The sequence below is a fragment of the Alosa alosa genome, chromosome 13, assembly GCF_017589495.1.
Source record: "Alosa alosa isolate M-15738 ecotype Scorff River chromosome 13, AALO_Geno_1.1, whole genome shotgun sequence".
NCBI lineage: Eukaryota > Metazoa > Chordata > Actinopteri > Clupeiformes > Clupeidae > Alosa > Alosa alosa.
This window is the reverse complement of record NC_063201.1, coordinates 25,370,139-25,514,317: the sequence shown is the minus strand read 5'-3', so window position 1 is coordinate 25,514,317 and position 144,179 is coordinate 25,370,139. Positions and strand designations below refer to the sequence as shown.

The window sequence follows — 144,179 nt, the reverse complement described above, 5'->3', positions numbered from 1 at the left end:
TCACCTGTTTACACAGCAAAGGCACACCGCAAAGCGATAAGCGATACACAAAACCACACGTATGCTCAGAGTAGCCCCCCTCAGAGCCACCTCCCTACTAAATAAACATAAAAGTTACACAAACAAAAGGACAAGACAGGCAACACAAAAACCAAACATAAAATAACCAAAGCAAAACCAAGACAAGACAAGACAGCAGCACCACCCATGTTCCCCATCAGCATGACTGTGCTGCCTGACGGTAGCAGACAGGGGCCACACCAGTTATTTATTTTTATATTTATTATTATGACAAGATGCCTTTGTTACTGAAACAAGTTGCTTTCAATGCTTTGCTTGATATGTGACCAAATTATTCTTTGAGGTGTATTTTGTGGAAACTACAGCTCTGGAAAAAAATTAAGAGTACACTGCACATTTTTCTGATGTCATCTTGCGGTTGCTGAGTGACATTCAAATGACGTTCATATTCAAATTTGCAGTGGTCTTCTTAATTCTGAATATGACCGTCAACTCATTCAAATGCCACTCAGCAACCGTTGGATGACATCAGAAAAATGTGCAGTGGTCTCTTAATTTTTAAGTAGATTTTTATGTAAGTCACATCCAAGCTGTCCAGTGAACATATGGCATTCACAGGATATATGTGACTATTTTAGAAGCCAGTAATTCAAAATGGCACCAATCACTGGTTATAATGGTCTTACCAGAGACAATCACTGGTTATAATGGTCTTACAATCACTGCAGTCAGGCAGAATAAGAGTGTTTTGGCATCCATGGTTGAAACAACACAAAATATCTCTCAATTCTTCCTCCTTCAATTTATTGATGTTTATAGTGTAATATCACCATTGCCATGGTCTCAAAACACTTAAACACTTAAAAATTAAGAGAAAACTAAATTATAAAATTAAAATTGTATAGTGGAATTAAACAATTGCATTAAAAACATGAACGAATAAATAAGTAAAACAAAACATACAATAAACAACAATAAAAACTGTAAGAGACAGTAAAGACAGTACATATCCCCTGGAACAATAAAGCAGCAGAGTCCGTGAGACAAGGGTGATCAGAGTGATCAAAGGGCTAGTGGTTGACCAAAATGTTGGGGAAAAAATCCGACCGCAAAAGGTTTTAGTCTGGATTTAAAACAGTCCACAGAGCCCGATTCTCTGATATGTAAAGGGAGGCTATTCCAGAGGGTAGGTGCACGGTACACAAATGACCTGTGTCCAGCTGATTTCTTCTTTACGGAAGGAACAATCAGATGGCCAGCACTCATAGAGCTATCATTTTTAAGAGCACGGATGGTGTGTATTGGGGCTTAAGGAGCCTAGGCTCAGGTAAACAGGTGCAAGATTATCATTTTGGAAGGCTTTGTAAGTTGAAAGAAGGATTTTAAAATTGGATCTGGCTTGTATTGGCAGCCAGTGAAGAGAAGCTAAGACTGGTGTAATGTGGCTGTATTTCTTCACTTTCATTAAGACTCTAGCTGCAGTGTTCTGGACAAGTTGGAGACTCAGTGTTGTACTTGCTGGGAGGCCAGAGAATAAAGCATTGCAATAATCAAGTCTTGACGACACAAACGCATGAATCAATGTTTCGGCATCACGGAGAGACAACATTCTAATTTTAGCAATATTGCCTAGATGGTGGAAAGTGGATCTAGTGACTGCTTTGATATGGGGCTGGAAAGTAAGGTTAGAGTCAAATGTAACACCAAGGTTTTTAACAGTTGGGCTCTCAGAGATAATGCAGTTGTCAATATTTACAGACAGATTATCCGGCAGGTTATTACTCCTAGTTGGTCTCACTATGAGCAGCTCAGTTTTGTCAGCATTTAACAATAGGAAGTTCATACACATCCATTTCTTAATCTCAATCAGACATGTTTGTAATTTCAATTGTGTAGAATTGTCATTTTGCAGCACAGGAACATACAGTTGAGTATCATCAGCATAACAGTGAAAGTTCACACCAAACTTGCTAATTATGGTGCCTAGTGGTAGCATATAAATGGAAAAAAACATAGGGCCAAGTACAGACCCCTGAGGTACACCACCTTTTACATCACACTGTTCAGAGTTGATGTTGTTGAAGGTTACACACTGGGTTCTGTTTGATAGATAAGAATAAAACCAAGAGACGACTGACCCTTTGATTCCAATGAGATTCTCAAGACGCCTAAGAAGTATACTATGATCAATCGTGTCAAAGGCTGCACTCAGGTCAAGAAGAAGCAGGAGGGACACTTGGCCAGCATCACTTGCAAGCAATAAGTCATTAGTGACTCTAGTCAAAGCCGTCTCTGTGGAGTGAACAGCTCGGAATCCAGACTGAAATTTCTCAAATAGAGAATTGTGAGATAAGTGGGCCGTGAGTTGTTCCCCAACAGCCCTCTCAAGAACTTTAGACATGAAGGGCAGGTTGGATACTGGTCTGTAGTTCTGCAGGATTTCTGGGTCCATGTTTGGCTTTTTGAGCAGTGGTTTAATTACTGCTGACTTGAAGGCCTTTGGAACAATGCCAAGAGTGAGAGACTTATTAATAATGAGGTGATAAGCACTACTTAGGACAGGGAGCAACTCTTTACACAAAGCAGATGGTATTGGGTCCAACTGACAGGTTGTAGGCTTTGATATTTTTACTATATTTGTAAGAGCATCCAAAGAGACAGATTCAAACTGAGAGAAAACACAGTTGGGATGCAGAGCTAATCCATCAATATCTGTAGTGTCTGAGACATCTGTAATAGTGTCAATTTTCTCTCTAATCAAATCCATTTTTGACATAAAAAAGGTCATGAACTCGTCAGCAGTGAATTCTGTGCTAGAGACGGGGGCATGTGATCTTGTGAGTTTGCTGACAGTATCAAACAGAAACCTAGGGTTGTTTGTGTTAGAGTTAATCAGGTTTGAGAAATATGTTGCTCTTGTAGCAAAAAGGGAGTCTTTATACTTTTTAAAACTAGCTGCCCAGGCCGACCGGTCAGTTTCAAGTCTTGACACTCGCCATTTGCGCTTCAACTTTCTGCAGGTCCTTTTCAGCGCACGAGTGTTTGTTGTAAACCATGGCACTGATTTTGTGCGAGTGCGCTTTCGTGACGTCGGGGGAGCAGCGCAATCGATCGCCTGGATCAGTGCAGTGTTTAGATTGTCTGTTAACTCATCAAGAGATGATATCTTTGAACAACAGGATATAATGTCAGGCAGCCGCTCGGCTAATAAACGCTTGGCGTTATTGTCAATGCGGCGAGAGTTAAGGACAAGGTCAAGTGTGTTACCGTGGGTGTGGGTGGGGTCTTTCACATGTTGGGTGAAATCGAGACATGTTATTAAATGAGGGATTATTAACATGGAAGTTAAAATCTCCTAGTATTTTGACCACTGTCATGGAGACCAACTCTGAAAACTCTGAGAGAAAGTCAGGGTTATGTTTGGGTGGTCTATAGAACAAGAATGTGGTTTGTTCTAATGACCACAGCTAAATATTCAAATGACCTAAAGTCTCAAAGGAACATTCAGTGTGATTAAAAATGTTAGAGGAAATCAAAGCCACACCACCACCCCTTTTCCCTTCCCTGATAGAAAATGAAAAATTATAGTCTGGTGGAGTCGCCTCCGCAAGAGTCGCTGCAGCACCAGTAGTTGAGGAGAGCCAGCTCTCAGTTAAAATCAAGAAGTCAAATTTGTGCTGGGAAATTAAATCATTGATATACAGGGTTTTCTTTGAGAGCGACCTTATATTTAGTAGAGCAACCTTTATGTTTTCTAAAGGTGTGGGGTGGCCGTGAGAGGGGCGATTTGCTCCACCTGCAGAACGTGAAGTCTCAGGATCGGAAGGGCGCTGTGGCACTGATAGAAGGGACGAAAGATTCACCTCACGCAACGTGTGCTTACGGGACTTTCTGCAACGAATCACCACAGGGATAGAGAGCTTAGGGGGTGAGGGTTAGGGATATGAGCAGCAGATGGGATTCGCTAATGGGTCACAATAATGATCAGCTAGTCAGTCATATTTGGGAGGGAGGCTGAAGGCAATGAACTGTATGAGATTTGAAGTCAGCTGCTTTGTCCCCATCCTGTTAGGGTGGAGGCCATCGGATCTATACAGGTTAAACTTTGACCAGAAAGGGGTCGAAGTTGTTTATATAGCCCTGTCCTGTTGCAGTGCAAAAGTGTTGGAGCCAGTGATGCAGGCTAAAGAGGCGGCTAAAACGTTCGCTGCCATGTTTCACAGTTGGGATTGGTCCAGACAGAACGCATTTCAATTTTAACACTTCACTTCAACTTTAAATTATATAATTCTGTGAACTCAGACATGCAGTTAAGGATTTCAATGAAAAGACAGGAGCATTCAAGCATATTTAGAATCTAAGAAATGATGCCCATACCTTCAACTCGAACCCAATGGATTTCACTGAAACTATGACAAGGTTCTGCTTTTAAGTATGTAGACTTGCTCAGCTATTACGATATGTAAACATGAAACAAATGTAAACAGGTTAAAACAGGATCTGATAATATCTTATTCCTTGGGGAATATTGAGGAAAGCACATTACACAGCTCCACGCCTGAATGATATTGTTAGGATAGTGATGCATATCTTTTCGAATGGAACACACACAGCATGGGCATTGTCTAGTGTTAGTAAATGTCTGGGTCTTGTCTTGTCTTGTCATTGTGACATTACAACACTAACATTACATATGTGGTTCTACAAATTAGCTAAATGATAAATGTGGCAATAGTGGGTTAAAGAGCACATGCCTATTTAAAAGATCTGAATTGGCCTAGGAATTTCACTCAAAATTTTTACCTTAAAACCAACCACCCAAAAATCCACTCAGGTACATTTTACTAAGTGAGCAGGTGACATGGTTAGTAGTATTTGCCACGGGAGTTTCCACAAATCTTTCACAGTCGTGTACATATATCACCAAGGGCAAATGCCACCACCGCTTGCACTGTGATTTCTGACATAGTCTACAGTCTACAGTCACTCTCCCCAGACGCTCCAAACTTCGTCCCTGTCCTACTATGGCACAGTAAAGGGCACTTATAAACTCCCACTCCCCCCGCTGGGCTCTGCTGACCATAATTGCATACAACTCCTCCCCACTTACCGAACAGTTTTGAGAAGGGAGAAAGTGCAAACCAGGGAAGCAAAAGAATGGAGTTTTACGACTACACAGACTGGATATTTTTAAAGAATCCTGCAAGGACTTGGATGAAATGTCTGATGTTGTTCATATATGGCATTTTGTAGAGATATGATTATTCCCTGTAAACAAGTAAAGATATACCCTAATAATAAACCATGGGTGAATAGGTCTATAAAGGATAGCATACAGAAAAACAGGCGAGCTCATAAGCAGGGAACTGTCTCTGATCTACATGTAGCCACCAAGAAGCTTAAAGCTGAGATATCTAAGGCAAAACAAAGATATAAGTCTAAACTAGAACAAAGGATGGCTGAAAACAACCTTGGCTCGGCCTGGACCTGCATGAAAACCATAGCGGGCATCCAGGGTAAAAGTAGCCATGTCTAGAGGGTTTTGAATATGATGGTGAGCTGGCCAATGCTTTCAACCCTTTCTACTGTATACACGTTTTGACACATTTGATTTCAGCCAGGAGGCCCAAGAACTCCAAAACAAATTCAAGGATAATCAGCACTTCAACATCACATGTAAGGATGTCAAATGTCTTTAGTAGGACAAAGATTAATAAAAGTCATGGACCCGATAACATTTGTGGGCGTTTAATTAAAACATGTGCAAGAGAGCTGAGTCACATATTCCAATACATTTTTAATAAATCCCTGCAGACACAACATGTACCAAAAATCTGGAAGGATGCTGTAGTGGTCCCAATCCCCAAATGTAGCAGTTCTAAAATTCTTAATGACTTTAGACCTGTCGCTCTTACGTCAATTTTAATGAAGAATTTTGAAAAAGTGATAAGGTCACAGATTTTAAGGATCACTGAACATGCATTGGATCCCATACAATTTCCCTACAGGTCACGTAGGGGAGTAGAAGATGCCACTCTCACTCTGCTTCATTTGCTTTTCAAACACCGTGAAGGAAGTGGGTCCCATGCAAAAATTATTTTTATTGATTGCTGAGCCGCATCAGAGGGATCAAAGAGCCGCGGGTTGCCAACCCCTGGTCTACACCCTTTGAATAGGGAATTCCAGTATCTCCCTTCTGGACGGAGGCTAACAGTTTTGTCTCAGCAGCAATCACTCTGTTGAACACACTGTAGAATTACTTGCACATAACGCACAGGCACCTTGGTCATGCACTAGCTGTAACATCCACTGTCTGTTTTATATGTTTATGTTGTATGTTTTTATCTATGCTCTAGCCTACTGTCTCCTTATATGTTTTCATGTTACATGTTTTTAACCTACGGTCTGTTTTACAGTATAGGGAAAACACTTGATATTGAATTTATGTGCTACAATGCAGGTCTGTGAACTGTATGACAACAGTGGTTTATTTAAACTACATCATAAGAATTTATTTTGTCAGTCATCATGCTCATTTTATACCCTGGAAATCCAGAGTTCTCGCGAGAGCACAATGGAATTGTCTCTGTGAGACACTCTGGCAAAGAGCAATGATGCACGTTACTTTTACCCCAATATTCCGGGAAACCAGCTAAACTGATGAAGACACACTCTGAAAACGAATGTGTTGAAAACAACACAACTTGCATTGTTTTTAACACATCTTTGTGTCCAGACAGGGACAACACAGTTTATGTTGTTTCCTTTTTAAAAATAACACAACTTATGTTCAAAACAACACAACTTCCGTTGTTTTTTAACACATCTCTGTGTCCTGATAGGGACAACACATTCGTTTTAAGAGTGCAGCGCTGCAACGTTGGAGGACAGTACACATTGGTCGTAGTGTTATCCGATTTCGTCAAAGTAATTCAGAGTAAACGTGGTCTAGTGTTATCCAATTGCATGCAGTGAGATTTTTAAATGCATGCTTGTTGCCGCCCCTCGAGTTGGGCCATTACATTGTTCTTTGCCAGACCCTTAATCTTTCTAGATTATCAGGGTCTGGATTTTCCAGGCTATTAATTTTAATGAGTAAGAATGAAAGTTATGCTGTATTTATTGCAAACAAAATTCTGCGATATCTCCCGTGATGTCTCCCGCGAGTCACGTCAGGCAGACTGTAGCTGGTCTGTCTGGGATGAGTTGCCGTCTGTTGTAGCTCCTCCCGGCTAGCCTCTGAAGTTCACATTGACGTATAAAGTCAACCAAAGCAGAAACTTTCTAATGTGGAAACACAACACTCAAAAAATACTCCATAGAAATGCATGGGGCTAGTTTGTCACATGTGAATACATTGAGCCAATCATGTGGTGTGATGTGAATACATTGATCCAATCATATATGGTGTGTTGTGAAGACATCGTGCCAATCATGTGTTGTGATCTCGCCACTGGAGCAAGATTAGTGTCGTGAAGCCTTGCGCACGCCCATTTCTGCCAAAATGGATGCCCGACGAGTGCCCAAAAAGCGTTGTTAAATGGCCGCTGAGTGGAGGGACTTGCCTAAAAGGACTGACCAAAGTCAGACGCAGTTCATCTTGAACAGGCCTAATGCTTTCAACACAACCAATGGCTGATTACCAGGGGTCTGTACTACGAAGGGAGCTTAACCTACCCAGATGTAACCCGGGGTTACTTTGTTAAACCAGGGTTGACAAAACCTGGTTATCTTAAGTGGTGTTAATCGGTACTACGACGCAGATTATGAAGTTGATTTGTTGAGCGGGGTTAACCTAATTGGAGTTTGTCGCGCGGTTCACATAAAGGGGCGGGTTGCAGCGCAAGTCACCACTTTCAATGATGACGCGATCACCTTATTTTACGGATGAATTATTATGACAAGTTATGAGGAATTAAAACCCACTCTAACGACAAAAATCAAAACGCCGGCAGTGAACAAAGCAAGGCTGTTGGCAACGTATTGCAGATCGGGTAGCCTAAATGCCTAAAAAAAGTAAAGTTTTATTCCCACATGTTCTTCAAATATGTGTTACGGAGGATTAGCTTGCGGAATGTCTGAAATGAGTTGAAATAATTAAATAGCCTATTTTGAGTTCATAGAAAGGCCTACAGATGCAACCCAATTCAGAAGTGGGCATATAGATTACAGTAATAAGGATAATTGAATGTTTAAGTAGCCCCCATTGACTGATTTAGCATGCCTAATCCTGTGAACATTTCAGATGCAACACCATTGCCAAACGCACATGGCAGCAGGTGAAAATGAAACACAAAACATTATTCAGAATAGTAGGTTTATATAGTTATAGTTTGCATTAATATTTCTTAATTATGAAAACATGTAGGCCTATCTTATAGCCTTCACTTGGCCTCTGTTTTACAGCTAACAAGAAAAAGGTGTCTTTGAACACTACTGTAGGAGGAAAGGCACCAGCGTGTTTTACAGTAGCAGAAGAGTTGGCTATCGCAAATAATAGTGGAAGGCCGATTATGGAGGGGGTTGAGGGAGGCATTCGGTTGGATTCTGGTGCTGTGGAAATGTGTAGCCTTTCTGTGCAGGTTACAGTAATATGACATTCAATTCAACAAGGTTGTTAAAATTGTGATTTTAATTTATTAGGCCTACTGTAGGCTATGTCCGATTTATTTTAGGCTATTCTTGCTCAGATTTTCAGCATAGGCCTACTGTAGGCCTATGTCCGATTTATTTTCGGACATACAGTATTCTTGCATCACCGATGGAATACTGTCCACGTACGGGCATTGCTATAAGACGTCTTCCTTGATCATCTGACAAAGATAACGAATTCCCTCGGCTGACAATATATAGCTTCATAGAGAATATCGTCCGGGTAGGCTAGGCTATATATATTTTCTGGCGGTCTCTAAAACCCCTCGCCCTGCGATGAGAGTCCCTCACGATTTGCGCTCCAATGTCGTATGGATCATCCAGGTACGCCGACATGTCTCGGGAGAAATTATTAGTGGAGGGGTAGTACTTATAAAGGGTGTGGTTAACGGCAACCTCGGGTTAACCAAGAACATAACCTGGTCGGAGCAGGTTTGAGATGCAGCGTAAATTGCCATGGCAGCATACCTCGGTTACGCCACACGTGATCAAGTTACTCTCGAAGTTACCCAGATAAACCAGTAACCCCGCTTCGTAGTACAGGCCCCTGGTATGATGACAGATAGATCCACACAACCAATGCTGCTTACCTAGCGTTCATGGGCTTCGGAAAAACCTTTTTCCCAGTGAAAACATCATCATTCCATGTCCTTCACTTCACGTAATGTGTGAGTCAGAGGCGGTCAGAGGTCGGAAACTGGGGCTAGATTTTGCTAACAGAGTTGCTCAGTTAGGGGCTCGTCATCACTTTTGTTGTCACACTGTAATTTGTTTGTAGTCCATGTGGCCTTTCATGTCCAACAGTTTTAATGTGAACTTGGGAATTTGCCGTTTTTGTCACTTGAAAGCTGCATATCATTCTTTCACAAGCGTCTTACACTTTATTTTAAGCAAATACAGTTGTTTATTTAGGATTAGTGAGGTATGTTTTAACCTTTGTTGTGGCATCTGTGTTTGTCACACATTCCGACGGCAAAGCACATGAACACTCCGAAGTGCCATGAATGCACCATTACCTGGTATGATGACAGAGCAGTGTGTTCAACACAACCAATGGCTGTGCATGGGGCGGGCTTTATATGAGGACAATAGAGCAGTGCTTTCAACACAACCGATGGCTTCGCTGATGGCGACAGGGTTAAGATACAGACATGTGTTTTCTTTGAAACTGAATAAACAACTGCATTTAAAACCTTTACAAAAAAAAGATTTTATTGCTGCATTTTTTTGGAAACCATTATTTAAGAGTTGAATGCACCAATTTCAGTTTAATTTCACTGCTTGCTATGCCCTGGAAGTCGTAAGTCAGTGTAGTCTTTCGAGACCCACTCTTAATCTCAATTGAGATATGTAGTCTGGTGTCAACAAGGTTACTTTCATGGACATTTTCTCAGATGAATTGTAAATGAAAGGTACAAGGATGCAAGGATACAAGGATACAAGGAAGTTTATTGTCACATGCATATAGTTACTGGAAGTAAGAAATGCAGTGAAATTATGTCTGGTGTCAGCCTATTTGTGCATTAATGGGGGTAAAAAGTGCAGTAGAAGGGGTTTAGTAGATTAAGTGGCAAGGGGCTGCATAAAAAGGTGGGGGAGGATGGGATTGGGTGGGGGCACCAACAAGGAGCACCCAAAAGGCAACAGGGGCAAGGAAAAACTCCCTTACCAAGGAAGAAACCTTGGGGCAGATCCACGGCTCAAGGGGCTAACCAACTGCCAGGGGTCTTGGTGTGTGTGTTGGGGGATGACAGGGGAGATGGGATAGTGTGCTGTGTATGTGGGGGGAGGGCAGTGTGCAATATGTGTATTGGAGAAGCTTCCTCATGAGACAATGTCCTGTGTATTGGGGCAGTGTGCTGTAAGTATGTTGGGGGGATGTGTGTTGGAGAAGCTTCCTGATGAAATAATGTGCTGTGTATGTGGGGGCAGGGACTTACTATTGCAAGCAAGTACTGTATGTAATGTATGTAGTGATGACTGTGAAGATGTGGTGTGTGTGGGCAGTGGAGCAGTGACTGTGTGTGTGTGTGTGTGTGTGTGTGTGTGTGGGTAGGTGGGGGCAGTGTGCTGTAAGTATGTAGGGATGTGTGTTGGAGAAGATCCTGAAGACAATGTGCTGTGTATGTGGGGTGGGGGGCAGTGTGCAGCAAATTATGTAGAGGAGGCTTACTGTAGCAAGCAGTGTGCTGTATATGTATGTGAAGTGATGACAGTGATGATGTAAGTGTGTGTGTTGGGGGCAGGGACTTACTATTGCAAACAGATTACTGTATGTAATGTATGTAGTGATGACAGTGAAGATGTGTGTGTGCAGGAGGGAGTGGAGCAGTGACTGTGTGTGTGTGTGTGTAGTGTGTGTGTGTGGGTAGGTGGGGGCAGTGTGCTGTAAGTATGTAGAGGATGTGTGTTGGAGAAGATCCTGGACAATGTGCTGTGTATGTGTTTGTGTGTGGGGGGGCAGTGTGCAGCAAGTATGTAGAGGAGGCTTACTGTAGCAAACAGTGTGCTGTATGTATGTGGAAGTGATGACAGTGATGATGTAGTGTGTGTGTGTTGGGGATGGGGGTGGGATGGGGTGGGGTGGGGGGCAGAAAGGCTAGGCAATCAAGGACATGGGTAGATGGAGGAGAAATCAAAAATAATAAATAAAAAGTGTGCAAAAGTTGGAGAAAGTCAGATATGTGTGTGTGTGTGTGTGTGTGTGTGTGTGTGTGTGTGTGTTTTGGCGTGTGATGAAATAAGAAAATAAATAAAGGTCTGTAGCATAGGGAGAGGGATGTAAAAGTGCTAAAAGTCTTGTAGGTGTGTGTGGGTGTGTGTGTGTGTGTGTGTGGGGGGTCATGAGTGCTGAGGAGTGAATGAGTGCAAAGTCAGTATAGTGTGAGTTCAGAGTTGGGAAATGTTTGAGAGTGCTGAGGAGTGAATGTGTGCAAAGTCAGTATAGTGTGAGTTCAGAGTTAGGATGGCCTGGGGATAAAACTTCTCCTGAGTCTCTCAGTTCTGGCTTTGTGACTACATATAAGCGTCTTCTTGATTTCAGTGGTAGGAATAATCCATTGTTAGGATGAGAAGAGTCCTTCAGAATCTTTTGGGCTCTTAGGAGTACTCTTCTGGAATAGATATCTTGTCGAGCAGGGAGTTGAGTTCTTTTAGTACGTTCAGCTGAGCGCACTACTCTCTGCAGAGTACTACAATCTCTAACTGTGGAGTTCCCATACCAGGTGATGATGCTACCAGTTAGAACACTCTCAACAGCTGAAGTGTAGAAGGCCTTCATGATGGATGTAGAAACTTTGAATTTCCTTAGCTGGTGAAGGAAGTAGAGTCGTTGTCTGGAGTTCTTCAGAACATATTGAGTGTTAACAGTCCATGTTAAGTCTTCAGTAATGTGGACACCAAGGTATTTAAAACTTGTGACTCTCTCTACAGGTTGCCCAGCTGATCATTAGTGGGGTGTAACTGTAGTTCTGCTGCTGCCTTCTGTAATCCACTACCATTTCCTTGGTTTTATTGATATTCAGTGTCAAGCTGTTAGATTGACACCACTGTGCCACCTCATCAACCCTGATCCAAGTAGAACTGTTCATTGTTGTTACTAATCAGGCCCAAGATCACTGTGTCATCTGCAAACTTGATGATGGAGGTATGACTACTGTTGGCTTTGCAGTCATGTGTGTAGATGTTGTACAGCAGTGGACTCAAAACACAGCAGGGGAGCACCAGTGCTGATGGTTAATGAGTCAGATGTCAGACCCCCCACTCTAACCACTTGTGAGCGGTTGGTGGGGAAGTCAAATATCCAGTGACACAGGGTGGTGTTCAGTCCTAAAGGCCTTCATCTTTGTGACCAAGGTGAGAGGTACTATCGTGTTGAATGCTGAACTAAAGTCAATGAACAGCATCCTCACATAATTCCCATTCCCCTCCTCCAGGTGAGTTAAGGTGGTGGGTGAGGGTTTGAGATGGCATCCTCTGTAGACCTGTTGGCTCTGTAAGCAAATTGGAGGGTCGAAAGGAGGCAGGGGAGGGATGAGCAGATAATGTTTTCACAAGCTTCTCAAAACACTTCATCACTGTAGGCGTCAGGGCTACTGGCGGTAGTCATTCAGACATGATGGACTTTTGTTTTGGTACTGGAACAATAACAGACTGCTTGAGGCAAGTAGGAACTGTATCTTGAGCCAATGATGTGTTAAAGATATAAGTGAACACAGGAGCTAACTGAGCTGGCATGGGATTTCAAAACCCTGTTAGAAATTCCATCGGTCCAGTAGCTTTCTACAATTACCCCTCCTAAAGGCATTGCTCACATCGACCTCAGAGACACAGAAAGGTGCATCCTCATTTGCTTCACATGCTGCAGCTAGTCTAATATAGTCTGTGTTTTTTCATGTCAAAGCGAGCATAAAAGCATTAAGTTCATCAGGGGAGGGCTTTACTCACATTCATCATAGGGAGGGACTTTCTTTCAAAGCCAGTGATGGTTGAGTCCTTTCCACACTCGTGCTGGATCACCCTCCAAGAAATCAGCTTCAACTCTGTCTCTATAGGCCGCTTAGCATCTTTAATAGCTCGTAAAAAACTATAAGATGCTGGGATGATGGAATCAGTTAGCATATTGATGTAACTCAATGATACTTCCGTAAACTCATTGATGTCAGCAGAGTTAGATCTTGAACATCTCCCAGTCAAGCGTTGCTAAAGTCCTGTAGCCTGGCTTCTGATTGGTCAGTCCAGCTTGACCTCCTTCGTCACTGGGGGTCCGTCCGACTTCTCTGTTTGTACATAGGCAGTAGGAAAACAGCGGCATGATCTGATTTTCGAAGCTGGTAGAGACTTAAGCTTTGTAACTGTTCTTGAACTGTGTGTAGCAGTGATCCAGTGTGTTGTCTGCGTGTAGGGAAGTGAATGTGTTGAATAAATTCAGGCATGGACCGGTTCAGATGTACTTGATTGAAATCACCGGCCACAATAAAGCGCAGCTTCAAGTGCGTGTGTTGTTGTCTATTTAACACTTCTTGCAATTCTGAAACCGCTGCATCTGTGTTGGCTTGTGGAGGAATGTAGACAGCGTTGAATATTACAGTAAACTCACGGGGGCAGGTAGAAGGTCGACAGGCGATCGCTAGATGTTCTAGATGAAATGAGCAGGACTTTTGAGAGAGCGGTGACATTTCTAGGATCACACCACTTGCTGTTACGTCATGATGCAAACACGCCACCTTTCGATTTTCCAGATTCCTGTCAGAGCCCGAGCAGCGAGAAAAACTCCACCCGGGTGATGGCACTATCGGTACAAGTTCAGTTAGCCATGTCTCAGTAAAGCATAGAATGTTACAGTCCCTGATGTCTCTTTGAAACTGTATCCTCGCTCTTAGTTCATCCATCTTGTTCACAAGAGACTGGACATTGGCTAGGAGAATGCTAGGCAGTGGAGGCCTATGAGCTCTATTCCTCAATCTGTTCACGGGCCCCAGCTCGTTTTCCTCTATGTTTTTTCCTTCTGCGCCGAGATCGTCTCCATGGTTCCCTGATGCATCTCGGAGAATCTCAGTCGGCCAGGTAGAATCGTCAATTAAAACATCCCGAAACAAAAAAGGCAATTCAATTCCGATGTTTGGTGTAGCGCCATCATCGTAATCAGTGCAGTGGAAAAGTGCAAAAAATTATGGTATACTGTACATCAACAATTCTGGATGATGTCCCATTCATTGACATGTGAACCAAAGAACAATTGAACACCAGAGAGTGAACTTATCAATCCTCTCCCTACCCAGCCTGATGGATAGTCATGGAAAGCATGGAATATCATGGACAACATTTGGATTCTGGAATATTTTTCAGGATGTCTCAAAGTCCAGAATGACAATGCCAGGAATCATCTCAAACTGTGAAAGAGTGGATCAGGGACAATGAAGAATCATCTCCACAGATTAATTGGCCACCACAGATTTTTTGAAGAAGGTTTTCCAGAGCTTTGTCATAAAAGAATCTAAGCTAAAAATAATGGAACTGAACAGAACGGTTGTTGAAATAATGCCAAGGTAAATGCATGAATGTGCACCATAACCCTTACCCTGGGTGCTAGCCGAACTTAGTCCCGCCCACAACATTTTAGTTGGGAAGTTCGGTCTGGCATTGCTCCATTGTGGAGCAACTATGCTCGCCCTAGATTGGGCGGACCAATCAAATCGGGCTTTACGATGATGGACAGGTGAGCAACACGGTAAGCTATTTCGTTGCTCTGATTGGTTAGGTCTATCCAGTTGAGTGCAGAGGCATTCCCCCCCTGTATCGGTTGAAACACGCCCCATAATTACATCCCAATGGAGCAGTGTCAGACTCATATTCTGACTAGAATTGAGTATGGCTACTAGTCCAGGCAAAGTAGCGTTTTACGACCAACTAATTGTAAAATATTTTTTTCAGCATAAAAAATATTTTTTTTTCAACATAAAGGAAATTACTGCGATTCTGCTTGTCGCGGTATACAATCCGCCTACCAACAATAACAGCGATAGGAACCGCGGCTCTTAGTGAACTGTACCAGGCTATCAGTGAACAACAGGCGGCTTGCCAGACGGTTTCACCATCTTCGCTGGAGATTTTAACCATGCAGACCTTAAAACTGTTTTTTCCAAAGCTACACCAGCATGTTGATTTTCCAACAAGAGGAGACAACATCCTGGACCTGGTCTACACTACACACAAAGGAGCATACAAAGCCACCCCCTCCCCACATTGGACTTTCTGACCATATCACTGTTATGCTAGCATGCATACAGACAAAGAGTGAAAACAAACAAACCGGTAGTAAGCAGGTAAAAGTGTGGCCTGAGGGAGCCTCTGATGCTCTTCAAGACTGCTTTGACACAACAGACTGGGAAATGTTTAAGCAGGCAGCCACTTACAACAATCAGACAGACATAGAGGAGTACAAAGACACTGTAACCTCTTACATCACCAAGTGCATTGATGATGTGACCCAAACAAAAGACATCATCACTCGGGCTAACTGGAAGCCATGGCTGACAGGGGATGTCCTCAGGCTGCTGAGGGCCAGAGACAAAGCCTACAGAGCTGGGGATGAAGCTGGCATGAGAACAGCGAGAGCCAACCTGTCCCGTGGCATCAAGGAAGCAAAAAAGGAATACACTCACAAGATAACCACCCACTTCAAAGAGACAGCAGGAGCGCACAAAGCCTATGGCAGGGGCATTCCAGGCCATCACGGACTACAAGCCAGCCACAGAGCTGTGAGAGCAACATCCCTCTGCTCAACAATCTGAACCGTTTCTTTGCTCACTTTGAAGCACAAAACAGCACTTGCCCACAGAAGACCCCTCCCCTCCAAGCGAGCAGCCCCTGTGCCTCTCTGCCGACAGCGTGAAGAGGACACTTGCTCCTATCAACACCGTAAGGCAGCAGGCCCAGACAACATCCCAGGTCGGGCGCTGAAGGACTGCGCTGAGGAGCTTAAGGATGTCTTCACAGACATCTTTAACTTCCTTGAAGCAAGCCATCGTCCCATCATGTTTCAAAGCTGCCACCATCATACCTGTGCGAAGAAAACTGCTCCATCCTGCTTCAATGACTACGCCCGTGGCACTGACACCCATCATTATGAAGTGCTTTGAGCGGCTTGTCATGTCACACATCAAATCCATTCTCCCCCCCCACCCTGGACCCCTTCCAGTTTGCATACCGAGCCAAGCGGTCCACAGAGGATGCAATCTGCTCTGCCCTCCACCCAGCCCTCACCCACCTGGAAAAAGAGACTCATATGTGAGATTGCTGTTTATAGACTTCAGTTCTGCATTCAACACCATAATACCACAACAACTCATCTGCAAACTTGACAAACTGGGACTCAGTACCTACCTCTGCAACTTGCTACTGGACTTCCCTCTGTCAGAGGCCTCAAGTAGTAATGCGATGTTGGCAACAATATCTCAAGCAGCATCACACTGAGCGGGGGCCCCCAAGGCTGCGTGCTCAGTCCGCTGCTCTTCACCCTGCTGGCGACACAACTCTGGTGGGTCTCATCACCAAGGACAGACGAGACTCAATACAGGTTGGAGGTCGACCTTCTGACCACGTGGTGCAGGGACAACAACCTCCTGCTGAGCGTCCAGCAAGACCAAGGAGATTGTTGTTGACTTCCGTAGAGGTCACACCCAACACCTGCCACTGACCATTGGACGGTGCTGTGGTGGAGAGAGTGAGCAGCACCAAATTCCTGGGGGTGCACATCAGTGAAGACCTCTCCTGGACCACCAACACTGCATCACTGGCGGTTCAAGCGCCGCCTGTACTTCGCGGAAACTCAGGCAAGCAAGTGCTCCACCAGCCATCATGACCACATTCTACCGAGGCACCATTGAGAGCATCCTCTTCAGCTGTATCGCTGTGTGGGGGGAAGCTGCACTGAATACAACAGGAAAGCCCTGCAGCGCATAGTGAACACAGCTGGAAGGATTATTGGTGCTTCTCTCCCCTCCCTGAAGGACATTTACACCCTCCCACCTCACCCGCCAAAGGCGACCAAAATTGTGAGTGATGCAAGTCACCCGCTCACAATTTGTTTGATCTACTGCCCTCTGGGAAGAGGTACAGAAGCCTGCGGCTCCCGCACCACCAGACTCACCAACAGCTTCATACACCAGGCTGTTGGGATCCTGAACTCTCTCCCCCTCTCCCCCCTCCACCCTCAGCTACATAACATCCTGGACTTTTAGACCCAAAATGGCTGCCTTGCACTTGCACTACTCCACTTGTACACTTGCACACTTGCAACTTGTTGTTGTTGTCCTGTTGTCCTGAACACTTCTGAACACACTTCTGCTGCTCTTACATAACTTGCACCACTATGCCACTTGCATACTTAGGTCAAACAAAACTACCTCAGCCATTTATTGGCCTGACTTTTGCACTATTATATTGACTGTCTACTGTATGCACAATTGCACAATTTCTACCAAATTTTGCTGCTCTTATTTCTTCATTATATGTGCCTTCTTATTTTTACTTTTTATATTGTTTACTTGAATGTTATGTATGTCTGTGGACCTAATTGGTAAAATATGTCTAGTCTCCACCGTGGGATAGTAGGAAACGCAATTTCGATCTCTTTGTATGTCTTGACATGTGAAGAAATTGACAATAAAGCAGACTTTGACTTTGACTTTGACTTTGATATCATTTCTATGGGGTTTCCAGAACAACATACTAAAAGTCTTAAGAAATCCTAGTTGAGGAATTATGTGAAATTCTCATCAATCTGAGATGTGTGCCAATAAGGCCAGGCAACAATGCACCCCAATGGGGCTATTTTTTTTCCTTTACACCTATCAAAATGAAACTTTACATAGTAAAAGTATACATGAAAATTAACCTTTTTTGTATTACAAGTTTTTTTTTATATATATTGGTTTATTTGATAGGGACCATGCATATTAATGAACATTGTATAAAAAACACCATGTAAATATGCCAGAATTAGTAAAAATAACTACTTTTCATCTGCAGTCCCTAGACAGATAACATAGGACAAAATATATAGATAGCCAGCAGTCATACAGCACTCACACATTGTAAAATTAATTTTAGACTGGCCTCTAACCTGAAAACTGTATAACCCCTGCCGGTATAGTCTTCAGGGTCACAGAGGCATACATACATCCTCCCCCGACAAGGTAGCAACAATAGGGGAGGGGTTTTTTTTTTGTGTGTGTTTTATTTATTTGTTTGTTTGTTTGTTTGTTTATTTATTTATTTATTTTTGTAAAGTTTTTTTTATGTTTTTTGTATGTTTGTATGTTTAATCCAGCGTGGATCCTTGACCCCTTCTCTGTGGCTCCCTATATCAGTTCCTAGTTTTTTTCATTAATAAGCAGTGTCTTACTGTAGTTTGCTTTGCACTGTGGGCATTAAAATAAAAGTTCATATAATTTGTGGTAACTTATTGGGGAAAATTGTGGTAGTCTACTGTTTACAAAAGTAGCCTACAGTAGTGCTACTGTTGTATTTAAATGTGTTTCTGTATTTTGCACTGAATCATGGGATTGTTGTCATGCAAATTGTGGTGATTTACTGTAAATTATGTAGTTTGTGTTAATCTACTGGTTTACACAAAACAGTGTAATTGTTCTCTGAAATTAATAAACATGAATTAAATTGTTCTCTGAAATTAATAAACATGAATTTCCATTTTTTCTACTTAGAATGAAAACCCCAGACGGAAAAATAACTGTAACAGAACCCCAACAGCATCAGCATACTCAAGTATGTATAAGTGTACATTTTGCGGCATAGCCTATGCATGTCCAACTTGAAATGCTTCCTTAGCCATGCCAAAAAACAGAGGACAGAGGAAGGGAATTCGTAAATGATGTATGTGTATGTTCACATGTAAAATACCAATTTCTGCTTGGTTCTTTTTTTTTTTTAAAATGTGTTTTCTTTTTTCCAGCTCAACACAACCCTTTGCAATTTGTTGGGGATCGAGAGGAGTGTCACGGCTGCATATCATCCCCAAACTAATGGCCTCGATGAGAAGACCAACGATAACATCAAGCGGCAAGTTTCGATAGGCTTGTCACATTAAATTACGTTTCACTTTCCACTTTTGATGTCAGAGTAGTCATGACAGAGTCTATCACAGTAAACATTGCATCACAATATAAACCTTGAAAGCGTCTGAAAATGAGACATAAATAGGTCATGGGTCATTGAAAGTGTTCTAATTTCCATATACTGTGCTAAAAGGTCCTTCAGGGACTTGGAACCCTGGTTTGCACAAGGGGTATTGGCCTGTTCAAACATTATGTGTTGGCCCGTTGGCCATTTTGACCCGTTGGTCACTGGTTGTCTAATGCATTTTGGCAAAAGTATGTGGATACCCCGTCTGTTGGTTTTGATAGGCATTCCCATTGCATTGAGAGGAAATCACAACTGCAATGACATAAAGGAATTATGTACAACCATTTTGAATATAAATGTTAAGGCACAATCAATATGACGTTCAAGTGTCCATCCACTTTTGGCCATAATAATACTAAAAAGTACAGGCAGGGATTTAGATATATTGAAAGAACTGTGGTTTAACATGGTTTTGTTTTTCAGTTCAAATGATGTGGGCTGCAGAAGATCAGGACCAAATGGAAGCAGTTGTTGGACCATACACATTGTATGACTCATCTTTCAGGACTCTGCATGGAAATGAGTGGCTGTCTGATGAGGTAAACATTTGACGAGATGCAGAAAGCACACACTAGAGCCAAAGTGTGGTTCTAAAAAATAAAGATAATAATTCAAGGGTTCTTGTTAACATGATGAACAAGAAAATGCTGTTCTTACAGAGTATCACACTAGTTTTTAACAGTTTTCAACAAGTGCAATCAAAAGAAGAAATAGAAGAAAAATAAGTTTGCTTTTGATTACAATGTTGACAATTTTAGTAATGACCCCTCTAATTGTATTTTTCCGGTGTAATGCAGGTTATTGATGCATACTTGCACTTGCTGACTGGAAAACAACAGGCAAGTGGGAGTTACACTCATGTAGACGTTATCAGGTGTGTCTTGCAATACATTTAAACATTGTACATGTTAATTGTTTTTAACAGAAACATGTTCACCACTTAAGTGCAGTGGTTGCCACTGCATTGTTTTCTGGACAGCTGCAGAAACTCGGAAAGGTACCTTATTTGTAACAGATGTTATCTTAAGGTCCTGATCAACCATAAGAAATAAGAAATAAGCTATTAATAATTTGACATTGAAACCATTGCTCATAGATGAAGTTTCCCATGGAAAACCTGTGGTTGTGCCCTGTGAACGTTGGAGCTCACTGGATTTTAGTGGTCGGTTGTCTTTCATGTTGCACACTTGAAAATAACAATATCCTCAATGTCCTAAAGTCTACAGTGAGAAGACACTTGTCTATTCAAATTTACATTTTAACTCACAGCGTTCTTTGTTCTCTGTGTAAGTGTTTCTCTATTGCTAATATTGTAGCTCAAACTGCATTATCCCCTAGTTTATACTGCCACCTAGTGTTTAAGAAATTCAACAGCATGTGTGAGTACGCAAATAAAATAAGAGACAAAGAGGAGTGTTAGGCACGAAGCGATTCAACCAATCATAATCAAGGACTGGAACTATCCATTTTATAATCAAAGTTAACTTCACATGCATGAATTACACTGATTTGGGTTCAATCTGTGTGCGAGCAGAGCTCATGGTCTAATTGTAGAAAGGCAATTATTGAATAAATATAATGTCTATGACAGAATAACACAAAGTATTTTATACATGTCTTAGATTGTCAACATGCCTGCCAAGGTCCTAGTATGTGTCGATCCATTGGCAAACGAAGGTGCCTATCAGCAAGGCCTGCTACACAACTGGAGGTAATGTTTGTGATAGTTGTGCAAGCTTTCTTTGTACCTATTATCTTACACCTGCTAATTTTTTATCTTGCTGCTATTAAATACCATATTTTGTGTTATTTTTTGGTCACAACAAAGAACTTTCTTAAAGAAGATTGTTGATTGTGGAGACCAGGGATGGACAGTGCAGACTATGCAGCACAACAAGCAGGAAGATTCCTGCAGCTGCGGCATTTTAGTATTGATGGTAAATACTTACTACCCTAGTATTATTGTTAGGCATTGCAATTGCTATATTTTAGTGCTACACTGCAAAATGGTAACAAAATAACCAAGTGTTATTAATCCCTAGTTTTTATTGACTTTAGGCATTTGCCATTTAAAAATAATTATACTTGAAAACAAGCAATTGCTATAAGCAAATTTTTATAAGCAAATTTGTCTGCCAGTCGTTGAGCAAATTTGTCTTGATAAGATTTAAGTTAAAGTCTTCTTTAAATTAAGTCAAAATGATCTTTTGAGAGGGCTCTAAGTAAGTCTTTTTCATACTAAAAACTAGATTTTAGATTTAAAATTAGATTTTTTAATCTTAATATAAGATCAATAACACTTGGTTAGAATTCATTTTTTGCAGTGTATAAGCTTTTTATAAGCAAATGCTATTTGCAGTTTGCAGAAAACTATCTTCAGAAGGGGGAGATCAATGATGTACAAACATCAGTGCATGCGATCCAAATGGCACGCATTAAAGTGGCTTGTGCCCTGCTTCAGGGCAAAGGTCAGTGGCATTGAATACTGAATAGAGCTGAATGTACAGTAGCTCTGAAACATCATGGAATGTAACCTATGCTTATTATAGTAGGCTATCTAGTATGCGTATATCTGCTAGTATCTGGTAAATTACATTAATTTTAACATGCACATGTTGATATGCATTTTCCCTGTTTCATACAACATAATAATGACTACTATTGGCTATATTAAAGTTATTTATGCACGTTAAATTACACTGCTAATAACTACAAATGTAGACATTTGCCAAAATGTTCCATTTTGTTTGATTTTTCTTCTCTAAATATAGTTTTTTTGTTCTTTTACAGAATGCTGTCCTCCATCTCAGGCATCCACCACTACCAGCCTAGGTCGTCTATGAGCACTTACAATCAATTTCAATCAGTTCAAAGGATCAGTTATTTTATCATATGATCAGTTCTTTCAATCAGTTCAAATGATCAGTTCTTTCAATCAGTTCAAAGGATCAGTTATTTTATCATATGATCAGTTCTTTCAATCAGTTCAAATGATCAGTTCTTCCAATCAGTTACTGTTCATTTTTAGAAATCTATACAAAACTTGAACTGATATTGTTTATTTGTTCAAATCTCTACCAGTGTAGAGGTTTTACTGTTCATTTTTAGAAATGCATCCAAAACTTGAACTGATATTTAATGTTTGTTCAAATCTCTACCAGTGTAGAGGTTTTGCTGTTCGTTTTTAGAAATCTATACAAAACTTGAACTGGCTGATAGCTAGCTAGCAAGTAGCTGGCTAGTAGTACACTAGTTTCCAAAAGATGTTCAGATGCTCCCTGGGCACAACACTGGTCTCTGCTGTTAGTGTGCTCACAAGAGCTTAACCTATGTCAGTCCTTTACTGTTGTACAGATGTAAAAAAAAACACCCCAGCAGGTGGACATTTTTGATGAAGACATGACTGGCTGTGTGCTTGTGATTCATTGTGATTTAAATGTGTTTTGTTTATAGTTATTTATTTGTCATTGTTTTCTAAATATATTGGTCCTTCAAAGATCCTCTGCTTGTTAAATTATTGTGATCCTCGGGTCAAAGGGAGTGATACAAAATTGACTAAATAGATAGTCTTAACATGAAGTTAAATAAACAGTTACAGTTGGGTAGTCCAAGGCTACAGTAAATGAAAATAATGCAACAGAAGGGATACAGACTGATCCCTATTATTCTGTCTAGCTACCCGTTAGTAATAGATTAGGGCTGTCAAGATAATGCTTGACTTTTGATTCATTGTTTACAGAAAAAAATAATGCGTATAAAATGAACGCTGATTTAATCACACTACGTAGTGACCTTAGCCTACAGTTCTACCACAGTACCTAGGGGCTTTTCTCAATATGTAGGCCTGGAAAGTTTGATGTAGGTAAGTGATTCTAATCCTATTCTCAGCCTAGACTTGCCTCTGAACTTTCGCGCTTGGTTACTGATAGAATGGAAGTTGTCCATAAGGATTGCATAGCGTAGGCCTAATGCAGGAAAGATAGAACTTTAGCCTACAACGGTATTGGAAATTATGTTTCGGATCACGGGTCACTAAGGTGCATGTAACGTAGCATGAAGATTAGCATATTTATAAAAGCCCTTTTCCCCTCTTGCGTCAAGTTAGCGAAAGTTTTATTTATTGTGTTGATAAGAAGATGAAGCAGGACTATCAGGCTGTGTGAGCAGGCTACTCCTGCACAGAACATCGGCCTCCGATAAACACACATCCCTCTTCGCTGCTCCTCAGTCAGCTGGGAAGAGACCACACACACGCAGCCTACACACAGTAGGCCTATGCACAAAAACAAACACTCATCAAGCAGCATTGTGTAATAGCAGTCAGGGCACTTCTGTAAAAAACACCTAAATGTGTAAATTGTTTTTTTTTTCACCTGCCGTGTCTCGCCTTAATTTATAAAAATGTAGGTGTCTGTGCTGCCTTTGTAAGACAACTTAAATTAGAAAAGCCCGAATAATTCCAAACACAACGGTCATTGGAGAAAGGCAGGAAGGCAAAGCAGTAGCAAAGGCTAAAGTTACATAACGTATGTAACCGTCAGACAGTAGCGCAGCTTTCGATAGGCAGCGCTTAACTCGATATGTCCGTGCTATCGATTTACGCCACGGTAGCTCATCTCGACAAAGGAGCCTAACTTCGACACGACACGGAACCATATGGCTCTGGCGGAACACTTGGCATAGGATTCTAAGTGCGCTTATTGTGATGCCATAATCGCCAATGTTAAGTCTATGGGGAAATTTTTAATAGTTTTTAACAGGGCTTGAAAACGAAATTATTTTTCAAACGTTCCGTTCGAGCGGTTCAGGTAGGCCTATGTTTAACGTTTTTCGTTTTTGCATGCGTTCCGCCACCAACATATCGGTCCTGAACGGTTCGAACATAAAATATCGTTCGTTCTTACAGTTCCGCAGTGTTTGGCCGGGCCTATCAAGTCTATTTTTGTGGACTTTACCTTAGAATAGACGTACTCATTATTTCCCCTTGATTTAGCCTATACCGTAGCTATGCCAAAAAAATAATAAATCACAGGCTGGCATCCAAAACATTCAGATGGGCTATCCATCCCATAGCCTACAGACTTACTGTAGGCCTAACCTATGCCTATAAATAAATTCTTATCAAAAAAAATATTTCTGGATACGTGCTAAACTCCTTACCTGGTTGTAGCCTAAGTTTTATCCATATGGAGATCTTCAAAGGCTTGCTTTATAATTCCAACCCTGTTTATAAACGAACCTGTCTGTTGCTGACAAGGCCTATCTCAAATTTCCCGTTTAACTCTTCTACATAGAATAGGCTATAATTGCTAAAACATTTCAAATCCCAACTTTTAAAACGACAAGGCGTGGACAGGCAAAATAGGCTATTACGCATAGGCTACAAACAATTTCCAAATCAGTTTCAGTAGCCTACGCTGCGGAAGCTGGCCTAAGATCCGGTGGCAGACGGATAGGTTACATTACAACAGCAAGACAAAATATACACATTTGGACCAAAGGTCCATTTATTCATTTTTTTTTTCAAACTGCAGAAATCAAATTATTAGGCTGTTCGCCTACAGTAGTTGGCTACATAGCGGCTTGTTAGCTCACATTAACAGTGTAGATCACGGGCTTGTTTTTTCGCGACAACCGAAATAGTCTCCCTGACATAGGATATGCTTTTTGTGAAATTTTATAAATATATAGAGAACGAAAAAAAAAACGTTATTAACGGTTTTGTGGATTTCAGAATAACGTTTCTGTTCCGGAACAGTTGAAGACCATTTTGTTTTCGTTTCCGTTTCCGCTCCTCGTAAAATTCCGTAAAATTCCGTTCGTTTTCGGTTTTTCGTTCAAATTTTCGCATTTTCATGCACTGTAATAAGAAGAAATCGGATAACAGTAGAGTGCACTTTCATGCACTCTAAAAAACAAATTAGAAAGCAACTGGAGGCAAGATTGTGCAATCAATTCTTAAGGTCACTATAAGTCTTTTTGTGGCAAGTGACCCAGGCAAGTGTGGCAAGAGACTTCAAATGTATCGTGTTTAGGGGTCGACCAATTATCGGCCTGGCCGATTATTAGGGCCGATATTTAGCATTTTTATAATAATAGGTAGGCCTATCGGTCATTTTTTCCACCGATAAGCCGATATTAAAATGGATACAATGCTACACTGTGGTCAAGAGCATCTGGGAAGCAGAAGGGCATCTGGGAACACCCTTCCACTGCGCACATTCAGACAAATGTATGGAAACAACGCACATGCATACATACTGTAAGACTAAAAAAAACAACCTAAAGCTGTCTGCTTACAGTGGTCATGAGATCCCGTGCCTCGGAACCATCAACATTCCATGCCAGTACAAGGAGTCCAGTTGGGTCAACGCAAAGTTCTACGTAGTGGACGTACCAGGGCCAGCTGTCGTTGGATTACCCACAAGTGAACTGCTGAAACTTGTGACTGTGCACGTGGACACAATCAAACGAAAACCAGATGACAACAAGAAAATCACAAAACCAGTGAAACAACTGAAAATACTTACCTGGATGACCTCAAGAGAGCATATCCGAACCAGTTTGATAACATAGGGAACTTCAAGGGAACTGCCAAACTTTTCCTGAAGGATGAGTTCATAGACCAACCATTCATAGATCCACCACGGAAATGCAGCATCCACATCAAAGACAAGCTTCAAGATGAGCTCAACAAACTCGTGGAACAAGGTGTACTACGGAAAGTAGAACAACACACTGATTGGTGCTCTAGCCTTGCGTTCAGCACAAAGAAAGATGGATTATTATGTATTTGCCTAGATCCACAAAAGTTAAACGCCAGCCTGAAAAGATGCCCACACAAGATACCCATCGTTGAGGAATTGAATCCAAAATTTGCTGAGGCAAAGATTTTAAGTAAGCTCGACGCAAAAGCAGGATCCTGGTCGATACATCTTGACGAGGATTCTCAGCTCCTAACAACGTTTCGCACCCCATTTGGCAGATACTGCTGGAGACGTCTTCCATTTGGACTGTGTGTATCCCAAGATTGGTTCCAGGCCAAGATGGACCAGATCCTCGAGGGGCTCCACGGTGTGGTCAGCATAGCCGACGATATAGCGGTATGCGGAAAAAACAAAGAGGAGCATGACAAACACCTGATCAACCTGATGGAACGGGCTGCAGAAGCAGGTATGGTGTTCAATAGTGAGAAATGTGCAATAAAGCAGAAAAGCATATCATTCTTTGGCAACATGTACACAGATAGTGGCATAAAACCAGACCCTGCCAAAATAAGAGACATACAAAAAATGCCAACACCTCAAAACAAAGACGAACTTCACAGATTCTTAGGAATGTTAACTTACCTCTCAGCCTACATACCGAAGTTTGCAGAGAAAGCGCACATCTTGAGGAGGCACAGATGAAGCTCTGTGTATATGGGAGGCAGATCACCAGAAATGCTTTGAGGAGTTAAAATCAGCCATCACAGAGGAGGCATGTCTAAAATACTATGATGCAAGCACACCACTGACGCTCGAAGTAGATGCATCACAAAAAGGCCTAGGCATGACGCTAGTTCAGAATAGCAGACCCATTGCTTTCGGGTCAAAGACTCTGACAGACACAGATACAGCAACATAGAACGCGAAATGCTCGCAATAGTTTGTGGAATGCAACGATATCACACTTACCTGTACGGAAAGTCATTCCTTGTGATAACAGACCACAAACCACTTGTAACCATATGTGCAAAACCACTTCATGCAGCACCACCTCGACTTCAGCAGATGCTTATCAAGACCCAAGGATACAACTACGAAGTCAGGTACCGACCTGGAAAAGAAATGATACTGGCAGACACTCTCAGTCGTTTACCAAACCCTGAAAACCACAGTGACATTGAGCTGGATGAACGCATAGTCGGTATCAATGGAGAGATTGAGGATCCAGAGTGGCACACCATCGCCATAATAAACTTCTCACATGAAAAGCAAGATGCTCTGCGGATTCAAATTACTGCCGATCCAAAGCTCAGTGCAATAAAGGAACTCATTCATCAGGATCTACCCAAAGACCTACGTCCATATTGGTCATTCAGAGATGAACTCGCTGTGAAGTCAGGAGTCATATTCAAGGGCAGACAGGTACTTATCCCAGACTCGATGACTGATGACATCCTAAAACAGCTACACGTAGCACATCAGGGCATAGAAAAAACACGCCGGCTGGCAAGAGAAAGTGTCTACTGGACGAAGATGAACGACGACATTGAACAAGTCTGCAAATCATGCAGCGTTTGTGCAGAACATCAAGAGGCAAATCCAAAAGAACCTCTCAAACCGCATGAAATACCGTCAAAACCGTGGCAGTCAATAGCTTCTGACCTGTTTGAAATCACTGGCCGCCACTACTTGTTGACTGTACAGATACTCAAAATACCCACTTGTGGATGAAATGCCTACTCCAGTATTCAGCCATGCAGTCACACAGAAAATGCAGTCAGGCATGTCATTATTCGGACGTCCAGAAGAAATAATGACTAACAATGGACCACAATAGAATACACAGGACAAGCTTTTCAAAGACTGATAAAAGATTGGGGAATAAGACACACCACCAGTTCACCCCACTATCCCAAGAGCAACGGCTTTGTTGAAAGACATGTGCGACACATCAAAAGCATCGTGAAGAAAACACAACAAAACAAAGATGACCTACACATAGCACGTGTTATGTATTTTTCTGATTTTCTAGCTAAACAGGGGTGATGTTGTGTGATATGTAAATGGAACTAAATTATACCTACGCGGAGTGATACGTCACTACATGAGCAGCGTAGGTATACCGTGTGGGTAATGTTCCTGAACCTAAGCTGAAGTAAAGTTATGTTGATCTAATCCTCAAGTCATCTTCCTTTTCTCCAAATATCACTTCATCACTCAGCTCTTGGATTAACATGATACACAGGATTTACACTTGCAAGTGATGCAAGTTGATAGACAATTGTGTATCAAAAGAAGAAAGAAATGTTTGCATAATTAAATGCTTTTGAATTAAATTTTTGCAGCATATGGCTTTATTTACTATCTACCCCCCTTTTTGACAACTGACATATCGGTTTTACATATTGGTTATCGGCCTCCTGTTTTGGTAATAATTGATATCGGTATCGGCCCTGAAAAAAACATATCGGTCGATCCCTAATCGTGTTTATGCATAGGTTAACTTATTGAATGGACATGCATGTGTTAGTTATTTGGCCCCTGTTTTTACAATGCATGAAAATGCACTTTAGGCTTCTTCTTCTTCCGCTGATCACTTTTGGTTTTTGCTATTCAGCTTGAACCGTTTCACGTAGAAGCTTTATTCAAACTTTGTAACGTAGGCCTTCTATAGGACAAAGCTGCTATGTATTTTTCATCTTTGTAACTTTTTTTCTACTTGTGTTTTTTCTACTTGCCCTAAGTCAATTAGTGTTGCGCTCATTTGCATATTTAAAATGGATTTTTCCAAGAAACTTGTACAACAAATTTTTTACTTTTCATGTATACTTTCACTGTGTGAGGTTTGATTGTGATAGGAATAAAGGAAAAAATAAGCCCATTAGGATGTATTTTGGGCATATTCGATTAGTATATTGCTCATTTACACACTCAAATTCATTTTTAAAGAAACACATTTCATGTAGACTTTCATTGTGTAAAGTTTTATTATGGTAGGAGTAAAGGAAAAAATTAACCCTATGCAGGTATATTTTGGGTAACCTATATTGGATTAGTGTATAGCTCATTTGCATATTCAAATTCATTTTCAAAGAAACTTGTAATACAAAAATGTTACTTTTCATGGATACGTTCATTGTATGAAGTTTTATTTTGATAGGAGTAAAGGAATAAGAAAAGCCCTATTGGGGTGTTTGTTGTCTGGCCTTACTGCACACATCTTGGATTGATGAGAATGGTTGTGAGAATTACACATATTTCCTCAACTAGGATTTCTTAAGACTTTTAGTATGTTGTTCTGGACACCTCATAGAAATGATCTAAGCTGAAAAAAAATATTTTACAATTACTGGCTCCAAAATGAGTTAGTTTGCCTGGACTATACGTCAGGCTACATAACCCTGCCAAAATACCATAATGGATTGATTGAAATGTTTCTGGGATTTCTTAAATAAAGAGAGATGGAATTCTCATAAATTCACAAGTCGTATGCAAATTAGTTGATACATTTACAATGATTCAATGCATATCTAGACTCAGCGTCAAATCAATGTCAAAAAAGGTCCCAAGCATAAATGGATTCCACGTGAAAAAGTACTGTAGGATCAACTGAGAAAAGTTTGATAGTGACCTTAATCAGATTGTTGTAGGTTTTGCCCTGTATATAGATAAAATATAGATAATATAGATACAATTTTAAGGGACAGCATTATGATATATTAACCCATGTGACCATGACCTTTGACCCCATGACCTTGAGTACCTAATAGCTGATGTTCATTCTAACTCCACAAAAAATGTAATCACCATCCATATCAATATAAACGACAAACGAGCAACAAGCAGGATTTGCAACAGTGCAATCAACTGTAACAAAGCAAGAGTGTTTTTTATACTGTTCTATAGTGAGAATGAACATCAGAGGGAACGCAAAAGTATTGCGTGGGAACCCAAAAGTATTGCGTGGGAACCCAAAAGTATTGCGAGGGAACGCAAAAGTATTGTGAGGGAACCAAAAGTATTGTGAGGGAACCCAAAAGTATTGTGAGGGAACCCTTCCAGGGCTCCGTACTTTTGTCCTCTGCCTTCGAGTGGGTGCTGTGATCTTCGGTACGTTAAGACGGCAAACTTATATTTTTGCTACCCCAGAGCTAACTTGCTAACTAACTTAATGGCAAGTTGCATTGCAAGTTAGCTCTGGGTTAGCAAAATTCAAAGTGTGCCATAACGGAGTTCACAGTATCCACTCGAAGGCAGAGGACAAAAGTGTGTAGAGCAAAACATTTGCATTTATGATTTTGTTGTCCCCGCAAGAGTTTAACAGGTGTGATATTTCACTAATTCACGGATTGGGATAAATGCAGAGACCAAATTTCCCTCACGGGATCAAAAGAGTATATATACTTATACTTATACATATAATATAATATAATATATAATGGGATAATTCCAAATCCCAATGTTATTTTCCCATAGGAAAAATCTCAAGATACCGGATCTCCTTATGGGCAAAGATAGTAGCTTTTTTGAAGGCGAACTTCAGAGGTCTATTTATAGGCCTACCTATTTGAGCTCATGTGGCCCCACACACTCACTCACTTCACCTATAAGATCAATTAAGTCTGTGAGTCTTTAGTCCGTAGTCCTCAGGGCTCACTTTGCGATTGGGCCATTGTGTCCACGAAACACTGAAGAGAGCACGTCCTTTCATGGACAAAATTGACTGGTGACAAAAGTAATTCTCTCCACATAATAGGCCAAAAGTTGCAGCAGACCCAATGTTATGGTAAGGCTTCAGTTGCGTCTCGCCACACATAAACTGGCACACTGCCAGTGTACACTTTCTTGTTTGTACAGATTTGAATAAGATGAGTTGACCCCACCCTTTCTTCCACGGTGTTATTTTGAACGGTAACACCTTTGTTTGTCATTCCTTAACCAAATTAAGCTAAATAAATATTGTGTGGGTGACATCCATCCATAAATATTTAACTTTTTCTGAATACAAGGACACAAGGATTTTATTTGTCACACACATACCTCAAATATGTAGTCAAATGGCATTTTACTGCTCAACTGTGCAGAGTTATCTCTAACTATTTAATAAAGATTTAGAAGAATCTAATAAATATTGAGATAGAAGGGGGTAAAAAGTGCAGTGTGGCGAGTCCATGTAATGTATGTAGAGTGTTTTATGCACAGTGCCTATAAGTGGATATTCCCCTTTTATTGCTTTAATGAGTGGGCACTTTGTCAATTAATGTTTTTTACAATCATTTACAAAAAATAGTAATGTAAACACACCTGCGTCTAGAAGGTCCAGTCACTGGTCTATCAGTATTCCTGGCTATAATTCCCACTCGAATTATAAACACTCGAAACACTCGAAACAACTCAAATAAAAGATTACATGAGGGGATAAGTGAGGGGATACAAAAAATGTTCCCCTGGAGTTCAGTGAAATCAATCAGGAATGTACTGTAAGGAATATGGCAAATGTGCAAATCTTCCTAGAGCAGGCCGTTCAAGAAGAACAATGGTGGGGTAGGCCACCAAGGCACCTATGACAGCTCTGAAGAAGTTAAAAGCTTCAGCAGCTGAAATGGGAGAAACTATGCAGCAACTTTTGCCCGAGTCATTCACTAGTCAAAGCTCTATGTTTGAGTGGCAAAGCTCTTATTTAATCTCGACTAAAGTTCGCCCAAAGACATGTGGGAGACTCCAAGGTCAAATGGAAAAAGGTTTGTTGGTCTGATGAGACCAAAATTGAGCTTTTTGGCCATCAGACTAGAGGCTGGCTAAAAGACTAGATGCGACACCAAACATTGCTCATCACCAAAAACGCACAATCCCTAATTTAGGTGGTAGCATCATACTTCTCGACAGCGGGCCCTGGAAGGCTTGGAAGGTAAAAGTAAAATGAATTCAGAAAAATATAAGGAAATCCTGGAGACAATTTGATTCAGTCTGCAAGAGAACTAATTTGGGAGAAGATTTACTCTCCCATTGCAAGACAATGAGCCAAAGCCTACAAAAGAAACTACACAGAAATGGTTTAAAGACACCAAGGTGAATGTTCTGGAGTGGCCGAGTCAAACCTCAATCCTGTAGAAAATCTGTGGCTGGACTTAAAAAGGGCTTTTCACACCCGATCCTCTTTCAACCTGGCAGAGCTTGAGCAGTTTTGCAAAGAACAATTTAGTACAATTGCAGTATCCAGATATGCAAGCCTAATCGAGACATATCCACACAGACTCCATGCTTTAATTGCAGCCAAAAGTGCATCTAGCGGCCGGTCATAATTAGCATTAATTTGTATCTTTCAAATATGTTTTTTTTTTGTATATTATTAATTGATCAAGATTCCATTTATAAAAGCAGTAAAAGTGGAAATATCCAAGGGGGGTGAATACTTTTTAGGCACTGTATTCAGGGTGCGGATGGCTTGAGGAAAGTCTCCTCCTCAGTCTCTCTGAGTGAATGATGTAGGGTCACCATGTAGGCCTACCATCAGCCTCATTATGTCATGGAAACATGTGGTATGAAAGTGTGTTACTTGGTTTGATTTAGGACAAGCCCAGATAATCCAGCCATTGTATTTGTATTACTTTTTGCCTTTTTGCAAAATACATGTGACAGTGATGTAGCCACACCTTTGCATCATTTGCAGTATTAAAGAAGCAGTATCAGTTTTTGCTTAAAGCTAGAGTTAACTATAACAAAAAGAAAGTTTGCAGAAACTATGCAAATACCAATAGTACAGCTGCCACTGATAAAAGGAGGCCATCATGTTCACCAATTGTCAATGTTTATTTGTGCTGTTAAGTGCTGAAATCTTTTCTTGCTTTTAGGCTTAGGTTGTGGTCCACATAAGGAGGAAGGACAGGTATGTTCTTTCCATGATATACTGAATTTGAAGATGATATAGTTACCCATAAAAAACATACTTGGAAAACATGTCATACTTGCTTTAATTACAATAAAATCATATCTATTGGAGAATCCTACTGATGACAATGCCTATATACCACCCATGAACGACAGACTTACACCTGCATATGCAGTCATAAATAACCTGTTTAAAATAAGATTATTATCACTGAGTTTGATCATACACAAATCATAAAACTGGTGGAGTTAAGATCAGTGGTGGAATGTAACGAAGTACAAATACTTCGTTACTGTACTTAAGTAAATTTTCCACGTATTTGTACTTTACTTAAGTAAAATGTATAGTGCATACTTTTGACTTTTACTTCGTTACATTTTACAGCAATTATCTGTACTTTTACTCCGCTACATTTCTACAACACCATCGTTCCTTTTAAGATACATTTTATGATCAGTTTTTTTTTCTCTGACAAACACGCTTTGTTTTACCTGGGGTTGCTACCAAAGATTCTGCAGCGCTGCGTGCATTCTTAGAAACATAAGCTTCTAGTCTAGACCAGGCAAAGCGTGAGCTTGTAGCCATCTGCATTCGGTAGGCTATATTCACCAGACCTTGATGCCTTTCTCTGTCTGTTATCTGCAGCGTTAGGGCCTCCTCTCCGATGAGATTGCTATCCGCGGATCAGCGAAGTTACAGGCTATGCCCATGCTTCTGTCACACGTCTGATCATTTGCGGCACAAATGAATGGTAGACTATTAATGAACCGGTGGCCGGAAAAAACGTAACATTTTCCAGATTAGTTAGATTAGATTATCCTTAATTGTGTGTGATTAAATAAAGATGCATAGCCTACAATTGGGGGGTAGTAACGTGAGCGCTCATTCAATGTCTATGCGTCTGCGCAAGTGAAACTGAACTTAATCATAAGTTCACCTTTCTCAGCAACTTTTCTGTTCAATCAGCATAATTGGCATTACGATCCACCCGACGTTTCCCTTGTCTACCCCGTTAAACTTCAGGCTCTCGTGTTTTGCTGAATGATATTACTCAGCAGATCACCCTAGTAGATAACCAGAATTACAGTCTCTAGAATTGTAGGTCAGAATGTAAACTGGGCCACAGATGGTAAGCACAATTGCATTAACTTAAAACTATCTAGTCGAGTCGAGTATAACCTAAAACTAGCTTAATTAAAATGCCACAGCCCATACCGATTTTTCGTTTTAGAATATAGATATTAAGAGAATAAATCTTTATGCAAATACTTTTACTTTTAATACTTAAAGTACATTTAAAAACAGGTACTTTTTACTTTTACTTAAGTAGGGTTGTCATTGTGGTACTTTTACTTTAGTAAATATTTCTATGTGTATTTGTACTTTTACTTAAGTACTGAGGTTCAGTACTTCCTCCACCACTGGTTAAGATAAGTTACCAATGACAAGCTTGGTGGAGGAGTTCTCATGTGCTAAGACCACCCTGGAGATGACTATTTCACAGTCCAAGGATCCAGTCATCAATAACACTGCCCAAACATTTAAAAGAGGTGGGAATTGGAAATCCACGGGAAGCAGTTATACTCCATTGGGATATTGTTGGGCAGGTGCAGAATGGAAGAGCGGGGCTTGGTCTTGGTACCAGTTGGAAAGCATGGGGTAAGTCTACCGCATAGAAGAAAAGGCAGATGATAACCGGCTTTGTTTGTGAACAAGAAGAGCAAACTAGACGTCAAAGTCCTTTTAGGCAAGTCCCTCCACTCGGCGGCCATATTGTAGCGCTTTTTGGGTACTTATCTGGCATCTATTTTGGCAGAAATGCGCGTGCGCAATGCTTCACGACACCAACTTTGCTCCACCGGCAAGTTCACAACACATGATTGGCATGATGTATTCACAGCACATCACATGATTGGCACAATGTATTTGTCGTAAAATATGTCACACGAAGTGAGTTTTGAACACCAGCCTAAATTAATTAATTAATTAATTAATTACCACTGTTGGAGAAATGGAAGAGCCAGAACAAAATCCATTTTCAAATTTTATTACAATTACAAAAAAAGATTAAAAATGCCCGGCAAAAACATAATAAAAAAACACCACTAGTTATTTCCCTCGTACAGTAATAATAAATACCCCCAACTAGACAGATAACCCACGGAGCCACACCAAAAGTTCAGTCAGCTTTGTCCATAAAAAGCATGCAAGAGCAGCAGCAGTTCAAAGGGCTAAAGATTGCACGAGAGTAGCTGAGCGTCAGATGAAGCCGGTCATTAATAGGCAACCGCTCCCACAAGCCGACTTCAATTCCCCAGGAGGCGGTCCACTGGTGTGCGTTGAGCCGGCTCCGCAGCAGCGTGCGTCTCTGGCAGGGGAGGCTTCCACTACGGCAGAAAACAGCCCTTGATTAGTGGCATACCAACAGCTGACACACGCGCAAGCAATAGTGTTAAGGCAGGCAAGGGTTTGTACTCAACTTGGGTTGGTGCGTTAATTGACTCCGTCAACCACTTCGGTCCAGCCCTTCTCGATCTCCGGCCAACCGCCTCGGTTTCGTTGTCGTTGCTGGAGTCGGTGCCTTCCACCCGCACCTTGCTGCCGTGCTGCCTCATCTGCCGGTGTCCCCGCTTCGCCGCACCTCCGCACCTATTTGTTAATTCAGTCCATCAGTTGTTTCAGCGCTGCGTCGCTCATTAGAGGGGAGAGTAAGCTGGCGATAATAATCAGCTGATGGTGGTAATCAGCTGGCTGCACGCAACTGTAGACCCACAACTTAAAAAGTTCAGTGTCCCATTAATTATAATAGTCACAGCAAACAATGCACAGCAAATCATGTGAAAACACAGCAAAAGAATATCCACTGCAAACAAAAGCACACCATATAAATAAGATGAAAACACAGCACACAATTGGGGTCGACAGTCACATAAAACAGTGTTTCTCAAACTTTTTCAGACCAAGGACCACTTAACCAGTAAAAAAAACATCACGGACCACCTAGCTAATAGACACAATAGGCCTCCTCACTGAACCACCTTGCTAATTGTCTTTGCACCTTGCTTATTGTGTCAGAGGATTCATGATTTAAATTGGCATAGCTTACATAGGCAGTGTTGCAGAACTGTTTGGATTCACATACAAGTTGGTTCAATATTGCAAACAACTCATCTATATTATGTTTTACCACATCTGCTTACGGACCACTTGGGATAGCTTGCGGACCACCAGTGGTCCCCGGACCACACTTTGAGAAACACTGACATAAAACACAGCTGAGGGAAGCTTGCTTTTGACATATTCACATGTCGACTTTTTTACTGTGGAAGGGGCGAGATATGTGTAGAAAACTGCCATATTGGCGTTACAAACTAACCCCATGCATTTCTATGGAGGATTTTTGAAGTGCTGTGTCTCACTAGAAAGTCTCTGCTACGTTCAACAGCGGTGCCTCGAGTAAAACAATGACAATGGAGGAACTGATGTGATGTGGAGAAGAGGAAGCCTATGAAAGGAAGAAGTCAAAAAGTAGAACTGGTGACAGAGAAAACGTGACGACTTTTCAAAAGTATGTACAGCATTCTCATTGATTTTCAAAAAGGGTGACATTTAAGGGTAGTATAAACTTGTTTTGTACGCATTTGGTATCAATCATTATTTTTTTGTTACATACAACTTTTTACATTAATACACAGGATTAGATGTTATAATCCCTTGTGCCAAAATCCAAGCTAAAAACACATTCAGAAGTCCCTACCCAAATTAACTTTTAAAAAAAACATGCTAACCACCAATCTGCCAACTAATGGTCACAAACACAAGACAAATGGCCCATTTAACAGCAGTATATAGTCTGATAGTATGCAGCATGTCATTGGGGTTATCAAGTGGGCACCCTTATTCACCAATGTTTTGTTAAGTTAGGCCCATAACACCTCATGAAGGCTTAACAGTGAAACCAGCGTCCTGGAGACACTCCCCTCCATGCTGCCACCATATTACCACATTGAAATATCCAACACCCAAAATACTCTTAACCAGCCTAAGCATGGTCTAGGTTGGTCCGTCCCGTTGATGTGGACTGAACCATAACCATAAAAACCCTAACCAACCACCATCAACCCAGGCACAGTCCGTCACAAACACAAAACAAATGAGCCAGTTACCTTAGCTTACGCCCCATGTCGCCACCATATTACCACAATAAAATATCCAAATACTCTTCACCAACCATGGTCTAGGTTGGTTAGGTTGGTCCGTCCCGTTGATGTGGACTGAACCATAACCCTAAAAACCCTAACCATATACTATATTTTAGTAATGTACTATATTTGAGCTCTCCTGGGCTTGAAGATTTGAAGGATTAACATGATCTGGTATGAGCCATTTCTAAGCCCTCTCACTTGAGAAACACATGAGCCCTAGCACTAGGTCTTGTGAAGCTGCATGTAAAAGTAGATCAATATGCCCCAGAGGTGGGACCAAGTCACTGTTTGGCAAGTCACAAGTAAGTCCCAAGTCTTAGCACTCAAGTCCAAGTCAAGTCCCAAGTAAATACAGAGAAGGGCAAGTCGAGTCCAAGTCCAAGTCTCATCAAAGCCAAAGTCGAGTCCAAGTCCAAGTCCCAATCTTTTTTCAAGTCCTGAACAAGTCATCAGGTACTCTTCACTTAATAATGGCATTATTAGACTATCGATCATAATTTTAACACTTCCATCTAATCCACAGATTTTTTTTTATAAATACAGATTAAAATATGTTCAATGTTTCTGTCTTGAAATCTTTTACGATATATGCATGCGCATACAATATACACATGTGCATACCTGAGTAATCTGTACAAAACGGATAGCTACATGACAAATAAAAATATTGTTTTTCCAAATTTCGAGCCCACTGTAAGGATGAGTAATAATTTGACTGATGGCATTTCACTGCGCTTAGGCCACAGATTTGCCTGCAAACAATTTATTAGGCTGTCTGCCAGTGGCATAACTCATAAGGGAAGCCAAGGTCAACACTTTATATTATTATAAAAAGATAATAATGACACAGTAATTTTGTTTTAAAGTATTCATTTCTTAAGAAATACTACACATGTGATGCTGTTTATCTCATTTGTAAATGGTGCACTGTCACTTTAAGCCCATTGTGTGCCACTGTCCACACATTCTCATAATGATCTTTTTTACCAGCTCCATTCCTATGGCTAGTCCACAAACTCAAACATTGTTTGTGCCACATGAATAGCACAATATTAACAATGATAAGCATTATATTAAGTTGGCACAAACAGCTTTCATTCCTTTGGAAATAGATGCATGTATGACATGATGCTTGCTTGACATTTTCTGTTTGCAATTAAATGTGAATTATAAGGCTGGTAGCCAGTAGCCACCTAGCTAGCTGAGTGGAATGCGTTTCAATCGGCATTTCAATGTGCTTCATGTAAACAAATTATTGAATAGGCCTACTTCAAGACTCACCATTTCCATTAAACAAAGGCAAAGACAACTCTTCATATTCTTGTCCACTTTCCAAATCACAGTGAGTGCAGCCTATGTCATAGTGACCTGGATCTCATAGTTTATAACAGTAGTGAGAACCGGATAAATCCGCAATTTCCCCTAATCTCGTATTTGTTGCCTTCATGATTTCCTTTTTATCGTTTCTTATATTTAAAAGAAAATATCAATCATCATCAACAATGACAAGCCAGCTGGAACCTGCCACTCGTTTTCTCTCCCTCTCGTGCGTGCTTAGATGGGGTTCTCAATTAAATGGAGTAGGCTAGCATAAGTTCAAGTTGGATCTTAATGGAGAGGACTCGAAAAGTATCATCTTTATGTAACATGCTGTTGGTGCATTTTGACATTGTAAACGTTCTCTAACAAGAGTGCAAATCAGTTTGCAGTAAAGCTACTAGTTATTAGATAAATGTTGGTCGTTTCTCTGTCTCTTGGTGCCCTACACACAGTGCGTAACGCATGTGGGGGTAGCGGCAGCACTGAACTGTGCTCTGGACTGGCCGCTTGTCTCCGCTATTTTTTTTTTTTTTAGTCGCGGAGGGAAAACATCTCTGGGGTGACTGGTCCACGATCAGGAAATTTAGTTTTTGACTCGAGACATGTCAAGTCGTCACAAGTCAAAGAGGCAAAGTCCGAGTCAAGTCTAGAGTGAATAGTATTCAAGTCCAAGTCGAGTCGCAAGTCATGCCGAATTTTATCAAGTCAAGTCTGAAGTCATTAAAATCATGACTCGAGTCTGACTCGAGTCCAAGTCATGTGACTCGAGTCCACATGTCTGATATGCCCATTACTAAATCATGTAAATCCTTTAAATCGTCAAGCCCATTATATGTGGAGAGCTCACATATTAGAACAACATATAACTAAAATATAGTAGCAACCGTTGTCCTGGATTTTGTCTGATTTAGAGGGAGAGCAGCTTCACAGAAGAGAACTTCTGATGGCAAATTTGAGGAAAAGTTGGTAAACCATCCTTCATACCTAATTTGAGGGTGCTGATTCTGAATATTTTGTTTACCAAGCTCAATTCTGACTTATAAGCAGCATTTTAACATAAAATAGCTATTCTTTTTGCTTATTTTTTCCTAAATTGTGTTGATTTCAAAAGTAATAACTAAAACCAAATAAATGTGTTCTCTAAATACATGTTTGAGCATTAAAGAAGCCATACTATAGTTTATTAACTTATTTAATGGGAACATGATTACAGTTAACATGTAATAAACTCGGAAATTCTAATCAAAACACAACCATATTTTTATTGCTAACATAGTGAGTCACTCGTGGTGTTTAATGCATTTCATCACAATAACAAATTGCACAGATAACCTTCAACTCAGAATATATCCTACAGTACATATGAACTTAGATAGCGGGAATAAGCCTAATGCAGAACTGCATCTACTGTCAGCAACAACCGACAAGTAAAAAACATTTTACTTCTAGTAACACTGGATTTGGTATGTGTGCTTGCCTCCATACTAGAGCTTGATAATGTGCTCTTCTAATATGCCATTGAGCCGCATCACTTGTTGGTGGTAGAGCCTCCGATTCTTAACATCTAGAAAACAGAGTGGCTCTGTCATAGTGTTGTCACGATACCAAAATTATGACATTTTATATAATACCTGCCATAAATATCTTGATACTCGATACTGAAACAATATCCAAATCCTAAAATATCTGGAAAAGTAAGGACGCAGGCCTTCTCCAAGTGTATTGAGTCATTTGTGTTGAATTTGGTGCACTTTTGGTCAATTCTGGGTTTTAAACTTCTAAACTTCCTACATAATTATTATTTTTGTAGTCAGTAAAATAGTAGTTTTGTGTGATTAAGTCCTTTATTGTTTGTTATAGCTCATTTATATTGTGTGATGTTTTGGCAATAAATTACCTTCAAATAGCCAAAGTAGGCTAGATCAAGGTCAGTGTTCAAATTACTGCATGCAAATCACTTAATGCTATGCACAAGACCCTAATCTTTAGGCCATCTGATGTAGGACACCCTAGGCCTTCCTGTGTTTATGGGATTTCTTTGACAGTTGCAAAGGCAAAAAAGTGAAGATAGTCTTCTTTGCTCTCAGTGTTATTTAATAAGTACGTTTCAGCCACTCTTTGGGTCTTAATCAGATAGGCCTACACCATTATTACATTACATTACATTACATTTGGCTGACAATTCTCTCAACAATTTTAGGACAATTTAAAAACGGCAGAGTACAGTAAGAATACTGTAAGTGCATCAGTGAGTGCTGTTTTTCAACAGTTGAGTGTCAGTTCAAGAAGGGTGGTAAGTGCTAGGATCAGCAAGATTTGTTGTAAGTGGTGCTATGAAAGCAGATATTCTCTAAAGAGCTAGGTCTTCAGCAGTTTTTTGAAAATGGTGAGGGATGAACCTGCCCTTGTAGGAACTGGCAGTGTGTTCCACCAACGAGGAACAACAGATGAGAAAAGTTTGGATTGGCCTGAGCGTATCTGTTACAATATCTGTGTGCATTACATTAGGTCTATTTCTTTGATAGTCAACATCATTTGCTTCCACATAACAAATACCAAATAACAACACAAAAGTTTCTTACAAACTTTCCTGCATACTTCTTAAATGTGCTGCAGTCAGATGGGTGTCCTAAAGACATAACTAGATTTTGAGCATCTATTACCAGTGTTGAATAAGCAGTTTGTTGCAGTGATCACTACTGGACATTCCACATTGCTAGACAGCACTTGAGTGAGGATAGACTTATTTCCACTTCCCAAATAACCATCGCTATCTGCAATAGCTATAGTACAGGGACATTAATCAGTTCATAGCTGAGGATTTGTCCTAGGTCCACTTCCCTTTCAGCATCATATGCGGTAATGATGCACTGGAGAATGTTTCTTTTTGTAGCACTATAAAGGATATCTTGTCTAAATTTTTTGCAAATAATGCAATCTCCATAGCACTCTTCAGCAACCCTCAAACATGCACACTCTTCCATTTTTTTGCATGGCTGGAATTTAAATGATAGGAAAGAGCACCAGTGTTTTAACTAGGCAAGCACAGTCGCCTTTACAGTAAAAAAAAATACAGTGTAAATCCTCTGTAAAGACTAACAACTATACTTACTGTAAGTACTGTACGTACTTTTTACAAAAAAATGAGCAGTCACCTACTATTCTATCAATTTATTATCAAGGAATCTATTTGGCTTCTAAACATCATACTGAATTTTAGCTATTATTTCAATTTATATTTTAATTTGAGCTTATTTTCATTTGCTACTTGAGGGTCATTGGGGTAATTCCTGTCCTGTCCTACAACATATCTGATACATAAAGAGTATATTAATGCCTTATTTTTTGCAATTCCTATGATATCTGATGGCAAAACCAAAAAGTATGTGAATTATGCTAATTAGCAAGCTCAAAACTCAAACTTGAGCTTGGTAAACAAAATATTTGAATTCAGCACCCTCAAATTGTGTGAAATAGCCCCTTTACTGACTTTTCCTCAAATTGGCCAACAGGACTTTTTCTGAACATTTGTTAGCTATCTGCTCTCTCTCTAATTTGACACGACAGACAAACAGACAGACGTTCCTGTCATAGATAGATAGTGCGCTACACAATAGGTGGCGGTAGTGTTCTCCTGAAGCCGTAGTGGGGGGAAATGTAGAGGAAGTCGAGGTCCTACACTGACGACATCAAGAGGCGACGAAGGCAATGGATGATGGTTTGTCTTGGTGGTTCATTCCCTTGTAGTTACCCAGTAATCATATAGCCAAAATAAGTGATAGTACATACCAAGATCTTTATTGTTGTAAACGTCAGCATCGTTGGTAAGTGTTCTATACTTTCAGACAGATACCAAATACCCCAAATGTTTAATTTGGCTCTTTTAAGTCATCGAAATAGCAGCTGTAGCATTAGCTGGTTTTCCGCTCTAAAGTCATGTGTCTCATTATTTGACGAAGTTATCCAAAGTTAATCTATACATGGTTAATAATGCGGCGATTAATCTATAAATGCTTTATAATGGGGAGATTTTATTTTTCTAGGAATTACTTTTTGCACAATGGCGCTGAAGTCGGGGGAAGAGCGCCTGAAGGAGATGGAGGCGGAAATGGCGCTGTGAGTGGTTAAAAATCTAACTAACTTTTGCCTAATCTGCCAGTTATGTAGTGGCTAGTAACCCGGCTTTGTGTTTCATTGCTTGTTGCTGCGTCATCTGACGATATGCTGCATGATGATGCAGAAAGACGAAATATAAAATTACACTGAATGATAATGACGGTGTTCCAATTCGCATACTCATGCACTAATATGAGTGCACAAGTGCATTGCACAGCCAATGTCTATGGATGGACTTAATCTCCTCATGAAAATCTAATCTGAATTGAATTGAAGAATATAATTTACTTTGGATTGGACAATGCAGCATTCCTGTAAAAACATTGAAATTGTCAAGCAATTACAATAGACACATGTCAAAGTTCACGTGCAGACAAATAGCCCTCTTGGATAACCCCAACTATGCACTTCCATCTCTGTCTTATCGCAACATAATGTGTGTGTTCTGGTGTGACTGTGGTGTGGCAGGTTCGAGCAGGAGGTATTGGGAGGCCCAGTTGCTGTGACTGCTGGAGCTCCTACGGTAGTTGAGATGCCTGTCGCCCTTGCTGTACCAGCTATGCCAATGATCAGACCTATCATTGGTACAAACACCTACCAACGGGTAAGCACTCAAAAAGGTGCCAGGTACAGACAGGTGTTGGATCCCCTACCCCTAACCCGAAACGGTTTAAAGGCAGTCAGCGGTCGTATGTGATTTCAAGGCTATAACATTTTTGTCACATTCAGCAATCATCTCCTTGAGACCGCTAGCTGCCTATTCTAGTAGTACACTGTAAAAACGGTCTTTGTAAGCAGCCCAGGCTCCAAAAAGGAGGTAAAATAAAAACAAAATCCTGCATGAATTTTCTCTTGGAATACTGAAACCTGTGCGGCTGCTAATGACACAAACATAAACAAACACATATAAACAAATACAAGTCACATACACGACTTCCTAGTCAATTATTGACTGTACCTTTAAGGCATGATTGAAGCAAATATATTCCTATGATTGTTAGTGAAGTTTTGAGAACTGCAAAGTAAGGCTGGGTGATATTACCTGAAATGAATGTCATAATACTTTCATTGTGATGATGCATTCATGATCCTTTCTGTCAATTTGTCAAATTCAAAGTTATTGCCTAAATGTTTGTCTTTGGGTTAATGCCTGTCTGTGGCATATATTGTATTATATGAGAATACTGAGAATCGTCATGGCATTTTTCATTTCTTGTGTGAGTGTGTGTGTTCAAAACTATGAAAAGAGTTTATATTTAAACTATTTTCTATTATGGTAAGAAGTATCAGTAGTCAGTGAATTGCCGAGCTTTGCTAGCCTGGAAGCCAGCCAAACTTAGCCCCGGCCACAACATTTGAGGTCGGGAAGTTGGGTCTGGACTTGCTCCACTCCGTTGTGGAGCAACTATGCCCAAACCAGAGCTGTTCGCACCAATCAAATTGGGCGTTGTACGATGATAGACAAGGCACTGCTTCTCATCTGTCCATCACGTCATCTGAGCACACTTCGGTTGGTTTTGTTTGCAACAAAAACACTGACGCTAGACAGATGGCTTCTAAGACCCTGTTTACACGTAGGAAAAACACATATTTCCATGTGGTTTGGGCTTTCAATTACAAGAAAACTGAGGTTTTATCACTGAAAACTAGTTCTGAAAACTCCGGTCAAAGTGGATATGTGGGAACACTGGTTTCACTTTTGCATGTAATCAAGGGAAAACACTTTTCTGCATTGTGACCTATTTTATATAGTCTATTATTGTGACCTGTTGCTCGTTTGTTTAAAAATCTCTGATTGGCCACCTGTTTACTCGAGGGGTTTGTTCTGTTTTTAGCATCGGTGTGAACAGAATTATTTTTAAAAACAAAGAAGGGGAAACAATTTTTCAGAATAGCCTACCCTGCTACGTGTTTCGTGGTCTTAGATTTTGCTATGGGGTGTTGTACAAAATCAGAGGCGGACAGAGTACACAGCTTTATTACTTGAGTAAAAGTACAGATACCCTTTGCTCAATTTTACTCAAGTACAAGTAAAAGTACAACAGTCAGGTGCCTACTTAAGTAAAAGTACTGAAGTACTTGTTTTTAAAAGTACTTGAGTATCAAGAGTATATGAGTAGCCTACATTTTCGAAATATTGCATACTACTGCCACAGTGCTTACATTTATGTACATAAACGTCCTACATGGAGTTATGAAAAATGTTAATACCTTGGAGAAGGTAAAAGGAATTGAAAGTAAAATCAAGTCATTTTCATCTTTTTACCATGTTGCCAGGGATGGCCAGTATTTCTAATACATGTATTTAAAATACGTATTTCAAATACAAAATACTATTTTGTAATTGAAGCACTTGAAGCGAAAACTATCATTAACTTGTTCAGAAAGTTGAAATAGTCTGGCGAGGTGGGGCCACAGGTTGGCACATTCCCGGGATGGACCTGCTGCGTCTTCATCCATTGTTTAGATCCATGGTTTCGTCTCTTATCTAAATCTGACCATGGAGTTGACTTTGGTGAAAGCTGAAGGTGATTGCTGATAGGCTGTCCCAATCAGTGGCGCCTGCACAATCCAATCACGTTTGAGAGGGAAACAACAAATTGAGAGTTTCTGAGAATTTTCTTTTTTTTTTTTTTAGAAGAAGAAGTATCTGGTACTCACGGTTATGGATAGAAATGTAGTGGAGTAAAGAGTACAATATTTGCCTGTCAAATGTACTTGAGTAAAGTCATGAGTACTCCCCAAAAATGATACTCGAGTAAAGTACAGATCCCTCAAAATTGTACTCAAGTACTGTACTCAAATAAATGTACTGTTACTGTCCGGCTCTGTACAAAATATTGATAGCGCAATAACTTTAAAAAACGACCAGGAAACAATGTTAAGGCATTTATTGAGAAGAAGGATGGTTCGGGTGTTAGGCTATTTCATTGCTCTAATTGGTTAGGGCTATCCAATTGAGTGCAGATGCATTTCTCCTCCTGTATCGTTGAAGCACATCCCATAATCACGTCCCAATGGAGCAGTATCAGACTCAAATTCTGACTAGAATTGAGTATGACTATGTTAGGCTACCTCTGTGTATGAAATGTGCTATATATAAATAAAACTTGACTACAGCTCTGCCTTTGAAAGCTGCTGGTTGTTGAATGGAATTGAATGTTGAATTTGGAAACAAATTGACATAAAGTGTTGACAATCCTTCTGTTTTTAAATGTTGTCTTGTTTAGGTACAGCAGAGCTTGGAGGCACGGGCGGCCACTTTAGTTGGACCTCCCCCTACCTTTGTTGGTCCAGGTAACTCCACCATTTCTCAGCCTTGAATGAATGACACACCACTGAAATGTTAGTTATGCACTGAAGACTGAGGAAGAACGACAGGGCTTAAAAGGTTATGTTAAGGGTTGGGTATACTTCTGTGCACCCTAGGCATACTCAATTTTCTGGTCATGAATAACCCTGTTTTTTGCATGTGAATTTAGTTTGAATTGTCTCCTTATATAGTTTGAATATACTCCTTGATAAGCAGTTTTATTGATGTAAGATTATGGGTGTTTTCACACTTGCGCCCTTTCAGCCTTCTAAACAAACTCGATCAATGACTCTTGATTGATTTTTTTTTTTCACTCATTGTGCATATGTAAACACTTTAAACAAACTCAAACTCCTCTAAATGGAAATGTGCCGAGACCACCTCACTAGATCGCACTCTGCACGGTTTGCTTTGAAGTGAACACAAAGCGCCCCAGGTTCACTTTCACGTTTGCATGGTAGCCTATTTTATCTTCCTTGGCTTGCCATTGCCTAAAGAGAAGGCATGTTGTTTACTATACAAAACTATTATCATTAGGCCTATAACCAACATGAGAGTCATGAATATCTTTTCTTCCAAGCTATTGATCACTGACAATGTAGAAATCAGCAAACTTTGGATTACATTGCTCACTATCTCTCATGATCTGTATCTTTTATCTCTCTGTCAAACTCTTCTTGTATGTGGCAAACATACAAGGGAAGCCGTAGCACAGTTAACAGGCTGCTGTTCAGTTGTAATTTTGTATGTGAGCTATGAACTACAGGTTGTTGGACATAGCAACAGTAAACAGTTGGGACGTGCTTACCACTCTGAATTAGAAAGTGTGATTGGCTGACGTGCTGACTGACAGAAAATCTGACTGAAAATCTGAGTTGTGCAAACATGTTTCAGTGGTAGTATAGTTGAAGTATCTTTATTTGTCTTGTAGGAAATTTGTCTTGTGCATTTTACCCATTTACCCATATTACTTCAGCTTTACTAGACTTAGGTTCATTGTCTTTGCCTCCACTTCCGCAGTGCCTCCAGTCAGACCTCCCCCTATGATGAGGCCTACTTTTGTACCACACATCCTGCAGAGACCAGGTAACAGTGGTGCTGGTTTGAGAAGGACCTGCGCATGCTTTATTCATGTTTTTGGTTATTTCATGTTTTTTTTTTTTGTAAGCAGTTTTCGCCAGTGAATGTGCAAATACCCCAAACTGTATTTCAGGTCACAGAATGCCAATGATGCGTGGACCCCCACCTCAGGGCATGATGGCTCCGCCGCTGCCCCGGCCCCCTCCCCCTCCCCCCATGATGCTGGCCCCTCCCATGGCTGGCCCCCCTCAGCACTCCATGGGGCCCATGGGTCCAATGCGGCCCCCAATGGAACCCATGAACTCCATGAACTCCATGACCTCAATGCCTCCTGTAAGTATCAGCTAGAAGTCTTATATCTAGACAGATTATAATGTTTTGGGTTGGGAATACAGTGGATGTACAGGATGCTGAAGCCTAGTTTATGCTTGTGTCCACTCCATGCAGTAGCTAGACCGTTGCCTCTATGCCGCCATGAACCTTTTTCAGTTCTGCATCGCATGTGTCTGCGTAGCTCACCACTAAAACGTTTTTTCTTGTTTTTTTTCTTGCTTAGAAAAGGCAAGAAATCAAGTTATCAAGGAAGACACAGTGTATTCCAATAACATAGTTGGTGTGCTAGGGCACCTGTATGTGCAGCCTCAACTTTAAATGAATCAGCTTAATGATTTTACCATCCCAAATGAACAGCATTTTGACTCTGAAATGGCACAGGGAAGACCTGGTCTTCTTCCCCAGCAGGTCGGGGGAATGGCTCCCATGGTGTCCCCACCTCCACGGCCAGTGACTCAGCCGCCACCCAAAGCGACCCCCAGCGTGATCCAGGCCGCACCCACAGTCTATTCCGCGCCTCCCACATCTAAGCGGCAGGACCTCCGAGCGCAACGGCAGGCACGCATGGTGAGTAGCGACGCCATCCCACCCACCCATGCTCAACACCCTTACTTTGCTTTGATTGACGGTCGGTCATTGATTGATATTCTTGTGAAAGCAAAGCAATCACCAAAACAGCATGTTAAAAAAACAGTAGCTGAAACCATTCAAATAGATAACCATTTTCTCTCTCTCTCTCTCTCTCTCTCTCTCAGGAGGAGCTGGCTGCGTCGGTAGCGGAGCAGCAGGCGGCGGCGGTGGCGGCGGGGCTGCTGGAGGCTAAGAAGGAGGCGGCGGCAGCAGCGGCAGCAGCAGCAGCGGCGGCAGCTGCCACAGACGACAGCGTGATCGGGCCGAGCATGCCAGAGCCAGAACCGGTCCAGACAGAGGTACGAGGTGTTTCCCAGGTCCCTCTCCTCTCAGGCCCCTTTCTGTGTGTCCGTCCAATTGCTCTTTCTCATTTCGCTCTGACTGCAACCCTATTGCAGTCTTTGACTGATATTTCAGTGGCTCATGGACCAGATTTTCTGAACTGCATTCCATTCCACAGGGTTCCATAGCCCTCCTCTCTCTACTGTTTATGCTCTCTCTATTTAGTAAGGGATAATGGCCGCCGAGGTGTCCTGTTATACGGAATTAATGGACGAGGACGAGGGGCAAAGAACTCCCTGACGCGCATTGGAGGGGAGTTGCCTCCGCCCGAGTCCATTAATTCCGTATAACTGGACACACCTCGAAGGCCGTTATCCCGCTTATCACCCGGTTGCCACTGTAAAGCAAAGGAAACATGCGGTTCCGTTTAAAAAGAAGCTCACTAGTTCAGCTTGTTGTACAACTTTCGTTGAGCAGCAGGGATAGAATGGACAGTTAGCTTGTTTACAGTTGATTCCATTGTTGCGAAGCCTGCCTCCAGGCTCAACCGTCGTCCTACTATTTGTTGTTATAGTTACCATTCATAAGCATTGATATGGAACGGCGATTAAACTTTTTTTACCAGATCTACTTCATAGGTGTTATTCAGAATTAAAAGCCACCCCGCCAGCCAATCAGAAAAGAGTATTTCTTCTCTCTGGGTGATAAATGATGGTATGGTCTCAATCTTATTTTGTAGTTGAAATGAGGACTGGCCTACACTTGTACTGCCCCCTCCCCCTTAAAAATAATCTATAAACACATGTCAAAATGCTTTGTGGTTTGTTTGCCTGTTTACATTGCACTCCCAAATGGACCTGTTCAGTGACTGGGTTTGTTGTGTATTCAGCCAGCAGAAGGGAATGCGGAGGAGAAGAAGAAAGGAAAACAGGAGAAGGTGAAGAAATGTATTCGAACAGCAGCAGGCACATCCTGGGAAGATCAGAGTCTACTAGAATGGGAATCCGGTACTCCATTTGCATTGAATATTCAGTAACAAGTTACAACAAGTTGTTGTAGTAGTTATTGTTAATTAAGGTCTCCTCTCGAAAGGAATATTTATAGTTGCCTTAGGTTCCCTCTGTGTTGTAGCTGTATTCTTCATTTTGTAAGTCGCTTTGGATGAAAGCATCTGCTAAATTAACAAGCTTAAATATAAAGTGTTGTACACAATGCTAATGGTATAAAACAGCCGGCAGAGCATTAGTGTCTGACCGCACCACTGCAAGAGTCAGAGGCAGTCAAGCGTAATTTGAGGTGTACGATTGCCTCACTCACCATTTCCTATCATCTGCTAGTTTTGACCTCCTCCCTGACCCTGCTTTCAGATGACTTCCGGATCTTTTGTGGTGACCTTGGTAACGAGGTGAACGATGACATCCTGGCACGAGCCTTCAGCCGCTACCCGTCTTTCCTGAAGGCGAAAGTGGTGCGGGACAAACGCACGGGCAAAACAAAGGGCTACGGCTTCGTCAGCTTCAAGGACCCCAACGACTATGTGCGCGCTATGAGGGAGATGAATGGTGAGGATGTCCGCCTTTTGATGTCTATAAGAACACAGAAGCATGTCTGCTGTGTATAATAGTCCTATCTGATAGAAAGTGGCTTGTGCAGCGCTGGTTGTCGCCACTGGCAAACTTAGGCCTATGAAAGTCTAATGGACTGCCCAGTGTGTTTAAAAGTGACTGCTTGGAACACTTGCTGATGTGCTTCCCAAAGTTATATATAATAATATAAGTGTATGTAATTCCAGACGTTTTGGGTGAGCTATGCCAATGAGCGATGAAGCTTTTATTTTACGGTGTAATTGTTACATGCTACAATGCTATTGCTGGAGCATCAAAAGCAGTGCAGTAGTAGGCTTTAAATACAGGTAGATGACCGTAACCAGCTTTGTCTAAACAACTTTCGAAGGCCTCAGGTGTATGTTCAGGAGTAGCATTAGAACAGCAACCCCAAATTGTTGCCCTCATTACAAGACAGAAGAGCAGTCTCCTTAAAATTCTTTAAAATCTTTTGTATTTTAGGATGCAATTATTTTTACTGGCTTTCTTCTTTTCATCAAAGTATTGTTGCATGATGTCAATGTCATTGTATTGCTTTTTTGTTTGTTTCAAAGGAAAGTATGTAGGTAGCAGGCCGATCAAGCTACGCAAGAGCATGTGGAAAGACAGAAACATGGAAGTGGTGCGGAAAAAACAGAAGGAGAAGAAAAAACTTGGACTCAGATGAAGACATTACATCTTATTTGTATGGGTGTGTGTGTGTTTGTTCTTGTGCGCGCGTATGAGTGTGTGTGTGTGTGTGTGTTCAGTTGTGTATACAGGACATCACCTAAGCCCACAAAGCCATGCGTGGCAAAAACCCTTCTCCACATGGAGAAGTAGTGTGTGCAGACACCTCTGCTCTTCCAAGCAGCATGATGGATTAGAACTGACTCTGTATGGGCCATGTCCTTTTCCCCCGCTTTTTTTTTTTTTTTTTTTTTTTTTTAAATGACCCTGGTCTGTGAATTGCATAATCTAGAATGCTCTCATTGTTAGTATAGAATTGTTTTTGTTTTGGAATTAGATTGTTCTAGATTGGCAGCTTACTTTCTGTCTTAGTACTGATTGGTGTTCTGATACTGATCAGGTTTTTAATTTTAAGTTTTTAATGTCATCTTAAGAAGCTATGTGAAATCAGTTGTTAAGAAAGGGTTAATGTGAGTTTGTTCTGTACAGGGGGTATTCAAATGGCATGGTTTAGTGACACCTGGGTAAGTTAACTCTAAGTAAGTGATAAACCACCTACAACAAGAGCCCTATGGCATTGTTTTGTGTAATGTAAGAACCATCTAACATTTCAAATAAAACCCTGAAATGGCTTTACCTGGGCATGTCTTTTGATGATTAGCAGTTTTGGTAGTATTGGTTTAGGAAATCACCACTAGGTGGTGCAGGTGGCCTATTGTGTTCAGAGCCATTGTGTCCTTCAAGAGACCTGCAGGCCGACTTCAGCCAGCAATGTGTAGGCCTTTTTGATTGGGAGCTGTTATGTCTGGTTTATGGGCCTGTATCTTTGAGATATCACTAGCTATTTCACTTATGAATGTGTTCTACGTTACATAACGAGTAAAACAGTTGTCTAATTGACAGCTGTCATATTGTGTTTGAGAAGACAGTCCTCAGATTAGAATATTCTCATTTCCTTGTTTCCGTGGAAATACGCACATCCCCGTCAACCCGGTCTGACATGCATTCTGCACAATAACTTCTTCTTTTGTCTGATAAAACTCCCACTTCTTTAAATGAGTCCCCATGTGTAACCCACTTGGACATAGGACATGCAGAGACGAGGCACGGGTACGTTGCCTTGATTCTTATTATTTCATCCCTGGTAAAGGCCGAATGTTTAACAGTCTATGTAGGCCTTCAATTTTATGGAATAATCTGTGCACACGATGGACCAAATTAACTGGCTAATTTGGAAAATATGCTATGCATTCAACTCGTGAGTTCTAATTCCATACACATATGGAAATAAATTGATAAATTATCTGTTACAGTTACATCTAGAGTTGAGGTAGCCTTCCCTAATAATATTATACATTCTGAATGGCTTTCTTAAAATGTAGGTTATCTTGTACTTGATAGTCTAGCCGCAATTGTCGGTCATCATGAATGCAGCGCGAAAGCATTTTCAGGGCTAGGGTGGGCTTGCTTTCGTGTGATATACAAAGATCCTGTGACAGATCGCGACATGTTAAACCGTATTATGGATTAGGGGGATGTCTAGGAAAGTAATAGGATGATAAGCGGCGAATAAAATACGAACATCAACACTCTAATGTGATGTATGGTGAGAATACAAACCTAACTCACGTAGCCATTAAAGCAGGTTGAAAGACACTATTTCGCAAAACCTTACTTTCTTTGTGGCGGTGCCGTCTTATGTATGGTGACTACTTTGAAAAAGCCCGCAACCTTAACCCACGTCTCCGTGCATCCCCATGTTTTTTATACCTTTTGTCCAGTGGGGGCACCTCAATGGGTGCGTTCATGTTAAAATAGGGGAGCTGTATTAGAGAAGTAGGAACAGTATTAGTAGCCATAGTCTATCCGTTGTCGTAGAATCATCACCCCTGTTGAGGGTGAATATATTAGGTGACGAACTAGAGAATTCAAATGACAGACACGATTTTAGTAGGTCTTTGTGGCCCTCGCATTGCTTTTGTTTCCCCACGCTACGCGTTGGTTATGGCGAAAGCGCCCAGAGTATTCTCTTTTAAACAGGGACGAGGCTGAGGACTGGTTTGTTGAGGGTGGCTAATCTGAGGGCTGCACATGGCGTGTAGACACATCACGATGGAAACGATGAACACCTATGATGGATTACATTTATTTGAATATATGTTATAGCGCTTAATTGCAGAGTATACACGTTAGCCATATGTTAGAGAGGATATGTAAGCCGATGAATGGGAACGTGTTGTTAACCTAACAACTGAACAAGCCACCCCCTTTCTTTAGCTGCGTCCCTCCTCCTCGCTGCTTCTGTTCAAGGGGTAGTCAGCAGAGCGATCCCCTTGTTTCAGAGTTGTCTGATAGATAATTGTCACACTGATTTCTACCATAATTGGAACATTTACAATGTGAGAACAACTGCCAAAGATTCAAGTGGGCAAACTAAAACACACGACCAAGGAGTCGTCGAGAATAATTATTCAGAAAAACTCGGAACTGGGAGAGATTTGAAGACGGAGTTCTCCAAACCCCAGTCTCATCCCTCGAACCTGGATATCGGAATGGTGGTGAGTCGTGTGGCTTAATCGCTACCATGAGCTACTTCTTTACCATGAAATCCCTTTCATTGCTGCTACATATTCATTAACGTTGTGCATAGTTCTGTCTCTTTTAACCCACTCTCATTGAGGCAATAAAGATGACTAATGTTAGTTTGGACTCTGGTAGTTGACTAGCTAACGGTATCGCTAGTGTTGTTGCCAAGCACAGTTTTACATGTAGTTCTAGCTACGTTATCATTAGGCTTGGATAGCCAACCGTGCCTTCCCAGATGCTGATGTCCCTTGTTGCCATGAGCTACACGGACACAGCGCTGGTCAGTGACCTGCCCTGGTAGTGAGATTGAAATATTACTCGAACGAACGCACTTCTACAGATCTAAACAATGTAGTTGTTTCGAGTAACGTTAACGCTGGAATAAACCATTAAGTTTGGGAGCAAACCTCATGTACACCGTGCCCCTCCCTTCACGCGCGAAAGGCGTTGTTGTCCACGATGATCAGGGATTCATTGGTGAGGTGAGCCACTCATCCTTGACGTTGAACGCGAATATATGCGCAACTTTGCTGCACTTATACATCTGGCATAAATCAGTTTTTATTTGACGTCGTTGGCTGTTGCAGTCATGTACTCATGTGTCCCAGCCGTTACGGTCATTGTTTGCCTAACGCGCCTTAGGTCATTCATGAGAGGTGTGTTGATGGTAAGGCTATCCTGTTGCAATAAAGGCTCAACAAAATGATCTCACTCGTCAGTTTCTGTCTAGGCCTAATTGCCAGAAAGAAGGTTGTGTCTTCTTGTACACAAGGACATATAAGATAATAATATAATGTATATGTTCTACTCAATCAAATGAGAACATATAATAATAATAATAATAATAATAATAATAATAATAATAATGGTGGATAAAGGAGGTTCTGAGTAACTTTGTTTTACAATGTTGGGTTACTCATTTGGGAGTCGTTGCTCTGGTGAACCTTTCCTAATACTGTAACTTTTGCTTATACTGATAGTGCTCAATGCTGCATTAAATCTTGGGAATGTAGTTAGATAGATATTCATGGCTACAGCCATGGTGTGCGCATTTCCTGTTCCAAGTGTTTGCCAAGGGCATGCTTTGCATAGACAGGTGGAATGGATAGAAACAGTTCACTAGACGCATCTACCCTACAGGCCTTGTCCTACTGAAAAGAACACATCAGATGGCCTTATCAGCCGAGCACATGTGGTATTATTTTTTACATAATTATTAAGAGATGTAGGAAAGTGAGTTAGACACTGCTTAATACTGAACCAAACTAAAACGTGGTCACATGATGGCTCTTGTGGGTGTGGATAGCCCGCGGGGGGGCACACTGTGTCAAACCTCACCAAGGGCAGTCAGGGAGGCAAACGGGGGTCTTGTTTTCTTGGTATTGTGATTAGTCATGCTTCCACTGATACCATACCTCATGCTCACCTGCTTAACTTTGGTGCCTGAGGTGCAGAGCGGTCAGTAAAGACAAATACTGAGTCAGTCAGGGTTTCACACTGCACCCTGTGACCACATCTGCCATCTTAGAGGGTGAACTAAAGTCTGACCTTGAAATGATCGTTTACGAAGGACCTCAACACATTGGGCCTTAAAAAGATTTTATCACGCATACCCTCATAACAGACCTGTGTTTTGCAAGCAAATCAAAAAGGTCTTTTTCCTTGTAATAAGATGTCTTTATTATAATATTAAGACATTTTATATGGGGTGGTTTCAGCATAACTTACTGTCAGTACCAGTTAGTGTTCAGCAACAAGCAGCCAGTACCAGGGAGTATTCGCCATAATGTGAGTTTTCCAAACAGGTCACTCCCTCTATCATTAAATCTAACAACAATTCTTGCCCTAGCGTGCTTTTGGAAAATTGAACACATGTCACAAGCAGCACACTCTCTCCTCTTCCCCCATTGACTTGTGGTCAGTCTAATTCTGGCTCCAGCTGGTGTGACTTAGCATTGCCAAGCTTCTTAAGGATGAGACGCCCTGTCATGGCACCAGCAAGTGGCTGACTGAGGTGTTTCATTACAAACGCAGCATCATTGCACTGTGTTTGTGTGTGTGTGTGTATGTAGGCAGGCTTGAGCAGGCTTATGCAGGTGCATGTGTGTATAGCACACTTGGGCACAAATTATCATGCCTGTTATTTTCAACATCTGTGCTAGGCCTATGTATATTTTGCCATCAGTAGTGAGGTTGTACTCGACTTTGACTGTATACCTAATTTCCCCTGTTCCTTTTGGCAGACATGTTGAAAGAAAATCAATATTCAACTGACGTGAATTTAGAGTAATGAGTCTTTTAATTTGTGTAATACCTCTGACTGGGTGGGCTAAGTGATGTCACTTTGTGCACCTCATTCCTCAAACATGTTTACTCAACAGTTTAGTCATTACTGATTACCAGCATCAGTTAATTTCAGTAGACCATCAGCCTTAAGTTATAAATAGTCTATTTGCATCTGAAAGGACCCCATAGTTGTGCTGGTTGGTACAACTCTCATTATTGCACTTGTTAGGGACAGGTTCCAGCTGTGGCCTTAGGTATGGAGCCCATCCTCAAAGGATTAGAGACCATTCTTAATGAGGAGTGGGGGGAACTAACGGTTATAACCTCCTCTTGACTGAACACTGAATGCACAGACACACACACACTTGACTGAAACACACAGACAGAGATAGCCTATTCATTCACACACACACACACACACACACACACACACAGCGTAGGCACTGTAGGCTACTTGCAAACCACATCACAGGAAGCCTGCTGTTTGTGTCAGGTCCAACTCTGCCTGTTACGCAATCTCCTCCTCTTCATGCTCAGCTGTCTCCTGCTTCAAATATAATTATGTAAATATGGCATATAAAACAGAAAGGTGGAGGGAGAGGAGAATAAAGAGGAGAGAGGCAGGCTGATGGTATCAAGAAAGAAGAGATGATAGGAAACACGGATGGATGAAAGCGTAGGGTGGAGAGAGAGAAAAAAAAAAGAGAGAGAGACAGACAGACAGAGTGAGAGAGAGAACGCTTGTGGCCACTGGACAGATCCGGCCCGTCAGGTTTCATCTGCTCATTTCCCCACTTCCTGTTTACCCTTCCCTGATCCTGTGAGGTGATAGGATGGCACAAGCCCGTCTCCATAGGGCACGGTGTCAAACCTCACCAAGGGCAGTCAGGGAGGCAAACGGAAGCTTTGGCCACGTGAAGAGTGGATAGGTTTGTATGTGTCCAGGGTAAAGCATAGCATGAGCAGCATTGAAAGTTTAATAGCAATTAAGGAATCTTGAAAGCAAATGAAATAGTTTAATTGTTTAAAGCAGACTTGTATTTAATGATATGTCCTACGCTACAATTTTTGTTTAATGGTGTAGCTTTGTTATATAATTCCCATAAGAGGTGAACCCTTATTGGTCTTAATTACTGTAATGTCACCAAGAAGTGGGGACTGGTCCTTTTATTGGCATAATTGACATGAAATGTAAGAGAGTTAACAAAGGTCTAACGAGTGCAAACATTGGAATCCATCAGTTGAACAGTCAAACACATCAGGCCATTTCTGAAGAAGTGAAATTAATGTTAGGAGCACACACACCCTTATATGCACACCTTCAAACACAGGCAGACACACTGAGTTTATCACTCATTTCCTTCCTCTGACTAGATTTGGAACACGAAACTATTGCGTAGCCTATTACAGTGTGCAGGAGGATTATTTTAGCCTATTCACTGCTGCAGCGAGAGATACAGTATTCTGTACGAAGACCTTGAATTTGCTAGTGTTAGAAACAAACTGGTAGAGAACATTCTCAGCAAACTGGTAGAGAACATTCTCTTGGCAGTGGTCAGTCCGTCATGGCGGAGAGTGCCTTGCATCATGTTGTGTGCTTTTGATTGGGCCAGGAAATGGATCTACACTAAAACATTTTCATCCCAGCAGGTGCCTACATCACTAGACAGAATGAGTGGAGCACAGAGTTGGAAGCAAAGAGTTGCTTTGTATTTCACTTTGTCAGAGCTTCAAGCCAATAGGACCTCTCAGGATACAGTGGCATGTTTGAGAATCTTCAGCTCACAACCAAATGCCAGCTGTTCTTATAAAATCATTCCTACGTGTCTGCAGGCAAACATAGCTTGTCAATCCTGGAGATTTTTTATGATGCACTCTCTGAGTTCACCCCAAACATGAATCAAGCATTTCTTCATGCTAGTGGCAAAGTGCTTTGGCAATCCCAGCAATTCTTTTATGTACTTCCCTTTGGCATTTCTTCACATGAATGATTGGATGTTTTTCCTCTCTTAAGATGTTATTACACAAATTATAACTATGCCTTCCTCTTTGACGTCCCCACAATGAGCTGTTCTTATATGCAGGGCAGGCTAGGTCCCCACTCTGAACTTAATCTGGACGCTGCATGTCAACCTAACTGTAGAGTTGCAGCATCATCTCGAGCCGCTGAAACCACAGCGGGATGATTCATGCCGCTGGTATGTGCGGAAGTGGAGTCACAGTCAGCTGACCCCGAAATGTCTCTCAGATCGTGCAGTTTGACTGACTGAGTGGCCCTGAGTCCACAAACTGAGTTACCCAGGCAGGCTGAGTGGTAATCAGAGGCTGGGCCAAGTCAGCAAAAGGCAACTGGGGTAGCGTTAGCGTAGCACAAATTCAGCTGCGGGGCTGGGCTTCACTGCCCTCAGGCTAAAGTACTCCATTGTGCTTCATGGATATGACCCCATCAGTATTAATTATTGTATTCTACGATAAGTTTGAAGGTTGCAAGTTAATGTTATTAATCTCATAGTCGAAGAGGCAGTTTGGTTGAAAATGGTGGAAAATGATGAGTGGACGACCTGTAGAAGAACCAGATTTAAAAACACTGAAGGCAGCGAAGATTGACCTAATGGACATCTTGGGTAGGGTTGGGCTGATTTTCTTTTTATTATTATTATTTTGTTCGACCAAGGCCAGAGACATTTTAGGGAAAGTGTCCATGTCTTGACCAGCTGGTCGTCTGCCCCTTTTCCCAGACTAAGCTGTGCCCCTGTGGCCCCCCTGGCGGCTTTGGCCCCGAGGCGATGGCCAGCCCCAAGTGCTGCAGGGACAGATTTAGGGAAAAGGGCTCCGTCCTCACGCTCCATCACCCCTCATCATCTCCTCCCTTCACAGCCAGCCAACGGCCAGCGAGCGCCACACCCTCCTGTCTCCTCTATCTCTTGGTCTCTCTCTTTGTCTGTCTTTCTCTGATTCCCTCACTCTCTGACTCTCTCCCTGACAGTGACAGACCATTTTGGTCTGTCCTTGGCTCTCTCTTTCTCTCACCACTCTTGATTGCTTCTCCTCTTCTATTTCTGCTTCTGTCCCTGTCGGTCTCTCCCATCGCTCCCGTGTCCTCTTTTCAAGCATGAGCCCTTGCTTCTCTTCCTCCCTTGTCTTTCTGTGTCTTATCAGCATTTGCAGCCTCTCTCTTTCTCAAACATATAGAATAAGCTACCTTCTGTCCTCCTCTTGTGGCTACACACAGGCACACACCAGTCCTTTTCTTCTGATGTTTCTGTGTAACGTCTCAGCTTGTTTTATCCAGCACTAACAAGATCCTGAAGTGAGTGTTAGAAGCTAGCCTTACTCTTTCCCCTTTTCTCCTTCCTGATATGCCTCCTTTATTTTTTGTCCTTCAACCTGTCTCTCATTTCCCTGGTTTGCATGACTGTGCACAGTGCCGATGTTGTGCGTCATGATTCATATCCTGCCAGCTAACACTAACACGTAGCCTAAGCCACTGATGGGAACAGGCATGCCCTGCCACACTGCACCATTGCCCCACTCTTCCATCACAGAGTCTGGCCTGTAGCATTAGCATCCATCTCCAGTCAGCTCAGTGGCTCCCACACCATATACAGTACATTATGTCCTTATATGGGTGTTGTTTGGTTTCTACTCTTCTGAATAGCTTTACTACCAAGTGTATGTCTTCCCATCATTCTTTACTTTCAGTGAGTGAAGGAGGAAAATAGACCACCTTTAGCACCTAGGGCCTATAGAAGAGCCTGCTTTGATCCCCTGCCCAGAATGCTCCATAGTACCAACACAAATGCCCAGTTGGCACCCCTTGGAAACGCGCGCAAACACACTTTCGCCCTCCGCTAACTCTCAATGCACGTTTTCGTCTCTGCAAACCTGTGCCTTCTGCCAAGTCTCTTATTTTCATCTCAAATCTCTCTTTTCTTTTGGAGTCTTTTCTTTCTCTCTGTAGTGCTTCACTCCTATTCCTATCTACTTTCTTTCTCTCTCTCTCTTTCTCTCAGTCTTTCTCTCTCTCTCTCTCTCTCCCTCTGTGTCTTGCCTGCAGATGGGTTGAGAGGATGGTGTTTAGTATGCTGTGTGTGACTACCCCTTTCCTGTTGCTCCAAAGAAAGGGGACTGAGCACTCCAGCCGGGATGTGGGGGGTGCCAGCCTAGTTTCCAAGAGACTCTCCAGGAATGCTCATGATAAAATTGACCTTGCTCTCATACACAATCCTGAACCACCACCCGCAACACCACCACCAGTATGCGACCTCCGCCCGGCTCTTTCCCATGCTAGACTCTGGCCTGCGGGGCTGAAGCTGGGGGGGGTTATTGGGAGGGTGAAGGGCTGTTGCATCATGGGAGATGTTGCATGCCGCACTAGCCTGAAGAAACACACAGAGCAGGGGCCAAGAGCGGGAAAGCAGGAAGCTGCACGACTATGAAAGAGTTTCTTTTGGAGGGTTGGGGGTTGGATGGGGTTTTCAGTTGGGGGCTTGTGTGGAGAGGGTGGGTGTTTGGATGGGTTGGAGGGAGGGAGGGACGGCGTTTGGAGGGGAAGGAGGGGGGGGCCTATAGGAGGCAAGAGCATTTGGAAGCCATGGCTGAATGGGAAGGCCAAGGCCTGTTTTGTTCTCTGAAAGGTCGGAGGGCAGGAGGGGGGCTCCCAAACGACACACACAAGAAAAAAAGCACAGGGATGCCTTGGAAGGAGGGGCAGTTGAAGGAAAGGAAAACCCCCCCCATTAGGGTACAGAGACAGAGATTGCTGAATAACAAGGAACGGCCACATACCATCAGCCCTGAGCTCTGAAGCTCATGTTGTTCCTCTTCTCTCTCCACTTTTCTTGTGCTAATGATTTCCCAATGATGATGTATAGGCTCTTTGCTCCAGTAACAAGCGATCTGGACATTATGGCACATTCACCAGGGCTGCAGTGTTTGGTATGTGAATAAGACCCTCTGAATAAGAGGACTTTTCAGGGGCTGTCAACAACTCAAACCCGTTAATGTACGTAAGCACCTCTACCTCACTACCCACCCAGCTACACAGGACTGGCAAATGTGTCCTCCTCATCATTTATGAGGTGATATATATTTTCCCCTCTTCAAACTCTGATGAGACCGTCGGGCCACTAGTGGTTGAGCCACTAATGGTTTACACACACACACACACACACACACACACACACACACCATTCCCATCAAGGGACTCCCTCTTTCCCATCATTATTCCCTCCCTCATCTCCTAGAAGAAAGACAGGGGTAGAGGGAGAGCTGATGTCTATTATACCATCCTAAGAGAGGGATGGAGTGAGTGAGAGAGTAGCCTTTGAACCCATTCTTCACCCTCAGAGAGAGAGAGAGAGAGAGAGAGAGAGAGAAACAGCTGTAAGAGAAAGGGGAAGAATGGAGGAGGGACTGTGTTCTTTCCTGTATGCACCCAAAGGCAGAAGAGAGAGGAGTCCGCAGTGCATCTTTAACAGTCTTACCTCAGTACCTGGTTAACTTTGTAAATGCTAACTCATTTCTAGTCTTTATTTAGGGGGCTTTCCTACTCCTTATTTGTGATGGGTAGCAGCCTAGACAAGAATTGAGTGGACAAGAGATGGAGAATAGAACTGAGAAATGACCCGGGCCCTAGTCTGTATGGACATTCCAACCTGTATGAGCGTTAGGACACCACCTCTGCCATGGCACCGCGGCTCCCTCCCCAGAAATGTTCTACTTCTCGGAAAGTTCAAGAAGAGCGCATCCCAAAAAAAGTTAATGGAACAGTTCCTTATTAACCAGCCCACTAGGCTACCCTTTGTATGAGAACGTTATATGGTGTGAAGACTAGGAGGAGCAAGACTCCTCACCCCCTGCATGGTCTCTAGTGGCGGGTTAGTAAAGACAATGGACAATGCACAGCCCCTGTCTTCTGCTTGAGTGAGCTGACTGCCAGGCCATTGTCTGGTTTTGAGGTCAGATAATGAACACCTGCTGAGAGAGAAAGACGCGGAGAGAGGCTGAAGGAGAGAAAGAAGAAAAAACAAAAACAATAAGCATAGCATGATGGACTTTGAGGATCTGTATTTTGAGCGATTGACAGGAGTGAGTGGACAGTGAGTGGATTTAGTGTTAGAGGGTGATGCGCTAGGGGTAGCCATTGTGTGTGTGTGTGTGTGTGTGTGTGTGTGTGTGTGTTCCAGACCACTAGAGTACACCTACTAAGCTGACCATGGCATTTGTTTTTTCGGTCTGATTGTGTGTGGGTTTGTGTGGGAAGAAGAGTAATTGCATGTGGCAGAGGATGGAGGCATGGAAGAGTTGGCTGCAGTATTACTGGGCCTTGACTTCCCTCCTCTCTGCCGATTTGACAAGGCAAATTCAGTTACTGACTTGACATCAGGGATGGACAAAAAGAGATAATGATTGTGTGTGTGCCAGTGTAGTGTAGTGAATGTACTGTACTGTATGTGTGTGTGTGGCTGTGCATTTGTGACCCACTTTTTGCTGTATACCTACAGGCATCTCGCCACTGACTGGAGTGTCACACACACAGGAACACAAACTCACAGTAGTCTTAGTTCGCTGTTGGCAGAATGGCAGGCGCACGTTGTCCTCTGTCGATAACCTTAAATGGCTCCTTAGACCCTTCTGCGTTGACTGAAGAATACATGATTGGTTTCCTCTGTGCATATTTATAAGAGATACGCGCACACACACACACACACACACACACACACACACACACACACACACAGTGCACAGAGTCGTGGTTCCTGCTTACTGCAACAGCCCTTTCCCTACATGCCTCTTGTCTGATCTGACCGACCCTGACAGTCTTGCTCTGCTATATAAAGCCCCACTGAAGCCCCCTCAGTCTCAGCAGAATGCTGGCCAGTCCAGCTTGCCTTCCCAGTTCCCTTTCATCAGACCTTACCTCTGACCCAGCTCCGCTGCCACGTTGCCATGGAAACCTCCCCTTAACCCTCAGAAACCACTTGTACTCCCACGTTAATATTATATGTTGCGATTTGTAAAAAAGAAGTGTCAAACTGCTTTCAAACTGTATGTTTTTCTCCCTTGAATGGTTTGAATAGGTTGAATAGGCCAAGCTGCCCTCTTAAAGGTGCTTGAAGCGATGCCATGAGATTTTTAGGCTAAAACATTTTATGTCACATACTGCAAATATCACCTAACCAACCACACTAGCTGTCTGTGTCCTGAATACACTGTAAAAAAATGCGATCTCTGTAGACAGCGCAGGCTCCAAAAACGGCAACAAAAACAACCTGGGCAAACCTAGCCCATAAAAACATAACAAACTGTTCCAGCAAATCAGACGAGACGCGCGTTTAGGAGAGTTTCAATTGCACGGGAGCAGCACGGGAGGGAGGGGGAGGAAGTAGCGAGCTAGCTCTTTGTTTTGTGTGAAAGTCAACAGAAGTGACGTTACCCAGCATCGCTTAGAGCACCTTTAAAAGTCTTGGAAGATATGGAAGATAAGACAAGGAAGATATGAAAATATATGAAACCTCTATTTAGGTCCTCTTTCCCCAGCTTGTCTCCGTTGATGAGTTTTTAAATATCCTGAGACTTCTAACAAACGTGTTGTTTTATGAACATGTGCAACAATGAAGAACCTATTCCAATCTCAAAGAACCATGGCCTTTGGCCTTTCAGAAGCCTATGAAGAACGTTCATGGTGGTGTTGTTGGAATGCATGTCACACACCTCTTGTGTGGCTTACGATTGCTGCAGCTACTGCTCTTTCTGCTGTTTGGGCAGGTTGGAATCCCTGGACGGCCAGATCATTTGCCGACAGCTGAGCTCTGGTCAGCCCACCTCAGCCCAGAGCAAAGGGAGCAGCAGCACACAACTCTGCTCTCCCACAGCTGGAGAAAGCCTCCCTACACAAACACTCCCCGGTCCCACCAGCAGCTTTCAAGGGCCGCCCCAGTTCCCATAGCAGCCAAATAGTCCTCATTCCAGAGGATTTCACACGGATGTGCACTGAGGCTGCCCTTATTCCCTCTTGGTTAAGCTTCCAAACAGCCTCACAGGGACACCCAGAGCAGGTGTCCCAAGTCGGGAGAGAAAAGCAGTCCATCATTAAAACCCCATTAGGCAGAAGTTACAGTCCGAGGCACCACACACACACACACACACACACACACACACACACACACACACACACACACACATACATACAGACATACATACTTATTGTAACTCTTGAGTTGGAATGCAAATTGAATGTGCTGCCAATTCTGTCTCAATCCCTGAATTAATTTAAACTCCGGACAGCCAGAGTTCGTTACGCTGGGCGTACAGTTTGGTCAACACACAGGGCCATGAAATGGGCAGAGAATTAGATGAGCGATGAGGGGAAAGAGATGGAAAGGAGGAGAGGGGGAGGGGGAGAGAAAGTGAAAGCTGGAAGAAGAGGGAAGAGGCAAAAGGGAGGGGCACAGAGAGAAAGGGTCGAGCGAAGGCGGAGAGAGGGAGTAGAGTGAGGGCGGCCGTGTAACCATAACCATAAACACAGCCCTCGTGTCGCACTCGTGTCTGTCTGGCGCCTCCACCCCAACCCCCCTCTCCTACATCCGTCCAGTCGATGGGATCAGTAGGTCCCCTGGGACACAGTTGTCTGCAGTAGCCTCACCCCCTAGACAGTGAGCCTGTATAACACACCCTCTATGGCCACTATCACTCACTCACTCACTCTTTCAATCACTCACTCACTCACTTGCCCACTCACACACATTTTCTTTTCCTCTCTTTTTCTCTCTCTCTCCCTCCCTCTTCTCTCTCTCTTCTCTCTCTCTCTCTCTCTCTCTCTCTCTATCTCTCCCTCTCTCTCTCTCTCTCTCTCTATCTCTCCCTCTCTCTCTCTCTCTCTGGTATGGCCTCTATGCTTGCCACACAATAATCTCTCTGCATGATCTCATCATTATCATCAGAATTGTTTTCATGGCAGTTATCTTTATCTTTATCATTGTCATGCACGCGCACATTTAAACTGTGTTTGTGTGTTTTTGCTTGTCAGATAAGCTGCTATGAAAGGGGTGTGTGTGTCTGGGGGAGGGGGTTGCTGAAGGAAAATCACAGTCTATTCTCCAACTCACACACGTGTCACAAACAACAGCCTGAAGCCATGCACACACACAAACAAACAAACAAACAAACACACACAAACAAACCAACACAGATAGCAGCTTACTTTAGTGGTCATTAAGACAGCTTGACTTCAGTGGTCATTAAGGTAATAGTGATCCGACTGCCACACATGCCTGCCTCAGTGTCCTCAGTGTAAACTGCTGTCTGATGATGGTGTGTGTGTGTGGGTGGGGGGGGGGGGTTCTTCTCACCATCCTTGCAGGAACCAGTACTGCCTACTGTTGTGTCATATTAAGTTCATGAATCCATCCACACATGTATGTTAGTGTTGCTTAGTAAGTTTCAAATTCATAAACCTCTTTAAACCATCAGAAAAATGGCAATTTATCAAATGTCAGTACTCACTTTGATTAGTGTCATCTGGGAGGTGCTTTGAGCTATAGAAATGACACACACTGCTCTCACACACAAACCTCTCATACACTCATGGGTGTGAGATTAAATGGACTTTATCTTCCTTTCCCTGTGTCAAGTGTCGGGACCCCAGTGGGTTCGGAAATGCGCCATGTTTGTGCGAGCATTGAGCCTGACAGACATGCCTGGTAAGTGTCCCCTCTAAACCCTCTCGTACCGTGTGTGTGTGTGTGTGTCCTCTCTGAACCCTGTCTGTTCTGTCTCGTACCTTATATGTGGATTTGTGTATGTGTGTATGTGTCTGTGTGTTTGTCTGATTGTGCTACTGTTGCTCTGCACGTGGTCTGTTGGTTATTTTCAGGTCTGTATTGTAGGCCTATGTGTGCGCGATCATCGTGTAAGCATGCGATTCAATGTGGTCCACTGTGTGTGTATTGTCAATGCATGTTGCTGTGGGATTTTTGTTTAACTTTGACGCTGGCTTATTTTAATCAGTTGTTGGTTTTACTTTGGTCTGTGTCAGCGCAGAACTGGAGACACAAGCATGTTTTACCTTTTTCCCCTGGAGCTATTTTGGCTTTGTGTAAATGTGAAGTGCAGATGAGACTTATTTAGCTGCGTTGTGTTTGACCAACAAACAACAGAGCAGCTCAGACCTGTGCCTGTATGGGCTCGATCTCACAACCTGTTGCATCATGGGATTGCGATGCGTGTGTGCTAGCAAGGCAGCATAAACCCATGGGTGCTACCATCTCTCACCAGCACGTCTCTGAAGGCGTTCGGAAGGAGGTTTACTTGACATACTGCGCAGCGGTTATCGTACCAGCTGGCTACTTACACTTGGGAAGCTTGAAGGTGAGGTAGCTTACTTACTTTTTAACATGCTGTTCTGAGGCACAACTGGTGCTTTGTGCCTTTAGGGGAACTGGTGTGGTGAGATTTGACTTAGGCCTATGTTTGTGTTAATTTTCACTGGTGTTCTAGACTAGACCTTTTGTGTTTGGAAGAGGACGTTAGAGTGGTTTAAACCCTGTGCAGGTGACACGAGTTGTTCAGCTGTCATTGGTCACCACCACATCAACTGGACGCACCCATTCTTGTGCAATGCAACCCTTCCCATATCCCTTTAAAGCTGAGACTGTTTTGGATGTAGGCTGTGGTCTGTGTCCTGCCCCATGTGTCCCAGCTCTTCACACGTTAACAGCCCTACTGCCCATGTAGCACAATAAGAAAGCCTTTAAGTCACATGACCAGCCTCATCCTCCCAAGAACAGCTGACATGCTGGCAATGACCCCAGACTTCAGAGCAGCCTTTGGGGTCGTGAAATATTCAACAGGTGTGAGGGGTGTGTGTGTGCGTGTGTGCGCGCGTGTCTCGCCGCCGCAGTAACAGCAGTAGTAGGAGCAGCAGCGCTAGCTCTGGTTACCGGTCAGTCCGGCGGACGGCAGTGAGAGTAGCTGGCGGATGGGCAGGGAAGGGCAGGGTTGGTATGAGCAGAGCAGAGATGGACAGCTGAGGTGGTGGTGATGGACCCGCACGAGCGGATAGGAGGTCTGGCCTGCGACTCAACTGACATCTGAATCCCTCAGCCCACCCCAGCCCAGCCCAGCGCTCCCTTACTCCGAGGCGTCCTGAGACGTCTGCTGGAGACCCGGACATGTTCAGGAAGAGGAAGATGGTGCTGAAGGTACTTCAGAAATAAGTGAGAAAGGGAGAGACATGAAGGTGGGGTGTGAAGGTTTAGCGTTTCAGCGTTAGAGTTCTTGCACCCGGAGGCCAAATGTGTCCTATACCACTGTGAGCATTGTATTCTTTTCATGTTTGGGTTCTGGACTGTATGTTTTTCAAGCATGGCTTACATTATCCATGGTGAGGGCAGAGCCGTCGGGCGCCTGTAGCATGTCACATCGCTGTCTGTGTGCTTCTGCATGGGGAGGCCTGCTGGATGGGTGGGTGGTTCGTGTAGTGGTGGAGTTGTGCACCACAGATCTGTTTACAGTTGGCTTTTGTGCCACTTCGTCTGTCGGCTGGAAACCCGAACCAGCAGCGGCAGCAGAGGAGGTGTGGAGTTACTGGGGGTGGGTGGGGTTGCAGCGGGACGAGGCAGCCTCCATCACGGCCTCATCAGAGGGCCACGCTCCCCAGTGCCCCTGTGGGCGTGAAACGTATAGATAGGTCACACAGGATGTCGGTCAGTCAATCAAAGATGGTCCCAGAAAGACAGTTTGTTTACAAAGACAGATGATCTAATAAGGATTGCTTGAATACAATTAATTTTGTATTATGTGCTGTGTCACTGTTCTAGGCTACACCAGGTCACTGTAAGGCGAGGATCACATCAGCCAGCGGCAAACGTAACGCAACGCTTAGACCATAATAAGTTTTGTCTCGTTCCTAAGCAACACAAACGGTTGTCAATTGAATACGCTTGCGTTGCGCTTTGAAAGTTCAACGCTCAGCTTGTTCAACGCTAGCGTTACGCCAGCGTTGCCACCGTTCCGCTGCCGAACCATAGAGAACAATAGGAAGCTTGCCGCTGCCTAATATGATCCCCCGCCTTACAGTGTTTGGTGTGTCACAGTGAGGCCATGTTAGATTATTTCTGCTTTGCTAACATCTGTGCTAGCCCTCTGGTTTAGCTTAGCTTAGCCCAGACATCAGGTTACTCACCAGGTGCTGCAGCCAGACACGCAAGCAAATAGGTTGTGTTTGCTCCTGCGTGTGCGGCCAGGTGCTGCTTTGCATAAGAGCACCACCCAGTCTGACATGGACAGCTCCGCTGTTCCTTTTGGACAAGAGACCAAAGGAGCGGTGGCGGGGTGGAGTGGAGGTGGTACCCATGACCTTTGAACTCAGTCCACACGCATATGGACATCAGAAGAGGAGGATTATGGGAGTCTGGGTTGAGCTAGCGGTGGAGTTTCTTGAAGTGTGCGATGAGTTGTGGATGCTAGATGAGTCACCGAAATCCATAGAGAGATGGTGTTGTTGGGATGAGGTCATCGTTCTTGTGTTGAAAACTCTCTTGAGTACTACTAGTGGATTGCTCGATCCCTCACTCTCACTTACGCACACACACACATTCTCAGCGATCTTTCTCACACACACTTACTTACACACACACACACACACACACACACACACACACACACACACACACACACACACACACACACCCCCCATAGGCATACTCTTCTCTCTCTCTGTCTCTCTCTCTCTGTCGTTCACTCTCTCACACACAGATATTCAGAGCAGTATTTCACACACATATAGGCCTACTCTTTTCTCTCTCTCTGTCTCTCTCTGGCTCTCGTTCTCTCTCTCTCACACAAATATTCAGAGCAGTATTTCACACACATATAGGCATACTCTTTTCTCTCTCTCTCTGTCTCTCTCTGTCTCTCTCTCTCTCTCTCTCTCTCTCTCTCTCTCTCTCTCTCTCTCTCTCTCTCTCTCTCTCTGTCTTTCTCTCTCTGTCGTTCTCTCTCTCACACAAATATTCAGAGCAGTATTTCACACACATATAGGCCTACTCTTTTCTCTCTCTCTGCTTCTCCTTTACACACACTCTTCCTATTGTGAGTGAATGTGATTATCAGCAAGCCTCCCATGAGAAGCACTATATCTTAATCAGCTTTCGACATACTTTATTCACCAGGAATGTCACTCTGCCTCAATAGTTTGTTTATTCTCGTTCTCCTTGGTTGACCCACTGTGTGTGTGTGTGTGTGTGTGTGTGTTCATGTGGAAAGGAGGTAGATAGATGATCACTGAAATGTCAAATGTGACTTCAATTAACCTTTTCAAAATCAATATGCTCCTAGTCCCCCTAACCGTGTGTGTGTGTGCTCGTGTGTGCCTGCACTTTATAATATTATTCCACTGAAGAACCCACATGACCAGCTTTATGTTCTTATCTTTCTTCTTTTTCCTCTCTCTTGTGCTGGGGGGGGGTGTCTCTGCTGCAGCTGTTCCTCTTCCTGTCTGTGTGAATGGCATAGTGTCTGTTTGGCATTAGGGAGCAGCCCGGAAGAACTAGATTATATTAGAGATGCCTCCACATGCACACACACACACACGCGCACACACACACACTCACACATATACACACACACACACACACACACACACCAGGAAGGGTAGGAGACATATGAAGAATGTGGGGTAAATGGGGATGGACCCCATTATTTTCTATCAGATAAATATTGCTGCAGGTTACTGAAGGTGTATGTACTCCCACACAGAGGGTCGAGCAAATTGCATAGGACTAAGTTTAGGATTTTTGGTGTTTGACTGATCCAAGGCGATAGCTTTTCTAAAGCGTTACTCGCCTCAGATTTCGGCTTCATCGCCTCAGCATGCAAATCCTGACGGCATTCTCTTAAAACCCGGGAGGGATTTAGAGACCGTCAGGTGAACAGCACAACTGGCTGCCCAGATTACATGTGAAATGTTTCCAGATCCGTGAGACCTTGGCTAAGGTGTTTAGACAAAACAATGAGAGAGTGTTTGTTACAATCACCGGTGAAGGCCATTTGAGTGTGTCTTGGGTTGAGTGTTTTGTCTGCTATCTCTTGTCTGGGACCTCAGTTTCCAAACCATTCCCTCATTAGTTTTCATCAGTCTTCTGCCATTTCTTCTGAAACCATTATCCCTTGTTTAAAACTCTCCCAAGGCTTGTCCTTACCCGTGATGCAGCTGACTTTGCCGGTAAGTTTAGCAGGGGTGGGTGCAACTTCCATGACCCACTTTTTGATTCCAGATGCATCCAATCAATTGCAATATCTGAAATGCTTTGCTCCAAGGATTGTCTGTCTGTCTTAATCAAGAACGAGGTTGGAGACCCCATGTATTTTGATTTGAAGAAAAAACATTATTGGCTTTGAACTTAAGCTTTGTGCTTATTTTGTCTTGATCATATGTAATTATAAAGATAGAAGTAGCCTCTAGACCTAGTTTCTCAATGGCCACAGCAAAAGCAGCGGATTGTCCAAAGTACTGCTACTGCTAAATACACTAAAATGTCCACATAGACTATATATGTGTAAACTCTCACATACCCAGAGGACGCCCTTATAGCAGTATACCTGCAGTTGGACAAATCCAGCACAATGCTAAGGACACGGTATATGTCATAGGTTTGATAAAACTAAATCGTGAGAAGACATGAAAGCATAAATAATGGTGGCCACCAGGCATGGGTGTTGTGCCGTCATCCTACAAGAAATCAAGGCAGGCAGGCAGGCTACCCTGATTAACACAGTCTGCCTTTGGAGAGGCATAAGGGTCTGTTTAGCCAGCTTGCTATTTAGTTCCATCTGTGCTAGTCAGCAGATTGCCCATGTCAGGGACAGCATTGTGACATCAGCCTCCAGTCAGCCAATTGCAAGTGAGCAACTCCTAACATATGCAAAATTCTTGTGCTTCCTAAGGATTAACTAACTAAGCAGCCTGTACCACTCCTTTCCTTTTGCACACACACACACACACACACACACACACACACACACACACACACACACACACACACACAATCTTCCCATTCTGGAGTGCAACAAGCAAGTGATTTACTTCCTGAGCCTGTCTGATGGTCTGCTTCTTCAATCCCCTCAACTGTGCGCTATGCTTGTCAGAATTAGGGATTGAAGTTCCAGCCTCCAGGATGAGGTTGATGTCAGTTATGGGGTTTGTATTTCATAACATGGCCCACATGAATATTTATCACTAGCCTACATTGACAAAATGTTGACTCAGTTGATCACATGAAAGTTGCACTCTCTTGCTCAGTAACCCTTCTCCAGCTCCTACTAACAGATCAGATGAACTGTGCTCTGCCATCAGGTGATACTTTGGCATGCATACACCGCAGAACCATTATCTGAGAGATCTCACTTCTCACTTCACCTCACCTCACCTCATCCCTCTCTTTTTTACTCTTCCTCTCCTCCCCTCTTCTTTTCCGCCGCCTGTCCTTTAGGCTCGGAGCACCGATAATCTGGACAGTTCCGGGGAGCCCACTACCCGCTCTGTGGGCACCACTGCCAACTTGAAGGGGAAGATGAGCAAGAGGTGAGTGGTGGAGGTCACTGTGCATGGCCTTACAGAGACTTGCCAAGCTTGGGAAGCAGTTCGACATGAACATGGAGGAAACCATTTCTTTATAGTGATATACTGTATATGTAAAGGTATGTGGCACAAAGAGTCATGTGTCTACCTTTTCAGGATATTTAAGATGAGGCTGCAAATGTGCTTGTGATAATTTGCTATTCATAATGACCCAAGCTTTTGCATATGCATTGTGTGTAAAACGCCAAACAAACAGCCCTCCCACACCAGTAAACATGAAAATAAGAGGAAGTTCAGTTTCACTTCCTACAGCCCCCCCAGCCGATACCGTGCTGCAGTTCCACAGAGGACCTAATTAACCTTTAATGTCCACAGACTTTCTGCTGTGGCTTGTGCCGCATCCGCATCCATAACATGCAAATCATTTGTGCCAGTTTAAAACATGGGCTGCCATCAGTTCTGTCTGGATCGCACACGTTTGAAGGATAAAAAGTAGCACAATATTGAAAACATGGCAGATAATGTGCAGGAGCTGCCAATGTCCCATGCATGAATGTGAACTGGAACAATAATATCCCACTCATCCCCATCCCAACACCGAGATTAGTAGCCAAGGATTCTATATCAGCATTATTGCGTCATTATTTAAGAGATACATTTGTTCATGTGTTTTTGTGCCAGTATCTCCTCTTGTGGCTGGAGTTTTTAAGACTACTCATTTGTCTGTGGTAGCGAAGCAGTGAAGCCCTGAGCGGTGAAAGTACTCTGATCTAAAACGGGAAATGCAGGCTGCATTGTTATGCTTTGCTGTAGGACGGCTGAGTGCATTTAAAGCTTTTCCAGTTATCGCGGGTATCACACTCTGTGTGTGTGTGCGTGCGTGCCTTTGTGTGTGTGTGTGTATATGCGTGTGTGTTCATGTTTGTGTTTGGTTTCAGGCTGTCCGTTGTGAAAGGCCACTTCCCCAAGCTTGCCGACTGTGCCCACTTCCATTACGACAATGTCGACTTCGCTTCCATTGAGGTAAGCTTATTTACATTGTAAGCTTACTTGAAGCCTAGGTGATATGAAAAGTGTTGATCAGTACAGGTGAGTGACAAAGTACCCCACAACAAAACTCTCTCCGATGGGCTGTTTGAAACGACTAAAAATAGTTGTATGCTTTTAGCCAAGACTATATCACCTTTTCTCTGTTGAGACTACATCAACTACCAGCTTGTCTGCCAAAGCTGCCACTCATCCCAGGTGGTTTACCAGCTGGGTACAGCCCTGTCTGACCCGTCCACTCACACTCACCCGGCTGCTAATCCAGCTGGCCAGCTAGTTTGCATTAGAGATGCTAATGCCATTAGCAGCCATGTCCCACTGGCAGCAGAAACAGAAGGGCTGCCCTGTGACCTCACTCATGCTGTCTCTGGCTGGAAGCTAATGGGCCCTTTGGGGCGCTTAGCGCACAAAGAGAAACCAGAGAGGCTGGAGGCTGAGCGAGCAAGAGCGAGAGGCTGGAGGCTGAGCGAGCAAGAGCGAGAGGCTGGAGGCTGAGCGAGCAAGAGCGAGAGGCTGGAGGCTGAGCGAGCAAGAGCGAGAGGCTGGAGGCTGAGCGAGCAAGAGCGAGAGGCTGGGTTCTGTGTGTGTGTGGGTTTCATTTGAGGTTTGTCTCTCTGGTTTTTAATGTTTGTAAATGAGAAGAAATACCTTTGTATGAGTCTTTTTGTGTGTGTTTCATTTGAGGATTTTTAGTCCTTTGAGGATGTTTGTCCTTGTTATAAGAACATGCATATATGTGTATTTCCATATGAATGGTTCAGAGTGTGTGTGTGTGTGTGTGTGTCAGTGTTTGTTTGGAACAGCCCCAGAGCTCTGGTGGATCTCTGGACACATAGAAGCTTGGAGAGTAGAGCAGGAAGGACTGCAGGGCTGAAGCTACTGCTCTCTTTGTGCCTGACCTTCACTTACACACACACACACACACACACACACCACCACCACCACATACCACACACACAAATACACACTTATTCTCAAACATACACTAGGGCGCGATTTCGGTATTGACCAAAATTATCATGATTTTGCGACAATCGAGCAACAAACACACACACACACACACACACACACACACACACACACAAACTATCTATTTATTCATTCGCAGCACAGTAAACTTTTATATCTCCTTTCATATCCAACCATACTCCCTCAACTTACATTGGGATAATAGACACAAACATAAAGACACACGCACACAGATCCACTCATTTGTCACACCACGTAAAGAAATGGTGCTCCATACACATGTATTCATAACAATGCTCTGACACGCTCAGAAAACAGCACCTGCACACCCAGTCATTAAGACACAATTAGCATCATTGTGGCCATTTAGGATGGCTTAATTCATATCCCACAATTACACAAGCAACTGTAATTTGTTGATCTGTGTGTGCAGATCTGAAGCCTTGGTGTGTGTTTGTGTGCGCGTCTGTACGCGCCTATGTGGGTGTGTGTGTCCTAAGAACACCATATTTGGCTGTGCGTGTGTGTCCGTCTGTGTTTGCTGCCTTAAGAAATGCAAAGTCCTGCACCGTCCTTTTATCCTTGTTCCCAGAGCGTTCATGCCACAATGGCATGCAAGCCCACATGTGCGTGCACAGACCCACACTCTCAAACTTTGTCTAATGAGGTGTGTTCTTAAGACACACACACACACACACACACACACACACACAGGCGCAGTTTGTACACCGCAAGCTTAAAAAGATAGTTGACCTAGAATTTCACAACCCATGTCCCAAATGATTTGTCTGTCTGCGGCCCCTCAACGTCAGTAAACCTCCCACATACGTAGCCCCCTGTGCGTAGCATGTTAGCACTATTTCACAGCAGTGCTAATCACTCCTTAGACATGATCCCACTGTTTTAAGAGGGGAGTGTCCGTCCGTCTGTCTGCCCTGTCATGCAGTGACGGAACACGGCAGAAAAGCCGCTTGGCCAAGGAATTTGGTATCATTGAGTAAGTTCAAGAGCATAATTTTTGGCCTCACACTCGTCATGGATTTATCGGAACAAAGGGAAATTCTTGAGCCCTTGGAGTTGTCCTCTGTTGGGCCCTCAGCTGTGTCTAGGCTCTTACTGTGTGCAGAACCCTTTTCTGTGCCAAGAGACTACTTGACAACGGAACATTACAACTGTTTTGTGGAAGGCGGAGGAAAGTGAACCTCCTTTGTTTCTAGTCCTACACGCTGTTTAAGGGACTTAGGGCTGGTGGACGGTGTTCCCATGTGTGTGTTGTGTGTTTTAGGGGACTTCACAGAGGAAGTCAGTGCAGGTGTGCAGGGATGTGAGATGTGTGACCACTGTTTAGTTATTGACTCAAGGTGACCAGTAACTTCAAAATCAGGAAGTTGAGGTTATGAGCTTATTGTGTGATGCAGTGAAATGTAATCTATGTGTGTGTGTGTGTGTGTGTGTGTGCATGCCATCAGTTGAAGAGTTTATTGAGTGTGAAGTTATTGCCCACCTGTTTCTCCTCATAACTAATTGTTTATTTGTGTGTGTGTATGTGTGTACCTGCTTTCAAACGTCTGCTGGCACAGTTGCAGTTTGCGAATGAGCAGAACGATGCCAGCTGGACGACGGGCGCAACCAAAGACCTGGTCTTCCTTGTGCAGGTGTCTTGCCAGGTGAGTGGGCACAGACTAGCCACAGGAGTGCCGTTGGGCACAGACCCAGGCCAGCCTACTCCTGTCCCTATCGTCACATGTCACAGCAACAAGCACATGAGGGAGCATGCACCATCAAGCACATGAGGGAGCATGCACCATCAAGCTTCTTGATCAAGCAACTATACTGTCACTGCACTCTTCTTTGTGGGTCTTTTGTTAGTGTGTGTTTGTGTTTGTGTGTGTGTGTGTGTGTGTGTGTGCGTGTGTGTGCGTGCTGCTCTAGTCCATTGACATTTTCCTCATCGCTGCACTTTGGTTTTGGGATCTTTTCACCTGTGGAGTTACATATTTTCCATTTCCGCCCCATAGCTCTCTCTCTCTCTCTCTCTCTCTCTCTCTCTCTCTCTCTCTCTCTCTCTCTTTCTCTCTTTCTCTCTTTCTCTCTCTCTCTCTCTCTCCTCTCTCTCCCTCTCTCTCTCTCTCTCTCTCCCTCTCTCTCTCTGTGTTTCTTTACCTGTTTTCTCCCTCCTCTCCTCTCTCTTTCTAGCGCCACTTGGTCCCCCTCTGCCTCTCCCCGCCTCTCACAGATTCCCTTTTTCTATTTTTTCCACTTCCCCCTCCATCTCTTCCATGTGCCCAAACTCACTTGTTCACCCTCTCTTGCGCAGACGCACAGTCACTCACAGTCCACCTCTCTCTCGCTCTCTCCTTTGACTTCATTAATTCTTCGTTTATCGTGTACCCACTCCGTCTCTCTCCCCGCATGTAGGGCAAGACGTGGATGGTCCGGCGGTCATACGAGGAGTTCTGCACGCTGGACGCCCACCTGCACCAGTGCATCTACGACCGCCGCTACTCCCAGCTGCTGGCCCTGCCGCCGCTTGCCGAGCTCGGAGACAAGGTGGAGGTAAGCGCGCCCTCCTTTCCAGCTCCTTCTGTCGTCCGGGAGTTAACGAGCTGCCGCAAGGGGGAGGCTTTTTCAGACGTCGCCCGGGTTTAAGCTAGCGCGGGACGCTCGCAAACGTTTTTAGCTGCACGGTATTGAGGTCAGCACGCAGCCATCGAGGGCAGTGAACGGACCCTTGGGTATGCCGAGCTAGAGCTGTGCCTGCTTAACATACAGGACAACCGTCCATGATTAGTTTGGAATCCTAGTCTGAAGTGCTGTTGCAGCTAAATGTGAAAGTTGCCTCTTTTGTGATGTTATGTCATTATTTTATTCTGTATGTTACTATATCATCTAAATCATCAGGACAAATCCAAATGACTGTGATTCTGGTCAGTGCTGTTTTTGCTTTTCTCTAGCCTCATCTTATGCACTTTCTGTCTCTCTCTCTCTCTCTCTCTCTCTCTCTCTCCAATCAGATCTTCACCCCACTGTTGTCAGAGTACCTGAGTCGTCTCTCTATGATTGTGGACAACAAGCTGAACTGTGGGCCTGTGCTCACCTGGATGGAGGTGAGGACCATGGGGGCTGTGCCATGACTCAGGGGCCGCTTCATAGCCACAACTGTAATGGATGTGTTGACAATGATTGTGAAAACAACCATGTTTACCCTTCAGCAGGGGAGTTTTGAACATTCTAGCTGAGGATTCTGTTCTGCAACAATGTAAGATTCTGAAATTCCATGTTCAATTCAATGAACCCAGAGCCCTAGAGAGAGATCTAACTATAAAGCCCATAGACTGTATATACAGTTTATGATAAAGCCCAATTCATACCAAAGATTTGCGATGTCGTGCAACATTTAATTCACACCGCTGTAACTCCTTTCTGCAACGGTTTCGTCTCGTCACGTATCTTTGGTGTGAATTGGGCTTAAGGCTCTGAATGAACCCAAACATTCTTTAGAACGATCAATTTCCAACATTCCCGTCACACCGGTGTGATGTACCGGCTTAGGGGTTAAACCATGCCTATATTGTAGTGTACAATATGCCAGAGTTTCCAATTGTAGTGTCATGGCATCTTTCATTTGGGTGGCACCATAACGGTTTGAGAAGTGTTGCAAAATGTTCAGAATCTATACAAAAAATGAGTTGCTATAAGGGCTGTCAGAGGCAGTTGGCATCACAAGCAAATATAAATAAACAGTTAATAAACTGTACATGGTGCCTAAGTGTCTAGAATTGATTTTGAAGTTTTTTCAACCTGTTGCTCATCTAGTGTAGGGAGTGAAGGCGTAGCTTGATGTGGATGGGATGAAATGGGGGCAAATGCTGATGTGTGGCTACCTTATCCCCCTCAGATTGACAACCACGGCAACAGATTTATGCTGAAAGAAGAGGCCTCACTGAATGTCCCTGCCATCGCTGCCGCACACGTCATCAAGCGCTATACCGCCCAGGCCAGCGACGAGATCTCCATTGAGGTACGGCCAATCAGAATCTAGATCAGATGCAGGTCGGCAACCAGGAATTGCTACCAATTAAAAAATGGTCTTGAAGATAGATGGGTGATACAAAGGGCGTGATGGGTGATTAGAACTCTGGGTTGAATGTCTGAATCCATGACGCTAACTGGTGAGTGGGGGGATTCTTTTCAACAGCTGTTTTAGCCGTGGTTCTATTTCTTTTCTGTATTTCAGAAACTTGCAGCTCTGTCTTATCCAACAGTCTTTACACCTCCTCTTCTCCCCTGGACGTCACTCTCCCCTTCATCTTCTCCTTCCTCTTCCTCATCATCCTCCTCCTCCTCCTCCTCCTCCTCCCTCATCATCCTCCTCTTCCTCCTCCTCCTCCTCCTCCCTCATCATCTTCCTCCTCCTCCTCCTTCCTCATCATCCTCCTCCTCCTCCCCTCATCATCCTCCTCTTCCTCCTCCTCCCTCATCATCCTCCTCTTCCTCCTCCTCCTCCTTCCTCATCCTCTTCCTCCTCATCCTCCTCCTCCTCTTCCTCCTCCTCAGGCCTGTCTATTCCTGTCCCCCCCACCCGTAGTCATGCTCCACATCCACTTTTTCCTTTCTGGGCCAGAGAACGGGGTGACCCATCACTTCAGCACATTTAGGTCCCTTCGCTCCTCATCAACCTTCGTCTTCATCCCTCTCTCAATTGCTCCATCTTTCTCTTTCACTCTTCCTCTCCCTCTCCTGTTCTTCATCCCACTCTCAACTGCTCCATCTATCTTTCTCTTACACTATCTCTCTCTCATTCTCATTTGGTGAGAAATGAGAACATTTTTCTTTTCTTTTTTTCCGTCTCAGTCCTTCTCTTCTTTTTGGGTCAAAGAAGTCTCAGACACACAAAAGTTTTAAGCCACAGTTCCTGCATATGAGTGTTTTAATATATGCTGTTGTATTTGTATTGTCTGGAGGCTCTTGCTTGTTTTGGTTGCAGCAGGAGTGTTTTGTCTGCAGAGGGTGTTGATGTGTTAATGTTTTTTGCTCCTGCGCAGCCTGCTCGATGGTGTTTACCGCTCATGTTGCTGCTCGTTTGCAGAGGCTGGAGCTTTTCTTTAAACATCACGCACGTGCCCTCAGTGTCCATGGATGGACTCGGCTCAGAGCAGCCTGCTTTGTGTTCTCATCAGCTGCATTTGCACAGGCAAATGCTCACCATGCACAAGTAGTTTCGGTAGATCTCGTCATGCCAGTATTTGTCCTGGCAGGAAGGGGGCATTGACAGGCCGTCAGAGTATGACAAAAGCATTTTCCATGCACAGACAGCCAGCTTGTTGCTGTTGTTGTTGTTGTTGTCGTCCTCATTGTGTCTTTAGTTGTGCATAATCTTTGTATGTGGATGGATGTGTTTGTGTGTGTATGCTGGCATATGTCTGTACATGTTGGGGTGTGTGTGTGTGTGTGTGTGTGTGTGTGTGTGTGTTGGTGTGCTTGCAGGTGGGAGACATCTTATCTGTGATAGACATGCCACCCAAGGAGGACACCAGCTGGTGGAGAGGCAAACATGGCTTTCAGGTGCCCATCCTGCTCACAGCACACCCTCAGCATCTCACCCAGGCTGTGCCACTGTTGTGTGCAGTCCAGCACCTCTGCATTCCCACTTCATATCTGCTCAAAGCTTTTTCAGTCTTGCCTTCTCCATCCTTGTTCTCGTTTGCTTGCCTTAGTCTTTGTTCTTGTTTTTGTCTGTGTCTTCCCTTCCTTCCTTCCTTCCTTCCTTCTGTATATCTGTCTATCTATATATCTATCTGTCTATCTAATGTTTCCCCACTGTTTTTCTCCTCTGATTCCCTCTCTCAGGCCTGTTTTCTTTCTTTCTTTCTTTTTTTTTTCTTTCTTTCTTTCTTTCTTTCTTTCTTTCTTTCTTTCTTTCTTTGTCTCTTTCTTTCTTTCTTTCTTTCTTTCTTTTTTTTTTTCTCTCTCTCTCTCTCTCTCTCTCTCTCTACACTAGCAGAGGTATCATAGCATTTGAAGCCTGCATAGCACCCACTGCCTGGACTGATTTCATCATGTTTGTCTCTCTCTCTCTGTGTGTGTGTGTGTGTGTGTGTGTGTGTGTGTGTGCGCGCCCATGGCCTGCAGGTTGGCTTCTTTCCCAGTGAGTGTGTGGAGCTGATCAGTGAGAAGCTGCACCAGACTGTTAGCGCTCCTGCCTCAAAACTAGGTATGGCTGCCTCCCCGGGCACACTCTCCATAGTAAGGCTGAACAGGGTGTAAATAAAATATGGGACTCTTTTCTGGGGCAAATGGCCGCTTTTCTTCTTGTTTCTGTATGAGGTTCAACTTTGAGTGTTTCAGGGGCCTTGATGTCAGAACTTTTTGCACAACAAATCCACGATATTCGTGAGCTAGTAATGGCCAGCACCATGACACTTCAGTATTCAGAAATCTGTTTTTTTTTTTTTTTTTTTTTTATGATGTAGTTTGTCACAATCTTTGCAATTGTTCCTGGGTTTGCACTAAAATAGAACTGTTTCATGTAAGGCATTGGAGTGATTCATTCATTATGTGTTTCTGTCTGTTTGTCTGTCTGTCTGTTGTTGTAGAGGTAGACGGAGTCCCTACCAAGGCGGGGGCCGTCAGTGCTGCGGGACCCCCCTCTCCTACATCAGGTGAGAGCTACTAAATAAACCACTGACTGCTACATGGTCACTTTGTGCAGAAGTGCCGCAACAATAAATCAACTCAGTCGTTTTGTAGCCATTTTAGAACTTCTGCTTTGCTTTTTTGCCGGATATATTGGAGCTTTTTTTTTTCCTCTGGCGGCCCCCTCAATCACGTGCAGAGTGTTCACCCAGCCGAGCCGTAGGAACCAGCTCGTAATGGCAACTTTAGGAATCCAGCATATCAATATGCTGCCTTCTTGGAATCGCTTACTCCTTTCTCTCTGTTTCCTTTTTTTCTCTTTTCTCTCTCTCTCTTTCTCTGTTGCTCCTCTTCCCTCTTAGTTCGTCAGCCTTGGTTCCTAAGATTTTCTGGTAATGGCTTCAAATGGAATTATTCAACCCCCCCCCCCCCCCCCCCTTGTGTTCCTCTGTTTGCTAATACAAGGCCCCGCTAACAGTTTCCTCCTGCTAATTTCATTTACTTCCTTTCAGCAAATGCAGTATCAGTAACTCCGATCACAAGCACAGACACATGTGACAATGACACCAATTCAAACACCATTCAGACATCAAACGTGAAACGATCGGTCACCACCAGTTATATTATACCTGTCTATGATTACTTGCATGTGCAGTGCCTTTGCCAAAGTGTTCAGCCCTCTGCCCTCACCTTTTCTCACTCGCAGTCTATCACTTATAATCCAGGAAATGGTAATGATTTCAGGGGAATTGAATACTTTTCGCAAGGCACTGTAAATGCAGCCCGTTGCCTCCTGAGTTAAGGTGATCAATCTGTGTCTATTTCCACTGTTTGTGTCGCGGCCCTCTTTAATTCTAATATCTCTAACCCAGGCCCATGGTCCACTGCTTACTCTGTTGATGGCATTGATTAGCACCTGACCATAAAAAAGAAAGAAAACACAGATGTCCATTCATACGTTGACTGACACACGCAAGGCTTCCATGAACCCATTTAACATTTGATGTCCACTGGTCGTTGTGTGGATTTAATGCGGGCAGAGTGCTTTGCTCCAGAGACTGGAGGCACTATTTGTTCCTGTGTGGCTGACCACTTTCCCTTGTTTTGTGAAGGGAGCTTTTTCTTTTTTTTAATGCTCACCGCTCAGACTTGGACACATACGCACTCACTCAAATATTAGATGTACTAGCTACACACACACACACACACACACACACACACACACACACACACACACACACACACACACCTCATTGTGAGTGCTTTGAAAGACCCTGTGGGAACTTCTTTCTTTGAGTCTGTTTGTCATGTTTGTCATCATTTGCACCCATTGAATTGAGCTGAATGGCTCTCTGTCGCCCCCCTCTGGCAGTGTCCAAGAAGCACGGCAAGCTGATGGGTTTTCTGAGGACCTTCATGAAGTCGCGGCCCACCAAACAGAAGCTGAAGCAGCGTGGCATTCTCAAGGAGCGCGTGTTCGGCTGCGACCTCGGAGAGCACCTGCTCAACTCTGGACTAGATGGTATGAGGATGTGATCAGTGATGACCAGTGGTTTAAATGATGGATGGTGTGTTTTCAGACGAAAAGGAGAAGACGTTGCCATTAGAACAGTTCTAAAAGTAGTAGGTAAAACTATTCCAAATGACCACAGATAAGGTAGAGCAATTGTATTGAAATTATTACTGGATAAATTTCAGTTGGAATAATAAAAAGTCAAAATGATGGTTTAGGTAGATTTGGTGAAATTATTCTTGGAACTTGGAACTATGAACAATCATGAACTTAGCTATAGTGCAGTGCTGTATTATTACAGTAATTTCCTGTGTATTAACCGCGTTGTGTATAAACCGAAGCACTGTTTTATGCAAGTGAAAAAAAATGAAACCATACAATTACCATATTAACTGCCACCGTGTATTAACCTCATAGCTGAAGAAATTTTGCAAAATCAATGTATAAACCTCGGCTAATAGTTGGGAAACTACGGAATAGTAAAAGTGGTGTGTGTGTGCGTGTGCGCGCACCTCTCTTGTGTAGTTCCACAGGTGCTGAGAACCTGCTCCGAGTTCATAGAGAAGCATGGCATTGTGGATGGCATCTACAGACACTCTGGAGTCTCCTCCAACATCCAGAAGCTCAGGTGTGCTCCGTCTTCACCTGGCCTCTAATTACCTGTGTGTACGCTGCAAAGCACATCTAGACTGTTGTTGGAAGAAGACATTCCTGATCCACATTAAGACACTGTCATTGCCTGATATCGGGCTGTAGTCAAGCATTATCAGAGCCGTGCATGCGTAACATGCTGCTATCATATATTTGTATTTTTCAAATAAATAACAAAAAAGTGTTGACTTATCGTGAAATACCACCGGGTATGGACACAGTCTCCCTGCATCTACATTTTTATGAAAAGCTTCTTCCTCCCTCAGGCATGAGTTTGACAGCGAGAACGTGCCGGACCTGACGAAAGAAGTCTACATGCAGGACATCCACTGCGTGGGCTCCCTGTGTAAGCTGTACTTCAGGGAGCTGCCCAACCCACTGCTCACCTACCAACTCTACGACAAGTTCGCAGTGAGTGTCCGTCTGTGTCGCCTCGCCTATGCCGGCTAGCCAGGCCCTCTCTGACCTCTCCGCCTGACTCACAGACAGGCTCAAAGACAGGAGTCTACAGACCTTTTTTACAGCAGCCATTTTTGACATGAATTATATGGCAGGTCCAGGTGTTACTAGTAACATGTGGTTGTTTTTGCTACACTTCAATTGAACAGAGACTTTATTAACGTATTCAGTTACACCTGTGCTTGCCCTACTGTTTCATGTCCAAATGACATGAGGATGAGCATAGCCTGTCCCTAACTTGGTACACTATTAAGGCCAACGGCCACTGGCGGCGGCATTTATATGATACGATATGATACTGCTTTATTGTCAGTTTACACAGAAAAACATAACAGAACATTGCAGATTCATATACGCACCTGTATGTGAGACACTGTAAAAGGCTTTTTACATCTGTTAAGTTCACCACTCACACATCCATATTCATTCATTCATTCATCTTTCTATGTGTACAGGACTGCATGGGAGAGATGACCGACGACGAACGCATGGTGAAGGTTCATGACGTCATTCAGCAGCTGCCCCCTCCTCACTACAGGTAACACACACACACACACACACACACAGAGGGTAGTATACCAACCTCAGACCAGAGTTAGCATCTCTGATAGATTAATGTTTTTGTAAATAGTCTCCTTTGTAATTGCATTCTCATATAATGTGTGTGAATAATTGAATGGTGTGAACAGGGTTGTGCAGTGTAGATAGATTGGTGATGGCAGGTTGGACAGATGGTAGCTAAGGGTGTACAGGGTTTTATAGTCCTACATTAGACAGACAGACAGACATGATGCCTGGCATTATAGCTGGTGGCTAAGGGTCAGATGTATGTCCTAGGACGCTGGAGTTTCTCATCAAACACCTGGCCCGGCTGGCCACCTTCAGTGAAGAGACCAACATGCACGTCAAGAACCTGGCCATAGTGTGGGCCCCCAACCTGCTGAGGCAAGTCTGCGTGCGTGTGTGTGTGTGTGTGTGTGTGTGTGTGTGTGTGTGTGTGTGTGTGTGTGTGTGTGTGTGTGTGTGTGTGTGTGTGTGTGTGTGTGTGTGTGTGTGTGTGTGTGTGTGTGCGCAGGTGTGTGCACGTTTGAGTGTGTGTTTGTTCCTGTGCAAGTGTATCGTGGCGTCTGTGTGTGCACACACCTGCATGTCTGCTTGTTTGCTCGCTCTTCAGTAGCAACTCTTCTGGTTTCGTGCATAATATGCAGGATTGTTTTAACTGCATGCGAGTATTCGTGCTTGCTTGTGTGTGTGTGTGTGTGTGTGTGTGTGTGTGTGTGTGTGTGTTTTTGTCTTCTACCTATGATTACCTTGTTCTATCTCTGTCCACCTTATAATCCCTGTGCAACACTTCTCACTGGGTGTGGGCTATGTCCTGTAGACACTGTCTGTGCACACATTTGTCTTGGCCCAAACACTTCTCATTGGGTGTGGGCTATGTCCTGTATACACAAACGTCTGCAAATGTCAATGATTTCAACCGAACTGTTTACATGACACTAAATAAACTGATTGATGTTTAATCTTTGTTTACATGGAAATCATGTTATATCCTCTTATTTGTATTGCTGACATGGAAACTCCCTTGTTTACATCACTCTGCATTGTGACCACACAGTGAACACTTGTGCAGAAAGAGGAAATGTGCTCCAACAATAATGGAGTACCCGTTTACATGGGTGCATCTTTCAATCGATCCGATTATCAGAACATAGTACACCACCTCTCTCTATCCGTTTGGAAATTTAGTCGGATCGGGCAGAATTTGATCGGTGGAGGTGTTTACATGAGGTGTTTTTATTCCAATTGAGCCTTTACTCTTTTTGTAATCAGATTAAAAGTGTCCATGTAAACGGGGATTATCTGGCTCTGTTCCTGCACAGGAGTCCTGTCCATGGAGATCGTATGATGACTGTTGGTGTGCAGGTCCATGGAGATCGTATGATGACTGTTTGTGTTGGTGTGCAGGTCCATGGAGATCGAAGCGGTGGGTTTGAGTGGTGCTGATCCGTTTAAGGAGGTCCGCATCCAGTCGGTGGTGGTGGAGTTCCTCCTGTCTCACGTGGACGTGCTGTTCAGCGACACCTTCACCTCGGTGGGGCGCTTCAGCGCAGGTACGTCACCCCACAAAAGAGTGTGTGCGGCAGTGGGGGGTGGGGTTGGGCTGTTTGCAATGTCCTGCTGTTGGTCAACAAATGCGCCCCCCTCTCTGTTCAGTTCAGTTGGGTTCACATCGTTCTTGCATTTGTGCTCTTGCATCTCATTCAGTGTGTCTGTCGTACCGCCATGTCAGTTTTTCATTCAGTGTGTCTGTCGTACCGGCATGTCAGTTTTTTATTCAGTCTGTCTGTCGTATCGCCATGTCAGTTTTTTTTATTCAGTGTGTCTGTCGTACCGCCATGTCAGTTTTTCATTCAGTGTGTCTGTCGTATCGCCATGTCAGTTGTCACTTTTGCTCATTATCCTCACCCCAGCTTTCCTTAACGGATCTGTCCTGTGTCTGTTGTTGTTGGTGTTGTTGCTGCTCAGTGAGGAGTCTTGAGGCTGAGTGTGCGAGGGACGGGCTATGTTTCTTTTGTTGTGTGCTTATCAGCTGGTCGTGCGTGGGATCGCTGGCCCATCTCTGGTCTCTATGGTGATGAAGAGCTCATGTTCTCGTCTGTGAGTGTGGTGTTTTCTGCGCTTGAGGCATTGCGGATCCTGGTCTGTGTTCTCTGCCCTGCAGGATTTGTTGCTCTGCCCTTGTTGCTTGTGCTGCACTGAATAGGAAGCTTGAGCTGAAGCCATGTAATTAATATATGCACACACATATAGCTTAAATGCTAATCAATCTCTGCTTCTCAGCGGAATTGTTATAAATATTTAATTTTTTTTAATACATAATTCTTTATTGTCTTTATTGTTCATGACTATATTAGTAGATGCCTGGCCCTATTTTCAAACAGCTTTGATTTTGTTCTTGATAGTGTATTTGGTCAGAAACAAATAGAACCACTGTACTAGCTGCATTTGATGTATTCAAAGTCTTTTGATGCTGCTTGTTGACAGACTTACTTGATTGTAATTTTTTGCATTAGCTCTGGTAACAGTCTGGTCATCTCCACTTCTGAAAAATCTCCTTTCATCTCTTGATGTTTTTTTCCCCACATTATTAGTTATTCTCCATCTGATCATTAGGAAATTCAATCAACTTGTGTCGCTTTTTCCTACATATTGGCAATGTTATTTGTGTAATATCCAGTGCACCAGTAAGGTTGAGTGGTCAGTGGTGTATCTCAGTGCTCTTGCCTCAACTGAGCAAAGTGTGTGTTTCCGTAGCAACGGGCAGGGCAGGGCGCAAGCCAGTGCCACAGCCCCGGAGGGCGCGTCTGGTGAGTCTGCAGGAGGCGCGGCGTGAGGCCCCACGCGGCCCCGGGCCTCCCACCATTCAGGAGTCCGACCCCGACCCCCGACGCTCCTCCGTCTACTGACGGGGGTCCTCCTCCTGCACTGCTAGTTCCCATGGAGATGTCATTTCATTTGTCATTCTGGTCTTGGTTGCTTCTTTTGCCATGTTTTTTACACTGTTCCTCTTGTTGATCACTGTGCTCAATCACAGATGACCAGTGGATGTTTGGTCTACAGTGGTCATCCAGTCTCATTCACGCTCATTCACGGGGGCTTGCTGTTTGGCTGAAATTGTCAACTGACAGAAATAATCTGTGCAATACGCACACAGCTTTCTTTCAAATGAATCAGAGGTTATGAATTCTGCCTATGTTTAAACTTCAGGTTGTCTTAAGAACTGGATTTGTGTTTTTTTTTTTTAAATATATTTTGGTAACACTTTACTTGACAGTATCGACATAAGAGTAACATGACAGTCATGAATGTGTCATAAACAAGTTATAAGCATTTATGACATAACACTTCTGTTATTAAGTGACATTCGGTTTTTGTCATGGGTTAGGGTTAGGATTAGAGTTAGAATTAGAGTTAGGGTTAGAGGCTAGGATTAGGGTTAGGGTTCATGTATCATGACGGTATGTTAATGACCGTGTCATGTCACTCTTATGTCGATACTGTCAAGTAAAGCGTTACCCATATTTTATTGAAAAGCTGGCATTTTAAGTGTAAGGAACTCCTTCATGTGATATGGCAATTTAATGAGCCAGCAAAATGTGAAATTTCTATTAAAAGTTGAAACACACACGTTCAAAGCTCTGTGTAGATGTGTATGCATGTGTGTGTGACTGTTGTGTGTTCTGCTGTGTTTTGACTATTTGCTGTCTTTTAAGTGGATGAGATCGACCAATCAGGTAAAGACATCAGACATCTTATTTACCACTGTAGCTATGGTGTTGCCTCCGCTTATTAATCAAAACTAAAGCACTTTATCCTGAGCATTTCTGCAAAAAAGTGCTTCTTGTGTGCCTTTATCACTGAGGTTGATCAAGAGTGTGTAGAGCTCTACAAACGGTCAATCCATCGCTGCCCCCAGCCCAAAAGTGCTTCCTCCTTTGCTTTGTAGTACCAAGATGCTGTGACACGATCCTGGTACCGGCTTCCTGCGATCAGAACCGTGTGCTCTGCTCCCATTTCCCGATCATTTTGGTCCACTGTGCAAAGTGCTGGACCAGGCTTTTAATTCAGAAGTTGTCACAATGTGAAAGAGCCTTGAAGTAGGCGTGCGCTTGGCCTGAAGGACACCAAACAGGTCCACGTCTGTGCACAGTGTGTCGATTGAGTCGGAGCGTTGCTGTTCCATTGCTCTGAATTCTCTCGCAGCTCCTCTCCGCGCTTACCCTCCCTCAGGAGCCGTAGTGGCCTTGTCATCCCTGGCTGCAGGACACTGTGTTGTCATTCCCCTGATTATTCCCCAGCCCTGTGTGTGTTCCGTCTGTGCTGCCTCCACCACCATACTGTCTGTCCCGCAGTCTGCAGCCTTCCCTCGTTCTATTGTTAAATACACTAATATTGTTATTCTCTCTTTTATTCCCTTCTTCCTACTTCTCCAATCATTTCACTCCTTTCTACCCTCCCTCCCTCCCTCTACTCCTTTCTACCCGCTATATCGGCTCGTTCTACCTGTCATCCATCCTCTACACCCTCACTCTCTCTGTCTGTCTCTCGGTGCCTCTTTCTGTCTGTCCCCACCACCTCCACTCCCTCATCCTCTGCAGGACGGCAGTCTCTGACCAGGCCGAAGTCGTTTGTGTCCACGCGGTTGCTGTCTCTGGAGGAGGCCCAGGCTCGCACACAGGCACCGCTGCTCCTGCAGGGGGCGCCGCTGCCCTTCCAGGGCCAGTTCCACACTGTTCTCGACCTCCCAGAGGAAAGGTGAGTGCGCCGGGCCCTGAAACCCACTCAGACCTGCTCGTCTCGTTTTGGACGTCTTGCCCATGGGCTGTAGGTCATAGAGTTGAGTACAGTAATCATAGAGTCGATCGTATCACCTTTTATTGTCATTGTACAATGTAGCACATAAGGTGTAGACAACACAACAAGCAGTCAACACATACAAACTACACTGCACATGTAAGGCTACACACCCTTATTATTATGAGAATCCACATTTGTTTCTTCTCCCTGCTGCATCATGGCCTGGGAGCACTAAAGCCAGAATAAGTATAAGTATAGTATATTTGATCCCGTGAGGGAAATTTGGTCTCATTTATCCCAATCCGTGAATTAGTGAAACACACTCAGCACACAGTGAACACACAAATGAATACTGTGCTGAAAGGTGAGGGCGTGTAGTTGAGAAGTGAAGTGCTCTTGTGGTGAATGAAACACAGCTAAAGAAACCCTCTGCCCCTTCCTAAGCCCGGGCTTGTTTGTTTATAGTTGGGTTTCCATGCTTTGGGTGAGACCTGGTTAGGGAGCCCCACCTGCACCTGGCGTCAGTCGCCACCCCGACACACCTGATTAAACTCTTAATCTGATGCATGTAGTGTACAGATGAAAGACAAATGCGGTGTTCCTGGCTTCAAATTAGCCAAATGGCATCTTCTGATTTTTTTGTGTGCATGTTGTTACTTGTTAAGTATTTGAAAAAAAAAAAGATTTGGAAAAAGATTTTTTTTTTTTTTTTAAACGTATTTAACAGAATTTTGGCTGTGCATTGGTTGTATAATAGGAGCCACACAATCACTATAAATCACAATAAACAAAAAGGTTATTTCTCCCCCGGCCCTGCTCCCACGCCCACTCCACCCCACCCCACCCCCAGGAGGAAGAGGAGGATGAAGGTGCGCAAGGCGTCTGGAGGAAGCTGGAAGACATTCTTTGCCATTGGGAAACCAGCAGGGTCAGGGCGACGCAAGCCCATGAGGATCAGCTCCCTGTTCCAGCCGGCCACCTCTCACGCAGGTACGAACATGTCCTTCATCTCAGGGTCAGTTTCCACTACAAGCGACAAGTGTCACTCGACAAAATATGACGTAAAAGAGACAAAATGGGTTTTTGAAAACCTACACCTCCATCTTTTAGTAACAATTGTTTTTTGTCGAGCGACACTTGTCGCCTGAACTATAAATTCTCCTTTATTCTTCTCTCACAGCAGCAACATTGGACAATGCTCTTCATAGAAAGACAACGTAGTCAGTTCATTACCAATCATTTCTTCAAAAGATTGTTTCCTCATCCTTTAACACTGATTTACTCTATTTAAATTCAAGTTTTGTCACAGTCAAGTTTAGGACACAGCACTGTTTTAGAAGTTTCAATTCTTCTTTTGTCACAAACAAGCATCTAATTCTTTTCACTGTTTTCACTGCAAGGACAGTTCACAACATACACACATTTCTCAGTGTGTTCTGTATGGTGAGCGTTGACCAGTCACACACTTCACAGTGTGTTCTGTATGGTCAGCGTTGACCAGTCACACACTGTCCAGTCACACACTGTCCAGTCACACACTTCAGTTTGAGCGCTAGTTGGTCAGAGGCTGCACTCTGTAGAGCAAGAGTCATGTTTGGTTTATTACACAAGCTGTGACTGTCTCTGTCTGTCTGTCTGACTGACTGCTGCTCTCTTTCCCAGGGTGCCGTGTGGATAGCGTCACGCTGCGTTCGGCCAAGAGTGAGGAGTCTCTGTCGTCCCAGCACAGTGGAGCAGGAGCAGGTAGGAACAGTGTGATGGCTGTATGATGGCTTGCAGGCTAATACTGTGAAGCAGGTATGATGGCTGGATGATGGCTTGCAGGCTTATGATGGCTGTCCACCAACAGCCTCTGATAGTAGCACAGGACTGACTTGCATTGTGGGCAAGTTAAACCTACTTCTTACCCACCTTAATCTCATAGAAGACCAGTCTTTCAGTCAGTGAGGGGCAGAGGGGTTGAAGTGATGGTGTTGGAGATTTTCCACACTTGGCTGCCCCCTTGTGGTTCTCTTTCCTTTCATCCTCTCTCCTTCTCTGTCCCTCCTCTCTCCCACGATATCTTTCCTTCTTCCCCTGCTGGCCTCTACTGGAAGTTTTGTCAAATGTAGATTTGAAGAATCTTACTTTCTTACAATTATTTGTTTTATTTATGTAATTCTATTTGTTTGTTCTTATTTCTGATTTTATATTGTTTTATTATACCTTTTTTTACCATGATTCAGCCATAGATGCTGATATGGTGTTAAACTGAACTACTAGTGTTTCCCTGCCGCTGCCTGATCACCAACTGACGCTGTGCCCCCCCCCCCATCTCCTTCCTGGTGCAGGTCCAGGCAAGCTGCAGCGTCTGCGTCGCCCCCGCTCCAGCAGCGACGGCCTCTCTCTGGCCGCCTCCGTGGACCCCCAGCTGGTCCCCCAGCGGCCCCCCTCCCGTCTGCCCAGCAGCCGCTCCTACGACAGCCTGCTGCCCGAGGGGAAGCCTGCCGCCCGAGGGGGGAGGAGGATGGCCGGAGGAGGACGGCGGCGAGGGAGGAGGACGAGGAGGAGGGCGTCTACATGATGGCCGACTTCTCCCAGGACCCGGCCGCCTCCTGGATGGCCGAGGACGTCATCGACTTCAGCCCGACCTTCCTGGAGGACGGCGGGCCGGTGGGGTTGGGCGGCGGTGCCGCAGCACCGGTCCCCGGGGGCAGGGAGTCCCCTCCGGCCGCCACACCCCCGCCCTACCGCTGCCTCAGCCACCAGAGCCATGCCCACGCCGGCAGCCAGCGCTCCATCACCGAGGACCCGGACTCGGTGCTCAACCAATCAGAGGCCGGCCCGCGCAGGAGCCTGATCCTGGCCGCCACGGCCCCTCAGACGCAGGTGTACTGCCAGCACCGGCCCTCCGCCACAGGCCCTGCCTCTGGGCCCGCAGAGTCCAGCGGGAGCCCCTCCCACAGCCACACCCCCTCCGCTGCTGCAGGCTCCGCCCCCCCGGCCCAAGCCCCTCAGGAGAGGCGCTCGTTCACGCGGAAGATGGTGCACGCTCTCTCGCCCAAAGTCCCCAAATCGCCCCCATTGGACATTTCCGACCCCATCGCCATCAGCGTGCCAGCTAAGGTGAGGGTCAGGGTAATATTTTACACTTCATTACCTTGTAGTACCATAACATTTATTTCACAAGAAGTATAATTTGTATCAATTTCAGGTTACTAAAGCAACAGTAAAGAGGAGATCCGCTAAATCCGCTAGATCGGCTAAATATCTAATTACATCTAAACAACATCAGTCGCCCAGCTAGCACTGATAATGATGAGCAGTTGGGCGAGTTGACAAATGTCGTACTGTGAAAAGAAAAATTGTCTTACATTTCTGCAGGGTATTCTGGCCTGGAACATAGTCGTTCTTAACATCACTCTATTGTCAAGATTAATTCCATTGAGAGGGCTAAAAGTAGTTGGGACTGCTAAAATTAGTCTACAAAACCATAAAATATAGAACAATATAATGTGGATACCGATTGTTGCATAGTGTTGAATCAAGGAGCATTCATTTCTGAATGTTTAAGGATGGTAACAACTCCGACAGACCTACGCCTCTGCCAGCGTGTATTAACTACAGGTATCTACCCTGCAGGTCCTGGAGATGATTGGCGGCCGGGCTGGCGAGCTGCAGCCCGTGGCTCAGGGAGGCGGGCCCTCCCAGCCCCCCCAGATGATCTCCATGCTGCTGCGGTCATGTGACTTCCAGCTGACGGAGAGCTGCCAGCAGGAGATCAGCAGCAAGCTGGGCCCCGAGGCCAAGACCAAGGGCCCCAGTGAGTGCTGCAGGACAGGAACCCAAAATAGAACACACCCCAGTTTAACAGTAGCCTAGTACCGGCTCACACAGAACACCCAGTTTAACAGTGGCCTAGTACCGGCTCACGCAGAGCCCCAGTTTAACAGTGGCCTAGTACCGGCTCACACAGATCAGATTAAGATCCGTTTTAGAAACGGGTTGAGTGCTTGAGAAATTGCAGCATGGAAACAACAATTTGGCACATAAGATGTGTGTATTTGAGATGAATGCTTGAGTGCATGATATAAGGGCATGAAACATGTTAATTACAATTGACAAGGCTATCAGTTTAGTTGAGGTTTAAAGCATCTAATGATTTTTATTTTTTAAATATGAACTAATCTCAAAAGTAACCTGTCATCTATTCCGTCTTCCCTTAGGCATCATGGGACCCACTGGCGTGCCTTTGCCCGCTCAGCAGCCCCCCCCCCCCCACCCAAAAACCCTGCACGCCTCATGGCTCTCGCTCTGGCCGAGAGCGCCAACAAAGCCCTGCGCCAGGGCGCTTCACCCCCCTACCGCCCCCCGCAGGCCAAAGCGCCCTCCGACACCGCTGACCTGCGCTTCCAAAGGTCACTGTCAGCAGACGCGAGCGAGCTGCACTCCTCCGACCCTAACCAGCTGTACTCCACTGTGAGGCCCCTGTCCGTGTGGATGGCCGAGGCCAACGACACGGCTGCAGCGGAGCCCACTGACAGGCCTGGGCAGGAGCAGGAACCGAGGTCTCCCCCGGGACAGGTGTGTGTGTGTGTGCGTGTGCGTATGTACGAGCGTGCGTGCATCAGAAAGAGGGAAAGGATATGGTGTTCGCTTCCTTTTCCTACATTGTTAAACGGTTATCACTAAATTAAAATGCTCTCAATTCACCTTCTTAATTCCAGAAATGCTAATTGTTATCTTTGATGACTATTGACCGGCTAAAAAGCTATCATGAAAAGTAAATAAAGGAAGAGGTATTTGAAGGATAGTTAGAATAATGATTATTATATTATGACTAGGGAGAGGTATTTGAAGGATGTGAAATATTGTGAACTTGGCTGTTTGTGTCTAACTGTGTCATCCCTTTTATTGCCCAGCTAATGTGTGTCGTGTCGTCTTTTGTTTAACAGGACACAGGGACCCTCTCGTCCACTACCTCGGTGTCGGACTCGGGGGCGTCCAACTCGGAGCTGTCTGCTGGGAGCTCGTCTGGAGATGGAGACCAGACCCCCAGCCCCATCTACAAGAACCAGCAGCTCTCGCCCTCAGCCCAGGCTGGCCCTTCCTCCTCCAAACACAGCCCTTCCGCCTCCTCCGACGCCCCCCCTCAGAGGAAGCCCCCGGCGTACTCCCGCCAGTTCTCTGCCCCACACCTCCAGCAGCCGCAGAGGTCACCTGGGGGGCTCTCCAAGCCCACCGCTCAGCCTCCCAACCCACCACACTCCCAGCTCCTGCACTCGCGCTCCGAGAGCTCCCCTCTGGCCCAGGTCCGTGCCTTCCAGCCCACTCGCCCCAAAGTGCCCCCCAAGCCCCTGGACCTGGCCCCGCAGCGGGCGCCGCTCTCCAGGGCTGACCGGCAGGACTACTCCCGGCGCTCCCTGGACGCGGGCCGCGTCCGCCGCATGATGAGCCAGCCGCAGGGCAACCCGTCGGGCCTGTCCCGGGCCTATTCCGAACGGGTCGCCGGCACCTCTGACCTGCTGGCCCGCTACCACGCGGCCAGAGCGGCCGGGCTGCCCTTGCCGCCTCCTCCACCGCTGCAGCAGCAGCAGCAGCCGCCCCCTCCTGCCTACATCCGCCCGGTGCCGTCCTCCTCCGAGGACCCAGGCGTGGTGGAGAACTTCTATTACGAGATCGCGGCCCCCGAGCACCCGCAGGCTCCCCCGAGCTACGCTCGCCACAGCTACATGAACATGCGGCTGGACGTGGAGGGGAACTACCGGCCGGCGCCCAACGACCCAGCACTGAACCAGAGGACAGTGTCTAGAGGACACCACCACCACCACCACCACCCTCAGGCCCCCAGCGGCGGTGGTCCCGGCGGACGGGCACCACAGCTGTGGTCAGCGGAAGCCACCCGGGCGTGGGCCGCAGCGCACTCCCACTCCTACTCCTTCTCCCACGGGCACTCGCACCAGCAGCAGCAGCGGTCTGCTCTGGACGGGCATGGCCCGCGACTGCAGCGGCAGGCCTCGTCCTCGGTGCGGCTCCCTCGCAACGAGCTGCACCCCATCCCCCTCAGCCCCGCGGCCGCCGGGATCCCCCTGTCCGTGCACCAGCGCAGCTCCACGCGCTCCCAGGCGTCGGGCGACCTCGCCGCCTCCCAGCTGCACCCGTACTTCGAGAACGGCAAAGTGTGCTACCGTTACGTGGAGACCCCGAAAACGGAGGAGCCGCCGGCCGCCTCGGCCTCTTCTCAGCACGGCGTGGCCAAAGCGCTCCACCCGCAGACGACTCAGCCCTCCCCCACGCAGACTCCCAAACCACCCCCCTCCAAGGAGCACGCTCAGTCCCAGCCAGAGCCTGTTTACGTCAACTTCCCTTTCGCCAGTCCCCAGAATGCCGCAGCCGGCACCAAGGGCTGGTTAACCACCGACTTAGACGGCGACGCCTCTCAGGTGTCCGAACCTCTGGCCCCTCCTCCCGAGCCCCCGCCAGAGGAGGAGCAGGAGTCGCCACACCACGCCCCTCAGCAGGATGGCCCCTCCCACAACGTGGACAGTCCCTGCCACAGCGGCTTGGCACTGGACTCCCGCTCACTGGACATTCCACAGTCCGCCTCGTCGGAATTGGCGGCTGCCTCCCACTTCCGGAGCCGCTCGGATCCGCAGAATTCCAGCGGCGAGAAAAGCCAGGGTCCGAGTCAGTGCCTGAGCGGGAAGGAGATCGCCTCTCTGCTGATCGAGAAACTGGCGGAAGAGGAGAGCGAAGCGGCCGCTTGCACGGTCGCGTCGTCCTCGACCTCGTCCTCTCCGCGTGTCGAGCACCCGCCCAACCCGTATGCCGGTCAGCAGCAGGCCCAGCTGCAGCATCAGCAGCCTCCTCCGGCCTACAATGTCTACACTCCGGCGCCGACCCGCCATAGCTCGCTCCGGGATCCGTCAGCGGCCTTCCACCGCCAGGACCCCTTGCGCAGGTCCTCCGGGGGTCAGTACCGGCAGGCCTTCGACGTCATGCCGTCTGGCGACCAGGTCCTGAAGTACTACCGCAGTCAGGACTTCATGCCCGGCTCCCAGGGTGAGGCCCTGACCGCTAACCCCTACCCCCCACGGACTCACTATCCAGACGCGGCCTACCAACACCGCGGCCCCCAGGAGCTGCGCCCTCCATACCCGGGCTCCCCACACGCTGCCACGCCGCCCTCCGCAGCCTTCTCCAACCTGGCCCTGGGCACTCCACGAGGGTACGCCAACCAACCCGGGGGCTTCCAGTACAGCCAGTATCCGGTCCAGCCCAGTCCGCAGTACCCCCCGCGGCGGGATGTGGTGCTGGACCCGTCGCTCCGACCCCCTCCGACCTATCGCAACCAGAGGGGACTGGCCAGACAAGGCAGCCTGCCGGGACCCAATTGGACCATCCACACCGAGGGCCAAACCAGGAGCTACTGCTGAAGAGCAGTGAGGCTCACAAAAGCACACGAGCCACCAGGGGCCACAAGGGGGCACCAGAGGCCCATGGCAGGAGCTTCTGTTCTTCATCAAGACAAGAGCGAGACGGGTGTTCCAGGGGTAAAGGGAGCAGCTTTAGACAACGCATCAATGCCTACAGCACTACAGGGACTTGTCAGTGTTTGATTGTTTCAGGACTTGAGGATGTTAAGAAAGGCATTACGCACATATCCACCGAGTTGTGACATCTCACAAGATCGACAGCGATGACCTCCATCAGGAGGAGCCGGCATCATTTCATGAGGGTCCCCGTCCGTCCGTCCAGTCTCACCCTGTGACACCCACCCCCTTGCGCCTCTTTAATGTCCGATACCCCACACCCCACACTACCCTCCTGACCCCTCTCACTTGATCGGACCAATGAGAATGCAGATATGGCATGAACGATGAGGACAGATCAAAGAAAAGAACCGTTAAGTGGCTTAGATTTGAAAACATTCCAGAACAGACTGTGCTTGCCCAACAGGGGGCGTAGGAGAGGCGTGTAGCTGCTATGCTTTTTAGTGGAGTATCAGGTATTCCTGCACACCTAGGTTTTGTTGACTATATTTTTCAGGTGTAGGTGTCAATGGTTTTCGGTTAGCCTACTGTATCTCTCGCACACAATAGCACAGTGGAAATTGTACAGGGAAGTAAGTTTAGTATTTTATTTTCCTCGAGAAAACTGAAAAAATATTCTTTCAAAAGCTGCTGGTAATTTTAATGGACTTTCAAGGCTTTTTTAAACTATTTCTCCATGTGAATATTCGGCTTTGACATGTTTTCGGTAGTTTTGAGTTTTGTTAATTGCTTTTTACATTTTTAATTTATTTTGAGTTTTTCCATTGTGAAGTCATGTAATATAGTTTTCTTCTTCTTTTTTTTTTGGAAGAATGTGAATAAGTAGAATTAGTTTGTCTTCGTCCCTGAACAGTGTGGGAGTGTATGCACGCATTACTAGGTGTGTGTGTGTGTGTGTGTGTGTGTGTGTCTCCTAACAGCTTTATCTGCCTCGGTAAGCTACAAAAAGCACATTGTTAGGAAAAACACTGCCTTGTGTTAAAGAAGGTGATCAGTCTAAGGAGCACTCATGTTCCCCTCATGGTTCAACCAGTGTGTGTGTGTGTGTGTATGTGGGAGTGTGTGGGTGTTTGGGAAATGTTTCCTGATGTCGTGATCTAACTATACTCATCCTTCAAGGATGTTTTTCTTCTCTTGAACAGCCCCTGATAATAATCCGTTTTACAATCCAGTACGATCCCCAATGCATTGTGGTCTGTAATCAGCATGAATGTTTATCAATCGATGGATAGTAATTTTTTTTTATTCTTTACAATTCAATTGGAGTACAGTGTTTCTCCTTGGTCTGTGCATGAGCGTGAAAGTGGAGGATCTTATTTTTATTCTTCAATGGTACTGGTAAGAAGGTATGTTTTTTTTTTTAAGTAGCTTATAGCTACTTTCATCCAAACAAACCACTTGATCTCTATATGTAAGTGGTAAATAACAAGCAAGAAATGCCTGATGAATGAATGAGCGTCATAGAGGGACCCTGTCCATTAATAAGACTTATGAAGTACTGAAGTCCAGAGTCAGACATGGCACATGCATATTGTGCTTTCTTCCTTATTTATTGCTGTTTCCATCCATCACAACAGGTTAATTAATTGGTCTAAGAGATGAGCATTGCCAGCATAGACATATTTGAACAGTTGGTCATTTCTGCCCAGTGCTTAGCACTTCTACCCTACCCATAATATCCCTGTCATTTAGTTCCCCTCGAACAGCACTGGAAAATGAAGGGGCTGCATTGCAGTTTTGTTTGGGCGCAGGAAAAAAAATGCTAAGGATGAGAGAAGGAAATGCATAAAATTTGTATCGGGTGTTATTGAATGATGGCTAGATGTGGTAGCTTTTTTTTTACCACCCAGCAAGTCATTCAGTGCTTTTGGTGCCTTTCTGGTGGAACAATCAGTAATCTGGAAACTGAACCGTAAAAAAAAAACAGTTGTTGAGGCGTGGCTGTTATCTCATCTACAGCCTGTGAAAACACAAATGGATGAGAGCAGCTATATCTGGTCCCAGCACCAGAGAGCCCATGCCCTCGACTCCAGCACAACTGTTGTCTCTGAGAATACCTGTAGACGGAAGACAACGTTGCACACTTTTTTTGTACAATGTAACTAAACACCCCCCCAGTGGTCTTTGACTTGGGCTATTTGCTGTGATGGTCTGAAAGGTATACGGTAGAGCATGTATGGTATCTTAACATATTGTCGTGGTACAAAGTGAGCCTTGGTGTGTGTGTGTGTGTGAGACAGAGAGAAAGAGAGAGACTGCTTCCTCTTTTGGACTCATATCTATGCAGTGAACAGTGAAGTACATTGAAAAGTTCTTTCAAGTTAGAAACATCCTCCTTTAAAATGGCTATACTACCTGTGTGTGTGTGTGAACGAGAGAGAATGTGTTTCTGTTGGTGTGTATGTGTTGGTACATGAATGCACTGTAACCTGAACTTTCAGTCCAATGTTCTCCCTTCAGCCTTATAGCACTTTGCAAAAAGGCAGTTCATCTTATTTTGTAATATTTTCCAATGTGTGAATAAAAAGTTGATGGACACATCAATGACACAACCTTGTCATTGTTCCTTTTATTTTTTTATTTTCAATCTACTGCTTACCTGTTAACTATGACCTGACATAAAATGTATAGTTCAGTTTGTGTTGTATGATGAAATCGACAGTTTACCACCTGAAATCCTGTTCTTCTATTCTTAGTAGACGTGCTGCAGCAAATCCCTCTATCCCATAATGCGGACACTTAACTTTTTCCTCCATTGTTTGCTGTAATTTGAGTGGATGGAATTTTATTCGACACCCAACCGATACCAAGTCGTTTAACCTGTTTATCCAGTCCCAGCTGCCTGATCAGTGTACACCCAAAAGAAGTGGCACATGAAAACAAACATCATCCTGGTTTTCCACAAGTCAGGACACCGTTCCCGTGGTGTGTCCGCTTGTCACAAGCAAGGTGTGTTGTAATGGTGCTGGTGCTGGGTCACAGGAAACAAAGACTAATTACGGCATTCAAGTCATGAAACATGTCAAGATATTTTCAGAGATGTAATTTACGAAACATGCTTTTATTCATACAAATATATTAACTCATTTAATAATGGAGTTGAGTTGTTAAAAATATTTTTTTATTTTTTATTTAAACCTTTACTTTACCAGGAAGGTCCCATTGAGACACAGTGTCTCTTCTGACAGGGAGTCCTGGTCAAGATGGCAGCAATTATTTAAATTTGAAAGACAAAGAAAATACGACATGGGTACAGAGCATATTGTTGCAATATTGTTGAAATTGAGAACAAAATGTAGTGATGTACATATTAAAGGTACACTATGCAAGATATTCACCTTTATGAAGCGAATTTGATGGTAAACAAACTTACTTAAATAGACGAATCATTCACCTAGCATAGCTATACAGCATAGACATAGCGATTGGCTACCGAGAAAACCAGCCATGCAACTTCAAGACTGGCGGCCCGACAAATCTCGCGAGAATCGTGAAACATTACCTTGTCAGTAGATATAGCTCTTTGGAAATAGTTTTTGCCTGTTGTTAATCCTTCACCGCCACAAGAAAAGCATTTTCATTGTGTACAGGGGGGATAAGTCACGAGAAGTTTGCTATTTACAACAGCAGAGTAAAATATAGCTAGAAAAGCATTTCCTGAAGGAAATACAGTGCATGAAAATGCAAAAGTAGCATGTTAACTATGTTAACCATGTGACTTAGCTAACTTAGCATAACTGCTAAAAATGATTAGCTAACATGTTAGCATGTTAACTATGCTAACCATGTTACTTAGCTAATTATTTTTAGCAGTTTTGCTAACTATGCTAACTAGCATGATAACTATGCTAACCATGTTACTTAGCTAACTTAGCTAATCATTTTTAGCAGTTTTGTTAAAATGTTTAAAATTTTTAACAATGTTCTTAATTTAACTTAGCTAATCATTTTTAACAGTTTTGTTTAAAAATACTTAATAATGTTGCAATGCTATCTAACTAACTACAGTGGGTAGGAGTCATAGTTGATGATAAGTAACAGTTACAATGGCTGAACAGTTAAAAAGTTCAGTAGTTTAAAGGGTTGAATTGTTTAACAGTGAAATATTGTAGTGAGGACTTTTATTTTGAAACAGTTTTTGGCAGAGGAAGCAGTTGAACAGGATGTGTAGTCTTAATAGGGCCAGTTTGTATGCTTAAAGCCTGAGACTGGCAGTTGATCCAGGTGGCCCGAACACCTGCCATAGGATTCTAATTGCTTAACGGGACGTGTGTGATGTCATAATCATAATGTTAAGTCAATGGGGAAATTTTGATTAGTTTTTTAATTAATAGTTTAAAAAAGTATAAAAGTTACAAAGCTGAAAAATACATAGCACCCATGTCCCAAGTAAGACCTCACATAACATAGTTTGAATGAAGTTTCTCGTTAAACGGTTTAAGCTGCATTAACTGCGTTAGAAGAAGAAGAAGAAGAAGAACTAGAAAAGCATTTCCTGAAGGAAATACAGTGCATGAAAATGCAAAAAAATATGATGTAAAATATCATACAGAGTAAAAACAAACTATTGGTTGCTAGGTAGATGAGGTTTAATATAGTTGGAATGATTGAGCGGTTAAATAGGTGGATAATTTAAATGGTTAAATTATTTAGGTAGATAATTGACAGTTGGAATGGCTCTAATGTTTGCTAGCAGTTATAATAAGATAATAATGTTAACCAAGTTACTTAACTTAGTTAACTTAGCTAATGTTTTCATATTTAGTAGTTATGCTAGCTAGCGTCTTTAGCATGTTAAGTATGCTAACCATGTGACTTAGCTAACTTAGCTAATCATTTTTAGTAGTTTTGTTAATTATGCTAGCATGCTAACATGTATAACTATGTTAACCATGTTACTTAGCTAACTTAGCTAATCATTTTTTAGCAGTTTTTATGTTAACTAACATGCTAACATGCTAACTATGCTTAACCATGTTACTTAGCTAATCATTTTTAGCAGTTTTTTAAAAATTTTTAACAATGTTAGCAATGCTAACCATGCTAACTAACTACAGTGGGTAGGATTCATAGTTGATGACAAGTAACAGTTACAATGGCTGAACAGTTAAAAAGTTCAGTAGTTTAAAGGGTTGAATTGTTTAACAGTGAAATATTGTTGTGAGGACTTTTATTTTGAAACAGTTTTGGCAGAGGAAGCAGTTGAACAGGATGTGTAGTCTTAATAGGGCCAGTTTGTATGCTTAAAGCCTGAGACTGGCAGTTGATCCAGGTGGCCTGAACACCTGCCATAGGATTCTAATTGCTTAACGGCCGATTGTGATGTCATAATCATAATGTTAAGTCAATGGGGAAATTTTGATTAGTTTTTTTAATTAATAGTTTAAAAGTATAAAAGTTACAAAGATGAAAAATACAAAGCCCCATGTCCCAAGTAAGACCTACGCAACATAGTTTGAATGAAGTTTCTAACGTTAAACGGTTTAAGCTGCATTAACTGCGTTAGAAGAAGAAGAAGAAGAAGAACTAGAAAAGCATTTCCTGAAGGAAATACAGTGCATGAAAATGCAAAAAATATGATGTAAAATATCATACAGAGTAAAAACAAACTATTGGTTGCTAGGTAGATGAGGTTTAATATAGTTGGAATGATTGAACGGTTAAATAGGTGGATAATTTAAATGGTTAAATTATTTAGGTAGATAATTGACAGTTGGAATGGCTCTAATGTTTGCTAGCAGTTATAATAAGATAATAATGTTAACCAAGTTACTTAACTTAGTTAACTTAGCTAATGTTTTCATATTTAGTAGTTATGCTAACTAGCATGCTAACATGTTAAGTATGCTAACCATGTGACTTAGCTAACTTAGCTAATCATTTTTAGTAGGTATGTTAACTATTCTAACTAGCATGCTAACATGTAAACTATGTTAACCATGTTACTTAGCTAACTTAGCTAATCATTTTTAGCAGTTATGCTAACTAACATGCTAGCATGCTAACTATGCTAACCATGTTACTTAGCTAATCATTTTTAGCAGTTTTGTAAAAATGCTAACAATGCTAACAATGCTAACATGCTAACCATGCTAACTAGCTACAGTGGGTAGGATTCATAGTTGATGACAAGTAAGTTACAATGGCTGAACAGTTAAAAAGTTCAGTAGTTTAAAGGGTTAAATTGTTTAACAGTGAAATATTGTTGTGAGGACTTTTATTTTGAAACAGTTTTTGGCAGAGGAAGCAGTTGAACAGGATGTGTAGTCTTAATAGGGCCAGTTTGTATGCTTAAAGCCTGAGACTGGCAGTTGATCCAGGTGGCCTGAACACCTGCCATAGGATTCTAATTGCTTAACGGCCGTATTGTGATGTCATAATCATAATGTTAAGTCAATGGGGAAATTTTGATTAGTTTTAATTAATAGTTTAAAAGTATAAAAGTTACAAAGATGAAAAATACAAAGCCCACATGTCCTAAGTAAGACCTACGCAACATAGTTTGAATGAAGTTTCTACGTTAAACGGTTTAAGCTGCATTAACTGCGTTACAGTAATAACAGTACAGTGCATTTTCATGCACTGTAATAAGAAGCCTAGGAAGAACAGTACAGTGCATTTTCATGCACTGTAATAATAAAATGCCTTGGAATAACAGTACAGTGCATTTTCATGCACTGTAATAAGAAATTTTGGAAGAACAGTATAGTGCATTTTCATGCACTATAATAAGAAGCCTAGGAAGAACAGTACAGTGCATTTTCATGCACTGTAAATATATTGCGACTCTGAGGGAGCTCTACAGTCGCCAAAAAATACCTAAACCTGCATGGTGTACCTTTTTAAATAGAACAGAATGAATTGAAATTATAACAGATAAAGCAAATCTGAAATCAAGGTATTCAAACATTGTTGGCATCTGGCAAGTTGGTTCTTTTTTTGTTTTTCAAAAGAAATGTAAAATACAAATACCATAACAAGAGATATACAGATGAAGATATGTGTTCCTTGCGTAGTATGCCGGTATATAGAAACCATCTGATGTGCTGTGGTTGCAGAAGAAATCCCTCTTCTTCAAATCTTTAGATAGTACCCCATGGTCAGCAGCATTAACCAGAACTAAAATGGACAACAGTCGGTTATAGTTTGAAATTCTATTCTATGTTCGAATTATAGGAATGTCACCCAATACAGCAAAGTATCATTTCAGAATAATAGTTAGGGAAAAAACATGAAAATTCATCATTCAGTTTTGACATGCAAAGATATGATTTGATTAACAGTGGTGATGCCATAGTTATTTTTTCTCAGGATACTCCTTCTTCCCTAACTGAAATTTCTACACATGATATATATCGTAAAACCACCAATTACCAACCCTTTCGTTTGAAAAATTCTAAAACAACAATGTTTTTTAATACTTTAAAATAACATTTGATAAATGAACCTTACATTTTTCAGTAGCCATTCAGTGAACAAAATCTGGTTTTGTTCTTACCGGGGCATTTACTGCCTGAAATATCCAATTTTGTTTACCACGCTCTGAGGTTAGTGCTGGGCTAGTGGGTGCCTATTTCCAACCTTTCTCACGGCACATCAACGGTTAGACCGTGAATTCTCGTCGCAAATCAAAATTCCACTGTAGCTCCAAGCGGTTTTGTACACGCAGCATTATAACACTGTTTACAGCTCTTCGAGTCAAAGGTAAAATGTAATTTTTGGTACATAGCTAATTCAGATACACTTATGGTGTGGGTGCTTGCGTTTCTTTAGAAATCCGTTGTCTTGGTTTGTATAGAAATTAATATTAAGTGACACATACACGTAAGAGGTTGGAAATACAGGACGGTTGGTAATAGGTGACGTTCCTAACCTTCCTAACGATCACCTTTACTGTATGAGCAAAGTTCCTAATGTAAATGTAAAACTTTACCTAGCATCTCTACTCATGTTTTTAGATTAAAACGGATCTGATATTTTTTCGTATGGAAAGTGTGACAATTAACAAGTCAAGAAAACTCACCATGAACATGAGGACCGAGAAGCCGTACCAGCTCACAGCCCAGGTGTACCGACTAAACACCGACTCAATGTGATCAAAACAGCCCTGGGGAATAAACGGTCCTTTCATTTACTTCAGTAATCAACAGGAAACATTGCTCCTACTCCTAACATGGCCACCACACTAATAAAGCACAGACCAGCAGAAACATATTGGAAATAGTAGGGATGACTGTCTCAGAAGATATTTACAGATTGGTTCATTAAGCTGAGACACAACATGATGACATTTCAATGGCTGATAATAGAGCCGCTGTATCAATGACAATACAGTCAGGTAGCTTGAATGTTCCAAGAACACATCCTCTCCTGGGATTCACATCAAATGTGTTGACCTGTATGAATAAGCAATAATAACTTATAATAACTAATTGTCTTATTTATTGAAACTACATGTGTGCCAAAGGAAGACCTGTTCTGTTGCACTGTGATCTACCTAATGTGACGCACTGTTATCTGCCTGTGTAAAATGTGACGCACTATGATCTGCCTGTGAAAAATGTGACGCACTGTAATTTGCCTGTGTGAAATGTGACTCACTGTGATCTACCTGTGTAAAATGTGACTCACTGTGATCTGCCTGTGTGAAATGTGACGCACTGTGATTTACCTGTGTAAAATGTGACTCACTGTGATCTGCCTGTGTAAAATGTGATGCCGTAACCCACCTTGGTGAAGAGGGTGCTGGCCAGCCCTGCCTTGCAGCCCTCCACGTCTGCCACCTCAAAACTGCTGAGTCTCTTGCAGCACTGCTGGGGCCATGGGTACGTCGTGCCGTATGTCATCCTAAATGTGGAATTATAATCTATCCAATCCTGTGGACGGTCTGCTCCACAGCATTCAACCTGAAGATGGGGAAGACGTAAGAAGACAATGTTTAGAGTTCATCTTCACCTGTGTTGCAGTATTTAAACAAGCAGAAGGAACATTTCAGACAGCCATCATCATGCTCTCATATAAATATTATTATCATTATTAGTAATGGCTTTGTAGATGCATTCAGCTCAACTGCTGAAGTGGTCCAGCTGAGGTTGCAAGAATGTGTTTATCACAGCATATATGTACAGTGTTCTCCAACAACAGATCTGTTGCGTATTTCTCAGGAAAGAAGAATTTTCAGTACTGACGTAAGAAGTTTCATTGTTAGGTACCTAGCTGTAAGAAAAAGCAGAGTGCAGGGTGCACCCATCCAACAAATTTGGCGGGTGCTAGATCAAAACTTAACTGAAGGTAAAATTTTAAAGAAAGGATCTGCACACTGTGTTAGATGTTCCCAGAAACTTTCAAGAAACAACGTAACTGTACCTAGCTCTAACAATCATTTAATAATGGTCACTGAAGACTTGACATATGACCTGGGGTCCTTCACTGCAGTGCATTCAGTTGACTAATTTCTCCTGACGAGTTGAGATTGCCCTGATTCCATGTTTCCCACACACCACTATGGTAAACCGGTTCTTTTACTGGCACCCAACAACTAGGCAAGCTGTGGCAAGTCAGCACAGAAAAAGACACATGGTGCTGTAGCAGCTTGGAGTGGTGAGGGTGGATGTGGGTGTGGACATGACATCCATGACAAGTCACATCAAAATCAAGAGGTTTCGGTCAACAAGTAAAATGTAAAAACCTTATCTATTCAAGAGGCCCTGGATCGTCAAGTGACGTGACTGCTCACCTCACGCATCATCCTGTTCCAGGTCACTGTGATCTGTTGTCCTGCAAAGCTGTCATCAGCGTAATATTTCAGCATCTGTTTCTTCACTAGGTTGCTGTTGCCCACCAGCTAGGATCAAATGGAAGAAATGAAAACATCAAATGAGGTGGCCTGATGATACAGTACATCTACTTCTAAAGGCTCTAGATATCAAAACAGATACTCACATAGTCTCTGTGGGTTGCTGCTGTGATGCAGGATGCACATTCAAAGATGAAGATTATAAACATCAATATCAGGTACTGTCAGACAAAGAAAATTCATCACTGAGGTTATTTGAAAGATGGTTACACAATTGACATAAAGTGTATCAGCCCTAATTTGAATGGGCAAAGTGCAAAGTCTTGCAGACTGCTTGTTGACAGACTGTTCTTGCTCTTTGTCTGTCCTTTAAATTAGGGTCCTGTGTGTTCTTTCCCTAGCACTGAAGAGGAGCATAGTCTAACACACGCTACATGTCTTATTCATCTCCATTATATGGTCTTACCAGCAGGACGAGTAGACGGCTGCTCTTCACTACGGCCAAGATGCCAAAGACAGTAGTGCAGAAGAAAGCGAAGCCCGTGAAAATTGCTATCCAAGCTCCGGCAAAGATATCGTCCTTTCCAGAGACCCCTGATATGGGATACAACTCATATCCATCCACTGCCACCCAAATGGCCAGGGCAAAAAGAGCCAGGCTTGCTGCCTGTTGGGGGAAATACCATTGATTAATAACAGCAACTCAGAGTAATTGTTAAGGTAAGCTTTAGAAATTACAAAAAATACAATTTTATAAATATAGTTATGCATACCTTTACAAAAACTATGCGTTACACTAGAGTATTGAACTTTACTGTTTTTTTTTCATGCAGAAATACAATATTTTTGACAGGAAAACTCTATTGTAGGCCTTTTGCATTGTACTTCAGAAAAACAGCTGGAACTGCCGTTTTTGTACCTTTACTTTTGTAAGGGTAGGAGAAACGTCAAGATGTCATGCAGGGAAACTTACTGCCCCAAACGTATTTAGAAGAATGAGAAAGATCATGAAACAAGTTCCTCCATCCGCCATGGTGATAATGTGTGAACCTCAACTGCTCCTGCTGTCTATGGACAAAGTAGGCTAAAGGCAAGGACATTATTTGATACAGCATTAGCATACTTAATACTGTCAAAAATGCAGACCCACGCCAGTAACCTTAGGTCACCATGTTAGAAACAACAACCCGGTCTAACAGATCCCAACTGTTCGTAATATTTGCCAGAACTATGAGCGAATGTCGCAAAACAAGAGTTTAGTCTGTTCACTATAATCCCCACAAGTTAAGAAAGTGATAAACGAAATTTAACAAAGTCCTTACCTGCTCACACAACTCCCCGGGACCGCACCTGTCGCTCCCGTTACACTCACTTCTTGCAGGGACTTGCTCCAGTGAAGTGAAGCTGTGGTGACGTCAGTGTCCCCATCCTTTCAGTCAGAGGGAAAAAAGAATATCGACAAAAGTATGCATAGTGGCCTTTTTTAACAACAAATTGTCAAATGAATAGTACATTTAAATAGCTTAGCCATTGATCATGTGATTGTTGTGATGATCTACTTTTAAAAAATCTGAAAGAAGAAACAGTCCTTAAGCTAATGAAGCCGTCAATTTGGATCTTCATGACAACCACACTGCAGTCTGATATTAATCATGGAACCAGTAGCGTGCGGTGACCATACATTTTGGTAGGGCAGAAAGTCTGACTTTTTTTAATAGCCTATCATTTTGGGCTACATTAAAATTACATATTTTACAGGACTTTGCGGTATGCTTAAATCACGTCACAGTCAGAATTCACCATATTCACACGGCGGCCATCTTGTTTTGACGTCATACTCAGGGTGGGAAGTTCGAGTTCTGTACGGTTGTGTGTGTTGTGGATTGTATCAGTTACGAATATGTCTGCTGTGTGCCTGGGTGTAATTCCCAGAGGTGGGACCAAGTCACTGTTTGGCAAGTCACAAGTAAGTCCCAAGTCTTAGCACTCAAGTCCAAGTCAAGTCCCAAGTAAATACAGAGAAGGGCAAGTCGAGTCCAAGTCCAAGTCTCATCAAAGCCAAGTCGAGTCCAAGTCCAAGTCCCAATCTTTTTCAAGTCCTGAACAAGTCATCAGGTACTCTTCACTTAATAATGGCATTATTAGACTATCGATCATAATTTTAACACTTCCATCTAATCCACAGATTTTTTATAAATACAGATTAAAATATGTTCAATGTTTCTGTCTTGAAATCTTTTACGATATATGCATGCGCATACAATATACACATGTGCATACCTAAATAATCTGTACAAAACGGATAGCTACATGACAAATAAAAATATTGTTTTTCCAAATTTCGGAGCCCACTGTAAGGATGAGTAATAATTTGACTGATGGCATTTCACTGCGCTAGGCCACAGATTTGCCTGCAAACAATTTATTAGGCTGTCTGCCAGTGGCGACTCATAAGGGAAGCCAAGGTCAACACTTTTATATCATTTAAAAGATAATAATGACACAGTAATTTTGTTTTAAAGTATTCATTTCTTAAGAAATACTGCACATGTGATGCTGTTTATCTCATTTGTAAATGGTGCACTGTCACTTTAAGCCCATTGTGTGCCACTGTCCACACATTCTCATAATGATCTTTTTTACCAGCTCCATTCCTATGGCTAGTCCACAAACTCAAACATTGTTTGTGCCACATGAATAGCACAATATTAACAATGATAAGCATTATATTAAGTTGGCACAAACAGCTTTCATTCCTTTGGAAATAGATGCATGTATGACATGATGCTTGCTTGACATTTTCTGTTTGCAATTAAATGTGAATTATGAGCCTGGTAGCCAGTAGCCACCTAGCTAGCTGAGTGGAATGCGTTTCAATCGGCATATCAATGTGCTTCATGTAAACAAATTATTGAATAGGCCTACTTCAAGACTCACCATTTCCATTAAACAAAGGCAAAGACAACTCTTCATATTCTTGTCCACTTTCCAAATCACAGTGAGTGCAGCCTATGTCATAGTGACCTGGATCTCATAGTTTATAACAGTAGTGAGAACCGGATAAATCCGCAATTTCCCCTAATCTCGTATTTGTTGCCTTCATGATTTCCTTTTATACGTTTCTTATATTTAAAAGAAAATATCAATCATCATCAACAATGACAAGCCAGCTGGAACCTGCCACTCGTTTTCTCTCCCTCTCGTGCGTGCTTAGATGGGGTTCTCAATTAAATGGAGTAGGCTAGCATAAGTTCAAGTTGGATCTTAATGGAGAGGACTCGAAAAGTATCATCTTTATGTAACATGCTGTTGGTGCGTTTTGACATTGTAAACGTTCTCTAACAAGAGTGCAAATCAGTTTGCAGTAAAGCTACTAGTTATTAGCTAAATGTTGGTCGTTTCTCTGTCTCTTGGTGCCCTACACACAGTGCGTAACGCATGTGGGGGTAGCGGCAGCACTGAACTGTGCTCTGGACTGGCCGCTTGTCTCCGCTATTTTTTTTTTTTTTTTTTTAGTCGCGGAGGGAAAACATCTCTGGGGTGACTGGTCCACGATCAGGAAATTAAGTTTTTGACTCGAGACATGTCAAGTCGTCACAAGTCAAAGAGGCAAAGTCCGAGTCAAGTCTCGAGTGAATAGTATTCAAGTCCAAGTCGAGTCGCAAGTCATGCCGAATTTTATCAAGTCAAGTCTGAAGTCATTAAAATCATGACTCGAGTCTGACTCGAGTCCAAGTCATGTGACTCGAGTCCACATGTCTGGTAATTCCTATTACAAAAGACGGGAAAAAGACAAAACACGTTCGTTCCACCGGTTCCTGACAGACACCAGATTGAAGGGAGAATGGATTTCAAAAATTAGAAGAGGCATCGGTACATTTTCCCAGGTAAGTGCATAATTATCTAGCAAGCCAACCGGTTAGCTTAACCCCAGCCTAATGTTAGTTATAAAGATAGCCACTGTGTAACGTTATCATGCTACTTGTTAAATCAAACGCAAACATGATGTCGTTTTATTTATGTATGGTAACGTTACGATGATGCCTTGATAGAAATGCCACGTCTCAAGCAGTAAGCTTGTCTTTTGCTGACTTCAGGGAAAGCCCTGGTCACTGTATGTAGGCTAACTGCAGCTAACGGGCAGGCTGTTTGTTGTTCGTGGAGATTAACGTTACGTCCAACACAAAAGTTTGTGCCAAACATTTCACTGAGCAGTGTTTTGTGCACCATGATGAGGCTGGAAAAACGTGCCTCCTGCCAGGAAGTGTCCTGTTCGCTTGGACAAAAACGACTCATAAAAGACCAATGCGAAATAGAGGGAGAGGTGTCAGTTAGTGAAAATTGTTTCACACGTCTCCTAATGTCATGTTTAACCTAGGTCTGTCACAAAGAGTTGATTTATTCAGTTGTGCAAGAACTAATGTTTTATTATTACATACACAGCAATGAACCTGCTGGAGAGACAGAAGATGCCAGTGTAAGCTTAGACCTGGCTGGAGTTGACGCTGGGTAAGACACTTAGGAAATACTTTATATGTCCAGCTTGCAAAATATCACACAGCTGCTGCATAAGACATAGGCTATGTGTAGCAGCAGGGTATAACATGTAATCTCCATTAATGAAACAAATTCACTGTAGTAGGTTACATGGTATACTATACAACTTGCGTGATACACATGCAGTTGGAACTGAACGTTTTTGATTTGTTATTGTCTCCTATAGTGCAGACCAAGTTGTTAAGCCAGCACCCCACTCTGACCATGACTATGCTGAACTCTCGGTCACTGGAAGAGCAGCTAGAAGCAGCACGGAAGGAGATTGCCCGCCTTACGCAGGAGAATACCATCCTCAAGGCATCCTGTTTCAGCTTGAAGCAAAAATGATTAAAAGTTCTTGACATTCTACACTGGATTTCGGGTGAATAATTATCCAACATGAAGTCTTTTTCTACAGTGTTACTATAGTACTTTCTACAGTATTAGCAATACTTTGGACACACTCATACAGGAATTTATTTTCCTTGTGCAATAACATTGTGCTGATCTCTGTATTGTACAGTAAAAAATAAAAGGTGTCGATTTTCTATTTTCTTCTATTCTATACTTATATATATATATATATATATTTTATAGGACTGAGACACAGATCATTGTTCTTGTCCCTTCAGCCAATGGCAGAGGGCATGTTTTTTTGCATCTTTTAGGCATGGAGTTATGTCAGTCATGACATTTCACATTCTTAACTGGAAATTAAATAAACTGAATAGATTATAAAGCAACACAATGTAGTTATTTTACTTGTAACGCATTTAAACTTTGGCTTTAATGTTGATGCTACATTAGCTTACAACATGGACATCAATAAGGTGAACACAGTAGCTACAGATGAAGAAATACATTTTTAATGATAAAGTTTGTGTACATAACAATGGGGATGTGGCCACTTCAGACAGCATCAAAGTGCACTCTCTCCAGATAGTAATCCTCCTGGCACATTACAAAAAAAAATTAAACCATTTTGCTCCTGTAAGAGCCATCTGTCCCATGACTTGTGAGTGATATTCATGGTCATGCTTGAAGGAAAATGTTCTATCCACTGTTCTTCTCAGGTATGAGCAGTTTGACTCTTGGTTTGGGCATTTGATTTCAAGTAGGCCATGGCCATAATCTTTTTTTACTTAAGTGTGACAACTAAGTCTTGTTGGATTTGACCTTGTTAATTTTTAAGAGTGACAGGTTTGGGCCCTAGGCCTAATTCTCAAGAAAGGATGTGCCAAGTTTGGGGTAAGGAGGTCTTACATTTGGTTAGGGGGACTGATTTGTATCCTAATTTAGAGTAATGAGCAAGAGTATACAGGAGGCCAACAAGGTGTGAGCAGTGCCTGAGACGTGCTTCACAGGCACAGCTGGTTTGTTGAATCCACTGATCAATTCAACCTGAAAAAAAAATTATATATATTTAAAACTAGTTCATGGTTAAGTATTTATGCAAAGCCTGTTGCTAAGACCACACACAAAGTGTTAAGTTCATCTTGGGAAAAAATATATAGTATGCTAATTTGACATCATTAGCCTGTACCCTGTAAGCTGGCTCATTTTTAAACATACTGGGGTATGCCTTCGCCCTGACCCTGACAATATTGGCATTAGTCCCACCCTCCTTAACCCTGACTGAAAGCAGAACATAACTTGCATTAGTAGACAACTTTGACTTTGTTAAATCTCCCTTGAAAATAAGCCAATAAAATGAAAGGATAAACAGGGAGATAAATAAGCTACGGCGTGGGTTGCACACAAAAAACATAAACTATAGCCTAGTTTGGTTAGGGAAGACAGCCTGACCGGGCTAACAGAGTATTCTACTGTGATACAAGAAGTTTACATCTTGAATCTGTCGGCAGTTTAAGGCTAACGATAACACTTAGAAGCTACGTTACCTAGAGCTCAAAATTCAATAGTATATCCACGTGAAACGGTCTCATGGCTACTAAAATGGCCGCCGTGTGAGTAGATCAGTAACCCATCAGTTAAGTTTGCACCATTCTCATCACGTTAAACCAGCGAAGCATAATATGGGTAAACAAAACTATTTTTTTTTGTGTGTTCTGTCTGGTCTGCTAACTATCTAATATTTTAAGTAGTTGGGTTTTATAACTGCAACTCAAGACAGTTGGGTGTTATGGATAATTGTCTGACCACTCGCTGTAGAAACTAGGCTATATTGATAGCTCATTCTGAATGCAGCAGCCTATGCCATACCTTTGAACACCGTTGCCTTCTGGTTTTTGCGCTGTCAAAAGATGCTATTAAATCCACTACAAGCTAGCTACTAAACCAAGGAAGACACCAGGGTTAGCTAACGTATCTTCTAATTTCAACCTCTCAAATAGTTTTTTTAAACAGAAACTCAACACGGTTAACAGGTGCAACACTACTCGCCATTTCTGCATCTTGAAATGAAACGATAGGCCTAATTTATAACTGGCGGAATAATTTGAGTAGGCTAGTTCTAGAATATGACCATGGGGCAGACTACTTTACGACCATACAGGCGTCTTTTAGCGCGGATTGCAATCCTTATTGAAGCCGCCAGGGTTATGCGATAATTTATTGAGGAATGCGATCGTCGAGGTGCCCTGCCCCAACATTGCATGACAGATTAAACTCAACGAGAATCGCCACCATCATCCAAAAGTTGATGTCAATAGACCAAAAATAGTTGGAAAGCCTACAGAAACTATAGATAATTAATGTGACAATCACATTATTAAAAGTAGACTTGGAGCAATGATTTACTGAGGAACTATTTTTTGTGGAGGATGCTTCAGGTAGTTCGCTGCCCCACCTGCCCATATGGACCGCACGCTCCTGCATGGAACACACATTAGTTTGCGAGTGTGGTGCCAATATGTAAGCTAGACCTACGGAATAAGTAGCCCTATGATTAGACGCTCTTTTTCATGGAGCTGTATATTGGGGCCATACGGCATAGAGTCTAATCATGACATCTGCTGGACGGTTTTGGTTTTGTTGAAAATGGCATGTAATAGGTCTGCGTTATAACCAGGCTAATGTAGGCTAATATTGTTTAGTAGCCTACTCAGGTTTGGAACTGAGACAAGCACTATCATTTTATTTCATTTTCTGTTGGCCTATGAATATGAGATGTGTAACCCTATGTGTCTAACAATATTCTAGAAATACTGATGTTGGCTTAAATGCTTTTACACCTCAGGAATGATTTCTTGGTACTTACTCAGACTGCTGTTGGGTTAACACTGATGTTGACACTGGTGACTCACTTGGCAAACACACCTGATCCTTGACTTGACAGTGCAATACAGGACATTAGAATTATCATTTCAGTTCAGTCAGTCTGACACAATAGCACACATTGGACTTTGGAAGTTACTGACAGGATCATTTGGTTGATGTGAGTATTTTGCCTTACCCTTTAAAAAGTAATGTATAGAAATTGACCATTGTTCTGTGACTAACATTAAAGCCTGTCCATTGTAATGCAATAGTCTTTGTGTTTACAGGACAGTAGGCTAATAGTCCTCTGGTAATGATTATTTTCATCACATGTGAGTCTCTGGAAAGGCATAACATACCATAGACATGGTAAAATACAGTACTACAGTATGTCATTTGTTGTGTCCAAAATATGGAACTTACATACGAACTGCAAATAATTCCTCTGAAACTGGAGTTTTGATACTCTAATCTTGAAGAAATGCAGCTATTTTTTGTAAACAAAAATACCATAGACATAAGATGTTTATTGTTTTTATGGATTCGTACAGAGTGCACTTACCATTTCATGTAGGCCTATCTTTAATAATAAATAGTACCTTATATTATTTTGCATAGCGCTATGCAGGGGAAACTGAGTGAGGAGCACATTAAGCATGTGCTTGGGGCATGGAGAACGGCTCCACAGGTGGCTGGACTGCAGGACCAGCTGCTCGCAGTACTGGAGCTGTACGAGCACTTCCCACTGGACGTCGCCATCACTGGAGGCACACCTGAGGCCAACGCACGCCTAGCCAGAGTTGTCTGTGGACTACAGAACGAAGAGGACTGCCTCATAGACGAGGAGGAGGAGGAGGAAGATGATGAAGAGGAAGACGAAAGTGATGAGGCAGAGGAAGAACTAGACCAGAGAGAGATGTCGGATGTAGACACAGAACGTAAAGAAGTTAGCAAGAACGTGTGGAGAGCAGAGAATGGCCTCCCAGTGTTGTCTTATCCTTATATCCCCAATGTTCGCATATGGATCTTAAATGGGCCCTCTGCACCATACTCTGCTAGCCCTCCCAATGCTGGCTCACTCTATGACCTGCTGGTGGTCCTCACCTCAGAGCTGCACCAGGAGGACCACATGGCGTCTCTCATGGAGCTGCGTGAGAGGGACCAGCCACTGTACCTAGTTAGAGCAGAGGAGGCTACGGACCTGGTCAGCGAGGAGCTTAAAGGGCCGTGCAAGACCTGCGCTTGGGAGCGCATGAGAGAGCGTAAATTAGAAATGCAGCGCAGGAGGAAGGAAAGAGAGGCGACAGGGACACAGGTCAGCCAAGAACCAAACAGGCTAGTAGGCATGACGGAGATTGGTGAGCTTCTCCTCTCCGTGCTTCCAGACATGAGGAAGCAGGCTTTTTGTCAGTTTATACTAGATGCTTCCAAAGAACTCAGAGTGCCAAAAATACTGAGAAATAATGCTAAGTAAGTATTTCTGATAAATATTTTTGACATGTAATGTTTGTACAGATGGGAATATTGATAGCTAGTAAGATTTCTATAATTTGGGAGATTTACGACATGTATCACTCCCATTCCTCAGGTCTACAATCTTACCTGCCCTTGATACAGGGAAGGTAAAGAAGGAGGAAATAGAACAGATCTCTGCATTTCTGCCGTCCAAGGCTCTGACCAACCATCCTGCCAGGCTTCTGAGTATCCTGAATGCCATGGAGGACATCCGTCTGGATGTGGGAGTCCTGGGCACCACCGGCTGTGGAAGCTCCAGCTTCATCAATGCCCTCCTAGGGCTGAAGAGCGGAGATGAGGGAGCAGCACCAACAGGTGTCACTGAAACCACCCTCGAGCCTGTGGCATACCAATACCCACAATTCCCCAACGTGGTCCTCTGGGACCTCCCAGGGATGGGCAGGGTTGGTGGGTTCAACTCCCCCTTTCATCTGAAGCCCAGTGAGGCTGATCCCCTGACCACTGCGCTGCGTCCCTCCTGTGATGTCTACGTCCTTCTGTGTCCTGTCCGACTCAGCATGGACTGTGTGAGCTTGCTGCACCATATCTCAGCCACAGGAACACAGTGCTACCTGGTCCTGTCCAAGGCTGATCAGGTTGATGAGGAGAGAGTTAGTGAAGTAAAGAGGTGGAGTGAAGAGGTTTTGTCAAAGTTGGGTTACCAGCTGATGGTTTATGCCGTCTGTGCACTGCAGCCAGAGAGGATGGACTTTTGTAAACTGACAGAGACACTACATCTCTCCATATCCTGTCACAAGAGGAAGGCCATGGCCCAGCATGTTGCACAATTATTAGAGAAGGAAATCTTTAACAAGAAAACAGAGCTCTGTAAAACAATGTAATCATTTATAATTATTCCCAATTGCGATGTCATGTACAAGTCTCACCAAATTGTATTTAAAGAAATGTTTTGTTACATTTAAATATGGAAATCTTTCAAGCATCTTCCTAGTGGTTCATTTTATTGTTTCAGTTGTGCTACATTAATGTTCTAAATACATCCTTTTGATAACCTGATGACAAGTAGCCTACTTAACACACTGCCTGAAATGCTCTCTGCCTCTGCTGATTTAGAACACTGCCCAAGTAAACACAATGTCCTTGTGTCCACATCTCAGGAGAACCACACCCAAAAAAAAAGAAACAATTATCAGAGAAGGAAATCTTTAACAAGAAAACAGAGCTCTGTAAAACAATGTAATAATTTATAATTATTCCCAATTGCAATGTCATGTATAAGTCTCACCAAATTGTATTTAAAGAAATGTTTTGTTACATTTAAATATGGAAATCTTTCAAGCATCTTCCTAGTGGTTCATTTTATTGTTTCAGTTGTGCTACATTAATGTTCTAAATACATCCTTTTGATAACCTGATGACAAGTAGCCTACTTAACACACTGCCTGAAATGCTCTCTGCCTCTGCTGATTTAGAACACTGCCCAAGTAAACACAATGTCCTTGTGTCCACATCTCAGGAGAACCACACCCCAAAAAAGAAACAATTATCAGAGAAGGAAATCTTTAACAAGAAAACAGAGCTCTGTAAAACAATGTAATAATTTATAATTATTCCCAATTGCAATGTCATGTATAAGTCTCACCAAATTGTATTTAAAGAAATGTTTTGTTACATTTAAATATGGAAATCTTTCAAGCATCTTCCTAGTGGTTCATTTTATTGTTTCAGTTGTGCTACATTAATGTTCTAAATACATCCTTTTGATAACCTGATGACAAGTAGCCTACTTAACACACTGCCTGAAATGCTCTCTGCCTCTGCTGATTTAGAACACTGCCCAAGTAAACACAATGTCCTTGTGTCCACATCTCAGGAGAACCACACCCCAAAAAAGAAAAAGCCCTCAGAAACCATGAAATTAATTGTAGAATGTATTTATTGGCATCACAATTAGGTTACTGACAACATATAGGCATGTATGTAAATGTATGATGTAGGCTAATTAAATTCAATTAAAAAAAACTTTATTTATCCCCGAGGGGCAATTTTCTCTATGCAGGCATAGTGACATATAAGACATAACACAACATATAAGACAGATATAGGACAGACAAAGAAAGAACAGGACAGAAAGGAGTGTTAGGGGGGATGGGTTAGTCCCAAGAGATGGAGGAGGAGGGGGCTTGGAGCATATTCAAGTTCAAAAGGCGAATAGCCTAGGCTAAATATTATGTAAGCACTTAGGCCAGCAGTTTAGTCTGCCTTTCCTCACCCAGCTCACTAGATGGCACTGCAGGTATATAATACGTCTACGTTCATTTCATCTTAGTAATAGAAGAAGAGTTCAACGTAGGACACAACTGTCTATGGACACAAGCTATGTGTCAAAATATTGGTATATTAGTGCTTCTTCCAAACGTTTCATCTGATCTGAAGGTTAGAGCTCGACAAAATTGAAAGACTAGCCTACAGGTAAACACACTGCTAATAAACAACTTCAGGGGTCCTCTTTGCGACTTGTATAACTCTCTTATGTATCTGTTAACGTTACGAAATGTGTGTAAAAGGCGATAATAGGGCGATAAATGCATCTAAATGGGTCCCCCTCTGTTATGTTGATGCTAGCAAATTATGTTATTTAACGATTTAGCGAATGTCAAGTCGACAGTAGTTGACATCCAAGCAGAAGAGAAGAGAGTGGACTTTCAAGTATAACGTTTGTTTATGTCTTATCTTCTCAATTGGAATAATTGTATAAATGAAGGCATTAAAGCAAAGCAAATGATCGCCCATTGCACAAAACAGTGCACCTTTTTAACCTAAAGTCCATTCCTTGGACAAATGTCGAGATCAGATGCCTCCAACCACTGACTTCTGTCGTTGCTCTTGCGAGTGTCTGTCTGTCAGTGATAACAAAGACAGTTTATCACCTTCCAGCACTGTAGGCCTAGCTACCCCTAGTATACGTCCACCCGCCTCCTCGGTGGGAAGACGTTGAGAATGTGTGATCCCACTAAGATACCTACGTTATTTTGTATTGAACAGTTTGATATAACAGTTCAATACAAAATATAACCTACCTCACCAGGAAATAATATTGTTTGGATTGGACTCGACAACGACTTGATCCGATTTTTTGAAGGCCTGCTAGCATTGTCACGGGTGAGGCTTTATTTGAAAGCACTTGTTGCAATCATGTCTTATAATGTCTCTTGTAGTAGTCTCGTGAACTGTTCCTCTCTGTAAGGTGAAGCAAAAAATGAATTTGGCACACTTCTGTCAAGTAAAACTTGATAAGACCAGACCACAGAATTGATGACTCATGTTAGTGGTGTTACTAGTGCAAACCTCTTTCAATGGGAATTCATGGTAGAATTGTGGTCAGACAAGTCAGCTGAACAAGCATTAGCATTTCCGTGTACCCAGAAGGTCATGTCAGTCCAGTTTTTATCTTCTATGTGTTATGACTTTGTGAAACAAGTTGAAATACATACCGGTATCAATGCAATACAGTGCGTTTCACTTTTTCTACATTTTGTTATGTTACAGCCTTATTCCAAAATGGATTACATTTATTTTTTTTCTCAAAATTCTACACATGATACCCCATAATGACAAAAAAGCTTGTTTGAGATTTTTGCAAATATATTAAAAGTAAAAAAAATTACTTGTACATAAGTATTCACAACCTTTGCGATCAAGCTCAAAATTGAGCTCAGGTGCATTCTGTTTCCACTGGTCATCCTTGAGATTTTTCTACAGCTTAATTGGAGTCCACCTGTGGTAAATTCAGTTGATTGGACATGATTTGGAAAGGCACACACCGGTCTATATAGTCCCACACTTAACAGTGCATGTCAGATCACAAAACAAGCATGAAGTCAAAGGAATTGTCTGTAGACCTTCGAGACTCGAGGCACAGATCTGGGGAGGGGTGCAGAACAATTTCTGCTGCTTCAAAGGTCCCAATGAGCACAGTGGCCTCCATCATCCGTAAATGGAAGAAGTTTGGAACCACCAGGACTCTTCCTAGAGTTGGCCGTCCCTCTAAACTGAGTGATCGTGGGAGAAGGGCTTTAGTTAGTTTAGCTATTTAGTTTAGTAATAACTTGATGGTCACTCTGACAGAGCTCCAGGGTTCCTCTGTGGAGAGAGCAGAACCTTCCAGTAGGACGACCATCGCTGCAGCACTCCACCAATCAGGCCTGTATGGTAGAGTGGCCAGACGGAAGCTACTCCTTTGTAAAAGGCACATGGCAGCCTGCCTGGAGTTTGTTTCACATGGTCTCTCAGACCATGAGAAACAAAATCCTCCGGTCTGATGAGACAAAGACCCCGAACATGAGCATGTGTATTTTTATAAACGAAGACATTTCCCTACGTTTGAGCCTTTCATTTTAGGCATAAAACGAGAATTCAGCCCCGTAAAGCGGTTATCCAAAAACTCTGGCCAAAGTGTTTTTTTTTTTTTTTTTTTTTTTTAAACTTTGTTTATGCGTTTGGTTGTAAACTGTGGTAAACGGAGTTTTGGGCAGCCAACGTCACAGTATGCGACAGAAGTACACCAAATGTGCGACCAATGTTTACATTTACATGTTCTCCGCGTCGCGACTTTTCAGGGTTCTGATTGGTTAATGTGAGCTTGAGCTTATCGTTAGACTGCCACTGTGGTTTGGCGTGCTCATGACAGCATGTATGTACGCGGTTCGTGTAAACACATTTTAAAAAAAAAAAAAAGCGGTCTCGTGTAAATGCAGTTTTATTTGCAAACGTAGATGGCCAGATATTCGTTTAGGAAAATACCCTGCTTCGTGTAAACGTAGTCAAAGATCGAACTCTTTGGCGTGAATGCCAAGCGTTATGTTTGGAAAACACCAGGCACCACTCATCACCAATACCATCCCTACAGTGGAGCATGGTGGTGGCAGCATCGTGCTGTGGGGATGTTTTTCAGCAGCAGGAACTGGGCGACTAGTCAGGATTGAGGGAAAGACCTCAGACTGGGGCGACTGTTCATCTTTCAACAGGACGACAACCCTAAGCACACAGCCAAGATATCGAAGGAGTGGCTTCAGGACAACTCTGTGAATGTCCTAGAGTGGCCCAGCCAGAGCCCAGACTTGAATCCCATTGAACATCTCTGGAGGGATCTGAAAATGGCTGTGCACCAACGCTCCCCATCCAACCTGATGGCGCTCGAGAGGTTCTGTAAAGAGGAATGGGCGAAACTGGCCAAAGATAGGTGTGCCAAGCTTGTGACTTCATATTCCAAAAGACTGTAATTGCTGCCAAAGGTGCCATAACAAAGTATTGAGCAAATACTTATGTACATATTATATTTTTGTTCTTTTATTTCTAATACATTTGCAAACATTTAAAAAAAAAAAAAACTTTTTTTCATATAGTCATTATGGGGTATTGTGTGTAGAATTTTGAAGAAAAAAAATTGAATCCATTTTGGAATAAGCAAATAGCAAAATGTGAAAAAAGTGAAGCGCTGTGAATACTCTCTGTATGCTCTGTATGTGTTACACTTGCACTCGAGGTCCTAAATGTCTCCAGTTGTGTCCACTCAGGCGTGGGAGTTGGGCTTGAATGCAGAAGACAGTTGCTGTCCTAGGGGGAGGGATAGGGGGCCTGTCTGCCTGCTATCACCTCAGTAAGAGTCCCCAGGTCTCCAAGGTTAGCCACACACACTTACTCCGTCCTATGGCTTGGTTTTGGTTTCTTCTTTCTGTCTGTAACTTTTACTTTATTTCCTGTCACAGTATCGTTTATCCTTGTTTACTTTCGTTCTGTCTGTCTGACTGCTGTGTAGGTTGTGCTGTTGGAGGGCAGTGGACGTTGTGGAGGCTGGCTAAGCTCCACGCGCAGAGAGGATGGGGCAGTGTTTGAGCAGGGGCCGCGAGCGGTCCGCCCTGCAGGAGCAGTGGGGAAGAATACACTCAACATGGTACTGCAGTGTTGGTGCACTTTTTGTTTTGTTTGTTTGTTTGTGTGTGTGTGAGTGAGGGACTGCCTGCCAACCTGCCTTCATTATGCGCTTGCGCCTTACCCATGATATATTAAAGAGAAGGATGTATAGCACCATTGATGTGCATTTCTATTGATGTTTATCCTGCAAACCATAACTTGTGATTCTGTCACTAGTGTTGTGGTGCTTCTGTGCAAACTGAAGCTACTAAAAACTCTTCAGACGTATCTTTCATAATATTTTAATTGCCACCATTATCACTCACCATGTACCGATGATCAAGCCATTTTAAAAGATATTTCCAGGCCAATTTCATGTGATTGTAACCATGGGTCTCTTTGCGTCCTCCTTGCAGGTGTCTGAGCTGGGACTAGAGAGCGAAGTGCTCCCTGTCACTTACGACCATGTGGCCTCCAAAAACCGCTACCTCTATGTGGGGGGACAGCTCCACAAGATGCCATCTAGTCTGGGGTGAGGAGCGCTCTGGAGTGGAGCTGGTGAATAATTCCAGTCCCTAACCTCCGCAGGGTTGGTCTCATCTGCCTGTATAATTCATGTGTCAGAAGAGGCCTCTGCAAGAATGGAAATAAGTTACATCTCTGTTGCTGTCTCAGTCGTTCTATTCTCTCTCTTTCTCTCTCTCTCTCTCTCTCTCTCTCTCTCTCTCTCTCTCTCTCTCTCCTCTTTCTCTTTCTCTTTCTCTTTCTCTTTCTCTTTCTCTTTCTCTTTCTCTTTCTCTTTCTCTTTCTCTTTCTCTTTCTCTTTCTCTTTCTCTTTCTCTTTCTCTTTCTCTTTCTCTTTCTCTTTCTCTTTCTCTTTCTCTTTCTCTTTCTCTTTCTCTTTCTCTTTCTCTTTCTCTTTCTCTTTCTCTTTCTCTTTCTCTTTCTCTTTCTCTTTCTCTTTCTCTTTCTCTTTCTCTTTCTCTTTCTCTTTCTCTTTCTCTTTCTCTTTCTCTTTCTCTTTCTCTTTCTCTTTCTCTTTCTCTTTCTCTTTCTCTTTCTCTTTCTCTTTCTCTTTCTCTTTCTCTTTCTCTTTCTCTTTCTCTTTCTCTTTCTCTTTCTCTTTCTCTTTCTCTTTCTCTTTCTCTTTCTCTTTCTCTTTCTCTTTCTCTTTCTCTTTCTCTTTCTCTTTCTCTTTCTCTTTCTCTTTCTCTTTCTCTTTCTCTTTCTCTTTCTCTTTCTCTCTGGTGAGAAGAGTGCGGCTGGGTTGGGGAGGATGGAATATAAATATAAATGTGTATATATAATATAAATGACTACATTCACAGTGCAGACCTGCCAACCTCTACGAATTTTGCGTAGCAACGACGCATTTTCAGATCAAAATACGCCGCTACGATTTTTTACTTAAAACTACGCAAAACGAGCAGACCTCCAACTTCTCTGGAAAGCTCCTTGAGCATGTGAATCTCCCGCTAATTCATGCGAGGATGAGATACAGAGAGAAAGTGAGAAGTGAGAATGATAGGCAAAGCATAGTGTCCTCTCTTTATGTTTTATTTTTTTTCCGCCAACGGTGGATAACATGAAAGACTTGATGAGGTGAGTTTAACAAGTGTTCACTCGCAAATTCGCGTTCCCCTAGCTGCCGTTTTGCTGTGAAACTAAAAATATTTCACTGAGTGCGATTTTAAATTCACCTAGGCCTAATAGTTTGACTGCGTCTTGGAAAGTTATTACTTGTTCACGAGCATATGTTTCAGTTGTTTCAGTTAGCATATTTTCAATGTGTCGCTGATGGTTAAAGTTTTCATAACTAAGGCACTAATTAGGCGGGTCAATATAGGGTTCAACGTAAAAAAAAATGATACAAAGTTTTTTTATGGATTCTGGTACTGTTGGACACGCTAAATAACATACTAAAAATCTAGTAAAATCTGACCTTGGGAAAGGGGTCATTTTCAAAATGGCCACCAAAATGGCTGTCCACAGGTTAGAATGGCTATATCTCAATTACTATTCAGCCTACAGGGGTGAAATTGATATCAAATGATAGTCAAATTAAACAATAATAGGATTTTAAATGTTAAAATTGAAAATGTTTCAATACTCTACCTTTTTCAGCCATAAATTAAAATCAATGCGTTTTAATACAGAGCAAATGCAATACAGGATTATTAACCATCTCCATGGCATGGAGGAAGATAAGACATGTCTTAACTGGTGTTATATCTCATCTAGAGGTTATATGCTTTTAGAAAATATATGGTTTGGGGTGTTTAATCTGTTTTGCCTGGACAATATAGGCTAAAATGTATCCCCTTTACACTATATTTGCCTATACAGAATAGAGTATGTATTATGCTTGGTGTGGAGGAAGATGGAAATGTTATTTTGTTGATGTTATATTTCATGTACAGGGTATATGCTTTTACAATATGTAGAGTAGTGTTTGCGAGTAAGTGGCTGTTTTATGACTTTAATGAACCATGACCCATGTACTGTATAGGCATGCATTGTATATTTGTGTAGATCAATAATTGTTGGCATCTATCATTAGGGGGGAAGCTAATTAAACTGAATCTTAAACTATATGCATAAGTAGATCAGAAATAATTATTATATCATTACAATAATTATTATATCATGACTCACCTGAAAGGAACTTGTGTGGATTGTCACATTGTTCATTTTGACACGTTCCACAGGCAGCAGTGCAAGGTAATCCATATCTTCTACACGAACAGCGGAGTGTCTTGCAGAAATGCACACAATTAAGAACAGTTGACTGTCTCTGTACTTGGATCTAACATGAAAGAGTATTTGATTGAGGTTGATTCCATTCCATTAGGTAATCAGTATCTGAAAACTAAACTGAGGTAGCGTGATGCGGGAATGACATGTTTCACAGAAGGAAAGGTTTTGAAGGCATGGTGACACTGAGAGAAAAAACATCATGCATCCCTCAGGTCCTACTATAAGAACACTAAAAAAGGTGGAGATGAAGTCATCAGTGACCTCTTAATCTGATAAAACATGAAAAACACTTTCCTAGGCTGAATAATGCTTCAGATATAGCCAAAATTAGCCTCTGGTGGCCATCTTGGACGCCATCTTGAAAATGACAAGTCTTTGAAAATGATGAACTGATGCTTTAGTCTGACATATATGAATCAGTGACCTTTAAATCTGATCAAACACGACAAACACTTTCCTAGGCTGAATAATGCGTCAGATATAGCCAAAATTAGCTTCCTGTGGCCATCTTGGACGCCATCTTGAAAATTATAAGTCTTTGAAAATTATGAACTGATACTTTAGTGTGACATATATGAATCAGTGACCTCTAAATCTGATGAAACACGAAAAACACTTTCCTAGGCTGATTAATGCTTTAGATATCCCAAATTAGCTTCTGGTGGCCATCTTGGACGCCATCTTGAAAATGACCCCTTTACTGGGGTCCGATTTTACTAGATTTTTAATATGTTATTAAGTACATCTAAAGGTATCATAATCAGTTGAAAAACCTTTTGTTTCAATTTTTTTGAGATTAGGTGGGTTTTTTTTTTTTTTCATATATTGACCCGCCTAAATGGAGCGCGGACCTTTCCGAGGGAAAATACAGCCATTAACAACGAGTCTGAAAGTGGACCAAGGCGAAATATTTTGAGCTGCTCATTAATGAGTGTTCAATTTGTGTTTTTCTTTGGAGCATATGGATCCTTCTTCATGATTATTAGAGTGAAAACAAGTGAGAACAAATGATAGGTGCGCGATCTCAGTCTATAAGCCTATCACTGTAGTTGGGATAATGTAGGCCTAATCATTGCAGCCTCACAAATGGCAGAAAGACACCACAATCTGAAAGAAACTTGAGTGCACGTGCAAGTGAAATTCTTTAAAAGCAATCAGTAGTTTGCATTAGTCAGCAGGTAATACTTGAACCTTGAACAATGAGTGTATTTTGTTTTTTTTTACAAATAAACAAAACATGTAGGTTATTGTGAGTAAAGGGATAGACTACACACTGACAACAGCAGATGTCCATAAGCCTATATCTACTGTAGCCTACATCCAGGTAAATTAGATATGTTGGCATAACATGGACGATAGATGTATTTCTTTACAAAATAAATCTTTAATATTAATGGATTGAAAAGAGGTATAATACCAGGCATGATCGAATAGGGCCCACATAAAAGAAAATGAACAATACCCACATCAGTGCCTATCAACACAAGTGTTTTTCATAGGTCAGGATTGTTACAATCTAAAACAGATTGTCAACATTATAGAGCTACTGTAAAAGATTCAGTTTGCACTTTCAGGAACACATTGAATCCCGTTTAGATAGATATTCAACATTAAAGATGGGTCGCTATCCAAAATGTGTCTTGCGAGTATGGCTATGTCTGTTTTTGGCTGCATGCATGAAGGCCGACGTGAGCAATTTTTGTTTTCTCGGCTCGAGGTGCTACTCAAAAAAAATTCTTCAAGGTTGGCAGGTCTGTTTACATAGAAACTATAACAATACCGACATGAACATTATCATCTGGGGTTACTTTCAGAACTATTTTGAAAGATTCTAATTGGCTGTCAGCTTTTTATCAATCACACTCATCAACACGAGAAGAAGAGATTTTCCTTATTGTTGGTCAGTGTTTACTTTCATGTTATAGTTACAGTTAGCATTCTAGTTATCATTCCTGGTGTGAACGGCCCTACAGTCTTTCATGTCTACATGTAAATCTCTCAGGTAGGGGTGGTGCTTTATGAAACGGGTGGTGCGAAAGGGTAATGGAATGGATTAGAATGACCTTTTCTTTTCAAAGCTGTTGCACCACAGCATGATTCCATTAACACATCTGCCATTTCTACCGTCCTAGGAGTTGGCCCAACAGTGACCCCATCCGACCTGGCGACGCGGTCCGCCAAGGAGTCATGGGCTCAGTGGTCTTTGCGAAGAGGCATGCAGATGCTTCCGGAAGCTCTTGAAGATTTCCTGAAGAGGAAAGACAATGTGGAATTGCACAGACACAGTCGGTGCAGACACTGAATGCTACTGGCACTGGCTGGGAGGTGAGGGGGGCATAGGAATAGCATGACTCTCTGTACACTGATTCAAGTTACACGGCATCCCACTAGTGCTGTCTTGCTACAAAACATCATTAGGATCGAACTTTAGTTAAAGGTTACATATTTCACCCTTTGTATGCTGGTTCCTTTACAAACCTATTTTGATAACAGTTATCCAGCTTGCATGATAAAAGCAAACTTGCTCACTTCAGCTGTGAGCAAAGACTTGGTTTAGATGGGTCAAATTGGAAAAGTTCTGAATTGATCATTCTCATCTCACTGGATCATGTATCCAGATATAGGCAGACCATATTTTGGTGGTTTTGCATTGGTAGCTATCAAATGATAAAAGGTCAAAATCAATATGTAAAAGCATTGACAAAGTGACATTTTCATGATTCCTTTCATGTGACCTTTATACTTAGCCTTAAAATGCCATATCTGTTTAATATGCCGCCTGTGTTTCAGATTAAGCTTGAAGATGGAGCCACTGTGAAGGCTGATCATGTCATTTCAGCATTGCCTGCCAATTGTAAGCTTTACTCTGATTATCAAAAAAACAAAATTGAATGTCCACACACTTGCTCCCGTTTTGCTTTATCTTTTATTTCACCAAAACGGGAGCAAGTGTGTGGACATTCAATTTTGTTTTTTTGATTGTCTGACCCTTTTGTCCTGCACCTGCGTTTTGGATGTGCGCACCTCTACCTTAGAAGCTTTACTCTAATTAAAATTTTCTTAAACGTGTCCTTAAAAATCGTATATAAAATTTTAATAAAGCCTAAATCCTCAATTCATCAATACAGTCTTGTTATTAAACATTACCCCTTCCACCCTTCCCTTGATGAAACACAGCCCTGGCCTCGATACTTCCCCCTGCTGCTCAACCCCTGTCACAACAGCTACAAGGGATCTCCTCGGTGACAGTGGCCGTGGTGAATCTGGAGTATGAGGGTTCCGTCCTGCCAGTCACGGTGAGGTTTGGATAGATTAGAGTTAAGTTGTTGGTTTGAGATGGCCTCTTAAATAGAGGCTGTTAAAAATGTATAATTAAAAAAGATTAAACAGACTTTCATAATTCTGCTTTGTTAATATGTTTTGGTTAATTAGATACTGTTTTCCCATTGGGTATCTGTCAAAGTTTTGTGCAACAGTCATTGTTGGTGTTTTTAAATTTTGTGTGTGTGCGTGTGTGTGCTTTATGGGGAATGTGTAGGGCTTTGGGCACTTGGTCCCTTCCTCAGAGGACCGTGGGCTGTTGGGGGTGGTGTACGACTCCGTTCCCTTCCCACAACATAACCGCTCTGGAGTCCCATCCACCAGACTCACGGTAACTTGCAACACACACACACAGTCACAAACATACGTACAGAGTGAGAGTGAGTGATAGAATGAATGTGCCACCTTTTAAGACTGCCAGGACGCACCACATCTATAGTGTAATATACAGGCCCTATAGTGTGAGTGTGTTTCCTGGCTTGGAGGCACGAGGCTAAGCACAAGTCTGAATCTTTTATGTCTACATGCAGATCTCTATTGGCTCCCCCAGCCCCTCTGCCAGGGCACACTGCTCAGGACTCATGAAGGAAAGCCAATGGCTGACGTAACCGTGGGACAGAAATATCCCAGAACTCCTAACTGGAATACACTGGTCTGCCCTACCAAACCGTATAAATAGCCTCCAGTGCTATGTGGCTTTTCCGCGGCACAAAATGCCATTGAATAATTCACTTCCTTCCCATTCTTTAGTCATCATTTATTAACCATGCAGATGGCTGCAACATGGACATGGTGGTATGGCAGACAAGATGAGTGTTAACCACTAGGGGTTCATACCACAACCAACTCATTCATATGCAGTGCAGAGAGGCTTACCGGGAGTGACAATGGCTGCTTCTCTTCAACCAGCCCCGTTGAACTGATTGGCAAAAAGTAGCAGAAGTCATTCTGAAGAACACATGAACTCTTGGTGTTATTTCTTTCCCTAATGTCTCATTTGGGAGCGAGGCAGAGAGCAAGGGAGGGAGGGAGGGAGCGAGGGAGAGGCTAAAGGGGCAGAGGGGAATTGAAGACATTGTCAGTGTGTTAGATGTGTGTTAGAGGTTCAGGGTTTTGCTGTCAAATTTTGGATCCTCATTAGTTCACCCCAATGACGAGCATGTGTGATGGGGAATTGCTCGGGAGCTTGGCCCGAGCTCTGGGACTGTAATTCACTATCAGGAGAACTTTCAGAGCATTCTTTTGATCCTCTTGCTCCTATTTTCCTTTCTGGTTTCTCAGGTGATGATGGGAGGAGCATGGTTCCACGAAGTGTTCGGCGACCCCGAGAGCGTGTCGAAAGAGAGGCTGCTGGAGAGAGCGACCCAGGCTGTGACCGCTCACCTTGGGGTCACGGCGGTCCCTATCTGGAGTCTTGTGGCTCTGCTTAAGGTGAGGATCCCTCGGGACTCCCGTGTGTAGGACCGCGAGCGGCCGGGCTCAGAGAGGGGCTCAGAGAGGGGAGGTCAGGGGAGGTTGGGCAGCACAGTGGTCATGACTAACACCGTTTTAGTTGTAGAAAGAGTAATTCCTCAGCGCTTCTGAGGACATCTGGTGCGTCTACGGGAAGGGACAGTCCATGATGGACTCTGACGAAGATGTAGTAAACATCAAAACATTAGTAATTTATTGCTGTGCACCTATGCATTAAAACGTAGTATTAAGTAAACATCTGCGTTGCTCCGGCGATCCTCTATTACCTGTTTTCGTTATCTATTCCGTTATCTTTGTTATCAAACATCCGTTATCAAGCAGCAGTACTGGGTTTCCCAGATGCAGGCATTCCCTCCCAATTAGCCCGCTCCATTTCTGGTGTTTTCTTCCTGTCCAGGCTGTTGAATTAATACCAAGGTGCTGGTGTGCATGTGCTTTTTAAGAGGTGTAAAGATGTGCATGCCACACGCTGGAGCGTCTCTGTCTCCTCTTTTGGCATAATTATGCTCTTTTCCATCCTTTTTCCCTGAAAAAAACAGTCTTGCATATATTTTTCTTCAGACGCTTTGTGTCGAGTTTTGTTTTTCAAGCCTATTTGTTGAAATGAACAGTTGTATTGTATTCATACAACTTTTTTACTGCCTGCATCTGAATGCTAAAATGAAGCCTCAGATTAAACTATTGCAAATTAAGCCAACCATCTTCAAAGATTAGATTAGTGGTCGGCATCATATTGCACTGCTCCCTGTCTGACAGCATCTTACTCTGCCAGAACGCCGCCGGGGGACTAGTGCTCCTCCTCCACTGCGCCGACTGTCTAACTGTCATAGCCCCTCTCTCGCCACCAGAGGTCCTCGGTGTGTCTCCTCTGTGTTTTTGAGTGACAGCCTCTACTAGCTGTGCATGTCCTGCAGAACCTCTCCTCAGTCACGGCGGTGCTTAATGATGTTAGTCTATTTAGTGGCATCCCCCCACGGATCCAGACTGAACCTGTCGCTAATAAATATCTCAGCAGATGGATGCCTATTTCATTATTTATATGCCCATAGTCTATATTTGTATGTTCTCCAAGCCTTCAGCTTGGTAGATGTCACCTTGGGAATGGTCTTCACCGTATGTATAGAAGGAAAGCGTGTATGTGTGGGGAGTTGGAGAGAGGGGGGGGGAAGACTTACTCATGGAATGGATAAGAATGGCATCCTTGGACTTCTGGGGGGGGTGGGGGTGTTCCATCTAGGGCTGAACGATTTATTGCATTTGCGATAATATCGCGATATGATGAAACGCGATTTTCAAACCACAAAGGCTGCGATTACGCTTTGTAATATGTGACGTCACCAAAACGCATTTATACTTGAGCTTGCCGATGCGCCACCGACTCTTCACACCGACCACTGAAGAAGCAAAAAACGTAAACAAGAGGACCAACTAACAGTGTCAAGAAGGGTCTGATCGGTAGAGCTACTTTGGTTAAAAATAAACCTCTTCATTACATTTTGCTCGAACCTGCCATGTCCTTGGCTCTAGTTCATAATTCCCCTGTGCTGCTACTCTGGCTGGTAACTTCGTTCACTTGTCCAGCTGACGATTAAAACTTCATGACTGTTTAGGCTGCACAGCAGCCATTCACCTGTGCACTGGGGACTTTGTTTACTGGAGTACAGTGACCGTGGGGGCATTTGCTATATCCAAGGGGATTGGCGGCACAAACATTTCATCTCACAGGTATGTCTCCGATTGGCTTTGTTGTGATATGAACAAACGAGTTAATTTGCATGCATGCATATTGCGCTGCAGTGTTGATGCTAACCTTTACAGTGTTTCCCACAGAATTAAATTTTATTTGTGGTGGTAGGTTTGCAGAATTAAGTTTTTAACAAAGTAGTGCAGCGTGGTTATGATGCTAACTAGATTTAAGCACAATTTAGAACAACCTGGAAAATCATTGTGTGGTGGTCAATGTTGATATTGTGGTGGGCCGCCACAGATAAGTCAATGTATGGGAAACACTGCTTTAGTTAACACCAAGCGGAACGGTCATTTGGCCGCATTTATTTGCGCACTGCAACAATCTACAGTAGCCTAGTTTGTTCCGATTCACGTGCAAGTAGCCTACAGAGGAGGTGTCGCAATCGCAATATTGGTGAGAAAAATCGCAATTAGATTTTTTTTTTTCCAAAATCGTTCACCCCTAGTTCCATCCATTCCAACTCTGAATTTTTATACGCAGGCTGGTACACACACACACACACACACCTATACCTATATCTATATGCTCGCACCCTAACCTCCAGATCAGTTGCATGTTGCCCGGGCACACCCACACACTAACTGAAGCATAAGCTCTGCATAAGTGCTTCAGTCAACGACATATGGTTATGGATTTAATGCTCCATTCATGCCCACTCACACTCATGGCACGTATAATCTCCATTTGCTGCTCATGCAGATCTGGACTGAATTGTTATGCAGCACACACACTCCGTATACTGAGGTACTCATTCTTATGGTGAATACTGAGGTACTCATTCTTATGGTTTACAGCCTTCAGCACACATGTATGCAGTCTGTGGTTGTAAAAATGTCAGCGTAAAAAAAACCGAACCTCTTTAAAATTGCATTTGCGTAAAAGAAATGCACACATGCCACGGCGTTCTGCCATCGGTATTCAGAGCACCATACTTCTTTGTTCAAATTCAAGCCTAATTCTTGGTCCCTTGTTGCCCTCAAGAATTGTTATTGTCATTTGCTTTGTGCTCTGGGAGGGAGCTCAAGGCTGCTAGCTGTACTCACTAGTCACCCGCTGACAGAGAACATAATATTCCAAAAACACAAGACAAAGGGAGCGGACTGATAGACTGTCTGTGTGCATTTGTGCAGTCATTTGAGTCGCTGCTGCCATCAGGTTCAGTCCGAGTGAGGAGTTTTTGACCATGGTGTTAGAGGTGTGGTACTCGCACACATTGAAAAAAAAGTTGGTCCAATGATGGGCAAAAGCTTTCTTCAACACTGTGTGTTTGGATTTTTTTTTTTTTCTTAACGATATATTTTTTTTTTTAGGACTGCATTCCTCAATATCATCTTGGACATTGGAAGCGACTAGGTGAGACCTAAAACATGTTGGTACAATCACACAATTTATATTCTGTGGTGTTCTGTGCACAACACATTGTATGGAATATGAGTCAACCCCCATAGGGCACCAATGCAAACAACAAACATACCCTTAGTCTAATGCAGTCTGACAAGACCCTGAGAACATGTGCTGTATAAAATTCTTCTAACATGCGATGTGGATGTGTTCTGGATATGTTGTGAAGTCCTTCTAACCTGCGATGCATATGTGGATGTTTAATAGATTTGGATGTGTTGCAGAGACCATGAGGACGTACATCAGTGACCACAACCTCCCTCTGACGCTGGCAGGGGCCTCGTATGACGGAGTCTCAGTCAATGACGTCATCTTCAGTGGACAAACAGCAGCAGAGAGTCTGGTGGGGGTAGTATAAGTGTGTAAGAGCGCCTTTGTGCATTTATGATTTAAGTTTGCTTTTTTACTTAAGCTTTTTTTTGCTTAGTTTACATTTGTTTTTTGCTATGACAATTTAAAAAATATATAATTTAATGCTATACAGGAAGATGACAATGTTGACAATTTTAAATCTCCATAGCATAAATAATGGAAATCTTACATTTTGCCTTCAGTTTTCAACAAATCGTTATCAGCTTTTCATTTGATTTATTAGAGTGTGAAAAATAACAAGTTTGTCTCTCCCTTTTTAATCACCACTGAACTAATTTTGTTCAAGTTTAAGCACACTATCAATATAAAATTCTTTATGTCTGTATTTCCCATTGTTGTCCCTGTTCCTTGTGATAATGGATCAGAAACACACTTTGCATTTAGCAAAGTAACATTCATGAGTATGGCTGTGAATGTGTTTGAGTGTGCCTTTCTACAGTTGTGAATGTGACATTGCTTACTGAATGTGGCATTTGGCATCTGGTGGCGTTCATGCTCCATGCGGGGGCATCGCCGCCAAGGTGGCCCATTCGCTCCGAGCTTGTCCAAGCCGGCAGCTAGAACAGCAGCCCTTTGAAGCCTGGCTGTCCCTAAGCCTCCCTCACTGTGAGTGCTGACCGCCCGTATGAAGAGACTGGTTCAGGTAGAACAGTAGTCTTCCTGAGAGTGTGCTTAGCAATCATTCAAATGTGACCATATTTAGAGTTTATGGAGAAATTACATCTTTATTTATTCAATACAATTTGATCATAATTATGTATTTTTTTACATAGATCTTTGTTTTGGCAAGCTGAGAAATTAATAAATGGTTTTGCTATGCCGTTGTGCTCTGTGACAGTAAATCTGTTTTTATATTTGTGATGGTTCGAGCAGGAGAATTAAAGGAAATGTCATTCTTGTGGTGTGATGGTTCGGGCAGGAGAATTAAAGGAATATGTCATTCTTGTCTTGTGCCTGAGTCGTGATAAGTCGTGTTTAGGATTACCAATATCAAATACTCATTGGCAGTAGTTTTGGTGATGTAACTGAGACAATTTTACGGTACGGCTTCAAACAGAAAGCGCAATTCTGGTCAGACAAAACATTGAACTCTCAATTTTCGAAATTAGGTTACAGAAGAGTCCCATCATGTTCACCTTTAAAATGTGCAGCTGTGCAGAGGAGAGCCTGTCTGAGGGTCGGGTGAGCCTTCCGTTTTAGCACATCAAAGGAGGAAAATGGAGATCAGCCTGTCAACATCGCTCTGGTGATTTGTCTACCTCAGCTGTGCTGATTTGGAATGTTTTCTTTTTTTCCCCTCTTCTGTGTTAATTGATTTTGTGCGAGGCTGTGCTCAGTCTCACAATGGAGAAGGCTCCTACGTATTGCTGCAGTCTTCCTGAATTCCAAATCTGATTGAATGCGATTGTTTCTCTTTTTTTTTTTTTTTGCTTTGTTTTGTGCGCTTCTGAAATATGGTTTCGTGCCAGCTACCTGATTTCTAAAGAACTGATGAATTCCTGCGGGCAGTGACGATAACTGAAATGTGGGCCTAGTTGTTTTGATGAATGGAAAATGACCGAGTGAATAATGCAGGAGTTTCCCCACAGGTCAATGACACTGTTGTCAGTAGCATAATTAATGCCTGTTTCTCACAGTTTTGAAATGAAATATATGAGCATATGGTCACGTCCACTTTGCTGTGAGAACACGGCATATGGCCATGTGGCTGGATTGCACGTGGACGAGCTTTAAAAGGAATGAGACAGGCATTATTCAAGAGTCATTTCATGTGCAATGAAACCTCCTAAAATTCCACCAGGATCTGTTGGCAGTTTCCTCTCCTCTGCTGGACTCCTGACAACGCTGATTGTAATTAAAATCCCTCTTGGCACGCAGTCTGAGGAAAGAGGAAGAGCAATGAGCAGCAGTCTTCCGTGTTCATGTGTCCTGGAGGGTTTTGTTTCCTCCGGAGGGCCTTGGCTATCCTCTTGGGCCTCGTATTGACACCAAGGAGACAAACTGCCATGCTCAGAGCTCCTTGTGAGCAGGTGTCTGTGGTCTTGGTGAATCGGAGACAGGAGTGAGGCGCTGTGTGTGTGTGTGTGTGTCTAAACCTGCAACAAATATATAAATATTTGGATTTGTAAATTCTTCCCGTGCTAACATCCAATTAAAAGCATTCCAATATGTGTGTGTGTACAACGTGGCACCTAAAAAGATAATAACACATGCAGCCGCCATCCACCCCCACCATATTTCTGTTTGCTCTGTCCAAGCCCTGCTTGGCCTTCCTGGCTTCTATACTTTCTCTTGGCAGAAAGTGACACCTGATGCATTGCCTCACCATACAGACGTTATACTAATGTTATACATGTCTAGGATTCTTATCCCCTTGGGCCTTTGTTGCTGCTTGTTTTCGGCCCTCTGAAAAGAAGCTCCATTTTTCTTCCCTTCCTTGTGTCTGAAGATTACTGACACTGTCATTGCCTTTGTCCCCACCCTGCTGTTACTCACACTGGCATCAGGGAGAGCCAGAGGCAGGCAGGAGCCGTCAGCTAAAATATGGGGTTAATCGTTCTTTTCCCCTTTCTAATGCCTCGCCCACATTCGAAATATGAAAATTAGCTGTTGTGCTGCTGTTGTTATTTTATTGGAGGCTACCCTGCGATATGACATTACTTACCATCCTCTGCATACATCGGTGAATGACATTACATGAGGCAGAGATTACAGCATCTTTATTTTATTAGGATAATAAATTCAGATTGTCACTTTCCTGCTGTATATATTCAAGGCCCCATGACACTGTCATGTTTTGTATGCTATGGTACAGTCATGTGTATTCTCAGTAGCCTACCTGAAGTCGGCACTATGTAACACTTGAAAATAGCCAGCTTTTTTTAATGACCCTTTGCAGCACACACACACACACACACACACACACACACACACACACACTGTGGAAATACAATAATCAGCATTTCTCTTGTCTCATTTTCCTGGCAGACCTCAAAGCTTTTGCTCTGATGGCAGAGATTTCCATCTGGTTCCGTCAGTCGTTCTGCACGCCTTCAACTGTCAAGTTGACGAGTTGCTTACTCAACTTGCCTCATTAAAATGGCTTAAGGCTTCATTTGGTTTTCTATAAGCTCTAGACAAACTAAAGATCATTTTTTGGCGTGCTTCAAGGTTTCCAGCTGATGGACTAAGTTTTAAATAGGTGTAATAATAAAACAAATCTGCAGCTCCTACATTTTCTAAAACGCTGCCTTCTGCGTTCCTTCTCAGTAATTTCCTAATCAAACAACAAGCTGCTGTTGCGCTTTCTCCCCATCCACAACCAGTCTTCTGTCTCGTTCAGAGGAAGTAGGCTTCGTTGATATTGCACGCTGTGCTGTGTAGTGTAGTGATGCTTTTGATGAGCGGTGCTGGGATTGATAGCTGCTGTGTTTGGATTGTCATGTGTCCACACAGTTGGGGCTGGCGCTGGTGGCGCGCCACCCCCACATAAGCAGCAGCGCCAAAGAAAAGCTTGTTATTGTCATCGTGATGGACACATCAATGCTATTACCACCTGCTATGGTGGGAAACAAACCTGAACAAACACAGAGGGGAGCATTGGAAACACACAGACGTGTGGGTACATGTTTCACCAATGCACACAGCATGGTTCCTACTGGCAGCTGGATCAGTAAACAGCAATTAACCTTTAAGTGAAATCAAACCACTTTTCTTCTTGCACCGAAATGATCATTTCTGTTTTTGTTCTTAAAATGTAGTGTCTTGTTTAACTCATTCGCGCTGGATGCTGCATGACGCGACATTGACCCTCCCGCTGGATGCTGCGTAGCGCAACATTGACCCTCCCGCTGGATGCTGCGTAGCACAGCATGCTTTTTATTTCATGTTTTTAGGTGCAACAGAGGCTTAGATATTATTACATTTTGGTAGACGTTGACAATTTTTAGTATGTTTTCAGAAAACCCTCAGAAAATAAGGTTATATAGTCTAGAATGCCATAGGATTCTATAGGCATTTTTAGCAGGCATTTTAGGAGTAAATGGGTTAAAATCATATTCTCATTCTCATAGTTTATTGGTACTGGAATAGAATCCTTAAGCCGTAAAGGAAGTGGTATGCTCCTCCGCACACATTTGCATGTTCTGAAGACGTGCATAATTGTTGAGAGGTACATGACACCCCCACATTTTGCGTTGATGACGTGATGGATGCGTGGGACACAGACGCAGGACTATCCCAGGCAGTCTGTTACAACGTGTTGCGTGATTGCTTATGTCTGTCTGTCTGTCTGTCCGTCTGCCTGCCTCCACACAGAGCTGTTTTGCCTGCAGAAGTCAGTCAAACTAGCAGCGTGTGACCTTCCTCTATCAGACGAGACCCGACTGGACCTCATGGTGGACAGGAAGAAAGAACGATCGTCCCTTGATGCCTCATTAGCAACAGATGATGAAAAATATAGGGGGAATAATGCCAACTGCCAAGCTTGATTACTCTGAGGGGGAAGACAAGAATTTCTTTCTGAGGGGCAAAAATGGCTGTAGTATTAGAAGAGAAATGAGAACAGTGACTGAAATGTGTTCTGTCACAGTCATACTCTCAAGAGGTTTTTATTTCCCAGCCAGGGCTTATCAGCCAATATTATGTCATAACTATTGTTAATATAGCAGGATTGTCTCCGCTCTTTTGAATTTGCAGTGGCTCACGGCCCTGTGCCTTAATGGGCCCCGTACTGAAGTGTCATCTTTCTAGTGTTTTCCTTTCATGTTCCCAATCATATTAATACAGACTTATTGCTTCTGCATGCAATTATCCGCCAGGCTGTTCAGACCATTAAACCACACCATTAAGTGGGCTACGTGGCCATCCTCTTTATAAATACTACCCTACTTGAGTTTAATTAATCAGCAAATTACATTGCCAGGATAGAGGAGGTGGCCGTCAGGTCCAGCTTTGACAGCAGATATTTCTCGGCCCTCGTGCCCCCGCACTTCGTGCCGCGCTGCCTGCCAGCTGCAATATTAATGGGGACTCGTAGTCGCGGCACGTGGTTTTAACATTTCTTTAATGAATGCGTTATCTTCGACGACAACCCTCCCGTTGCCCGTTTCTTCCTCTGGCGAGATGAATTTTTTACGCATAACTAATGGCCCATAATCTTTGCGCTTCTTTTTCTCCCCTCCTCTCCGGCTCCTTCTCATCTCTTCAGATATCTATCTTAAAGGGGGCCCTGCAAGTCTGCTGTAGACTGGAGCACGGTGATTTAACTGGAGGTGAGCACATCCGCCTGAGTACCAGAGACATGTTGGGGGTGTTAGTTCTTCCAATTAGACACTACAACGCTCATCTCGTCGGTCATAAGGAGCATGTCTCCCTAACACCTTTCGCAGGGCTTTGGAGGGAGATAGGCGCGTATCAAGTCTTCCTGGGGAGTATATTTGCATTGGTTTAGTCTCTGCAGGGAGCAATGTTCATGTGAATCCTTTCGGTGCTATTCCCAGCCCATCATGCAGTAAACATTCCCTCATAGAAATACAGTGCACTGTTGGTACAGCTAATAATCTTAGGTCTGCACAAGGAGGACACATAGTACAGCACCTGCCTGTCATGTTTGTTGGCTTCAAATCTCCTGTCTCTATGCAAGCGCTGCCTTATCGAAGACTTCCTCACCAACCACGCAGAGTGAGTGAGGGCTGTTACATTCTTGTGTATTCTTCCACATCACACATCTTTAATGCGTTATCCTGTCTGTCAGCATCAGCTAAATCTGGCCCTTGAGAGACTGCCACATTAAGAAGGTGGTGTGGTGTTCATTATGAATCACACGGATGAGCGGAGAACCTGGAGGATGGGTGATGGATACAACTCTCCTTCCTGTACGCTGGTATGGTGTGTGTGTTTAGTTACTTACCCTGCAGGTGAGCTGAGATAAGGCTTTTATTTATGGTAGTCCTTTGGTACTTACTTGGCTTAGCCACACAGCAGACTGGAAAATCTGGACTGGAAGCATTCAACACATACATGAACCCCCTGCTACTTTACAATACTGAATTTTTATACATTGCTTATAAAGATCAATACTATCTCCCACTTTGTGTCTTGTTTAAGAACACAGAGAATGTTCTTTAATTGCTTTCCCCTTTCTTTCTTTTCTTTCTTGCTTTTTTCTTTTTTTGCCCCAACGTAATTAAAAATTAAAAGCCAAGACTGCGGATAATCCCCCCCAAGTCTTGCGTACCTGCAACAACTGGTCAGGAAAGCCGCAGGACTTTTATCCACGTAAAGCAGAGAGATGCTTTTAAGTCTTATGAGAAGAAGACTTTGTGGACACACACACCTCAGCCACAACCACCTGCCCAGCCTCTCTCGGCCCTGATGAGACACTCCCTATCTGTCCTAGAGTGTTTGACTCTTGCTCCCTAAGCGCAAAGTTTTTTATCAGCGGAATGCCAGGAAACCCTTCCTCCCCTAAGCTGCACCAGGACTTCAATCCGTCTTTGGTTTGGAAGTTGGAGATTGCTGTTCTTAATCTTTTTAAGTAGCCCTGATTTCGACTGGGGATTTTGCTTCTTCTGTGAGTGAAATTCATGGCGGCCCGATGGTTTTACGTAACATCGTCTTATTGTGTTTTCATGCTAGGCTTGCAGGCTTGGGAAAAACAGCATGTGTATATATATGTATACCATACTGTCTGTATTTGGGTAATGTACCTTTGTTTCTTCCTAATTATATTGACCTGATGAAGTTTTTTTTTTTTTTTCTGAGAAGAACCCAAAAAAAGCTTCATTGGCTGAACCTAGATTTTAGAAAACACTGTAATTCTCTCTAAAAATAAATTACCGGAATATTACAATCATGTATGAAAAGGGACAAAATGAGAGTCTATTCCGATGTAATGTACTAGAACACAATTCCCTGGATGTTTAAAACTGGGATGGGGTTTGTCCTGGAGGCTCTGTCATACGAAACAAGATCCCAGTGATGAAAAAAATATCTTCCCATGTTCCACATCCTTGGGTAGCCATTCTTGTGGAAAAGCCCTCCTCTGCTCTCTTAAGCAGCACTCAAGGGTGGTCGTGGAGATCATTTGTCTCTCCTACATTTCACTGAATCCCCAGCATTATGCATTCATTAGTGGATTAAACCGCTCGTCCAAGCAAATAATATACTTTCAAAACCACCAGTCAAGTAACCCACTGAAATTAAAATGAAACCCCAGTGCCATTCATTACAAAATCTCTGCATTATAGTAATAGAGAATGTTCTTGATCCACCCATGAGTGCAATTTAATCATTATATCACCTATCTTAATATGAATAACAAAGCACATCATGAAACCAGGTGCCTCCTAGGGAAATGTAAAAACGGTTTTAATCTCGCCACTGTAATAGCGAGGTTTAACATTTGGAGATGGCACAAATAAATACCAGCTCTCTCCACCTTGTAATTGTGACTGCAATCACCCGTTTGCTGGCATTTACACTTAACCGATGCTTCCTCTGGTGACTCGGATGTGTCTGGCATTAAACAAGACGCTCGGAAAATGCTCACGGCTTGCTGCTCACATTGGGAGTCCATTGAGGAGGGTGCAAGTGGTCGGGGGGATGTGAATACAAAAAAATGAGAGGTGTATCAGATTGACTCGCTGGTATGTGTTTATTGATCTCTGAGCCAAAGCCACACTGTGAATATTGTTTATCAGCTTCTGAAAGCCTTAGTTTCCCCTTGAATTTCCCCTGGGGTTCAATAAAGTATCTATCTATCTATCTATCTATCTATCTATCTATCTAGTGTCACTCAAGTGAAACTGAGTGATTACTGTGATATAAGAGCAGTTATTGCCTTTTCCTCAAAAGGTGTAAACCATTCTTACTTTGCTTGCATCCGCTGTCTGTTTTTCTCCCACCAGACTCGCTGTGTCTGTATAATTTCTGTCTCCCACTTTCTGTCCCTGTCTAGTTCTCAATCTCTCTAGCTTTCTCTCTATGTCTCTTAAAAACACACACACACAGAAAGAGATAGAGAGTGACCATGCACACGCAGCAGACATGATGAGAGGGCTAGAGGCAAGCCCTGCAGGATAGCACACCAGAGTGGAATGGAAATCTGCTCCAAGAACATTGACCTGGTTCCAGTTGGATATTTGCATATTCCACATTTTTCAACAGCTGTGCATTTAAGGACGCAGTTGTGTTTCCTTGGAGCAACCATCGTGTCTGCACTCTCGATGACTCTTCATTGCCTTCATTCAAAGTAATTCACTGTTTACTATTGGCAGCATTTTAGAGTCCTTCCTATACTTCCTTCCTGCCTTCTTCAAAAAGTCAGTTCAGGCCGCCTCTTGTTCTCGGCCTGTGCATGCAGTGAGGGTTGACTGTGAAGGCTGTACCAGCCTATTATGTGTATTCTCCTCCATAGCTTGTCCTTCCCACAGAAACCAAATGCACTGTCGACGTAATCCCTGCTCCGCCAGTCACAGCACACAAGGCAAACCCCAAGTCTTCAGATCCCAAACCCAAACAAAACACACACCTGTAAACACATTCATCATCGCTTGCTCACTCACTCATCCATACACACTCACACACACTCAGTGTTATCCTGTCTGGTCCCCTGGATTGAAAATAGCTGAAGGTGGCTTGCAGGCCTCCACTCTGAATACCTGATAGTATTGATAGAGTTGTAACAGGGACGGCAGTGATCCCTCTAGGCTGTCCTGCATACAAATCTCTCTGGAGTCTATCGGGATAGTGATACCTCCAGACTTCAGAATATCCACTCTGGCTTTGTGCAGCTTCCTGCATGCCTGTCTGTATGCTGCCTCTGTGAGTCCAAATCTTGTTTTTTGGCCGCAACTTGGAATTTATGTAACCATCATTAGCTACCCAAGCTAATAGTCAGCTGTAGAGCTTTGGCAAGATATTGATTGTAGCTACTGCTGCTGCCATGCATTTTGATTGTGTGTGTGTGTGTTTGTTTGTTTGTTTGTGTGTGTGTTTGTGTGTGTGTACAAACCTCTGTGTATCAGAAAGTTCAAGTTTCACTGAAGTCATCAAGTCATACGTAAAGGTTACTTGACTACTGATCATTCAGTAGTTTACGTTAAATAGCTTTGCATCCATAGACATACATACATACGGTATATGCATGAATATACACCTATAACATGCATATAGTTATGCCTTCTAGTCAGGAAGATAGAGCAAACATAGAAATGCATCATTATTGAATGAACATAGATTACCAAACCCAAATTCCATAATCCTGCAGTCATGCAGAGTACAAACCTCATCTCAACCCTGAGGGTTGGAGTGTTATAACTGTGTACGTCTGTGTTCATCCAGTGAGCACCGCAGGGTCAAAGGAATGGTCTGTTTAGAGGTGTTCTGGGAGAGTGAGGCTGGGGGGGTTGGAGAAGGTACAAACAGGGACATGCGGTAGCGTGAGGGGACAGGGGATGGGCGGACAGGGGGACGGTCGTGCGGTAAGGACTCGAGTGCTCCAGCACTCCGGGAAGCAAAAGATGAAGGCAACTAAATAATGCAAATGTGCAAATTTGGTACTTTTCAGACAGACATCCCATGATTCACTTACCCGTTGTGTTGTCTTTAGAGTGCATACAGAGACTAACTCACACACACACACACATACAGGCCGTAGAGACAAAAACACACAGACACACACACACAGACAGGCCGTAGAGACAAACACACACTGACACACACACACAGACAGGCCGTAGAGACAAACACAGCTGCACACAGAATGGGGCCACAGACATGACCATCACTCTGACAGCACTAGCTACTTAAAGCTTGCGGTGGATATGCAAACACACTACAACCCACGTGTGTGTATGAGCATGTGAAATTCTCAGGATACATTTGCATACAGAAGCTGGAAAAAGACCAGCTGGGGCGCAGCGGAACACCAGGCAGCCGACCGCCTCGTAATGGACAGTTTGCCTTTCAAATCAGTGGCCTCACCACCGCATTCCAGCGGGAGAATGTTTTGAAAGTGTAGAATCACACTGATTCAGAGGAGCGGCAGCAGATGTGTGTCATTTTCGCCGAGTCCTTGTTGGCCGCTGAGTGCCCGCTGATGACGGAGTGGAGGGGTGGCAGAGGCGGTGGAGGGGTGTTTGCAGCGTTTGGGGCGGGCGGTGGCGGGGGTGTTCTTGCTGTGAATGCACAAACAGGCAAACAGGCCCTTCTAAGGCCATTCTCCCCCATATGTTGCTTTTTTGTATGTGTTCTGGGATCGCTTAGGAAATGCTGAGAGGGAGATGAGTTTCCGCCAGTGAGTCATGGGTGACAACGTTTTTTGTTTTCACTTTTGAATATGGCCTATATTCATGCCTTGAATCGGCTGGGCCCAAAGTATCTGAGTGTGCACAGGTGTGTGTGTGTGTGTGTGAGAGAGTGCTGTGTCAGAGAGTGCTCTGTGTGTGAGTGTGTGTATAACCCCAAATCAGAAATCGTTGGGACATGAGTAAAATTCAAATAAAACACAATGTGATAATATACAAGTCTTAAACCCATTTTTAGCAGCAAAAAGGACATAGACAACATATCAAATGTTGGAAATGAACATTTTGACCATTTCATGGAAAATGTATGATTATTTTGAATTTAATGCCAGCAACATCTTTCAAAAAATGTTTACCACTGTGCTGTAAATATTTAGGAACTGAAAAGACCAGTTAGCCTTGAAATCTAGACGCACCCTAGCGGCAGGAAATGTAATTTGCAGCCAGGGTCGCCTAGCAACTCTCCGTTGGCTCGCAAACTCTAGTCAAGCCAATCACATCGTGTATAGAATCGGTGGGCGGGCTTAACGTAATGACGGCAGAGTTGCGACAGTTCCACGTGAATTCCCTGCTACTTGAAAACAAAGACACGAACGAACAGCAGTCTTTGAATCGGCTTTGGCCGCAACTCAAGTTAAGCTTTTTTTAACTGGTGGGAAAACGCATGGGACTCATGGGTTGTAGCGCTATCCTATTGCGTGCAGAGGGAATTTGAAAGATCCTACCCCTTGGATTGAGCACTGCCAATTGTGAGTTCCCAGACCCAACATCTTGATGTGGGTCTGGCTCGTCAGGCTAAAGACCAGTTGCTAGAGTTTTGAGAATTAAATGTTGTCCCATTCCTGCCCTTTTTCCACGTTACCTCAGTCCATTTTAAACAAGTTCAGGCCCAGATAAGACCGTGGTATTTCTGTATCATGTCTAAATGCAATTTTGGCTGTTGCATGGTAATGTTTGCACTAGCCTTTCTGAATTGAGTATCAAACTGTGCTCATAGACAATGGTTATCAGAGCCCATGAAATGATTTTCTTTATAGAAACAGGTCTGGTTTTAATGCAGTGCCATCTGAGGTCCAAAAGACCACAGCCATCCAATATTGTTTTTCAGCTCTATCCATAGTTTGTACAGATTTCTCTGAATTCTCTGAATATTTTAATGATATTATGTACTGTAGATAATGAAGTCCCCCAAATACTTCACAATTTCATGTTAAGAAGCATTAAAATTACATTGTTTCATCATTTGTCCATGAATACCCCTACATCTTTACTTCTAAGCAGGGGCGGAGCTAGACATTTGAAACATTGGGGGCTTAGCCCAGTGTCACAGGAAGGCTAGTGGGGTCTGGGGGGCATGCCCCCTCGGCAGAAGATTTGGAAAAATAACCCCTTAAATAATGACTTCTAGTAAATTCTGTGTAAACTAATGGATACATTGAGACTTTAAAAATGTGAGACTTAAGGTATCTGACTGGCACTAGGCTACACTGTGTAAAATTATAGTTTTGGGTCTTTTAAGAGGGGTCTATAGGCATAGCCTATCTGATCAGCATGCACTTAAGCGTTTCTTATGAGTTATGGTTTGTATATTATAGGCTAGTATACTATGCTGAGAGAACCCTGATGGACCCTGATCAGCTTGTAAATGAACATATATTTTCAATGAAATAGTCCGATTTGATATGTATATAGTCCAATAAGATATATGTTTGATATCTTTTGGCAACTAAATATGAGTTTATGATTTGCAGATTATTACATTCTGTTTTTATTCACATTTTATACAATGTCCCAATTTTTTCTGATGTGGAGTTGTACATGTGTGTGTACATGTGTGTATGTTTGCATTTCTGTGTGTTTGATTCTGTGTGGCAGAGAGAGATGGAGGAAGAAATATGAAGTTTAGGGGCTTTGACAGTGAAACACAGACACACTGCACATCACAGCTAGTCTGGTTGAAGCTCGGGTTGGTCTTAATGCACTTTTGTTAAAAATGCCAATTTTGTTATTGTCATAGGCGGCAGTACACAACTAATGGCCTCTAATGTAGTGGCTAGCAGTGAAAACATGGACGGAGGGTTGTGACCTGGTAACTGTAACATATCATATTTAATGAGCCCATCACTGGCTGGCACTAAAGCAGCGATATACAAGAGGCCATTTTTCATCTTGCTGTCCCCCTCCTGTAATTGGTTTTGTGCGTGTGTGTGTGTGTGTGTGTGTGTATCTGTGTATCTGTCTAGAGTCCTGGATGTGTGTAAACACTGCATTCTGTAAGTGTTTTTCAAGTGTGTGTGTGTGTGTGTATCTGTCTAGAGTCCTGGATGTGTGCAAACACTGCATTCTGTAAGTGTTTTTCAAGTGTGTGTGTGTGTATGTGTGTGTCTGTCTGTCTGTCTGTCTGTGTGTGTTTGTGTGTGTATGAGAGAGACACACACACACACACACACACACACACGGCAATGCTGACAAGTCATCTCCTCATTCATTAACCTTTGCTGTCTGAGCAGTGTTTCCCCCTGCTTTGAGGCGCAACACTTTGCCCAGTCGCTAATGCATGAATCATTTTTGACCATCTCCCAAGGAAAAAAAAAAGCAGACTACTCTGTGCAAGTAGAGCTAGCAGTTGAGGGCACCAGGGTGTTCATCCAGTGTACATCTCACAGTAACGGGAGCCTTTTTATAAGCTTGGTGATGTGGATAAACA

The 144,179-nt window shown here is 43.2% G+C and overlaps 5 protein-coding genes across 13 annotated transcripts; 4 read left to right on the top strand and 1 right to left on the bottom strand.

The window, feature by feature from the left end:
* Window positions 1-42,148: 42,148 nt before the first annotated feature.
* On the top strand, window positions 42,149-50,750 carry rbm42 (RNA binding motif protein 42). 2 transcript variants are annotated; one of them, XM_048260899.1, is made up of 11 exons: window positions 42,149-42,216; window positions 42,542-42,614; window positions 43,083-43,218; window positions 45,845-45,911; window positions 46,948-47,013; window positions 47,141-47,340; window positions 47,722-47,907; window positions 48,096-48,269; window positions 49,142-49,259; window positions 49,620-49,814; window positions 50,411-50,750. In XM_048260899.1, the coding sequence occupies exons 1-11, from the start codon at window positions 42,207-42,209 to the stop codon at window positions 50,521-50,523; spliced, it is 1,338 nt and encodes a 445-aa protein (XP_048116856.1). In that variant the 5' UTR covers window positions 42,149-42,206; the 3' UTR covers window positions 50,524-50,750. The 2 variants fall into 2 exon arrangements, with proteins under 2 accessions (XP_048116856.1, XP_048116857.1); XM_048260900.1 differs by having other exon boundaries at window positions 42,162-42,322.
* Window positions 50,751-64,784: 14,034 nt separating this feature from the next.
* Window positions 64,785-97,697, top strand: arhgap33 (Rho GTPase activating protein 33). The gene is given in 26 exon segments (XM_048260080.1): window positions 64,785-65,101; window positions 69,590-69,624; window positions 70,892-70,983; window positions 71,919-72,003; window positions 74,577-74,663; window positions 75,415-75,552; window positions 76,011-76,103; window positions 76,895-77,017; window positions 78,484-78,561; window positions 79,129-79,210; window positions 79,593-79,658; window positions 81,005-81,154; window positions 81,671-81,773; window positions 82,063-82,207; window positions 82,711-82,793; window positions 83,093-83,200; window positions 84,224-84,369; window positions 87,418-87,574; window positions 88,467-88,606; window positions 89,279-89,359; window positions 89,947-90,097; window positions 90,133-90,721; window positions 91,238-91,418; window positions 91,822-91,866; window positions 91,869-92,179; window positions 92,551-97,697. Coding segments are annotated over 26 exon segments (5,850 nt in total). The 5' UTR covers window positions 64,785-65,001; the 3' UTR covers window positions 95,032-97,697.
* A 4,210-nt stretch (window positions 97,698-101,907) lies between these two features.
* On the bottom strand, window positions 101,908-106,913 carry upk1a (uroplakin 1a). Its single transcript, XM_048261900.1, has 8 exons — window positions 106,267-106,913; window positions 105,918-106,028; window positions 105,411-105,611; window positions 105,091-105,165; window positions 104,885-104,992; window positions 103,878-104,054; window positions 103,172-103,255; window positions 101,908-102,267 (listed from the first exon to the last, which is right to left on the bottom strand). Exons 2-8 carry the CDS (start codon window positions 105,975-105,977, stop codon window positions 102,223-102,225), a joined length of 750 nt encoding a protein of 249 aa, XP_048117857.1. The 5' UTR covers window positions 105,978-106,028; window positions 106,267-106,913; the 3' UTR covers window positions 101,908-102,222.
* zmp:0000000951 lies at window positions 105,577-116,079 on the top strand. Of its 8 annotated transcripts, none has more exons than XM_048261895.1 (4): window positions 105,632-105,664; window positions 112,680-112,877; window positions 113,318-114,169; window positions 114,288-116,079. In XM_048261895.1, exons 3-4 carry the CDS (start codon window positions 113,322-113,324, stop codon window positions 115,054-115,056), a joined length of 1,617 nt encoding a protein of 538 aa, XP_048117852.1. In that variant the 5' UTR covers window positions 105,632-105,664; window positions 112,680-112,877; window positions 113,318-113,321; the 3' UTR covers window positions 115,057-116,079. The 8 variants fall into 8 exon arrangements, with proteins under 8 accessions (XP_048117856.1, XP_048117852.1, XP_048117855.1 ...); XM_048261892.1 differs by lacking the exon at window positions 105,632-105,664 and adding an exon at window positions 111,429-111,520; XM_048261891.1 differs by lacking the exon at window positions 105,632-105,664 and adding an exon at window positions 111,541-111,795.
* A 431-nt stretch (window positions 116,080-116,510) lies between these two features.
* On the top strand, window positions 116,511-132,107 carry ppox (protoporphyrinogen oxidase). The gene is given in 13 exon segments (XM_048261931.1): window positions 116,511-116,647; window positions 119,752-119,857; window positions 119,994-120,128; window positions 120,505-120,620; window positions 121,344-121,354; window positions 124,978-125,124; window positions 125,127-125,170; window positions 125,636-125,699; window positions 126,023-126,141; window positions 126,384-126,497; window positions 127,448-127,597; window positions 130,700-130,742; window positions 131,015-132,107. Coding segments are annotated over 12 exon segments (1,164 nt in total). The 5' UTR covers window positions 116,511-116,647; window positions 119,752-119,770; the 3' UTR covers window positions 131,149-132,107.
* Window positions 132,108-144,179: the final 12,072 nt, after the last annotated feature.

Bases quoted from the DNA above. Each gene is read 5' to 3' on its own strand.
- rbm42 (XM_048260899.1), top strand. The intron at 45,912-46,947 runs GTAACTCCACCA...CCACTTCCGCAG, and splicing joins CCCTACCTTTGTTGGTCCAG to TGCCTCCAGTCAGACCTCCC. The intron at 49,815-50,410 runs GTGAGGATGTCC...TTTGTTTCAAAG, and splicing joins CGCTATGAGGGAGATGAATG to GAAAGTATGTAGGTAGCAGG.
- upk1a (XM_048261900.1), bottom strand. From the start codon at position 105,977: ATGGCGGATGGAGGAACTTGTTTCATGATCTTTCTCATTCTTCTAAAT. The intron at 104,993-105,090 runs GTGAGTATCTGT...ATTTGATCCTAG, and splicing joins CAGCAACCCACAGAGACTAT to CTGGTGGGCAACAGCAACCT. The intron at 103,256-103,877 runs GTGGGTTACGGC...TTTATTCCCCAG, and splicing joins CCAGCACCCTCTTCACCAAG to GGCTGTTTTGATCACATTGA.
- zmp:0000000951 (XM_048261899.1), top strand. From the start codon at position 113,322: ATGCAGGGGAAACTGAGTGAGGAGCACATTAAGCATGTGCTTGGGGCA. The intron at 114,170-114,287 runs GTAAGTATTTCT...CCCATTCCTCAG, and splicing joins ATACTGAGAAATAATGCTAA to GTCTACAATCTTACCTGCCC.